The 144179-nt window shown below is 41.2% G+C and overlaps 2 protein-coding genes and 3 pseudogenes across 3 annotated transcripts; 2 read left to right on the top strand and 3 right to left on the bottom strand.

Moving 5' to 3' along the window:
- Window positions 1–7649: 7649 nt before the first annotated feature.
- On the bottom strand, window positions 7650–8465 carry LOC144580186 (protein L-Myc pseudogene; annotated as a pseudogene).
- A 1591-nt stretch (window positions 8466–10056) lies between these two features.
- LOC100394250 (endosomal/lysosomal proton channel TMEM175-like) lies at window positions 10057–11659 on the bottom strand (annotated as a pseudogene). The gene is made up of 2 exons (XR_008477646.2): window positions 11227–11659; window positions 10057–11190 (listed from the first exon to the last, which is right to left on the bottom strand). The product of XR_008477646.2 is annotated as an endosomal/lysosomal proton channel TMEM175-like (transcript).
- An 18219-nt stretch (window positions 11660–29878) lies between these two features.
- Window positions 29879–33827, bottom strand: LOC144580185 (protein FAM110A-like). The gene has a single exon (XM_078355505.1). It carries the CDS (start codon window positions 31360–31362, stop codon window positions 30532–30534), a length of 831 nt encoding a protein of 276 aa, XP_078211631.1. The 5' UTR covers window positions 31363–33827; the 3' UTR covers window positions 29879–30531.
- Window positions 33828–53201: 19374 nt separating this feature from the next.
- LOC144580188 (sprouty-related, EVH1 domain-containing protein 1-like) lies at window positions 53202–55052 on the top strand (annotated as a pseudogene).
- A 20101-nt stretch (window positions 55053–75153) lies between these two features.
- On the top strand, window positions 75154–143875 carry LOC144580184 (uncharacterized). Its single transcript, XM_078355504.1, has 39 exons — window positions 75154–75376; window positions 75588–75801; window positions 83850–83924; window positions 85486–85550; window positions 86275–86302; window positions 86817–86881; window positions 87642–87669; window positions 88182–88249; window positions 88975–89002; window positions 89516–89583; window positions 90341–90368; window positions 90883–90950; window positions 91722–91749; window positions 92262–92329; window positions 92758–92785; window positions 96662–96708; window positions 97383–97404; window positions 97675–97719; window positions 99292–99359; window positions 99778–99811; window positions 101659–101726; window positions 102168–102192; window positions 109081–109130; window positions 109625–109649; window positions 111119–111186; window positions 111605–111638; window positions 113476–113543; window positions 113985–114009; window positions 120894–120943; window positions 121443–121467; window positions 122939–123006; window positions 123424–123457; window positions 125326–125393; window positions 125832–125856; window positions 131949–131983; window positions 132411–132472; window positions 142201–142258; window positions 142868–142921; window positions 143249–143875. Exons 2-39 carry the CDS (start codon window positions 75606–75608, stop codon window positions 143321–143323), a joined length of 1974 nt encoding a protein of 657 aa, XP_078211630.1. The 5' UTR covers window positions 75154–75376; window positions 75588–75605; the 3' UTR covers window positions 143324–143875.
- Window positions 143876–144179: the final 304 nt, after the last annotated feature.

Below are 144179 nucleotides of genomic sequence, written 5' to 3'. Positions count from 1 at the left end.
TATTGCACAACAGTTCTCTAGAATTTATTCATGTTGACTGAAACTGTATTTTATTGAATAATAACTCCCATTTCCCCCTGCCACTGACAACCACTATTTAACTCTTTGATGAAATGAATTTGACTATTTTAGATACCTTATCTGAGTAGAATCACACACTATTTGTGCTACTGTGACTGCAGTATATCCCTTAGCATAATGCTCTCAAGGTTCATTCATGTTACTGCATATTTCAGAATTTCCTTCTATTTTAAGGCTACATAGTATTTCACTGTATGTATATATTACACTTCATTCATCTGTGGATGAACATTTATGTTGTTTTCATGTCTTGACTATTGTGAATAGTGCTTCAGCGAACGTGGGAATGCTATCTTTTTAACACTTTATTTTTAATTATTTACATACTCAAGAGAGGAATTGTTGGGTTCTATGGAAATCCTATTTTTAATTTTTTGAGAAATTTCCATATTGTTTTACATAGTGGGTGCAACAGTTTGCATCCCCAATAGTGTGCGAGGGTTTCCATTTCTCCACATCCTTCTCAATATGTGTAGTCTTGTGCGTGTGTGTGTCTCAGGATAATAACCATTCTGATAGGCATGAGGTGATATCTCATCATGGTTTTCATTTACATTTCCTTCATGATGAATGACATTGATATTAGTTCATCATTTGTACGTCTCTAGAGAAATGTATTAAAGTTATTTGTTCATCTTTAAAAATTGGAGTTACTAGGTTTGTTTCTTTTTGCTATTGAATTGTAAATGTTCTTATACAATTTGAAGAGTAATAAAAAATGATAGTATTGGCATAGTGACAGTCATATAGACCAAGGAAACAGAACTGTGAGACCAGAAATCACTCTATGCATACACAGTCAAATGATCTCTGACAAGAATGCCAACAACACATAACAAGGTAAGGGAAGTCTCTTTGAGAAATCATTTTGGGAAAATTGGGTATTCATGGGCAAAAAAAGAAATGGAACCTTACCATAAGACCATACACAAATATGAAATTACTGTAGATTAAAGACTTAAACGTAAGATCTGAAACTGTAAAAGTCCTGGAAGAAAACACAGGGGAAACGTTTCCTCATATTATCAGGGGCAGTCATTTATTGCATATGACCCCAAAAGCACAGACAAACGCAAAAGTCAACAAGTGGGATGTCAGCAAACCAAAAAGCTTCCATACTGCAAAGGAAACAACACAGTGAAAAGCCACCTCACGCCTATATAAATGGGAAAAATTTGCAAAGTATATATTCACCTTATTAATGGCTTAAAGTCAACCTTTCATACACACAAGCTTTCAAAGAAAGTTGAAGCCTTTACTTAGTAAGATACACCACTGAAGCAGAAATGAATGTTTTATGCTAAAGCAACTATTAGTCCTACCAAAAGTCAACACGTGTGCATGCACACACGCATACCTGTAGCTTTTGATGTGGATGTTATTAACAACCACTAGAAAGAAAATGAATTCTGATAACAAATCTGCGTGAAAACACCTCGAAGCCTGCTGTACTGATTGCAAGGCTGCCTTGCCAAAAGCAAACACTGCTGTGAGAAGGGGAGCAAGCCTGTCATTTCTTTCAGTTTGTTTACCTAAATTTTAAATTACTCCTTCTCAAAGAATCATTAAGTTTTGTTTGTCAATTGTTGAAACTTATGTTGGAGAAAGCTGTTATGTCCCCGAATCTTTCTCTCCAGATGTACAATGTTGTACTTAACAGATGGGATAAAGCAATTTACAAATAATTCCAAATTACACTGTGTTTGCATTTCACAAAAGTAAAATGCTGCATTTTGATTAGAAGCTAACCTATTCAAGACATTTTATGAATAGCTGTACTCGGACGATCAATATGGTCATTTTGGAGGAATATAAGTTTATATTAGACAAATTTCTAATGGTAATGCAAAACTATTTGTTATCTTATAGCTGAGAGAACCAGTCATCATGATACATTTGATTATTTTAAGGATTGTTCTGAAAAACTCATCTCTCATCTCAGATTATAGATTTATTTATGTTAATAAATGCAGTAGTCTGGACTCATCAAGTACAGCGTTGACACTGGCAGCTTCCAATTGCATGTTTCCTCAAAAACTATGGCCTTTGAGAACTTAATATTTTATTTCTCATTACATTTTATTAAATATTGTTGCTGATTTTTAATAATTTTTCAGCATTTCAATGATATCTACATATCAATCAAAATGTGCCAATATCATTTTTATTGATTAATATGAGCAAGAATGTGCTCTACTTTTTAAAGTATTTAAAGCAGGACTTCTATTAAAATTCACAAGTGTTTCCTGTATCACCCAGCACATCTTCTTACAATAGTAGCTTCAGTGAAAATTCTTTGATTCAACTGGCTATAAAAAAATAATAATGACAGTAATAACTACAATTAATCACTTGTACATTTGTGCCTTAGTAATAGTAAGCTGAGCATTAATAATTTTCAAGGCACTGCATACAGATTGCCTGGTTTAATTCACTATACACCGTATACAGCTGCTGTTAGTATTTTAATAGTGATTTTTACAGGTAAAAAGATCCATTTGGAGAGACAAGATTTAGAGGTTTTGAGATTTAAAAAAATATTTTGAGCCTCTATTTCTTTATTCTCTCTATTCTTTTTTCTTAAGATAACTTCCTCTTCTCTCCACTTCCCAAGAATGCAGCTACTCTTAAAATATCTGTTTCCACAATATAGTTTACTATGCAGAATTGTTTATTCAGCTTTAACCTCATGTTTTCAGAGATGACGTCTAATTGGCTTATTGTATAGCTTTGCTCCTGTGACAATAAACTATAGCAAGTGTATATCATCGTGTGTCTGTGTCTTAGGCAGAAGAGGGGTGTCTTACTGAATTAACAAAGCAAATGAGAGACCACCCATGTTCAATAGTTTGAAACTGTGGTGGTAGGTCTAAAGGTCGAGACTGGGCCAGGCGCGGTGGCTCAAGCCTGTAATGCCAGCACTTTGGGAGGCCGAGGCGGGTGGATCACGAGGTCAACAGATCGAGACCATCCTGGTCAACATGGTGAAACCCCATCTCTACTAAAAATTACAAAAAATTAGCTGGGCACGGTGGCGCGTGCCTGTAATCCCAGCTACTCAGGAGGCGGAGGCAGGAGAATTGCCTGAACGGGGGGGGGGGGGGGGGCGCGGGCGGGCGGGCGGAGGTTGCGGTGAGCCGAGATTGCGCCATTGCACTCCATCCTGGGTAACAAGAGTGAAACTCCGTCTCAAAAAAAATAAAAAAAACAAAGGTCGAGACTGTTTTAGTAATGAGTAGAATTGAGTTATTACAGCCTCTAAGATTTTCCTTTTTTATTGAGATACAATTTACATATAACAAAATGTCATGATCTGAAGTGTTGGGTTTGAAAAGTTTGGCTAGTAGTATATACCTATGTACCCAAACCCAAGTGAAGTGAAGCTATACAGTGAAGATACGTAGCATTTCCACAGCGAGAAATTTCTGTGCTTGTTGTGTCTTTTCCAGTCGCTTTCTCCCAGGTCTTGAAACAAGCATTTTCTTACTTTTATCACTGTAATCTCTCAGTTCTAAAGCTTCGTATCAGTAGAACCATATGGTTCTATTTTTGGTTTCTCATATCCAAATACTTTTGAGATTCATTCATATTGTTTCATTTAGAAGTAGCTCATTTATTTCTGTTACTAGTAGTGTGCCATTGTTTGAATATTACACAAATTGCTTATGTGTTGTTTGTGGACATTTTGGTCATTTCCAGGATTATGATGATGAATAAAGCTGTTGTGAACTTGCTTTTACAATTCTTTCTGTGGACACAGATTTTCATCACACTTAGAACCACTGCATGATTCTCACTGCAGACTAGGAGCATTGAGTACAACACATTGAAGTTTTCAGCCAAATACAAGAAAAATCTTGGGAAATAGCTACAGGTATTCAAAAAAAAGTAATAAAATATTTCATGATCCAGCTAATTCTACATGATTTAAAAGGTTCAAGGGGAGGTGAAAAGCATATCTGAAATGTTGAGAAGAATTTTTGCATTTGTGGAAATTAAGACCGTTACCTTCTTTGTACTTGTCTACTCCAGTATCTAAAATGACAGGGTTGTGTTATTTAGTACATTTAGTAGATTGACTACATCTAGTCCATTTACTTGGCATTTTAAAACAGGAGATTTCTATAATGCAAATCAGACATTTTTTAAGGAAAGTAAATTCAAACATAAAAACATTTAAAGAATGTAAGTAGAATGTTAATCATACTGAGAGGAAATTTATCTCGCATCATTGCATTTGGGGAAAATGGTGATTGTTACATTAAAATTAACATACAAGATTTTGCACAGAGCACAATTATTGCCATGTTCAGATGTATTTTTACATGCGGAAATGCAATTATTTTTTACTATTAAGAGATACTCAGCAACAGTGAAAAGTGCTGTATAATCATTAGAGATTGCCAAAAATTTAACCTTGAAGAGAACATTTTATGTCTTGACCGGCGGGATGAGCAATGGAGACCTTAGGGAAGGAGTGGGGATTAAAAGAGAGAGACAGGAGAGGGAGAATGGAGACAAGTCAAGGATCTGATCAAGTCTCCTTTATTAGCTACAAGGCGGTTGCTTATAAACAAGTAAGGGCGGGAAGTTCTGAGGGCTGAGGTCAGAGAGTAACCATGGAGACGAGGCTGCAGGCTAGCCTCTACTAGGAGGAATGTGAAACTTAAACAATAAGGGAAGCCCACGAGATGGAGGTTTAGGTAGGAGGAACAAAAGCTTAAGCAACATAGTTACAAGATGGCTACTGCTCCCCACAATTTTACAAGGACAATATCTGTATATATACAACTCCTCAGGGCATTTTTGCACACAACTGCTAGTATGCATATACAAATATCTTATTTTTGTGTTTCATATTAAAAAAAGGTATTCCCAATTGACTATAAACCACATAAGTAAAAATTACAATTTTTAAATTTTAATTAAAAGCTGTTGACCTGTGATTTACTAAACTTGAAGTTTTTATTTTTTCTCATTGTACCAAATTGTAAAGAGGGGTATTTAACAAAGTGACTATAAGGTCCTTGGCTTTTCTTTGATGAGAAACTTTTTAATACTACTTCAGTCTCATTATGTATTATTAGTCTCTTTAGGTTTTTTATTTCTTTATGAATAAATCTTGGTAGATTGTAATTGCCCAGAAATGTATTTGTTTCTTCTAGGATTTTTAATTCATTCACACATAATCTCTTAAGATCACACATAAGAGATTCATCATAATCTCTTAAGATCCTTTGTATTTCTGTGACTATCAGTTTTAATGTCTCATTTTTCCTCCCTGAGTATATTTATTTCAGCCCCCCTCCCTTTTTTTTAGCCTCATTAGGGCTTGAAGATTTTATCTTTTCACAAACCAACTGTATTTCATTGATAGTTTGTATTGTTCAATTAGTCAACATTTTGTTTATTTCTGCTTTGATCTTTATTCTTTTTTTCTTCTACTGATTTTAGGCTTAGTTTGTTCTTAGTTTTCTTGTTCCTTGAGGTGTAGTATTATATTGTTGTTTATTTAAGATTTTTGTACTTTTTGGATGAAGGGATTTATGGCTTTAAGCTGTTGCTTTATCTCACAGGTTTTGTGAGGTATATTGTGTTTTTATTTCATTAGTCTCAGGAATTTTAATTTTCTTTTTAATTTTCTATTTACCTAAGGTTGTTTCTGACCATGTCATTTAATTTTCTAGTTTTTTTTCTAGTGTTTAGGTTTCTTTTATTTTTTTTTTTAATTGCCCAAGGGTTTGTTCTTGTACAAAAACAGTTAACACCACTTTGCAAAGGCATACAAAAATACAATTTAAAAAAAAGACTCCCCTCAGCATGATACCCAACAGCAGCTTATAAAACACAAGCCATTCAGCTGATGGCTTGGGTGTAGGTTACGGATGTCTGTAACCTACACCCAAACTGTCCTCCGTAGACAGTTCCAAAGTCAGCTGGCTTTTGTAAACCATGCTCCAGAAGGGTAGAGAGGCTATTTCCAAACATCCCCTGTGTCCTTTGAGGCCAAGAAGCAACCTCAGAAAGAAACCATTATGGACAATACATTTGGAAGTAGCAGCTGGTTTTCCAGAGCCACATATAGTGGCTTACCACCCCTCACTCACCCCAACTTCCACACCCAGAGCCAGGAGGCACCTGCTGTCCTGAGCAGAGTCCTGGAGGGGCTGCTGGTCCTTCTTCCAAGACAGGCCTAGAGATGCCTGTGGTTACCCACATGACAACTGCTAGGTTGGGTGACTTTCTCAGACTGGAGGCTGCACTGGATTCCGCCTGGAGCTGCCAAGCCCAGCTGAGGCAACCATGATGGATTCATAACGTTTGGCTGTACATATCTCCTGGGGGCTCCCTTAAAACCCACCGGAGGCAAGTCCACCTTCTGGAGCACTGGATCCAGAATAGCTCTCCCCAAAACTTCAGAAAGGCTCAGATTCTGGGAAAGATATCTGATTCATGGCAGGCTGGCCGGGGCCCAAAGGTGGCTGCAGAGCCAGCAAGCTCCTCGGAGTTGCACAAGAAGGACATGGTTCCTGCATGGTTCCAGAACTTCAAACTTGCTGGTCAAGGGTTGAAGTGACCAGCGGGTGGGAAGAGGAAGCAGTACAGTTCTCCCTCTGAGGTGTCTTACACCTGCCTCGAGCAAAGACTGGGTCTCAAGCGCCCCCGTGAAGGCACGTGGGCAGGGATCAAGTTCATGAGCCAGGACTCCAAGCTTTCCCCAGGCCCCAGGCTAGGACCCATTTCCCTGTCTTGGGGAAATACTTACGACCTGTGGGAAAGGGTGCTGTAGAGCCCATTGCATAACGAAGGCAGAATGAAACAAAAAAGTCCCTTGTGAGGAAAGAAAGTTCCTCCCTCAGAGGAGAAGGCACAGAGGACTCTGACTCAAAGAATCTGGAGGCCAAGCTCTTTAAATGTTCCCAGGGTCGCAGCATTTAGAGTGGAAGGAAAGGGGTCAGCTAATATCATATATATATATATATATATATATATATATATATATATATATATATAAAATAGGTTTCCAACTCTTCAGCTACTATAAAGTGTCTGACAGTCCATGTTAAGTCTGCAAGCTTCTAGTCACCTAAGACAGCTCAAGTGTCTTCTGGAAAAAGGAGCCTCAGGGAGAAAGCATTCAGGCCCAGCTGTCCTTGCATCACCCCAGAGACACCAGTTGGGAGCATCCTTTTCTAGCCTAAAGCTCACGCAGAGTGTGAGATTTCATGCAGGCTGGAGCCCCGACAACATCCACCGCTTGTTGCATAGCACCCGTCAGCCTTTTCTTTGGAGCTAGTGAGCTAGGCAGACCCCAAGCCTCCTCAGTCAGCTGCCTTTTTGGAAGCCAAAGGCACCAGAGAACATACAGCACTCCCATGAGTCAGGGAAGAGGGAGAGCTGAGTTTCAAGGTTTCCAAGAATGCAGGCCTTTATTGTGTGTACACAGATGCAATGCATTCTGCAATTGACTGTCTCACCATAACCAAAATGTGCAAATTACTAAAGGGGAGAGGGAGGTCAAAAAATAAACTCGTGTCTTTGTAAGATGGAACAGCGAAGCTTTTTGGTCAGTAGCCGCTGAGGTATGCAATTCTTTTCTGCAATTGCTGCTGCTGGCATCGGAGCTGCCTTTTCTCTGTAGCCATCCACTTCTCAGCCCCACAAGGCCTTGCTTAGGATCACTACTTTAGTGGCCGTAGAGCAGCTGGCCAGGGTGGGCACCTGGTCCCTCAGGGCCAAGAACCGCGAACGCAGGTCATTCTGCCTCTTGCGCTCCAGGAAGTTGTGGTTCTTCCTCTTGGTCACATCCTCAGTATCAGAACTGCCAGGTTTTGGGTGGCAGGACGGGGTAGCCTCACTTTCTGCAGGTGGGAGGCTCACAATCTCTTCATCCTCCTCATCTTCCTTTTCCCCTGGAGTATCTCTCTCCAGAGCCTCCTCTTGCGGACCCCTCTCTGGAGCCTCTTCTTGGGAGCAGCTTTCTGGAGGAAAACGGGCAGTGTAGTGTGCTGTTGCTGATGGATGGAGATGTGGAAGCGCTTCATGCAGGGATCCAGAGGGTCTGCTCGCACTGTCGGTGACCGGCTTCCGAATACCCAGAAACTGCCTCTTCTCTACTGTCACATCATTCTCCAAGTCGCTTGGGCTCTCGGACCCGGAGCAGGCCTGGGTCTTGGGTTCACCCAGGGGACTGGGGGCGGCGGCGCCAGGTTGCAGGCTTCGAGGCTGGTAAGTCCGGGGTGGCGGACGCCTTTGGCAGGTTTCCCCGGGGCGTGCCAGAGGTGAGCTGGTCACTCACCGCTCTCTCCAGCTGTTCTTGGGCCCAGAAGCCACTCCACATGCAGTCATGGCAGATGATGCAGGTGTAGTTCATGCCCGAAGCTTTCGAGTGGCCCCGGGATTCTGCTTCGTCTCCGGCGCACCCTCCAGATCAGGTCTGGGGGACCCAATCCCGGGGGTCGGGTGCCCTGTGCCAGGACCCAAGCCCCAGGGCAGCGACGTGGGGGGTGATGGCACCAGCTCGTATTTCTTCCAGATGCCCTCGCCGGGCGCTGTGGAGCGGCAGAAATCCTCCTGCAGTCATAGTCGTAGAAACAGTGCTAGTAAGAGTCGTAGTCTATGTCGTAGTCCATGTCGGCTCTCGGAGCGGTCGGACCAGCTCCCTGCCGGCTCGGGCTAGTGTTTAGGTTTCTAAGTGGCATAACTTCACCAGGATAATTTTTGCCTTCATTGCTGTAGTCCCTCAGTCTACTTTGGAGGCTGAGGCAGGAAGATCACTTGAGCCCAGGGATTCCAGGTGGCAGTGAGCTATGATCATGCCACGGCACTCCAGCTTAGGGGACAGAGTGAGATCCTGTCTCGTATGTTCCAACAGCCTACAGTATTCAGTCCAGTAATATGCTGTACAAGTTTGTAGCAAGGTGCCATAGGGTATACCATACATCCTTGGCATTCACACAACCCGCGAGGGACAGGAGAAAATGGTCAGGGAAGAGCCTTGCGATTCGCTTCTCCACTGCTTGGGGTCCAGATCGGCCGGGGCAGCAACGATCACCATCGTCACTTCTCCCTCTCTACCTCTGATTTTCTCCTATTATTGATTTCTAGTTTTATTTCCTTATGATGAGAAAATATAATATAATTTTAATTTTTAAAAAATTGTCAAGACGTGCTTTGTAGCCTAACATACAGTCTATTCTGGAATATATTTCACATATATTCTGCAGCGGTTGTATCCAGTTTTTAATGAATGTCTATTAGGACCACATAGTCTAGAGTACAGTTTCACTCCCAGGTTTATTTGTTGATTTTCTGTCTGGATGACCTGTCTATTGCTGAAAGCGGGACGTAGAAGTCTCCTACTATTATTGTGTTGCAGTTGATCTCCTTTAGGTCTGTTAATATCCATTACTATGTTCTTTATATATTTAAGTATTCTGATGTTGGGTGCATACGTATGTATATAATTGTTATGTCCTTCTGCTGTAGTGACCACTGTATCATTATATAATAGCTTTGTTTGTCCATTTCAAATCATTTTTGATTTAAAGTTTATTTTATCTGATATAAGAATAGCCACTACCGCTCTTCTTTGGTTTACTTTTTTTTTTTTTTTTTTTTGACTGGGCATCACTCTCCTGTTGTCTCCTCGTCTTTGTGTGAACAACCAAGGTGGGAGAGGGAGGGGAAAGCTTGGCACTGCCCACCCCAGGGCAGCTCTGTATAGGCTGTGAAGGGGTCTGGGAGTGGGCAGTCTCTCGGGTGGGTGGGTGTGGCAGTGTCTTTGCATTGGAGAGAGTGGATAGGCAAATGCCACAAGGCACATTTCAAGTTCCTGGAAAACTCCTCACTCTACAGAAACTGGAGAACAATTTGAGGATTGAGATAGAACATGATATTTCACAGTAAAAATAAAACCAGGCCACACGAGAACCACTGAGGCCTGCCCATAACTCAGCTTTCCCTGCCCAGCCTCCTGTTCTCCCTGGTCCATATCTGGTGGTGGCTGGGAGTGGGCCTTGTGGCTGCTAGCAGGGGGAAGGGAGGAGCTGGGCCTGTGGGTCGTGCTGGCACGTGGGGACCAGCGGGGAATGTTGGGGCTGGGCAAGGCCCCGCAGGACCTGCAGGCTGGTCAGGGCCATGCCCACGAGCAGGCGCAGCAGCAGGAAGGCGCAGGGCACGGCGATCTGTGTGGTGGAAGATGCCCGCGCTGAACCTGCTCAGCAGGCAGGTGGAGGCGAAGGCCAGCAGGCTGGCGCAGGGGTACAGGGCCAGCTTGGCGAACATGAGCACATGATCCCGGCCGCTGAACCACACGGAGGGCTGCAGCGTGTCTGCCTGGTGCAGCAGCGCCGTGGTCCAGATGGCGAGCTGGAAGATGCTGGCCAGGAAGATGATGGCGCAGCTGAGGCAGACACGCTCGGGGCTGCCGGGCGAAGGCTGAGGTCTGCTGGTAGGCCAGTGGGAGGCCACCCACAAAGGCCAGCGAGAACGTGTTGAGCAGCCCCATGGCCTGTGTGGCCTTGCGCACGTGCAGGAAGAGCGAGTGGTGGGCGAACCACAGCAGTGCCACAGTGGCAAAGGAACCGAAGTACGCCAGGATGCACGGCCCGAACACGCTCAGCGCAGCCACGAGGCTGCAGCCGAACCACTCCTTCACGTCCTTGGGGTCCTGGACGTTGTCCTCACAGATGTCCAGGATGAGAAGAGTGGCCACGATGGCGTAGACGCCGTCGCTGAAGGCTTCCACCCGCTCCTTGCTGAGCGGCTCATGAAGGTCAAATGTGAAGACTTCCACTGGGTAAGCCGAGGGCTCCCTGTGGCCAAGGGGACAAAGAAGAGGGAGAAGATGGCTGCCATGAAGCAGAGGGCTGAGCCTCGGAGGACGATGCCCAGGATGTGTCTTCGGTACAGGGTCCTGTGGGCGGAGCGCTGGATCTGCGGGCTCAGCAGGTGCGGGAAGTGGAATGCGTACCCCACAATCCGTGCCTGCACGATCCCGATGGCGATCACACACACACAGAACATGAAGATGCCCAGGGGCACATCGGGGAAGGTCACCATTAAGGAAAACGTATAAGGCAGGAAGGTGATGGTCATCATGCAGGCCTGGGGGGAAGGAGGGCATCACGGCCATGAAGCAGCCAGGTTGAGCAGGGCAAGTGTGTCGTCTATTTTCCCAACAACTTGGAACAACCTTGTGTGTACCGCCCAGGCCACCGTTACGATGAGAAAGGTCATCAGGTAGATGGCGATCCGTGTTGCCAGAAGCCTCTGTACACTTCTGTCGAACTGTTCCGGGGAGATCTCCGTGTGTGTCACAGGCAGGATCATGACAGTGGCGATGATGGACAGCAGGGCGTCGCTGAAGCTGAGCATGCGTTGGGAGCACTGGATCCCCTCCCCGGTGTCCTCGTCCCTCCTGCCAGGGGAGCAGTCCCCCAGCGTGTCCAGCACCTGCTCTGGGGCCCGGGGCTGGGACATGGTGAGGCTGCTGCCCGGCAGTCAGAGGAGCCTGGGCGGGAATCGCCCCGGCAACTGCTCCACGCACCTCCGCTTGAGTCAGGCCAGCCGGGCCTGGTTTACTTTGATGTGGAATATTTTTACTATGCTTTCGCTTTTAGTGTATACATGTATTTTTGAGTGAAGTCAGTTTCTCCTAGGCAGAATAGTTGGAATGTGATTTTTTTTAAATTCATTTATCCACTCTTTTAATTGGAGAATTTAATCAATTTACATACAAGGTAATTCTTGATAGGTAAGAACTTAATTCTACCATTTTCTTACTTGCTTTGCGGTTGTTTTGTAAATCCTTTCTTCTTCTCTCACTTTCTTTGTGGTTTTGTGATTTTCTCCAGTAGTATGTTTTGGTTCTCTGCTTTTTACTTTTAATGTATATATTATAGCTTTTTGCCATGTGTTAACTGTGAAGATTAAAAAGTAATATTTATAGTTATGACAAACTATTTTTAACTGAAGATGTCTTATTTTATACATCATATATAAAATTCTACATTTTTACCTTCCCTCTCATTTTTTCCTGATTTTGATGTCAAAATTACAGTTTTTTTTGTAGTTTATATCCTTTAACAAATTATTGTATACATAGCAGTTCTAAATACTTTTGTGTTTTAGCCCTTATAGTAGAGATAAAATTGCTTTACACACCACAATAATAGTACTAGAGTATTTTGAAAATGACTGTGTATTATATGTTTCTGAGCTTTATACTTTCATCTCTTTTATTTCATTAATCAGTGCCTTATTATTTCAGCCTAATGAACCGTTATAGAAACTATTATATGGAAGGCCTAGTGGTGATTAATTGCCCTGGTGCCCGTTTGTCCATGAAACTTCTTATTTCTCCTTATTTTTGAAGGACAGCTTTTCCGAGTAAAGTATTCTGGTGATTCTGTTTATTGTTTGTTTTTTAGCACTTTGAATACAGCATCCCTTCTCTCTTGGCCTGTAGGGTGTCTGCTGGCCACTGGAATTATCTTCCACATGATGTTTCTTATCTTCTGAAGCTTTCAAAATGTTTTTGTCTTTAATTCTTGATAAGTTGATTATGATATGTCTTGGACAAGCTCTTCCAGTTGAATTTGATTGGAGACCCTGGATGTTGGCATCTTTAAACAGATTCGTAACATTTTCAGCCATCATTTTACGAAATGTGCTTTTTTGCTCTTGTTCTTCTTCTTTTGAAGCTCCTATTATAAGAAAGTTTGTTCTTTTGATGGTATACCATAATTCCCATAGGCTTTCTTTACTGTCTTTCAGTCTTTTTTTATTTTTGCTCTTCTGACTGGATAATTCCAAATGTGTAGTCCTTGAGTCCACTGATGTTTCTTTTATACTTGATTGTGTCTGTTATTGAAGCCTTCTATGACATTTTTGTTCTGTTATTGTACTTTTCATCCCTAAGATGCCATGTGGTTTTTAAAATTATTACTTCTATTTGTTTGTCAAAATTCTCATTTATTACCATACTGTTTTTCAAGTTTCATTTAATATTTGATCTTTATTTTCATGTAGCTTACTAAACTTTAAAAAGATTTTTTCTAAATTCCTTTTTATTTATTTATTTTTAAATTATAGTTTAAATTCTGGGGTACATGTGCCGATCTTGCAGGATTATTACATAGGTATACACATGCCATGGGGGTGTGCTGCCTCCCTCCCCCTGTCACCTACATAAGGTATTTCTTCTGATGTTATACCTCTACAACCTTCCCACCCCCTGCTATCTCTCCCCTACTCCCCCAAAGCCCCAACAGACCCCAGTGTGTAATGTTCCTTTCCCTGTGTCTACATGTTCTCATTGTTCAACACCCACTTATGAGTGAGAACATGTGGTGTTTGGTTTTCTGTTTTGTGTCAGTTTGCTGAGAATGATGGTTTCCAGATTCATCCATGTCCCTGTAAAGGACATGAACTCATCATTATTTATGGCTGTATAGTATTCCATGGTGTATATGTTTCACATTTCTTTATCCAGTCTATCCCCGGTGGGAATTTGAGCTGGTTCCAAGTCTTTGCTACTGTTAACAGGGCCACAATGAACATATGTGTGCATATGTCTTTATAATAGAACTATTTATAATCCTTTGGTTATATACCCAGTAATGGGATTGCTATGTCAAATGGTACATCTATTTCTAGATCCTTGAGGAATCACTACACTGTCTTCCATAATGGTTGAACTAATTTACACTCCCACCAACAGTTTAAAGTGTTTCTATTTCTCCACATCCTCTCTAGCATCTGTTGTCTCCTGATTTTTTAATAATTGCTATTCTAACTGGCGTGAGATGGTAACTCAATGTGGTTTTGATTTGCATTTCTCTACTGACCAGTGATGATGAGCATTTTTCTTATGTTTGTTGACTGCGTAAATGACTTCTTTTGTAAAGTGTCTGTTCATATCCTTAGCCCACTTTTTGATGGGGTTGTTTGATTGTTTGATTTTTTCTTGTATATTTGTTTTAGTTCTTTGTAGATTCTGGATATTAGCTCTTTGTCAGATGGGAAGCTTGGAAAATTTTTTTCCCATCCTGTTGGTTGCCAGTTCACTCTAATGATTGTTTCTTTGGCTGTGCAGAAGCTCCTACGTTTAATTAGATCCCATTTGTCTATTTTGGCTTTTGTTGCCATTGCTTTTGGTGTTTTAGTCATGAAGTTTTTGCCTATGCTCATGTCCTGAATGGTATTGCCTAGGTTTTCTTATAGAGTTTTTATGGTGTTAGGTCTTATGTTTAAGTCTTTAATCCATCTGGAGTTAATTTTTGTATAAGATGTAAGGAAGGGAGTCCAGTTTAGCTTTCTGCACATGGCTAGCCAGTTTTCCCAACACCGTTTATTAAACAGGGAATTCATTCTCTGTTGCTTATTTTTGTCAGGTTTGTCAATGATAAGATGGTTGTAGGTGTATGGTATTACTTCTGAGGCCTCTGTTCTGTTCCCTTGATCTAGATCTCTGTTTTGGTACCATTACAATGCTGTTTCGATTACTGTAGCCTTGTAGTATAGTTTGAAGTCAGGTAGCGTGATGCCTCCAGCTTTGTTCTTTTTGCTTAGAATTGTCTTGGCTATGAGGGCTCTCTTTTGGTTCCATATGAAGTTTAAGGTGTTCTTTTTCCAGTTCTGTGACGAAGGTCAATGGTAGCTTGATGGAGACAGCATTGAATCTGTAAATTACTTTTGGCAGTATGGCCATTTTCACAATATTGATTCCTCCTAACCGTGAGCATAGAATGTTTTTTCATTCCTTTGTGTCTTCTCTTATTTCCATGAGCAGTAGCTTGTAGTTCTCCTTGAAGAGGTCCTTTATATTCTTTGTTAGCTGTATTCCTAGTTATTTTATTTTCTTTATAGCAATTGTGAATGGGAGTTCACTCACAATTTGGCTCTCTGCCTGTTATTGGAGTATAGGAATGCTTGTGATTTCTGCACATTACTTCTGTATCCTGAGACTTTGCTGAAGTTGCTTATCATCATAAGGGGATTTTGGGCTGAGACGATGGAGTCTTCTAAATATACAATCATGTCATCTGCAAATAAAGACAATTTGACTTCCTCTTTTCCTCATTGAATACTCTTTATTGCCTTTTCTTGCCTGATTGCTCTGGCTAGGAATTCCAGTACTATATTAAATAGGAGTGGTGAGAGAGGGCACCCTTTTCTAGTGCCAGTTTTCAAAGGGAATGCTTCCAGATTTTTCCCATTCAGTATGATATTGTCTGTGGGTTTCTCCTATATAGCTTTTATTATTTTGAGATACATTCCATCAATACTTAGTTTATTAAGAGTTGTTAGCATAAAGGGTTGTCGAATCTTGTGGAAGACCTTCTCTGCATCTATTGAGATAATCATGTGGCTTTTGTCTTTGGTTCTGTTTATGTGATGGATTACATTCATAGGTTTACGTATGTTGAACTAGCCTTGTATCCTCAGGATGACGCCTACTTGACCGTGATGGATAATCTTTTTGATGAACTGTTGCATTTGGTTTGCCAATCTTTTATTGAATATTTTTTCATTGATGTTCATCATGGATATTGGCCTGAAATTTTCTTTTATAGTTGTGTCTGTCTCATAAAATGAGCTCGGGAGTATTCCCTCTTTTTGTATTATGTTTAACAGTTTCAGAAGGAATGGTACCAGCTTCTCTTTGTACATATGGTTGATTTCAGCTGTGAACCCATCTGGACCTGGGCTTTTTTTGGTTGGTAGGGTATTAATTGCTGCCTCAACTTCAGACCTTGTTATTGGTCTATTCAGGGATTCAACTTCTTCCTGGCTTAGTCTTAGGAGGATGTAAATGTCCAGGAATTCATCCATTTCTTCTAGATTTACCTGTTTGTGTGCATAGAGTTGTTTGTAGTAATCTCTGATGGTAGTTTGTATTTCTGTGGAATTGGTGGTGATATCTCCTTTATCATTTTTGTTTTGCTTGTTTTTTTGCATCTATTTGATTCTTCTCTCTTTTCTTTGTTATTAGACTGCTTAGCAGTGTATCTATTTTGATCTTTTCAAAAAACAGCTCCTTAATTTATTGATTTTTTGAAGGGTTTTTTTTTGTCTCTATGTTTTTCAATTCTGCTCTAATCTTAGTTATTTCTTGTCTTCTGCTAGCTTTTGAATTTTTTTGATCTTGCTCCTCTAGTTCTTTTAATTGTGATGATAGGGTGTCAATTTTAGATCTTTCTTTGCTTCTCATATGGGCATTTAGTTCTATAAATTTTCCTCTAGACATTGCTTTAAATGTGTTCCAGAGATTCTGATATGTTGTGTCTTCATTCTTGTTGGTTTCAAAGAACATCTTTATTTCTGCCTTCATTTCATGATTTATTCAGTAGTCATTCAGGAGTAGTTGTTCAGTTTCCACATAGGTGTATGGTTTTGGTTGAGTTTCTTAGTCCTGAGTTCTAATTTGATTCCAGTGTGGTCTGAGAGACTGACTGTTATGATTTCCATTATTTTGTATTTATTGAGGAATGATTTACTTAAAATTATGTGGTCAATTTTAGAGTAAGTGTGATGTGTTGCTGAGAAGAATGTATATGCTGCAGATTTGGGGTGGAGAGTTCTGTAGACATCTATTAGGTCCGCGTGGCCCAGATCTGAGTTCAAGTTCTGGATATCTTTGTTAGTTTTCCGTCTTGATCTGTTTAATATTGACAATGAAGTGTTACAGTCTCCCACTTTTATTGTATGGGAGTCTAACTCTCTTTGTAGGTCCGTAAGAGCTTGCTTTATGTATCTGGCTGCTCCTGTATTGGGTGTATATATATTTAGGATAGTTAGCTCTTCTTGTTGCATTGATCTTTTACCATTATGTAATATCCTTCTTTGTCTCTTTTGATCTTTGTTGGTTCAAAGTCTGTCTTATCAGAGACTAGGATTGCAACCCCTGCTTTCTTTGCATGTGAGATGGGTCTCCTGAATACAGCACACCGATAGGTCTTGACTTCTTATCCAATTTGCCAGTCTCTGTCTTTTGATTGGGGTATTTAGCCAGTTTATATTTAAGGTTAATATTGTTATTTGTGAATTTTATCCTGCCATTTTGATACCAGCTGGTTATTTTGCCTGTCAGTTGATGCAGTTTCATTATTATGTCGATATTCTTTACCATTTGGTATGTTTTTGCAGTGACTGATACTGGTTGTTCCTTTCCATGTTCAGGAGCTCATGTAAGGCAGGCCTGGTGGTGATGAAATCTCTCAGCAATTGCTTGCATGTAAAGGATTTTTTTCTTCTTTACTTCTGAAGCTTAGTTTGGCTGGATATGAGATTCTGGGTTGAAAGTTCTTTTCTTTAAGAATGTTGGATATTGGCCCCAACTCTCTTCTGGCTTGTAGGGTTTCTACTGAGAGATCTGCTGTGAGTCTGATGGGCTTCCCTTTGTGGGTAACCCAACCTTCCTCTCTGGCTGCACTTAGCATTTTTTCCCTCATTTCAACCCTGGTGAATCTGACGATTATGTGCCTTGCGGTTGCTCTTCTTGAGGAATATCTTTTTGGTGTTCCCTGTATTTCCTGGATTTGAATGTTGGCCTGCCTTGCTACGTTGGAGAAGTTTTCCTGGATAATATCCTGAACAGTGTTTTCCAGCTTGGATTCATTCTCTCCATCAAATTCTAGTACACAAATCAAATGTAGATTAGGTCTTTTTACATAATCCCATATTTCTTGGAGGCTTTGTTCGTTTCTTTTCATTCCTTTTTCTCTAATCTTGCCTTCTCTTTGTATTTCATTGAATTCATCATCAATCTCCAATATCCTTTCTTCTGCTTCATTGATTTACCTATTGAAATGTGTAAGCTTCACAAAGTTCTCGTGCTGTGTTTTTCAGCTCCATTAAGTTGTTTTTGTTCTTCTCTAAGCTGGTTATTCTAGTTAGCATTTCATCTAAGTTTTTTTCAACGTTCTTAGTTTCTTTGCATTGGATTAGAACATGTTCCTTTAGCTCAGAGACGTTTGTGATTACCCACCTTCCGAAACCTTCTTCTGTCAATACGTCAGACTCATTCTCCATCCAGTTTTGTTCCCTTGCTGGGGAGAAGCTGTGATCCCATAAAGGAGGAGAGACATTCTGGGATTTGGTGATTTCAGCCTTTTCACGCTGGTTCCTTCCCATCTGCCTTTGGTTTTATCTACCCTTGGTTTGAAGTTGGTGACTGCATGAGGTCTCTGAGTGGACATCCTTTTTGTTGATGTTGAGGCTATTTTTGTTTCTTAGTTTTCTGTCTAACAGTCAGGCCCTGTGCTGCAGGACTGCTCAAGGCCCACTCCAGACCCTGCTTGCCTGGGAATCACCTGCAGAGGGTGCAGAAGAGCAAGGATTTCTGCCTATTTCTTCCTCTGGTAGCTTCGTCCTGGAAGAATACCCACCAGATGTCAGCCCGAGCTCTTTTGTATGAGGTGACTTTTAGGATATACAGGAGTCAGGGAGCTGCTTGAGGAGGCAGTCTGTCCCTTGTCAGAGCCCAAGTGCTGTGCTGGGAGCTCAGTTGCTCCCTTCAGAACTTCTGGGCAGGGACGTTTAAGTCTGCTGTAGCAGAACTCACAACAGCTCTTTTCCCAGGGGTTCTGTCCTGGGAAGGTGTGGCTGTATTCATAAGTCCCTGACAGGCTGCTGCCTTTTTTCAGAGATGCCCTGCCCAGCAAGGAAGGAGTCTAGTCACAGTCTGTGTGCAGAGGTGTTGTTGAGCTGCTGGGGGCTTCCCCCAGCTGCTGTGCAAACTTCTTTGTGCTTTTGTTTACACAGGTAAGGTAGAGCTGCCTTGGTAATGGCAGATGCCCCTCCTCCATGGAGCGCGACTGTCCATGGTTGAGCTCAAACTGCTGTGCTGGCTGCGAAAATCCCAAGCCAGTGGGATTCAGTGGCTGGTCTCTGTGGTGGTAGGTAGGACCTTTGGAGGCAGCTCACCTGGCTCCCCGCCTTCAGCCCCCTTTCTCTCTGGGGTATGGGTGACTCTGGCTCACAGGGGCTACAGGTGCCAGCCAAAATGGATGCTCAGACTTTGTGCTGGGAACTCACAGCACTGGCTGAATCACTTTTTGGTGTGCAAGAATCTCCTGCTCTGTGAGCTGCAAAAGCCAAGGGAAAAGTGCAGCAATGGATCTGGGTCTCTGGAGTGGCCAGAAAAGTCCCCAGTAGCCTCTGTTGGGTAGGAGCGAGTGCCCTCTGGCCCAATGCACTTCCCTGGTGAGGCAGTGCCCCACCCTTTCTCCGTTTGTCCTCCTTGGGCTACACCCACTGTCCAACCAGTCCCATTGAGATGAACCTGGTATCTTGGTTGGAAATGTGGCCGTCTACACCACTCTCACTGGGAACTACACTCTGGAGCTGTTCCTATTTGGCCTTTTTGGCAGAAGTCAGACTTTTTCTAAATTCTTTATCAGTCCTTTCGTAGGTGTCTACTTCTTTGAGGTCTGTCATTAGGGATTCATTGTTTTCTTATGGTATCGTCGTAATGTTCTGCTTCTTCGTTGCTTGTGTTGTTGTGTTGGTGTCTGTGCATCTGGGGATACGGCCTCTGCTTCAGGACTTTGCATGTGATTTTGGCAGGCTAGGCTTTCATGGTTGAGTCCAGCCTGGCTTTCTCATTAGGACAGCTGTTACCAACCATAGACATGAAGTTTTCTGTGAGGTTCTCTAGTGGGGTTGGGCCACTGCCTTTGCTCTCAGGTCCAGTGGAGCTGACGGCTGGGCACTGTGATCCCCTCTGGTCTGCCAGTGTTACAGGGTATATCCCCTTCCTGGTAGTAAAGCTGTTTTATGTCTTCAGTTAGACAGGGCTGTGTGCTAGGCTCTGAGGTTAGGTGGAGTTGCTGCTTGAGATAGGTGAGTCCAGAGGCTGTGTTCCATAGAAATGCATTATGAAGGCTTGCCTCTCTTCTTAGGCAGAGCTTTGGGGAATGCTGTAAGGTTGGGCAGGTGGGTTCTTGGTTAGGGATTCAAGTCAATGGGACTGTCCACTGAATCTCCAGGTTTGACCAGAGTGGCTTTGTGGATAGGCTGTGCTATTGGCGCATCTCTGAGTGGACACCACTGTTAGCAGGAACACAGAGCTACCACCAAAGTGCTGGTCCCTGTGAGCCCAATCCCTTTTCTTTGTTTCTACCTGACTCCAGGCGGTCTAATCTTACAGTTTCCACCAGAGTTCCCTGTGAAGTGAAGCAATATTGGGCCTCTTAAGAAGTGCACCAAAGTACTGGGAAGGCTGCATGCACCATATTGGGTTCTCTCTTCTGACTTTAGAAACTGTGTTCTTAGGGAAATTCTCTCTGTGTGCTGCACTGTTGACTTGGAATTGGAGCAATGAGCCCAGAGTGAGATAATTTCTCTTACTCTTCTAATGCATTATTTTGGGTTTTGTGGTCCATGTGGGTGTCTCAGTCTCATTCCCAAGTTTTAGAATTTTCACAGAGGGACTTTTATCTTTTAAGAGTTACTACTTGGACTTTCTGTGGTGACCTCCTATTCTGCCATCTTAATGATGTCCAAAGCTGAGATCTTATTAGATTTTCTTCTAAAAATAACCTGAACTGTTCTATAATTAAGGCTATAAAATCTAAGAAGAATAGTTTAAAATCTCCTTGTATGACCTTTGATTCTCTAGCCTTATCCTGCTCAATGAAGTTTCTGTGAAGACGGAAATGTCTATAAATCTGTACTCTCCAATCTGATAGCCACTAGCCACAGTTAACTATTAAGAAATTGGAATGGAGATAGTGTGATTATGTAACTAAATTAAATTTAGGTTTAATTAAATTTAATGTTAATTAATTTAGATTTTTAGTTAAATAGCCAATTGTGGCTTTTCATTACCTCAGCTGCCTGCTAAGGGCACAGTGTGAGTTTCCTCAGATGTAGTCAATCAACAAACGCAATGGGGAAGCTGAACATCAGCCATGTAGCCTGAGCTGGGTCACTTCACATACGGAAAGCAGGTATTGATTATAAAATATGTTTGGAAAGATAAAGGTAGTGAACGTACCCTGTTTTAGTTTGTTTTCCTAACAAGTACATAAACTGGGTAGCTTAAACAACAGAAAAATATTTTATTGCAGTTCTGGAGCCCATAAATTCAAATTAAGGCAAGACATGTTTGGTGTTATTCTGTGGTCTCTCTCAGTGCCTTTCAAATGACCCTTTTTCTTCATATTGTGCTTCCTCTGTGTGTATTTGTGTTCTAGTCAACTTGCCTTATAAAGACGTCAGTAACCTTAGAATAGAGCCCACACAAATGACCGCATCTTACATTAATTACCACTTTAAAGGCCCTATTTCCAAATACAGTCACATGCTGAGGTACTTAAGACTTCAACATAAAATATTGAGGGGACACAATTCAGCCCATAAAACAACCTGTATCACTTAGCTATTGCCGGATAGCAAGGCATCTCAAAAACAAGCACTTGTTATCAGACAATATCTACAGTTTGCTTGACTGAGGATGGGTTTGGCTTGACAGTTCTCACTGCAAATCTGTAGTCACCTTTGCGTAAGGCTGCAGAAGTTGGGATGAGTTTGGTTCCAGATTTCTCTCATCCTCTTCTTGGGGTAATGAGTCTAGAAGAAAAATGCTCTTCTGGCTGAGGAATATACAGGAGAAGGAAAGTAGGAAAATACGAAACTCCTCAAGCTTAAGATGAACTGGTACATTGTCACTTCCATCCATTTACTCTCGGCCATAGCAAGTCACATGACATACCCCCAAAACTAGGGGAACTATACTTCATCTATGATGAAGAGATAGGGTAAAGGATCGAGAACACTATTGCAATTTAGCCAAAAGCCTTTACATTTTGTAAATCATGCATGGTCAAAGTCAAGAAAGCTGAATTCCATCATTAAATAACAAGACAAAACGATGTGTATAAATACAGGCAGAATACAAAGATGGCACTGTAAATAAACACGGAGTGGAATTAAGCAGCGATAGGACAATTGCTGTACAGGGATTCACACAGCAGAGATGCAAGTTGGACATTTACATATTCAGGAAGGTTTTCTATAATTAATGATACTGGATTCGGATTTGGGGAGGATGGGAAAGCACTTTATTAGGAGCTATCTGTGGATTCTGGTTCAATTTTATCATTGATACAAAGAAGAACTAATTCAGTTTTGCTTATTATTTTAGATCATCTCTGTTTTAGATCATTTTACAAAATGAAAAACAGAAAGGCTTTCTATTTCACATTGAGGAAAAGTGGCCACGATTAAGACCCTTAAGCATCATGCACGTTCCTAATCTACATGGATAAGGTGGCATAGAATATTTGCATAAGACTCTATTTTTGATGCTTTCTTATGCCCGTGTTTGTTTTTCATTAATTATGCATGATTTCCGAAAACCAGCTAAACCCCAGTGTGCTGCAAGCTGCATTCCAGCATTTTATGTGTATGTGTAAGGTTTACAGTGGGAAAGCCGGATCCAGGGGAGAGTATTTAATTCAGTTGTTAGTGAATCAGAGAACACTGTCCCCCTCCTCTCGCTGTCTTCACTATTGCTGAAACCGCATTATAATCTTCTCAAAATTCAGTGTTATTTACACTGTATTTGTATGCAGAAGTATGTTAGTATTTATTAGAGCCAAAAACACTTTGAGAACAAAGTGGACTAAATTTTCAAGACTAATTATTTTCTTTTCCCAGACAATTTATTTTGCATGTCTTAAGAAAAATTATGGGCCATATCTAAATTATCCTAATTTTACTTAGATTACCAGTAATTTTTGTACTACTGATTTTCCTACTGATTTTAGTGGATAAGCACTCAATTGATAGGGAATTTTTGAATTAGAAGGATGCTTTGAAATATATTATAAAGTGGCAAAGGTAGGAAGGACTACACATAAAAGGCACTTCTGAACAATTAAACATTATAAGCTAACAGGAGCCATGAAGCAAAAAGGCTACAGAAAATGGGGGTGGTAGGTGATTACAAAAGAATAAAAAGATGAGATAGAGCTAGAGACAGAGAGACAGAGAGAGAGAGATAGGTTGAGATAGGGAGTTTAAGACATCATGATTACAGTAGATTAACAATATCCTGCTGCTAAGAAAACAAAATAGAGACTGAAGCCAGGTTCCTACACTTTTTCCAATAATTGAACTGTTGCAGTTGTTGAAAGAGGCCACGAATGACCATTCTAGGGCACGTGAGAAATTTCAGTTATCTTTCTTTTAATAAAACCCGTTGCTTTAAGAAGTCTGAGTGAATACAACCCAAGGAGTCCATCGAATCGTGACGAAGTATCTGCCTTACTCGAAGGGCACAAGGTCTGTATCTCCATTTCGGGAAGTGTCATGAAAGGATGGAAATGAACTTAAGAGTTGAAATATATAAGGGTTTCAAAAACCATTATAGCAGCACCACACGATGATGTAGGCATTATTACATGCACTTTAAGAGTGAGTTTCTCTCACATTCATCTTTTATGACTACCATAAAAAATGACAAGTGCTGGTGAGGATGTGGAAACGTAAGGAGACAGATACAGTTAGTGGGAATGTGAAATGATAAAGCTACTAGGGAACATAGTATAGCATTTTCTGAAAAAAATTAAAGTAGAAATATCACATGGCCCAACAATTCAACGTTATCTCACTTGATGAATTAAAAGCGGGGACTTAAGGAGATATTTGAATGCCTGTATTCATGATAATATTATTTACAGGAGCCGATTCACAAGCAAGTCAAATGTGCACCAATAGATAATTGCATAAACGAAATAGGTTGTATACACAAAATAGAATATTACTCAGTTTTAAGTTACAACTTGGATGAACTTTGAGGACATATCTTAAGTGAAATAAGGCAATCACAAAAGGACAAATACAGTATGATTCTATTTATATAAGGTACCAGGAGCCAAAGTAATAGAGACAAAAAAGTAGAATGCTGGTTTCCAGAGGCCAGTGGAAGCGGAAAATGAAGAACTTCTATTAATGAGTAAGGAGTTTCAGTTTTTCAAGAAGTTCTGGAAATGGATTTTGATGCTAGTGACAAAACTATGTAAATGTGAATCACCTGAGGTCAGGAGTTTGACACCGGCCTGGCCAACATGATGAAACCCTGTCTCTATTAAAATACACAAATTAGCAGGTATGGTGGCGGACACTTGTAATCCCAGCTACTTGGGAGGCTGAGGCAAGAGAATCACTTGAACCTGAGAGTCAGAGGTTGCAGTGAGCCCACATCGGGCCATTGCACTCCAGCGTAGGCAAGAAGAGTGAAACTCTGTCTCAAAAAACAAAGCAAACAAGCAAAAAAAGTGAGTTTCAGATGGGTTAAATAAAGTTCCTGAGCTTATAGAACTTCCAAATGCTACAGTGTGGCTACACATCCACTTTCTCTGCTTCTGATTAGTAGGCTCTTACCAAATCTACTTGATAAGTATGCAGACCCTGCACTGAAGAGTAACTGCTGTGAAACGGAACAATACTTTATTACATGGAATGATACTGTATTATCCATGATTATAAGTTATTTTGGAATGATAAAATGTTAACTGACTTCAAGAGTTGTCAAAGCAGATTTAGTTACAGCAGCATTTACCAGCACAGAGAGTTGGTATCTCATCAATTTATGGCAATTTTCTTTTGAGCGTAAATAATGCACAAATGTTAACATTATCACCTACGTATAGTCTGTCAATCCAAATGAAAGGACAGAGTTGTCACTTTGATCTTAACAGAAGGCAGAAATGTCATGCTGTTCAGCATCCAACCCCTCATTTGTGAAAATGTCACTTTGTCTATAGAGGCAAAATATGTATTGCCTCTATAATCCACATATTATATGAAACCTAAAATTCTTCTTGAGCTGATATAATTTAATGCTTACTTAGAAATACACCATATAAATTTATGATGCTAATAATCATTTTCTTTTTAATGCGTATCTGAATCACTTAAAGGAAGAGTCATTTGTTGGAAAATCCTACAAACATTTTCAGGTTTTTCACTGCTTCTAAAATGTTGGCATTTTTATATAAACTTTTTTTTTCCTTAAGAGGGAGATAAAAAAGGATATTTTTGGGTGCCTTACTTAGTAGACAGGTAAATCTAATTAGCATTAAATTAGACTACAGTATCAGGGTTAGCCATATGTATTTCAGTTTAATTGGAGAAAACTATAGAGTTCATTAATCAAATTCGCTACACAATATACAGAAAATGTTGCACATGGCAAAGGCTTGCAAATACAAATACCAGAAATCGTGGATCTATACCTCAAATACAGAAACTGCTTTTATTCAATGTATTTTTCGCTAGTTTGAATGTCCATAACTTAATGTGAATTATATTTAATGACACAGGGCTACTAACATTTTACACGTGATTCAAATAATAAATTTAAGCCATTTTGCATGTAATTTTAATGTTTGATTGATAAAGATTCAGATACACCAATAAATTGATCTTAAGTTCTTCATTAGTTTAACAAGATTTGTGCAAATGGAATTCATAGGCTGTGTTGGGGTCTTAAGGAGAATAAGTGTGTATAGAAGATGATTGTGGTTTCTCTACGTTATTTCTCCTTCCCTCTCTGCTACCCTTTGCCTTTGCTCAGTGCATGGCCCCAGGCAAGAATTACGATTTTTTAAACCAACCATGACACTCTTATCCCTTCTGTCATGTTGGTAACTTTTCCACCCTCCCCTGCAACCCTGATGTCCTGTTGAGCATGCTCTAAGCAATGCAGTGTAAAAGCTTCAATGCTTGTGTGCTTCAGGGGATGAAACACGCTTCTTACGTGAGGGACAATCAGAGAATGGAAAGGTTCTTATTCATGTGCCTCTTTTCCTGCTTGGGAAGTTGAAGATTTCTATAACTTTCATGAGACTATTCAATTTCCCAGACACGGGAATCCAAAGCAAGGGACTACAGAGTGATTCGACGGCGTAATTGGGAATCAAATTAAAAACCTGGCATCTGACACTAGCTAAGATTTGAATCAGAAAAGGTCTTTTTACCTGGATTTGTCACCTGTGATTAAATAAACCTAAAAGAGTGAATACTTTGAGAATAAATCAAATAGACCTGCCACTATTTGTTAAAGGCTGGGGAGGGATAACATGGGGAGAAATGCCAGATTTAGGTGACGGGAGGATGGAGGCAGCAAACCACCTTGCCATGTATGTGCCTATGCAACAATCCTGCATGTTCTGCACATGTACCCCAGAACCTAAAGTACAATTAAAAAAAAAGAAAAATAAAAAGGTAATATATTCAGGAATAAATGTTCAAGATATTTTTTTAAAATACAAAGATTAATAGTTAACAATTCATCATATGGAATTTAACACAAATATCTTGTGGCTACCTGAATTTGAAATATATATAATTTAAACTGGATATATTTGTAGGAAAAATATACAATATACTTTCAGAAGACCCACTATACTTGTTCAAACACTATAAACACATATAGTGATTTCTAAATGGGTGAGAAAGAACATCCTAACAAAATAAACAAAAAAGCTTGAATGAGTCAAAATGCATTTATGAGCAGAGTTACAATTTAATTGCAAACTGTCTTTAGGTTTTCAATTTATTAAAGATAAGATATTTAGCATTATTTTTAGTTTTTTATTTAGATATAATAACCCAAAGCATGAAAAAATCTACTTTCCTTTAACCTAAAGAAACCACATAATTTTTTTTGGTTGTTTGTTCATTTTGTAATATTATCCTGAGAGAGGAAACTAAAAATTAAGGATCCCAATTCACTATTCCAAAAAGAAAAAAAATAAGGTGAAAACTGAGTTTTGCTGCAACTTTCTTTTTGTTCCTAAGCAGATACCTAGAGATAAAGGGTTAAGTATCCCCAAAGGCAGCTACTCTCTGTTCATCTTATCTTATGTAAAGTGCTGATTCACTGAGGGAGCCTAAGCTGACTATTTGCCTATTTGCTTCTTTGATCTTGCAACTTGTGGATTACAATACCCCACTCTTTCCCCTCCAGCCCATTTTCCTCTTAAATATTGAAGCCCTCAAATTCATCTTTAGAGAAAGGCGAAGACCTCAGACTGCTTCTCTGATTTTTACTTTTTTCCCTTCTGGGCATGTCCTTAACCTTCGCAAAATAAATTTCTAAATTGATTGAGACCTGTCTCAGATTCTTTTGGGCTTACAATTCTAATGTAACATGTCTGGATCCATGGTTCCTTTTAAAATGTAGTCATTTGTTATTTTAACAATATGACTCTAAAGAGCAATCTATTATTTTTTTCCTAGAACTTCTTGATTATTTCCACAACAATATTTGCCCTTCCTGAGTTAAGCTTGATGTGTCTTCAGGGTCAAGTCTCATTTAACTTTGTCCTGTGTTTGTATTATATCTTTTAATAGGACTGAAAAATTAAATTGCATTTATATAAAATGGATAGTTTTCTTTACTATGTGAAGTGTGTATTGAATATGATGATTCAGATTTTGAAAACAAAACAACCACAAAACAGTTTCTAAAATGTTTTTTCTTGTGAAAAGTTTGCCAGACAAGAAGGGTATTCACTCATAAAATTAATGAATTCCAAAGCAGTTTGCTGGCACTTGTTCTAGATTGTCCTGAGTATATGGCCAGAATTTGAATTTATACCTATGGCCTCAGATTCTCCTACTAAGTTACAGAAGAAGGTAAATGAGAAGGTCATCAATGAAGAAACTGAAATTACTAGAATTGCTTCCAAATTCATATTTAGACTCTTCACAGCAGATAAAGTTAGGATGCTAAAGGCCTAAAGGGTTTCTTTTGGTCCTTCTATGATAGTTTGAAGGAGTGTACCTTGTCCCTGGGGAACTCTTTTCCATATAGCAGGACATTTTTATCCTTTTTCCCTATACCGGGGAAATGGATTCACTACATTTGCTCATTTTGTATTTTTCCCTACTCAACTCCTCGTATTTGGAAAAGTGATTCTGAGAATTGCATGATAACATTTACTAGGTTATCTCCCATCCAGCAGGTTACACTGGGAATCCTGAGAACAATGACGGTACAGATGCGTCCTGGTTTGTGACATGTGAGCTCAGGTATTTATCTGGGGAATTAATAAAATAAGTTATTTTTTAAGAAATAAAGATAATCTAGAAGATATTGTAGTAAAATGATTAAAATAGTAATGATTTTTAAACTACATAGAAGATGTAAATCACATTTCTACTTTACAATGTAAAATAAGTAAGCACAGATCTTATCCTACCAGTGGCTTCTTATTTACTATTTTTTTTTTGTTTTTGCTTCATTGGAAGCATTTTATTTATTTTTGAAATTATTATTTTTTTAATTTTACTTTACGTTTTGGGGTACAGGTGCCGATCTCGGAGGATTGTTACATAGGTATACACGTGCCATGTGGTTTGCTGCCTCCATCCCCCTGTCACCTACATTAGATACTTCTCCTAATGTTATCCCTCCCTAATCTCCCCACCCCCTGCTATCCCTCCCCAACTCCCCCAACAGACCTCAGTGTGTAATGTACCCCTCCCTGTGTCCATGTGTTCTCGTTGTTCAACACCCACTTATGAGTGAGAACATGCTGTGTTTGGTTATCTATTCTTGTGTCAGTTTGCTGAGAATGATGGTTTCCAGATTCATCCATGTCTCTGTAAGGGACATTAACTCATCCTTTTTTATGGTTGCATAGTATTCCATGGTGTATATGTGCCACATTTTCCCTATCCAGTCTATCGCTGATGGGCATTTGGGTTGGTTCCAAGTCTTTACTATTGTCAACAGTGCCACAATGAACATACGTGTGCATGTGTCTTTGTAATAGAACAATTTATATCTTTTGGGTATATACCCAGTAATGGGATTGCTGGGTCAAATGGTATTTCTATTTCTAGATCCTTGAAGAATCATTACACTGTCTTCCATAATGATCGAACTAATTTACACTCCCACCAACAGGGTAAAAGTGTTCCTATTTCTCTACATCCTCTCCAGCATCTGTTGTCTCCAGATTTTTTAATGATTGCTATTGTAACTGGAATGAGATGGTATCTCAATGCGGTTTTGCTTTGGATTTCTGTAATGACCAGTGATGATGAGCATTTTTTCATATGTTTGTTGGCCTCATAAATATCTTCTTTTAAAAAGTGTCTGTTCATATCTTTCACCCACTTTTTGATGAGGTTGTTTGTCTTTTTCTTGTAAATATGTTTTAGTTCTTTGTAGATTCTGGATATTAGCTCTTTGTCAGATGGGTAGCTTGCAACATTTTCCTGTTCTGCTGGTTGCCAGTTCATTCTAATGATCATTTCTTTTGCTGTGCAGAAGCTCTTAAATTTAATTAGATCCCATTTGTTTATTTTGGCTTTTGTTGTCATTGTTTTTGGTATTTTAGTCATGAAGTCCTTGTTTATGCCCATGTCCTGAATGGTATTGCCTAAGTTTTCTTCTAGAGTTTTTATGGTGTTAGGTCTTATGTTTAAATATGTTTAAATATTTAATTCATCTGGAGTTGATTTTTGTATAAGGTGTAAGGAATGGGTGGAGTTTTAACTTTCTGCACATGGCTAGCCAGTTTTCCCAACACCATTTATGAAATAGGGAATCCTTTCCCCATTGCTTGTGTTTGTCCGGTTTCTCGAAGATCAGATGGTTGTAGATGTGTGGCATTAGTTCTGTAACAGAGATATACACCGAAAGAACAGAACAGAGGCCTCTATTCTGGTACCAGTACCATGCTGTTTTGATTACAGTAGCCTTGTAGTATAGTTTGAAGTCAGGTAGCATGATCCCTTCAGCTTTGTTCTTTTTGCTTTTTTTTTTTTTTTTTTTTTTTTTTGAGAAACAAGCATTTGTGTTTATTAACCAAGGGAAGGTAAGTCAAAGCAGTGCAGATTTCTAACGGGCCCCAACATCGTCTACCCACCAAGGCCAGCTGCCAAGGACTAGGAAGAGCAGTGGATAGGCCCCTCTCTGCTGCCACGACCCCAGGGTGAGTTCTGCTGGGTAAGGAAGAGGACGTCAGCAAAGGACAGAGGCCAAGGAAGGAAGGAAGGATACAGAGCCGCTGGGAAGACAGGATGGAGGAGATTCCTTGGTCCTCACTCTCAGAGGGGAGGGCAAAGCACCCCAAATGCAGCCCCATAAGAGGAACTAAGGAGGAATACATTCATGTCAAAACCTTGTATTGGGGTGGAAGGAGGGATTCTCGGCTGTCCAAAGTCAAGAGCAAAACCCTCCAGGGTCAGTCCTTGCCCAAGAATGCTGGTCCAGCCTCTAAGCCTTTGCCTCCATGCCAAGTTCACACCATGGTGAAGCCTCTGGCATGCAGATCCAGAGAATGGATGCAAGAGAGGTCCAGGGGCCACATGCGTCTGTAAGATCTGTCCTGTGGCGAATACCAGGTCCAGCGGCAGCCTAGCCTTCAGCTGCGGGGCTCTCCCGTGCCTGCCTTAACCCATACAGCCACTTGATCACGCGGGCATTGCGCTCCACCACCGACACGCCGTAGGGGACGCGCACCCGGGCCGCTCCTCAACAGTAACCGAGCTGCGATGAGAGCAGCCCCCTTCAGAGCTGCCCGGCCCAGCACTGGGCCCGGCCAAGGACACAATGTCCGAGCTGGCCCGTGCCAAGTGGGCCACACCCAACCCTCTTGCCTCCTCCGGGTCCAGGCCGCAGAAGTTAAAAAAGCGCTCAAGGTCAGCGGCTGCCCTAGAAAAGCGCTCGCTTAAGTCCGACTTAGAGCGTTGCAAACCCGGTGGCCGGGCTGGGCTGGAGGCGGCGGCAGGACCCGATGACGGGCAGGGCTGGGCAGGTGAGGCAGGCAGAGGGCGGACGTCCACTCGGCGGACCGCAGAGGTACTGGGTGGCGGTCGTGGGGGCGTGGCTGGGGGAGGCTGGCCAGCTCCCTCTGCCCGTCCAGGAGTGCGGCTGGCCTCAGCAGGAGACACGGGACTATCACACAAGTTGATGAGGCTGCTGAGGATGTCCAGGTCCAGCTGGGGCCGTCGGCAGGGGCCAGGCAGGGCTCGGCGGCTGGGCGTGAGCACTGTGCGGCGAGTCTCAGGGCGAAAGAGTGGCTGTTTGGACAGCAGGGGCTGCACAGGTTCCTGGCGGGTGTTGGCCACATGCAGGCTCTTGACGTACTTGGCCTTGTCGGCCTCCAGGCGCTCCACAGCACTGGGTTTCCGGACTCCACCATCTGCCGGCCTCCGTAGCAGGTAGCCGGGGACCTTGGTCCGCAGGCGGCAAGGTAGGGCAGGGGCGGCCGGGGCTCCAGGGCTCAGCGTGTCCACAGGCATGGCTGCTGCATATCCCGAGGGCTTTGGTCTGAGGAGACTGGAGAAATGAGGAGCTAGAGATCCAGGCAGAACGGAGGCAGCTGGACGCCGGCAGCTGCTGCAGTGAAGGAGAGAAAAAGCCCCTGTTCTTGGCTATGCAGGCTCTTTTTGGTTTCATATGAAGTTTAAGGTGGTTTTTTCCAGTTCTGTGAAGAAGGTTAAGGGCATCTTGATGGGGATAGCATTGAATCTGTAAATTACTTTTGGCAGTATGGCCATTTTCACAATATTGATTGTTCCTAACCATGAGCATGGAATGTTTTTCCATCTGTTTGTGTCCTCTCTTATTTCCTTGAGCAGTAGTTTATAGTTCTCCTTGAAGAGTTCCTTCATGTCCCTTGTTAGTTGTATTTCTAGGTATTTTGTTCTCTTTGTAGCAATTGTGAATGGGAGTTTGTTCATGATTTTGCTCTGTTTGTCTGTTATTGGTGTTCAGGAATGTTTGTGATTTTTGCACACTGACTTTGTATCCTGAGACTTTGCTGAAGTTGCTTATCAGATTAAAGAGATTCTGGGCTGAGCTGATGGGGTCTCCAAAATATACAATCATGTCATCTGCAAATAGAGACAATTTGACTTCTTTTCTAATTGAGTACCCTTATTTCTTTTTCTTGCCTGATTGCTCTGGCTAGAATTTCCAATACTGTGTTGAATAGGAATGGTGAGAGTGGGCAGACTTGTCTAATGCCAGGTTTCAACGGGAATGCTTCCAGTATTTTTGCCCATTCGGTATGCTATTGGCTGTGGGTTTGTCATGAATAGCTTTTATTATTTTGAGATATGTTCCATCGATATCTAGTTTATTAAGAGTTTTTATCATAAAGGTCTGTTGAATGTTGTTGAAGGCCTTCTCTGCATCTTTGAGATAATCATGTAGTTTTTGTCTTTGCTTCTATTTATGTGACAGGTTATGTTTTTAGATTTGCCCATGTTGAACCAGCCTTGCATCCACGGGATGAAGCCTACTTGATCGTGATGGATACGTTTTTTGATGTCCTGCTGTGTTCTGTTTGCCAGTATTTTATTACAGATTTTTGGAACAATGTTCATCATAAATATTGGCTTGAAATGTTCTTTTTTAGTTGTGTCTCTGCCAGGTTTTGGTATCAGGATGATGTTGGTCTCATAAAATGAGTTAAGGAGGATTCCCTCTTTTTGTATTGTTTGGAATAGTTTCAGAAGGAATGGTACCAGCTCCTTTTGTATATCTAGAACAATTTGGCCGTGAACCCATCTGGACCTGAACTTTTTTTGTCTGGTAGGCAATTAGTTGCTGCCTGTGCTTCAGACCTTGTTATTCTCTTGTTTCTTTATTTTGAACCATTTCTCCGTGCTGGGATGTGAGTGTGTGTGTGTGTGTGTGTGTGTGTGTGCACATGTGCACATGTGCAGATGTGCAATTTAGAAGAATACAGGAGAATTAATAGATAAAATGTTCCATATTCCTTATAGCTTTCATAAAATCTTCCCTTTGTCTTTCTAATCAAAACCAATTTAGATTCAAAGACACTTTTAGGGTCATATTATTTTTGCTCAAAACTTCAACTGTCCATTAAATCTGTCACTGAGGTTTGGTGGTCAGTCTCTGCACATTTGGTTATTGAAGTGATTCTTTTTTCCCTCCGATTTCTGTGAATTTTCTTCCTATATGTCTGTGTAATACTTTATTTTACTTTGGATTTGGCACTCTGATTAATAATTATGTCAAACTCTAGCCTTCATTGATGATTTTGTATCCTAGAGTAAATTATGTTAGTTTAATTACAGATTCAGTTTATTTTCAATCTAAGGAATCACATATATTTATATTTAATTTAGAGAATCTCAAAATGACAAATTTTCTATTAGACTTTGGATGTGATTTCTCATCAATTTTGTTCTCTTCTCTAATTTTTTGATATGACATACCCAAATGTTATAACTTATTTATTTACATAGGTTTTTATATTGGCTAAATCATAGAGTTTGCTAAATCTGAGATGTTTACAAGCACCTGAAATTTGTATGCCTTAAATCTGCAGTGTAAGAAAATAAATGTAAGCTATATTTCAAGTAATTTAAGAATATTGGCTGGGCGCAGTGGCTCAAGCCTGTAATCCCAGCACTTTGGGAGGCCGAGGCGGGTGGATCACTAGGTCAAGAGATCGAGACCATCCTGGTCAACATGGTGAAACACCGTCTCTACTAAAAATACAAAAAATTAGCTGGGCATGGTGGCACGTGCCTGTAATCCCAGCTACTCAGGAGGCTGAGGCAGGAGAATTGCCTGAACCCAGGAGGCGGAGGTTGCGGTGAGCCGAGATCGTGCCATTGCACTCCAGCCTGGGTAACAAGAGCTAAACTCCGTCTCAAAAAAAAAAAAAAGAATGTGAAAGTGTCAGATAGTTTTTATGGTTTTGTATTAATTGTTATGTTATTTTTTATTTAATAAGTATTACCCCTGACTGGCCAATGATGAATGAATTGTTAGCTCTTTGTAACCATTGCACTTTCATGCTATATATCTGATATTATATAACACAATATCAGTTATGAATTTTAATGCATTGAAGATTTTATTGAAAAGAAAGAACTAAATTCTACTTTAAATTTTACAGGTAGCTAGATGTAATGTTTTTTCAGTTCTAGAAAGTTCACTTACCTCCAATAAGAGATACAATTTTTATTACAACTTTACTTGAAAGGTAAAAGAAGAATTCCACAAAAAAGACAATATAAACAGTCATATCTTGATTTAAGTACACAAAATCCAAAGCATGTAGCAGTCACAATAACTGAGACACCTTAAGCCTATGTATTGATTTTTTTCCTAAAAATTCAATGTATCCTGGCTAATGATAAAGCTCAGTTTCTGTGAAATTATATGAGGAGATTTCTCTGATAATACTCTGCCAACTTCCTGGAGAGAAACAAGCTGGAGGTGACAAGTGCCAATAGACTGTGGCATAGGTAGAGCTTACGTTATATCTTGGCATTTCTGTTTTCAACAGTAAGAGAAGCAGTCAGTCATTTCAACGTCAGTCAGGTGGATATAGAGTGACTTCGTGGAAAGTAACGAATTCATTATATACCTTGATAGCTCTTCTAGAAGCTTTTTCTGAAACAGGTGAGATAAAAGGGCTTTTAATGATAAACCAACAAATAAGTTGGACATGTTAAAATGAAGAAAACATGTTGGGGGCATGATTGACGAGATGCCTCAGCATGTTATCCTTGGGAAACTAAATGTAGATTAGACAAGTCCCCAGAGCCTAACTAAGGTAGCTAAATCCTCTGCCTTTAGAAAGGATTACATGTAAGGCGAACTTTATAATGCTGCAAAATTCAAAGCTGATTTTGCTTTTGGATTTGGTTTTCTCTTGGTCAATAGCAGGGACACATGCACATATATATTTTAAATATAAAATAATAAGGTCATATGTACATTGAAGAGTAAAGCAATAAAATTATTCTGAATTCTATAATGTATGTGCTACAAAATATTACCTTCAAATATTTTATTTTTCTTTTTCTTTAAAGCTTTGCTTTATTTTGTTAATGAATAAATAAACTATATAATAGGTTGAAAGAGAAAAATAATAATGAATTGTTTTATTGTTCTACAGAATCTATGTTTTTTATGCATATATTTCCCAGAATGTAGAATTGTAATAGTTGGAATAGAAATTCAAGAGATACACCAGTGAGTTTTTTAACTGTTTCATGAACCAAAGTATATTTCTGTGAAGGCTGAGAGCAATGGAAAAATGAAACATTACATTTTGATTACATTACATTTTCATTAGTAATATTCAGTGACTTAAATGTGTGTGAATGTGTATGGGTGGAGTGTCTGACCTTCTCTCTCCTAGGGGCTACTAAGACTCTTCCAGGGTGGGTGTCCCGTTTTGTAAGTTATAAACTGTACTTTTTCAACAGGGTATTAGGCTGGTTTTTATGAATTGGCAATTAACAGAAGGCATAATGAGTGCGACAAAAATGAAACTTCTGTTTATTATGTCTTCAGCCTCATTAACGGCCCTTGTGTTTTCAATTTTAAAAAGTTACAGATTTAAACATTCGCATTTGGTAGGAATTTTCCGTGCTGTTGCTTGGCAAATTGCCAAGTGGGAGCAAGAACATGAAATGGATCCACCTTTTTCAAAGGAGATCTCTGGCAAACAGTGTTTTTCATGTGAAAGATACGCCAAGGAATTTAGATTAAGTCATCCTTACAGTAAGTCTAAGAAGAAAGGTAGTATTATTATCCCATTATTTCGATGCAGTAATTTATTTTAGAGAGGTTAACTTGCCCCAGTTCATTCATGCATTAGTAGGTTAAGAGAATTGGGACTTGCACCCTGGTCCTCCAGCCCCACATATGATGTACATCTCATTGCACAACGATGGGATACAAATTTAGAAACTAAAGTACCTACCGCATTCCGAGCTGTGAGAGTGGAGACTGCCTGGATTCCGCTGAAGGGCTATAATTGCAATAGCAAGACTGCAATTGATTCTAAACACTTGAATGTTTACAGAAGTATTTTGGTGCTTTTGACTCCTTAGGATACATTTATCCCTGGCCTTCTGAATTGACGTGGCACGTATACATGCATTCAGTATCAGCTGAGAGTGGGGCCTTACACGACCGGCATCATATGTTCTTTACCTCATTATTACCTTGTTTCCTGTTCCTTTCCAGCTAATTCGTGCTGCTTTACTCATGCTGTTCTCTTTGGACATATACTGTTACCCAAAGGTTTGAATAAATCCTCATAGTTTGGTAACCAAGAAATCAAAAGACAAAGATATTCACTCTAACCACCCTCTGCCCTCATGTACAGAGTAACTGAAATAACAACTCAATTGTCAAAAGAGGGGGGAGGGTGCATAATGGAGTCTTAGATAACATAAAATCTGCCTGGATAGGTATTATGAGGCCTGCTTTTCTCAGTGTTGGAGTAACTTCTTTATAGGAACATGTATGACGGGATCTCTCTTGTCCACTGTTCCCACATCTAAAATAAACTATGCGGAATGTTTCTTTCTTGTTGTGGTGGTGTTTAATTGCCAATCCCTTATTGGTTCAGAGTTTTAGGCTTAGGTTTGTCTGAGGATTCAACCATCAGTCTTGGAAGCTAAGGTGTTTGGATAAGAAAATTTCATTCAAAACCCAAGAAGTTTCTGATTTATCTGTTTCCATTTAGTTACATGTGAAAGAAACAACGATATAATCAAACATCTACCTGGAGTAGTTCTTCAGCTTGGATGATGACTCTTTTATTTAGTGACATCTGTACTCATTTAATGGCAGCCACCTCAAGGGCATCTGAAATAATAGGCTGGGTGAACAGTCAGTGTGCATAATCTGATCTTTGTACCTGGGTTGTCGGGCATTTTATGTCCAAGTACAATGATGTGTAAGCTTCATAATCTCATTGACTGTTGCCCAGAGAATAGAAGTAGTCGGCATTTACAGCTCCACAAGGCTCCAAGTTCCTGTATTCTAAGTAAATTTAGATTGCAGCTGTACTCTGAGAAAGCCTTTTCAGTATGACCTCCATCTCTGCTCCAGCCCATGAATCTGACCTGTATTATGTTGCTAAAGCAACAAAGAGCTAAAAAGGCAGGCCAGTGTTTGGACTTTTATGCAGGCTCTGTGGTTATGTTGTCTGCCTCCTTTGGTACCTCAATGAAAGTGATTGTCATGGCAACCAAAATCTTTTAGTTAACTTCAGTAACTCCATCTGATGATTAGTTACAGTATGGTGTTGTAACAAAGTTATTAACTGGTTCAAACAAGGTAAAAATTATTCTTTTTTTTGCCAAACTTTCACTGTGTCGATGGCTAGTCAGGAGAAGGAAGGTTTTTCTGTTCCATGAAGCCATCCATGGAGCCTAACATTATTTTTTACCTGTGACCCCATCATCTCATAGGGATTTTTCTTGAACATAGTTGACAGTGGATGTCCAGCATGACACCTTAATTTCAGTTCTAGGGAAAGGTAAAATAAAAACATAAACAACAACAACAAGAATACAAAGAACTTCCATTTCAGCAAATGGACCCATAAATTGCTTGTGTTACTTCTGTTCACATCCGCTTGTCAAGATTATCTGGTTTTATGACTATAAATTGATAGAAGAATGACAAGGGTTCCAGATGAATAATGATTCTGCTAAGACTCTGACTTTGGTGATTCCATTGCAAAAAGTACCAAGGGCAGAATTGATACAGGGGCAGGGTGGGGGCACATTTGGCAATTTCTATCCTAGAAGGTAGGTACACACTATTATCTACTCATATTTCCTCTTCTATAAATAACTATATAAATTCTACTCTTTCTTATGACAGTTTATTTTACTTAATTTGTAGAAAATTTTTTTTTTCTTTTAAGATGGAGTCTCACTTTGTCACCCAGGCTAGAGTGCGATAGTGTGATCTTGGCTCACCACAACGTCTGCCTCCTGGCTTCAAGGGCTTCTCCTGCCTCAGCCTCCCCAGTAGCTGGGATTATAGGCATATGCCACCACACCTGGCCAATTTTTTGTATTTTTAGTAGAGCCGGGGTTTCCCCATGTTGGTCATGCTGGTTTCGAACTCCCGAGCTAGTTATCCACACCCCTTGGCCTACCAAAGTGCTGGAATTACAGGCATGAGCCACTGCACCCAGCCATTAGAAGTTCTTTAGCTATATAGATAGCTAAATAGAGAGGTGAATGATATATATATCTTAATTTCTATTAGTTATATAGTTTCAAATATTGTTCCTCCATTTGAAGGAAATGTGCTTTTTATATGTAGTCATTTGGAATATAATTTTTTTAAAATTTTAATGTAACTGAATCTTTCAGAGTTGTCCTTACAGTGACATATTTAAATGTTTTATTTAAGAAATCACTCGTTTCTCTGAATTATAAGATATATACAACCACTGAAGTTTAAGAATTTTGCTTTTCAAAGTTGTCTTTATCTGGGCAATTTTTAAAATTCAATTTCATTGTTAATAGCTATGGATATATAATTAATATACGAAAACATTGCACACATTAATATGTACAATTTGATGAGCCTAGCCTTATGCATATACCCACAATATAATTACCACGATCAAGGTAATAAGCATATTCATCATGTCTGAAAGTTGTTTTTTTGTGTTTCTTTGTGTGTGTGTGTGTTTGTGAGTGTATTCATCGTAACACTTAACATGAGATCTGTTCTCTTTACAGATCTTTAAATGAATGACACCATACTCTTAAATACATAGGCATGATGTTTTTCAGCAAATCTCTAGAACCTATTCCTCTGACATCACTGAAACTTTATTCTCACTGAGTGACAACTATTTATTCGCCGCTTCTCCAAACCCTGGAAGCCTCCCTTCTGCTTTCATGAGTTTGATTATTTTAGGTACCTTATATAAGAGAAATCATGCTGTATTTGTCCTGTATCTGGCTTATTTTCCTTAGCACAGTGTCTTCTGGGTTCAACCATTTTGTCACAAATGGTAGGATTACCTTCTTTTTAAAGAATAAATACAATTCCATTGCATGTATATAACATATCTGCTTTATCCATTCATCTTTTGATGGATATTTGGATTATTTCTATATTTGGATAGTCAAGATTTTCATATGCCAAGATAGAGATACAATCCAAATATCCAACTGCTACAATGAACATAACGATGCAGACATTTCTATGAGGTATGGATTTCAATTATTTCAGATAAATAATTGCTAGATCATATGGTAGTTTATTTTAATTTTTTAAAGAAACTTCCATACTATTTTCCAGTGGCTGCACCACCTTACATTTTAATCAATGAAAGATTCCAGCTTCCTCCACATCCTAGTCAACATTTGTTTCCTTTGTTAATATATGAGTGTATACATACATACATATATATAGCACTAAAAGAGTTAGAAATCCTTTTTAAAAATTTTCTATGAACATATGACTTCCCCATCAGTATTTATTTCATCTTGTGTGTCATACCCTTTTCCTAAGTTGACCTCTTTATTGTGTTTCTTATAGATCTGCTTATTTATCTTACTGGTCTGTTTTAATTATAATAGATTTATAATGATTCTTTATATCTAGCAGGCTATATACTACTGGTTGGCCTTCTATTTCAGCCACTGACAGTTCATGGCATTCTTATTCACAGATATTTTGAAATAAACTATAAATCTTCATAAAACCTCGGGATTTTTAATGAAATATATTAAAAATATAAAACTTTTGGAGATACATTGATATATTGATTCATAGGGTCTCCCATTTACCAGCAACGATATATTTCTGCCCATGTATTTTAGAATTTAAAAAATATCTTTCAGTAAACTTTTAAAATTTATTTAAGTGTATTTTGTAAAATTTATTTGTTCATTTATTTATTTTGAGGCCAACAAACATATGAAAAAATGTTCATCATCACTGGTCATTAGAGACATGCAAATCAAAACCAGATTGAGATACCATCTCACCCCAGTTAGAATGGCAATCATTAAAAAATCTGGAGACAACAGATGCTGGAGAGGATGTGGAGAAATAGGAACACTTTTACACTGCTGGTAGGAGTATAAATTAGTTCAACCATTGTGGAAGACAGTGTGGCAATTCCTCAGGGACCTAGAAATAGAAATAGCATTTGACCCAGCCATTCCATTACTGAGTATATACCCAAAGAATGATAAATTGTTCTATTATAAAGACACATGCACATGTATGTTCATTGCAGCACTCTTTACAGTACCAAAGACCTGGAACCAACCCAAATGTCCATCATCAATAGACTGGATAAAGAAAATGTGGCACATATACACCATGGAATACTACACAGCCATAAAAAATGATGAGTTCATATCCTTCATAGGGACGTGGATGAATCTAGAAACCATCATTCTCACAAGAACAGAAAACCAAACACCATATGTTATCACTCATAGGCGGATGTTGAACAATGAGAACCCATGGACGCAGGGAGGGGAGTATCACATACTGAGGTCAGTAGGGGGTGGCTAGGGGAGGGACAGCAGGGGTGGGAAGGGTGGGGAGGGATAATGAGGGGAGGAATATCAGATATAAGTGATGGTGGGATGAAGGCAGCAAAACACCTTGCCAGGTATGTACCTATGCAATGATCCTGCATGATCTGCACATGTACCCCAGAACCTAAATTATAATTTTAAAATAATTTTAGAAAAGCAAATGAAACATAATTTGAACAGAAGGAAATACAACTGTAAATAATCAAAACAGAAATAAGTCAAACTAAAGAAAAGTGGAAAGAGCAAGAGAATAAAAACTGGTCCCTTCAAAGTTTGGTTAATTTAGTAAGTCTCTAGTTAAGCTAACAAAGAAAAAAAGAGGGGACACAAATTACCTACATTGCAAATGAAAGAGGGAGTGTAATTACTGATCCCAAAATATTACAAGTGTTAAAAGGGGATTCTGGTGGGGTACACCGGCTCATGCCTGTAATCCCAACACTTTGGGAGGTCAAAGGAAGTGGATCACGAGGTCAGGAGTTTGAGACCAGACCGACCAACATGGTGAAACCCCTCTTATTAAAAATACAAAAATTATCCGGACATGGTGACATGCACCTGTAATTCTACCTACTCAGGAGGCAGAAGTGGAAGAATCGCTTGCACTTGGGAGACTGTGGTTGCAGTGAGCCTAGATTGCTACACTGTACTCCAGCCTGGGGGAGAAAGCATGACTCATCTCAAAAAAAAAAAAAAAAGATTCTATAAGAAGTGTAATGATCATAATTTGATAGCTTAGATTAAAAAAAAAAAAAAAAAGGAATTCCTTGGAATAAGCTACCTAACCAATTCTCTCAAGAATATACAGATAAATAGTCCTCTAATGTTGAATTTGTGTTTTAAAAAGATCTTTCTTTCTTTTTTTTTTTTTTTTTTTTTTTTAGACGGAGTTTCGCTCTTGTTACCCAGGCTGGAGTGCAATGGTGCGATCTCGGCTCACCGCAACCTCCGCCTCCTGGGTTCAGGCAATTCTCCTGCCTCAGCCTCCTGAGTAGCTGGGATTACAGGCAGGCGCCACCGTGCCCAGCTAATTTTTTGTATTTTTATCAGAAACGGGGTTTCACCATGTTGACCAGGATGGTCTCGATCTCTTGACCTCGTAATCCACCCGCCTCGGCCTCCCAAAGTGCTGGGATTACAGGCGTGAGCCACCGCGCCCGGCCAAGTTTTTTCTTTTTCTAAAAAAGGAAACACACATCTGGAAGATTTAGTTGTGTATTCTACTAAAAGTTTAAGAAACAAAATAATAATCCTGCCTAATGTCTTCCAGAAAATATAAGGAAGAAAGCACTTTCCAGCTTATTTTCTGAAGCCGGGGTTACTCTAATAAAACAAAGATACCACAAAAGTTCCTAAACCTCTAGACTCATAAGGCATGATCAAAGATATAAAGATTATCAACAAAATATGAGCACCTAAAACTAGTAGTATAGCATGATAATAAATCATGATCAATGGAGCTTATCCAAGAACTACCTGGTTAGTTCAACATTCAAAACTTTATCAGGTAGTTTACCATGTAAATATATTAAATATTTAAAAAATCACGTGATACCAAGGTATTCAGAAAAATGTTCAACTAAATTCAACAATCATTTATGATAAAAAAAACTCAGCAGACAAGGAATACGAGGGAGAATTCAACTTTAAAAAGACTGAAAAATCGACTGCTGATATCAGATTTATTAGTTAAGAGGCTGAATGCCATCTCTCTAACAAGGAGTATGTTCTTTCTTCCTTGGGAAGAACGGGCAACAGCTTTTCCACTGCTCCTATTCAACAGTGTATTTAGCCAACGCCATAAGACAAGCAAAATTAAAAAAAAAAAAGCCAACTACAAAGAAGGAAGCAAAGCTGTTTCTTTCACAAACACTATATTGTGTACTTAGAAAATCCTAAAAAATAGACAAACAAACGAAAAGCCTTAGAATAAGTCCAGCAAGACCATAGGATCAAAGATCATACAACAATCATTTGGACTGTTTTATACTAGAAATAAAGAACTGGAACTGGATATTAAAAATAGCATTTAGGTAACACCAGAAAAATTGAAGTATTTAGATCCTTCAATCAAACCGAATAAAACATGTTCAGGACTTAAATGCTGAACACTAAAAACGCTGAAGAAATTAGTAACATTGTAAATAACAGAAGATACATACTGTTTATTGCATTAGAAGAATCAACATTACCAAGATGTGATTACTCTCACCAAGATCTGTAAATTCAATGCAATCTCAATTGAAAACCTAGCAAGTATTTTAATAGGTATTAATAATGCCATATTAAGGTTTTTATGAGCTGGAACTAGAGTAGCTAAAACAACTCTGAGAAGTAAGAACAAAGTTGGAGAACTCATATTACCTGATTTCAAGACATTACAACATTAAATAATTTTGATCATTTAGTATATTAAATATATATGCTTTTTATATACAGAAACTATATATGTGTATATAGAATGTATTAAGTATATACATGTATAATTAATATGTGTATATATGTGTGCATATACTGAAAAATACCTATGTTCATATATACAGATAATCACTCAAACAATTTTAGGTTTGTGTTTATACAGAGCTTAATATTCATGCATGCTTTTTGTAGCCCTGTCCTCCGAGAGGGCCTAGGAGTAGTGCACCAATAGGCATGATCACATTCGGTGTCTAGATCTTTGTTTCTAAATACCATTTTTCAGTAAAAGTGATTAGGGCTCCTTGGAGAAATGGCTGATTCTCGAACTGAGATTGAAGAACAACTAAATGAGTCTAAGGTACATTGCAAGGCCAGAAAGTAAGAAAGTTGAGGTGGGGGGAAGTATATGTCATAAGGACAAAGAGTCAACTTGATAGAAGGCTCAATAGTTGCAGCTGGAAAAGTCTGATGACATGTAAATAAACATGACACTGAATTATAACACCAGGAATAAAATGAAAGTTTTACTATTCTAAAAAATATTGCATAAGTAAATAGAGGAGAAAAGACAAATATTCGTTGCTTAAGAATCTAATTAAAGGCCGAGAGCAGTGGCTCATGCCTGTAATCCCAGCACTTTGGGAAGCTGAGGTGGGTGGATCACTTGAGGTCAGGAGTCCTAGATCAGCCTGGCCGACAGGACGAAACCCTGTTACTACCAAACATAGAAAAATTAGCTGGGTGTGGTAACACACATCTGTAATCCCAGCTACTTGGGAGGCTGAGGCAGGAGAATAGCCTGAACCTGGGAAGTGGAGGTTGCAGTGAGCGAAGATTCTGCCACTGCACTCCAGCCTGGGAGACAGAGCGAGACACCATCTCAAAAAAAAAAAAAAAAAAAGAATCCAGTTAATAAATGTAAATGGAATGAGAGAAATACTATTCACCACTAGAACAGTATAGTAACAATACTACAAGCAGGATCACTGACAGATGCTGAAATCAGTTGGTAAAGCTTTAAGGAGAAATGGAACAATTGCATATCCTCAAAGTGTCTCTCCCAGAATACTCATGAATTTTATGGAGGTTTTAATACATGACTGCAACTTTTAAATACTCCCCCCTCTTTTGAGATATAGCTTAATGCTTTTCCCCTTGAGAGTGGACTGGAATTAGCAACTCACTTATAATAGAAAGAACATGGAAACAAAAAAATATTTCAGGAAATAATTTTGGCAGTCATCACCTTAACCATGTGATCAATGTTAATGTCACCAGTAATAAATTTTGCTAGAATTAAGCATTCTCAGATATGATACATTGAGAGTGGCATTTTGTCTCTATGGTATTCTCTCCAAATATCACTTACCCCAATGTAATTTTGACACAACATCAGAGAAATCCAAATTGAGAGAAACTATACAATAAATCTGACCAGTTCTCTTTAAGCACATCAAAATTATAAAACACAAAAGCAAGAATAAACATTTAATTTAATTTTTAAAAACTGTCGTAGATTGGAGGTACTACATACATGATTACTAAATGCAATGTGGATTATATTTTTGAATAGCAACAAAAAAGGAGCAATAGTAAAAGAACTAGTAGATACCAAAAAGTCTGTAACTCTATTAATAATGTACCCATATTTTTCAGTAGGGATATATGGGTGTGTGTGTGTATGATATTTAAGTATTGTGTTAACATTAAAGGAAATTATGGACAGGGCATATGAAAACTCTGTATTATATTGCAACTTCTTTTCTGTAAATCTAAAAGTATTCCAGGCTGGGTGCAGTGACTCACACCTGCAATCTCAGCACTTTGGGTGGCCAAGATGGATGGATCTCCTGAGGTCAGGAGTTTGAGACCAGCATGATGAAACCCTGACTCTTCTAAAATTATAAAAATTTTCCAGGTGTGGTGGTGCTTGCCTATAGTCGAGAGGCAGAGACCAGAGAATTGCTCGAACCTGGGAGGTGGTGGTGCTGGCCTATAATCCCAGCTACTTGAGAGGCTAGGACAGGAGAATCACCTGAACCTGGGAGGTGGAGGTTGTATAAAATATATAAGTTGTATGTATCTTGGTAAATCCAAGATAATACATATATGTTCTAAAATAAAAAATGCAAATATTAAAATATATTCCATATTTAAAATGTTTTCTGAAAATAGATACGTTAAACCCAGAACAAAATAAATTAGGATAAAATCTGCCCATCATAAATTACCATGTTTGGTCATGTGTGTATCATTTAAGGAGAGCTCCTATTTCAATAAGCAAAGGAGAACTATATTAGTTACCTATTTTGAAATAGAGTACTACTCCTTAACTTACAGGTCTAAGTTTTAGTTTCTCAGGGTTTCTGTGTCTAAAAAATTTAAGAACGTGTTAGAATGGCGGGTTTGGCTCAGTGTATCTCATTCGGTTATAGACAGAAAGACAGTAGGGGCCGAGGGACTGGCTTCCCAGATGACTCACGTGGCTGGTGGCAGAAGGCCTCAGATCCTCGCTGGCTGTTGGCAGGCGCTGTAGTTCCCTGATCTAATCTGTAGGCTACTTGTTTCTTCTGCTGGCATGACAACTAACTTCCCCAGAGTGAAGAACTCAAAGGGGAGAAGGCATCAGTGCTTTGCATGACCAAGTCTTTAAGGTCATATATGATGACTTGCATAGTAGTGTGTTTGTCCACAGTCGTACTCAAGATGAAGGAATTAGACTCTGCTTCTTGAAGGTAGGAGCATCAAGGAATTTGTGAATATATTTTAAAACAATCATAGTAATTAACTTATAGTAATGACAGGACAGGTACTGATATATCTAGCGTAATGTATGAGAAAGTAAAGAACATAATGCAGAACTCTCATCCAACCCATTTCCATTGGTTTTGGTTTTCCTTGACGTTGGTCTTTTATTCTCTTTTTTCTTCTCCAAGGTTTCTCAGACCATTGATTTTGTAATGGTGTTTGCTGCAAGTTTATAACCATATCATTCATTCATTCTTCAGTCTCAAGTGTAGGTTTAGGAGAGGCTGCCAGGAACCCATATGTAGTAGCTATCTTGTGTGGAACCACACTTATTTCTCCTTAATAAATATAGTACTTAAAATACTCATGTATAATATACTTTTTATAATCTGTGGCATTTTCTTTAACAGAGTCAATGCTTAATGAATATTTTTGACCAATAAAAATATGTCCTTTAAAAATTATAGTATATAATTAATCAATATGCCTTAAGTAATACTAATATTATGCAGTGACCAATTTGTTGTTTTATAACAAAGGTTTCATGAATTATTTCAGATATATTAAGTAATTCAGAGCCCCCAGATCTTTCTAATTCTAAAGTCTGGAACTTCTGCTGAAACCTTCATGCCCTGAAATACATTAAACACAAGTAGATGTGTCTATAAATATTAGGTAGTTGTGATATGTAGCAGAAACGTATTAGTGGCTATTCAACATTGTGAGTTTTTTTTTTTTTGCCATGTGAATATCTTAGCTACGTAGACTCAATGGTAATGATAATAATTGAAACATCATACACATCTTACTTTTCAATATTTGAAGCTGTCTTTCATTAATGGGTGTTTCCAGATTACTTGTTTTACATCTTAGTCAATGCTGTGATGAATTTCAGCATATTCAATCGACAGCACAGCTTTTCTTCAGCTAATACGGTTGGAAGAAATTAAAATGGAATTTTGTGGGTTCACTTTGTGTTTAAAACAGATTTGAATACTCAGTAGGAAGCATATTATTTTATTTCTCACATCTCGCATCCTCCAGGTTTTTGTTACAATCAAATTGCGATACCGTGATGTGACCTAGTTGTCATTTCTTTCTCTTTTCTTTTTGTAGTAAAGTTCATGAACTGGGTGTTAGTAAAGATTTTCTTTCTAGCACACGCTCAAGAAGTCTCCAAGTGTTCCAACAGTCTGCTTGGCAGTAATATTTTATTGTCATTTTTAATGCCAAGCTCATACACATGTTTTACTATGCTGCTAAATTATATATTCCAGTTCAGTCACATTTAAACATGACCTATTCCAGACTGTGATCCTCACTGTGTTGCAAACAGCATCATGCCGAGTGCAGCTGTCAGAATGAAGGTATTATAAAGTGCTGCACAGATATAAAATGTCAACTTCAATCTGCAAATTTCACAGAAATTAAAGCTGAGCAGGGATAAAATTGACATCGAAAGCCTTGCTAGAAGATCGCTACAGATATAGATATATTATATCAACATATATTTATAGAGATTCTATATTCATGTATCACCTTATTGCATGCTTCTTTCATTAATTTTTTGAATGTCAACCACATCCTTTTTTAAATGCTGAGCACTTAGTAGTGAATAAAGCAGGGAAATTCCTTCCTAAATGCTGCCTACATGCTAATGGAAAAAGACAAACCTTAAATAAATAAACATAGAAGTATATAACATATCATATCCATCTGAAGAATAGTAAAACTGAGCATGAATGATGAGTATTCCTGAGACAGATTGGAGGAGAGTATTTATTGTGTATATAATGGTCACTGAAGTTGTCTCTTGTGAGGAAATTGTTTAGCAGAGACCTGAAGAACTAAGAATATTAGCTAAGCTCATATGTAGAGTGTTCCAGGTAGAAGTCACAGTGGGTCCTTCCAAGGTGGGAGCGGGTATAGCGTCCTCAAGGACCAGTGTGGAGGCCAGTGTGGCTGGGGCAGACAGAGAGATGGGTGGGAAATGAAAGATGCCAATGGAACAGGTAGCATTGAATCTGTTTCAAAGAGAATGTTGTGAAGCATTTCAAGGACATTTTTAAAGTTTTAGATTTATAGTTTAGAAAAGTTTCAGATTAATAGAACAGTTGAGTTGATGTTAGTGAGTCCCTGTATATCTAATACCCAGTTTCTACTTGTATTTTCTTCTTACGTAGTAGAATATATTTATTACAATTATTAAACAGGAATTTCTATATTGTTTTTTACTAAAGTCCCCAGTTTATTCAGATTTTCTTAGTTTGTATTTATTTGTTTATTTTGAGACGGAGTTTCGCTCTTGTTACCCAGGCTGGAGTGCAATGGCGCGATCTCGGCTCACTGCAACCTCTGCCTCCTGGGTTCAGGCAATTCTCCTGCCTCAGTTTCCTGAGTAGCTGGGATTACAGGCACACGCCACCATGCCCAGCTAATTTTTTGTATTTTTAGTAGAGACGGGGTTTCACCATGTTGACCAGGATGGTCTCGATTTGTTGACCTTGTGATCCACCCGCCTCGGCCTCCCAAAGTGCTGGGATTACAGGCTTGAGCCGTCGCACCCGGCCAGTTTTTATAATGTCCCTTTTCTGTTTCAGGACTCCATTCCGAAGACCACATTGCGTTTAGATGCCATGTCTCCTTAGGCTCCTGTAGGCTGTGTCAATTTCTGTGACGTTTTTGCTGATGTTGACAGTTTGGAAGACTACTGAAGTATTTTGTAGTATACACCTCTATCCTCTGTTGGAATTTATCTGATGTTTATCTCATGATCAGACTGAGGATATGTGTTTTGGGGACACAGGTCACAGAGACGAGGTGCCATTTTTATTACATCAAATAAAGAAAACACTATCAACATGATTAATGGCTGTTGATGTGGGCCTTGATTGCCTGACAGAGGGGGAGTTTGTCAGGTTTCTCCACTCTTAACTGACTGTTCTCCCCTTTCTTTTTCTAAACTGGACTCTGGAAGGAAGAAAGTATATGTATCACACATTTACAAATGGGGACTAATCTCCCTCTCCTTGATAATGGAGAATCTATGTGAATCATTTGGAAATGTTCTGCATGGGAGATTTGTCTTATCTTTTCTTCTTATATATTTATTTGTTCACATAATATATCATTGTGTTCTCATCAACATATATTTTGTATTGCAATCTAATACAGCCTTCAGTTTCTTGTTCAAATTGTTTCAGCACCGGCCGCTGAGAGCTCGTTCAGTCGGCTCCTGTGTTCTGTTGTTACATCTCTGTAGGCATTTTTTGTTTGGTTTGTTTGTCTTTGCTTTTGGATACCTCCTCATTTTCCAGGGTGATGGGATGAGCAGTGTTCATCTTGTGTATTTCTAGGCCTAGCTCTAAAGGGAGCCATTTATCCAAAGAGCTCTGGTTCCTTTTACTGGAATCTAATATTAGAAAACAGGATTTGATGCTAACTGTGCATGTACCACTGGGATATCATTTCTTTTAGGACCTTCTAGTACCTATCAAAGATAACCATGTCTACATACTCATCTTCATATATTTACATACAAATAAATATTTCCATATGTGATTATATATTACACTAATAATCTGAGTTCTTGACCTCTATGTTTTATTAATTGATGGATCTTACTGATGTTCCTAATCCTCATGTATCACCATATGAATTATTCCGGCCTCTTGCCCTTACTTTCATGTAAATTCCCACTTTGACAAAGAAAAACTTCACTTTCATGATTTACCATCTATTTATTTTATTGTTGAGTTTCAGTATACATGTGCAGAAGAATAATCAAGATTGTCCACCATATCCCTATTAGAAAAACTTCATTAGGCGGTAGAGTGCTTTTGCGATGTGTCTTTTACCTTTAGTCTTACATAGGTTTGTCATTTCCAAAGTTCGTAGTTCAGCAGCTACCCCTCTTCTCACTGAGGTCGTTTCATGTGTTTGTAAATGCCATGACATTCTCTTGTCAAAGTCTGCATTGCTTCCTAGAATCTTCTAATCTCCTCAATGACTTTTTTCTTTGCATACATTAAGGCTCATCATGTGCTATAAGGTCTATGGATTTAAACAACCACATAATGCCATTTTCCACTGTGACAGTATCATACAGAGGAATTTCCCTCCCCTACCTATTCCCTGTTCTTTTCATCCCTGTCCTCATCCCCCCAATATCCTAACATACCACTCATAGTTTTACTCTCACTAGTTCTGCCTTTGTCAAAATATTACCTAATTGAGATGATACAGTATTTATCTTTTTCTGACTGCCATACTCAGCAAGTGGGAGCTTGACGTAAAGAAATCAGAGTTCAGTTCTATGGTTTGAGAGTAGCCACAACACTGGAATCCAGGTTCTTGAGGGGGCTAATCTGTGTCTGAGTGATGGCAAAAATGTTATTATTAGATCTCACTGAAACCACCAAAATTGTTGACTGCCCGTTCTCTCATATATTACTAGTGCAACCTGTTGATCAACAAAAGAAAACTAATTAAACCGATTTCAGTATGGGAGAATGCCATCTTGACAGGCATGTGTATGCAGATAATCTGTATGTGAAATTAAAAAGTATACTGATACAGAATATAGATAAAACATGACACAGATGTGGATGTCAGTATAGCTATAGACATAGATAGAAAGACACGTAGAGAGATGCCAAAAACGTGTTGAAATTAAATTAACAGAAAGTTTTGTTTTAAATTTATTGGAATAGTATGGTCTTGTACTATGTCTTCATCATAATTTTATGTTTCCTAATTAACTAATTTTACATTTTTTTCTGGATATCAAGTAGCAAAAATTAAGTTAGTCATTTTCTCCAGTTCAAAGCACATTTTTGTGACTGATTTCTGAAAACCTCTCTTACTCGATGTACATGAATGATTCTAAACATCCACGTCTAGAAATACCTAGTCAGCTTTTGAATTGTGGGTAGCCCCTCAAAGGTAAAATAATACCTCAGTATTGATTTCCATTTTCTCCTGATAACTAATAATTTTGAGTATCTCATTATGTAATGGTTACCATTTTGAGTTTCTTCTCTAAATTTTCTGTTCTTATTTTTTGATCATTTTTTTAATATTCAGCATTTGATAATGGACATAGATTATTAGGTTATTAAGTTCATTATTAAATAAAACAATTAAGTGTGTTACATTAAATTGAAAAGTTTTATGATTTAATGCTATTTTCACATACTTTGGAAAGTTAAAAAATATCTGATAATATGGAAGTGCTTCTCTGTTTTCCTCTCAAAAGAGATTCTAATCTCTAAATGGCAAAGTTTCAACTGTCAAAACATACCCTGAGATGCTGGTGCCCTATAAACTTAGAATGAAAATAATTGCCATTGGCTCAAAAGTAACAGCAGAAGGGTGGGTCACCCTGTGACACCTTTGACTTTCTACAGTGAAGTCAGAGGCAAAAAGCCCATGTGACTCCTAAATGTGAAAATGACTATATTGATGTTTCACTTAAAACCAGAAAGGATCTTAAAAGTGCATTTGTAAAACAAGTGTTTAAAAACTTTTGACAAAGTGTTTCTTAATATTTTAACTCACAACAAAAAAAGTGTTAGCATTTTTATCACAATTTTATTTAAAATAATATAACCATATGCTATGTAGAAATCATACATACCACATGCTGAATGGAATTAACATTGTCTTTTACAGACCATGTACATATATTTAAAGCTGATTAACAAAATGTATTAAGGTAATTAACATAACTATTTTTGTGTTCTCTATGACTTTATAAGCAAACAATATATCAGTAGAGACCTACAAATACTTTTAATCATTTATACCCTATTTATGCAACATTAGATCAGTTATTTAATTGATTTGGTTATGTAGAATTAACTAGGTCAGTGGTTTTAAACACAAATGTTCATTCTTACTTTTTTTTGGCCAATAATAATTATTTGTATCATTAGATAGCCCAGCCTTTGGAGCATAAAAAAAGAGTAGTTGTGTTTGTAATGATTCTTACAATTATAAATTACATTTGATCTATATATGAATCTTAAATTTTAATAGTTACAAATTTAGTAATATTTGTTAAAGTTGAAAAGTTTGGTAAATGTAAATGCACAGAGGCCTGGGGCATGTTTTTCACCGAACTGTATGGTTAACATACATTTAAATGCAAATGATTTTTCACAAAACTATAAAGAGTCAAAAGCAGCATTAATGACTTTGTATTTCTGGCACCTAGGATAAACCCTAAGAATGGTAGGTTTTCAATAAATAGTTGTTGTTTTAATGAAAAATAATAAAAGCACACGGAACATGTTCAGCTTCATCTATCATGTACTTGCATATAAAATGAAAACAGAAATTTTTACCAATCAATTTTCAGTAAAGGTAAAACCAACTCGGAATGAATAATTGCATTACAAATGCATGTAATCATTTCAGAAATTGTAGTTAAAATTATTGGTGGGGAATATGAATTAATTTAGTACCAGAGGTAATGCCTGCCACGTGGGAGAATGCAATAATATTCTGGTTAAAAATTTGTTGAAGAGGCTGGGTGCAGTGGTTCACACCTGTAATCCCAGGCTTTGGGAGGCCCAGGTGGCTGAATCAACTGAGGTGAGGAGTTCAAGACCACCCTGGGTGACATGGTGAAACCCCATCTCTACTAAAAATATAAAAATTAGCCGGGCATGTTGGTGGCTGCCTGTAGTCTCAGCTACTCAGGAAGCTGAGGTGAGAGAATTCTTTGGACCCACGAGTCAGAGGTTGCAGAGAGCCGAGATCACACCAGTGCACTCCAGCCTGGGCGACAGAGCAAGACTTCTTCTCAAAAAAATAAAAGAAAAAGTCCGCTCCCCTCTCTCGGGCGTGAGGAGCTGGCCCGCCGGGCTGCTGGTGGGCACTGGCTGGCGGGGCACCTGCGGCTGCTCTTCTCCTCTCCCGCCGCCTCTCGGGATCTTGCCCCCCGACCCCGGCCCGTCCGCTCTTCTCTGGCCGGGTGGGAGCGATCGGCTCCCCTGCTCCTCGCCTCACACGCTCCCCGCCGCCCCCTCCTCCCCGCTCAGGAGGAGTCCCGGCTGGAGCATTTCTGGAGGAATCCGCCGCCGGGGGCCCCTCTCCCTGCTCTGCCCGCGCCTGAGGGCCGACGGGGGTTGAGGGGCAGCGGCGGCGAGGCGGGAGATGGTGGGGTGGGCTCCGGCGGGACCTCGCTGCGGCTGCCGGGAGCCTGGGCTCGGCATCCCCGCCGGCCCCCACCCAGTGGAGCTCTGCTTCCTCCTCGCCGCCTCTGCTCCGGGTTCTCCGCCTGCCTGCTCCTTCCTGGCCGACCCCGCTGCGCTCCAGCCCAGTGGCCGGAGGAGCCGCTCTCCAGTCAGCCTTTGCAGCCCTTTCTTTTTCCCTTTCTGCCGGGCCTCCTCGGATCCCTTGTTGGGCGCTGAGGCGGGGGAAGAGGCTGGGGTCGCCACGGCGGAGGTTGCTGCCGCCACCCCCCTGCGGCGGTGGCCGGGGTGGGGTTCCCGGCTGGGGGGTGCACCGTTCTGGGTGAGGCATCCACCGTGGTGAGGCCCCTGTGCCGCTGCCCCCGCGCCCCCATGGCCGCCGCTGCCGCCCGCCCCTCAGTGCTGCTGCTGCTCCCCCGTCTGCTGTTGCTCCTCCATCTCCAGATCGGATCACGGTGAAGGAAAGATGAGCGAGGAGACGGCGACTTCTGACAACGACAACAGTTATGCACGAGTGTGCGCTGCGGTGATGACCCGAGATGACTCAAGTGGTGGATGGTTACCACTCGGAGGGAGTGGACTAAGCAGCGTCACTGTCTTCAAAGCCCCACATCAGGAAGAAAATGGCTGTGCTGACTTTTTTACCCGTGGAGAGCGACTCAGGGACAAAATGGTAGTTTTGGAATGTATGCTTTAAAAAAGACCTCATTTATCATAAGGTCTCTCCAACATTTCACCACTGGGAGGTTGATGACAACAAGTTTGTTCTTACGTTTCAAAGTCCTGCTGATGCTGGGGCTTTTGATAGAGGCATCCGAAGAGCTGTAGAGGATATTTCTCAAGGATGCCCCGAATCGAAAAATGAAGCTGAAGGGGCAGATGACTTACAAGCAACTGAAGAGGATTCTTCCAGTTCTCTAGTGAGGGATCGCCTTTTCCGGCAAGAGACAGTTGTTACCAGTGAGCCTTATAGAATCTCAGATATCAGACCTTCTCCCTTTGAAGATCTGAATGCCAGAAGAGTCTACATGCAAAGCCAAGCCAATCAGATAACATTCGGTCAGCCAGGCTTGGACATTCAGAGCAGAAGTATGGAATATGCACAGAGGCAAATACCCAAGGAGTGTGGAAGTCTCAAGTCCCAAAATAGGGTCCCTTTGAAATCAATCAGACGTGTCAGCTTTCAAGATGAGGACGCGATTGTCAGAATAAACCCTCGTGGTATCTTAGTACATCGCTATGCAGACTACAGACATCCTGACTTGGAAAAGTGACTTGGAAAGAGATGATGCTGATTCCAGTATTCACTTTTCTAAACCAGACAGTAAAAATCAGACTATCTGTACTCTTGTGGGGATGAGACTAAGTTAAGTTCACCCGAAGACCCAGTGGTATTTAAGGCGCAGCCTTCCTCATTAAAATTTAAGAAGTCAGGCCGGGCGTGGTGGCTCAAGCCTGTAATCCCAGCACTTTGGGAGGCCGAGGCGGGTGGATCACAAGGTCAAGAGATCGAGATCATCCTGTTCAACATGGTGAAACCCCATCTCTACTAAAAAATATACAAAAAATTAGCTGGGCATGGTGGCATGTGCCTATAATGCCAACTACTCAGGATGCTGAGGCAGGAGAATTGCCTGAACCCAGGAGGTGGAGGTTGCCGTGAGCCGAGATCACGCCATTGCACTCCAGCCTGGGTAACAAGCGCGAAACTCCGTCTCAAAAAAAAAAAAAAAAAAAAAATTTAAGAAGTCAAAACGAAGAAAAGAGGATGGTGAACGTTCTCGCTGCGAATACTGCCAGGAAAGGTTTAATCATGAAGAAAATGTCAGGATGCTCCAGACCCCATTAAAAGATGCATATATCAAGTTCGTTGCATGCTCTGTGCAGAGAGCATGTTGTATCATTGTATGTCAGACTCAGAGGGAGATTTTTCTGATGCCTGTTCATGTGACACTAGTGATGACAAGTTCTGCTTGCGATGGTTAGCCCTGGTAGCTTGTCTTTCATTGTAGCATGTATGTGCTGCTACGTCCCTTTGAGAATGTGCCATCGCTGTGGTGAGGCCTGTGGTTGCTGGGGTGGGAAACATAAAGCTGCTGGATGAAATGATCCAGAGCCAAAACGAGTTTAAAATCTTAGTGTTCAGGAATTAGCTAACTTGGATTTCTGGAAGCTTTTGGCAAGCAATATGGAATCTTGCCTGGTATCATTGGGGCCACACGTGGAAGCAGCAGAAGTCATCACGTCTTAGCGTTTCACAAATGCTAGCCATGCCTAACTTTTCCCTTGGGTGCATGGCATGTTTTGTTACAGGTTGTAGAGTATTTGCAGAAGGAAACCATTTCTGGTTATTGGCTATAAAAAGTCAGCATAAAATATCCAACTAAAAGGGATTACTTTGGGGCATTTTTGTGTATTTATGCGTTAGGTGATGGGCTTTTAAAGATTTGAATTTATTAGAACATGGACTAAAAATAAAAGTGCACTAGGGGACAGCTGATTTCAGTCTGAGAAAAGTTAACACTTGGGAATTACAAGAAGTAAAACAAGTGCAACTAAATCATGTTAGTTGTTTTTAGAAAGCAGTTTTATGTATAAATAACAAATGTTTATATTTAACTAAATGTAAGGTACGAATTATCACATATTAAACTTTGCTTCCCTTCTGAGTTCTGAAGTAGGTATATACATATATATATATCTCTACGGTCACATTCCATATATTTTGAATATTTAACTCATCTAGTTAGTAATGCTTTTATTCCATGTGAATGATTTGATATTTTCATCCTTATTTCTCTTTGGCTACAATTTATATTGAGTTATATCAGTACATTCTGGTAATCTAAAATCCTTAAAAATATTCTAATAGCCTTCAGTGACCAAATGTTTTTTAAAGCACAGATGTAATTGTCTAACGTTCTGATGGGAACATAACACATTTTTATATAAAAAGAGACTGAGTAAACATAGAAAAAAAGTGAAGTTTTTTAGTTGTTTTGTTTTTTGTGGTATTCAACCAGCAAGTTGTTATCTTCAGAGTTTCCTCCTTCAAAAAATTATATTGCATTCACAAATGTTTTGCAAGGCAGAAAGTTTGACTGGATAGTTAGTGTAAAAGCTTCCTCTTGAGATCTTCAGTTATCATTCTGCTAAACCAGAATAGGTTCAGCTTATGTTTAGCTTAATCCTCAGTGCCTATTATTTGCGTAACGATGATAACTTTTTATGAGTTACATTTTATTTTTATTTAAACTGGCCAAAAGCAAAATTATTTTATGTTAAAATGTGTGCTAAAGTCTCCCAGCAAAGTACTTAATCCAACATTGTAAATGAAGTATCTTGTACATATAAATTAATTTCTTTTACAGAGCATTATATTACTGGATGTTTAATTTACAAAGTAGTCGGATAATCTTCCAACAAACTTCATAGTACCTTGAGGTCAGATTGCCTGTTTTTTTTTTGTTGTTGTTGTTGTTTGAAGTGTTACGTTAAAACTCTAACCAAGGAAAGGGTTCTTTAAGAACATTCCCTTAGAGGGATAACATTGAGAAGTGTGCCTTTTTTTTTTTGAATGGCTTGAAGTTTCAGAGGTGATAAAAATTAAAATCACACTACCATTTGAAGCTCACTTTTTATGCAGGTTTTTAACTGAACTTTATATATTGTTCTTTTTATATATCACACTAAACTTGTGTTAGCTTTTCTCTTTAGCCCCAGATCAAACTGAGCAATGTATATAACACTGTCTGTAAAATACTTTTTTTAAGAAAGCATTTATATTTATATGACAGCTTGAACTGACAACATTGTGTATATAGATCATCTTGAAGTACCATTTCACATTGAAAAGTAGAAAAATATATTGATAACTATAGGTGAAGAAGAGGGTATTTCTAGTTTTGTACTAAAAATCAATTGGATGAACTAAATCCAAAACATGGCTCTGTAGCAGCAGTTTTAAGTCTTATTCTTGCTATTTATATATTTGAATGCTGCTACAATACATGATCTTCATCCTGAAGTTTTCAACTAAACTTGGTTTCTAGAATAGACTGTTAACTTTCAAAGATTTTATTGGTGAAATGGAAATACTGGTTTTCCTTGTGAATGAATTTTCATAATTGTAAGCGTTGAGTGTATAATTCAGGTTTGATCAAGGTGTGAATAACTGAAGAAAGTCACTTGCTGGCTAGATAGGAAACTGCTGTGGAAATGAACTGTGTATACACTTCTGGGAGGAACAAATTTAATCATTTCTTCTGTTAAGCACTAATCAGTATAGTGCAACTCCTGGTTCTGTACTGTATTTTATATGCAACATATATGCTTTAATATTTTAATGTTTGTGCATTAATATTTTCAATTTGTTTAACCACTTTGCTGCTAAGATTTTGCCATCCCGTTCCCAATTTTTCCTTTACAATTTTAAACAAGTTTCTTCATTAAAAAAAGAAAAAAGAAAATTGAGTGAAGTGAATAGATAAATAAAATATGGTATGATAAGAAAATATGCCACATTTTTTATCCCCTCATACATACCAGTATTGCATACAGAATGCAAAATTGAAGGAAGGAAATCCTTCAGTGTGCAAACATCCATGAACCTGGGTTACATCATGCTAAGTGAAATGAGCCAGACATGGATAGGCAAATAGTGCATGATGTCACTTATATGTGAAATCTAAAAATGCAGAGAGTAGAACAGAGGTTACCAGGGTGTAGGGGACTGCGGAAATGGGTGGATTTGATCAAAGGGCACAAACTATTATGCAAGATGAATGAATCCTCGAGGTCTAATGTACAGCATGGGAAGTATATTTAATAATACTGTGTTTCATACTTTCTCCACACACTAAAGTCTGTTCTCACCACACAGTAAAACAAACAAACAGACAAAATATCCTGTGAGGTGATGGATATATTGATTAGCTTGATTGTGGTAATTATAGCACAATGTATACCTATAACACATACATCAAAATATTATATTGTACAACTTATATATACTTTTCATTTTTCAATTCTACTTCGATAAAGCTAGGGGAAAATTAGTAAACTAAAGTTTAGAGCAGAAATAAAAGACCATGCAGTGTGGAAAATAACTGAGGATCTAATTTTCTTCCTGTCTATTCTCATTTAAAATCAAAGTCTTAATGGCAGCACATAATTTTGGAAAGCCCAATGAGCAAAATACTTCTAGGGATGAAGGTTCTAAGAATAACAGGAGAGAACAAAGGTCTGAACTTCCACATGTTCTTGATTTGGATACAGAAAATAGCCGATACGGAAAACTTACTACCATCTTGTCATAGAGTAGAAATCTTATACTTAGAAAGGCAATGGTCAAACATGAGAGAATCAGAGCATGGATCATTTGGCGTTACTTTGATGCTGAGGATTGAAATGGTTCTTACTCCTACTCTCTGTGCAGGAGACATGCAGTTGTGAGGTATTCTACAGAATAAATTGGCAGTGACTGTGCAGCTGTAGATGAAAACATCACACAGTGTTGACAAGGTAAGTCCGAAATACATGATAGAGAATTTGATATTAGTTATGTTGTAAACAACAAAAGCTGATTTTGCATAGCAAAATAATATATTTGAGTAAGAAAAGATTGCAAAACGATTTTGAATTACCAAGATTCCAGAATGTAAGTAGTCATAAAATTTTAAGAAACCTCAGAAGCAGTGTTACTGAAGTTTATTCTAGAATATTAGATGATATAATTTACTCATGTTACTATATTTAATATAACATTATAACAGAAATATTGTATAATTATGCATATCAAAATGGACTGAACATTTTATTCATGAACTGATTTTCTGGATACATATAAATACAGATCTGGCCTGGCTTTCAGATTTGCAAATTCAATTTTACTTTATAAAGCATTGATTGAGATAATTAACATATCATAAAATACACTTTTTGGAGCGTACAATTTGGTGGTTTTTAAGATAGTCACAGAGTTGTACAATTCTACCAACTTAAAAATGTTAGAATATTTTATCTTCCAAAGTAGAAATCCTGTACCCATTAGAGGCAGTTTCCATTCTCTTCAAATCTCAAACCCCTGGCAACCAGTAACCAACTTTTGGTCTGTCGGGATACGCTGATTTTTAAAATTTCATAGAAATGTGATCATACAATATGTGATCTTGTGTCTTCTTTCAATTAGTATATTTTCAAGGTTTATCTGTGTTGTTACATGTATACTACATTCTTTTCATTGATTAATAATAATATGTATATATTTTATTTTCAAGGTTTATCTGTGTTGTTACATGTATACTACATTCTTTTCATTGATTAATAATAATATGTATATTTGTTTATTCATTAATCATTTCATGAAAGTTTTTATTGTTTCCACATTTTGGCTATTACAAAAAGTACTACTAAAAACATTAGCATACAAGCTTCACGCAAGGACATTATGAGTTTCTCTTGGGTATACGCCTAAGAGTGGGATAGCTGAATCCTAGAAAAGTCAGTCCACTGCAATGAGTATGTTAACCAACTGTAAGTATCATGTAGTTCTGATGACCATAACATCAGACATATACTTGGTAGATTCTTACAAAGTTGAATATATACCCACATATGAACCAACAATTTCACTCCTAGGTATTTAAGATAAACAAAAAATATCTGTTTACAGATTTTTACACAAATGTTCACAGCAGCATGATTTATAAGGGCTCCAAGTGGAAATGCAGTGAACTGAATATATTGCCCAAAATTTATACATTGAAATCCTAACCCCTAAGCTGATGGTATTAGGAGGTGGGGCCTTTGGGAAGTGATTAGATCCTGAGGATGGAGACTTTGTAACAGGTCATGAGAGTGAGGCTTTTGTAAAAGATCCCAGAGAGACCCCTTTCTTGTTCTTCCATGTATCATTACAGCAAAAAGACTGCTGTGTAGGAAACAGGCTGCCAGCAGACAACAAATGTACCTTGATCTTATACTTCCCAGCCTCCAGAATTGTGATTAATCAATTTCTGTTGTTTATAAGCCACCCAGTTTATGGTATTTTTGTTATAGCATCCCAAACAAAGAAAAACAAAAACCAAACTAAATGTAAGTTAATAGTGATCAGAGGGGACACCCCAGCAGCTGGGAAATGATGGCTGACTAGAGACATCAGATGCCTGTTCTTCTAAGAAGGGCCCAACTTACGGGTGAGCAATCATGACCCAAGTAGAATACTGAGAGGAGAATTCCAGAACCTATCAGAGAATCTGTGGGAAGAAGCTGGAAAAAATCAAGGAAGCAAGGGTTTGGCAGCGATTGAACCCCAGGGATCTTGAAGCCTTGTGAAAGGAAATGTGGGCATATTTCTTGCTCCCCTCACCTCTATGGCAGACTGCCAACTGCTGAACTGTTGGAGAGGCCCCCTTCCTTTGTAAGCCAAAGCAATTTTTGTGGGAGGTGATGTGGGAACTTCTTGAGGACACAGAACCATGTGGCCAGCTCACATGAGTTCACTCACACAATACCCAGACCCTAGCCAAGGCCACCGGTGCCATAGGGTATGCAACCATTGTGGTCTGCAACCATTGTGGGCCTTTATCCTGCCAGGGAGTCTCAGCTCTTGTGTCTGTAACACTAGTTTTCTGTAAACATTCCCTAGAACCTGCTCAGACTGCAGCAATCACAAATCACTAGGACCCTGAGGAGCTGCAGGATTCCCAGACATCTAAGCCTCAGAATGGGCCCCTCCAAGGTTAAGGGAGAGTGCAGTGCACCTAAGTGTTCCTTAGGACAAAGGAAACCAGATCACATACTCTTCTCTGCTCAAGAGCTCCCTGCTAGTCAGCAGATTACTGTGCCCTTCCTTGAGAAGATGCAGATGTGGTGCTAGTTTCTGTAGGGAAGGAATGTGGTTGCGTCTCAGCAGAAAGATGGCACTGGTACCTAGAAGTGTATCTAGAGAGAGGGATTCTCCCAAGCTGCCATCCACTGTTGTAGAGGCAGCTACCCCTATTCCTGCTGGAGCTTGGAACAGGTGAACTTAGAGACAGCCTTCCCAGGACTATGGGAAAAGCTGCACCTCCACTGACAGTGGGCTCACTGGCCTGGGCTTCCATGAAGGGTAGGGCCAATAACTCTCCCTGCATGGAGAAGCAGCATTCCTGCAGTACAATACAGGCAAACCACAGAGCTGTCTGTTTTGAGCTGAGGAAAGAGGTCCTGCCTCAAGGCCAGTTGGATGGCAGCCACAGGGCAGGTGTTTTCCATGGCCTTCAGTGCATTGCTGCCTAAAGATAAAAGACAGTTTCTATCTGAACCAAGTAAGTCATGAGGCCTAGGGCAGGGGTGCCATAAGAAAGCAAATCATGTTCCTGCCTGTTCAGAACATGCAGGTGGTGTACCTTCCTCCCCCACTGTGGAGACCTCCGTGTATTACAACATGAACTCCCCCCAGAGCCCCTCACCTTTAAGGCAGGTACTTCTCCTCACTGAGGTATCAGGGGTAAGCCACCCCTTATCCATAAGAGCCACCTACTGGAATGGAGATTGAAGTGCACAACCAAATAAAAAAACCTGCAGACAGAAGGGCCATAAGCCAGACAAGCAAATGCTGAGAAAATGTATCATCCCTAGACCGACCCTATAAGAAAAGGAATTCTAAACAGGGAAAGGGAAGGATGATACTTGTCTTATAAAGGAATACAAAAGTATAATACAGAGTCATAAAACAGTTACACTGTTGAGACTGTAAAGCAACTAGATAACATTATGATTGGAAGAAATCTTCATGCATCAATATTAATCTTGAAAGTCAATGGTATAAATGCTCTCCTTATATAGACTGATGGAATGAATTTAAAAAGGAAAACAAGATTCAATCATACGCTGCCTAAAGCAAACATAACAAAGATCAGAGCAGAACTAAATAATGTTTTGGCCAAAACCAAAACCAAACAATAAAACAAAACATTAGTTCTTTGAAAAGATAAACAAAATTGATAGACCACGAGGTAGGTTAACAAAGAATAAATGGGAGAAGATTAAAATCACCACGATCATAAATTTTAAGTGATATTGCACCTGATGGCACAAAATGCAAAAGGTGATCACAGACAGCTATGAGTAACGGTGTACACACAAACTAGAAAACTAGAGTAAAAAGGAATTTCTGGAAATGTTCAACCTCTAAAGAGTGAACCAGGATGAAATAGATATCTTTAACAGACCAATAGACATCTTGAACAGACCAATACTGAGTAGTGAAATCAGTAATAAAAAAAGAATCTCAAGAAAAAAATCCCAAGATCACACAAATTGAAAAGATAACCTACAGAACAGGAGATAATATTTGCAAACTGTGCATCCTACAAAGGACCTATATCCAGAATCTAAAAGGAACTCAAACAAATAAAATGACAAAAACCCAAATAATCTTATTAAAAAGTGTGCCAAGGACATAAACAGATATTTTTCAAAAGAGACATACCAGAGGCCAACAAACTTGAAAAAATTGTCACATCCCTAATCATGAGAGAAATGCAAATTGAAACTACAGTGAGTTACCATCTTACACCAGTCAGGATTATAATTACTGAAAAGTCTAAAAACAACAGATGTTGGTGAGAAGGGGAAGAAAAGAGAATGCTTATATACTGTTGTGGAAAATGTAAATTAGTAAAATCTCTATGGAAAACAGCATGGAAATTTTCCAAAGAAGTAAAAATAGAACTACCATGCAACCCAGCAATCTCACTACTGGGTATATATCCAAAGGAAAAGAAATGATTATATTAAAAAATAAAAAAACCTTACTTGTTTATTTTTATGACAGCATTATTCATGATAGAAAACTCATGGAATCATCCTATATGCCCATCAAGAGAATATTAAAAAAAATCGGAAAGAGCAAGATGGTTAACTGGATGCAGTCTGGAAGTGCCACTCCCACAAAAAGAGACTAGGATTTTGACTAATCCAACATAATTTGAGCATAACTTCAGATAAAAACACTGAATGTAGATGGATAAAAGACACAGGTGCTGAGGCTGAAGGGAGAGGAAGGTGGAAACACTGCCTGGGGTGTATGAATGCTAGGGTTGGTTCCCAGCCCTGAACAATTCCTGGAGAAGGGGTGACTGAAAGGCTGGAGGAGCACTCATTCTCACAGTGCTTTTCTGGGATCTGCCGAAGACCACAAACCCCCACAGATGTTTAACAGGGGAATAGCCACAGAGATTAGCCAGAGACAGAGCTGCAGCAGTCATGGAGCCGAGAACTTTTGACTATGGGATAGCTCTGGCAGAGCCCATCCTTTAGGGTCCACATCCCAGGATTGCTCATCTTTCTCAGAGAGGTTCTGACTACAGCTAACCACAAGGGAGAAAGCAGGGCCTACCTCCTCAAAGGACTTGGGCATGTCTGTCCTGCAGGTCTGCCTTCCTGGCGGCCTCTTCCAGGGCTCCTACTTGGCTGTCCTGCAGGAACATGCACACATTGGGATTATTTTTTCTCCACTGCCAAGCCTGGGTGCTGTGCTCCACTTGAGTACATTATGGCAGCCTAAAAGCATTTTTCTATTTCAGCACACCGAGAACCCAATGCTGAGGGTCCAAGGGGGACATGGGCGGGTCTTGGCACCCCAGGGCTGCAGCACACAGCTCAGGAGTGCCAAGCTGGGATCTGTGCCCAGCATTCGAGCAGGGGAGGAGCCCACATGCTAGGAAAACTGAGAAGGGGTATGTTTACAAGTTGATAGCCTTGTTTGGGACCTACGCATGTCTTTTTCCAAAGAGCTGGTCCAGAAATGCTGTGACCTATCTCCCTGTTGGATCTTCTCCCAAGGGAGCCCCATGGCCTGAAAACCCAACAGCAATGACAAAAACGACAACAGAATTGTTAACACAGTGCTAGTGATCATAGGTAGCTCGCCCAAGACCCAGGAATGGATTTGATGAGGGGTCATCTCTCTCCCCCTTGCGCCGTGGAACACAGCTACAAACACCAGGATACAGAAAGAGCCAAGCAGCTAAGAGCCTGTCTACTGCCCATTGTTTTCCAATGCCATCTATTGGGTCACAATTCAAACTACAACACTGAAAAACATTTGACTAACTCTGCCTTCTGCAAAAGCAAGGTCGAGAATTCAAGAATGAATAAAGACCCTGTACAGAGCCTTAGCCATCTGCAAACTTTAAGAAGTGAAGCCAACTGTTTATATCCAACTTACATTACACTTAAAACAATACTAACCCTCCCAGATGAAAAAGAATCAGCACAGGAACTCTGGAAATTCAAAAAACCAAAGTGTCCTCTCACCTCCAAATGTGCTAACGAACTCCCCAGCAATGGTTTCTAACCAGCCTGAAATGACAGATAGGAAACTCAGAATCTGGATGGCGAGGAAGCTCTTCAAGATTCAGGAGAAAGTTGGAACTCAATTTAAGAAAGCAAGGCAATTCAGTAAAATAGTTCAAGAGTTCAGAGACAAATAGCCATTTTCAAAAAGACACAAACTGAACTATTTTAACTAAAAAAAATTGACTACAGGAATTTCATGATTCAGTCACAAGTACTAACAGCAGAATAGACCAAGCTGAGAAAAGAATCTCAGAGTTTTAAGATCAGATCTTTGAATCAACTTAGATAAAAATGAAGAAAAAAAAACTTAAGAAAAAGGAACATAACCTCTAAGAAATATGGGATTATGTAAAAAGACCAGGCCTATGACTCATTCACATTCTTGAGAGAGTAGGAGAAAGAGTAAGTAACTTGGAAAATAGATTTGAACATAGAGCCCATGAAAAATTCTCTCATCTCACCAGAGAGACTGGCATGCAAATCAAAGACATACAGAGAATCCTCGCCAGGATCTACACAGCACAGCCAACCTTAGAGCACACAGTCAGCAGATGCAACAAGGTCAATGAAGAAGAAAAATTCTCAAAGGTGGCTGGAAGAAGGAACCCTACAGGGCTGTCAGCAGACCTCTCATCACAAATTTGAGAAGTTAGAGGAGATTGGGGACATATTTCCAGCATCCTTAAAGAAGAAATGGCAAACAAGCCTTTCATATCCTGCCAAACTAAGCTTCAAAATGAAGGAGAAATATTAATAAAATCTTTCTCAGACAAGTAAATGCTGAGGTCGTTATTTCCACTAGACAAGCCTCATAAGAGGACCTTAAGGGAGTGCTAAATATAGAATCAAAAGAATGACACCTTCTCCCACAAAAGCCCACTTACACACATAGCCCACAGGCACTATAAAGCAACCAGATGATCAGTCCTGCATAACATCCAGCTAACAACACAGTGACAGGATCAGGTTTACACATAGAAATACTAACCTTGAATGTAAATGGGCTAAAGCCCTCACTTAAAAGACAGAGTGGCAGGATGGGAAAAAGACTCAACCATATGTTGTGTTCAAGACACCCATCTACCATGCAATGACACCCACAGACTCACACTAAAATTGTGGAGTAAGATCTGTTATTGCAAATAGAAAATAAAAAAGAGCAGGAGTTGCTATTCTTAAAACGAATAAAACAGACTTTAAGACAAAATTAAGAAGGACAATGAAGGGCAATGCGTGATAATAAAGAACACAATCCAACAAGTCTTAACTATCCTCAATATGTATTCCCCTAACTTTAGAGCACCCACATTTATAAAACAAGTTCCTTTTGGCTTACAGAAAGACGTAGACAACTATACAGTAATAGTGTGAGACTTCAACAATTCACAGGGAGTGCTAGATAGATTATGGAAGCAGAAAACGAAAAAAGAATCCCTCAACTTAAACTTGACACTCGACCAGTTGGACCTAACAGAAATCTATGGAACACTCCACCCAACAATCACAGAATATACATTTTTCTTATCTTTACACAAAACATATTCTAAGATTTATCCCATGCTCAGTATGTTAGTCTGTTTTCACATTACTACAGAGTAAAATCTGAGACTGGGTAATTTGCAGGGAAAGAGGTTTAATTGGCTCAGAGTTCTGCAGGCTGTACAGGAAGAATAATGCTAGCATCTGCTCAGCGTCTGGGGAGCCCTCAGAAAATTTCCAATCTCGGCAAAAGGTGAGGGAGGAACAGGAACATCACAGGCCGGAGCAGGAGCTCGAGAGTGAGTAGGAAGGTGCGACACAGTTTTAAATGAGCAGACCTCATGAGAACTCACTCACTGTCTGCTATATCTTGACTGTGTCCTCAACCAAATCTCATCTGAAATTCCCATGTGTTGTGGGAGGGACCCAGTGGGAGGTAACTGAATTGTAGGGGCAGGTCTTTTCCATGCTGTTCTCATGATAGTGAAGAAGTCTCACAAGATCTGATGGTTTCAAAAATGGAAATCTCCTTGCAGAAGCTCTCTTCTCTCATCTGCCACCATGTGAAGCATGTCTTTTACCTTCTGCCACGATTGGAAAGCCTCCCCAGCCATGTGGAACTGAGTACATTAAACCTCTTTATTTTGTCCAGTGCCCAGTCTTGTGTGTGTCTTTATCAGCAGTGTGAAAAAATGGACCAATATAGTAAATTTTTACCAGGAGTCGAGTGCTTCTGAAAAGATACCTGAAAATGTGGAAGCAACTTTGGAACTGGGTAACAGGCAGTGGCTGGAAGAATTTGGAGGGCTCAGAAGACAGAGAAATGTGAGAAAGTTTGGAACTCCCTAGAGACTCGTTGAATGGCTTTGATTAAAATGCTGATAATTATATGGACAATGAAATCTAGGCTGAGGTGGTCTCAGATGGAGGTGAGGTGAGAAACTTGTTGGAAACTGGAGCAAATGTGACGCATCATTTTTTAGCAAAGAGACTGGTGGCATTTTGCCTTTGCCCTACAGATTTGTGGATCTTTGAACTTAGAGATGATTTGGGTTATCTGGCAGAGAAATTTCTAAGAAGCATATGCATAATAATCTACGGTTACAAAAAATTAATAAATCAAAATTGTATGATTCCCGCACCCTGGCCGGGAATGGTGTGCGACCCGCGTCCAGCATATAGGAGCGCCTGGCCCAGAGGCCACGGTGAAGAGCAGGACCTGGGACCCTCCGAGCCCCACGGGCCTCTGAGCTGAGGTCCAGGGTTATTTTGATGTCTCAGGACCTTTAGAAAGAGACCTCGCTGGAGCACAATAGAGCAGGGGACTTCTGTAGTGTCAATTCTTTGAGGAGTCTCCGAGTATTTAGCTGTTTTTCGTGGTGTGTATTCTGACTTTCGTTTTCATCTACAGTGTCTGAGTTCCCTTTTCTCCAAAACCATACCCGCATTTCTTTATTTTTTTTCCTTTGGAGACAATCCTGCTCTGCCCAGGCTGGAGTGCAGTGGTGCCATCTGGCCTCACTGCAACTGCGCTCCCGGGTTCAGGTGATTCTCATGCCACAGACTCCCAAGTAACTGGGATTACAGGCATGTGCCATCACGCCCAGCTAATTTTTGTATTTTTAGTAGAGACATGGTTTCTGCATGTTGGTCAGCCTGGTTTCGAACTCCAGACACGGCCAGGCAAGGTGGCTCACACCTGTAATCTCAGCACTTTGGGAGGCCAAGACGGCAGATCACAAGTTGAGGAGTTTGAGACCAGCCTGGACAACATGGGGAAACCCTGTCTTTACTAAAAATACTAACATTAGCCGCGCATGGTGGCAGGTGCCGGTAATCCCAGCTACTCGGGAAGCTGAGGCAGGAGAATTGCTTGAGCCTGGGAGGCGGAGACTGCAGTGACCCCACATCTGCAACCTCCTCCTCGGGTTCAAGTGGTTTTCCTGCCTCAGCCCCTCCAGCAGCTGAGATTACAGGCGGGCGCCACCACACCAGGCTAATTTTTGTATCAGTAGTAAAGACGGTTTCTCCGTATTGATCAGGCTGGTCTCAAACTCTTTACCTCAGGTGATCTGCTGCCTCGGACTCCCAAAGTTCTGGGATTACTGGTGTGAGCCACTGAGCCTAGCCTCTCCTATGTTTTAAAAAGCTTTCTAGGAATGTTCAATAAGTGTGAGATTATCTGTGTGGTTTTCAATTAAACCACACACAGTTAACTTCGTTGGATAGTTAATTTTGAGGACCTTTTGTCTGTTGTTCAGTTTTATGTAGCAGAATTTTCTGTTCATGTCGTTTGTGAAATATTAGATAGTTTTGTTACTTTGTAGTGTTTTTTGTGTACACCTTAGATGACAACACATGAATTACATGATTACCTGAAATTTTTGCCTAATCTGTAGGATGCTTTTTTTATTTGGAAAGTAGTTTCTTTGCTGTGCATAAACTTCTCTGGTTGATGTAGTCCATGTTTATTTTTGCGTTTTATGCGTATAATTTTGGTCATCCATATAAGGAAATAGGTATCAGTTACAAAGCATTTAATTGTCAATGAGGTCTTGCTTCCAGGGTGTTTCTTTCTTTTTCTCTTTTCAAAGGTGAACAGAGATTCACGTGACCCAGAATATATGCTCAACCTGTGTTTTAGTTAAAAACATTTTGTGGTTTATGGTCTTTTGTTCTGGTCTTCAGGGGTTTGTGTGTTTGTTTTTTGTGGGCGGTGTGGAGGGTGCAGGGATTGATTTTCATATATCATGTAAAATAGGGTCCTGTTTCTCTCTTCTGCATCCAGATAACATTTTTCTCAAAGGTATTCATTGAGCAGACTCTGCCTTCCACATGCGGTGGTCTTTATCAAAGTGAGTTGACTGTGCCCATATTTGTGTTGATCTTGTTTTGTCCTCCCCATTTTTGTCCACAGTTCTAGGTATTGTTTTTATCCAAGTACTATATATCTGCAGCATAACTGCAGCTTGGCAGTGTGATTTAATATCAAGGATTGTGGGTCCTCACTTTGATTGTATTTCTCAGGATTCCTTTAGACATGAAGTGTTTTTATGGTTCCCTGTGATTTTTCGCAATATGTATTTATTTCTGTTAACTTTTTTTTTGCAACATAAAGGTGCATAATTAGGGGTACATTTTCACACATATAGATTGAGTACGGATCAAATCAGGGTACTTAGGATCTCTATTCCCTCATAAGGTATTATTTTTGTGTAGAGAGAACACTCAAAATTCTCCTTTCTTGTTCTTTTGAAAAATATAGTATTGTTAACTCCAGTCATCAGGCTGAGGAGGAGAACACTCAGATTGATTCCTTTAAGGTTAAGATAGCTATGCTTCCATAACCAATCCCTACTCCCCCTCTGGCTCCCAGACCCTGGTAACCAATATTGTGCTTTCTACCTCTTTTAAGATAGACATCTTAAAATTCAGTGTTTGTCTTTCTTGGCCCAGCTCATTATATTTAACATAATGTTTTCCAGGTTCATCTGGGTTGCTCCACATGACACTGTTTCATCATTTTGGTGGCTGAAGAATATTCCCTAGTGTATGCATATGAGAGTTTCTTGATCCCTCTGTGGATGGACAGGTAGGTAGGATGTATACCCAGTAGTGGGAATGCTAGATGGTATGGTATTTTTCTTTTCTATTCTTTGCAGTACCCCCAACTGTTTTTTATAGCATTAATACTTAATTTACGCTTCCACAAACAGTTCCCCTTTGTGGAAATTAATACTAGAAGTTGTCTTTTTAAATATTTTAATCTGTTTATAATGTTCATTCTAGTTGGGAGTGAGATAAGATCTGAGAGTGGTTTTGATCTTCATTTTTCTCATGCGTAGTAATGGTAACCACATTTTTGCAAATGTTGCATCAGTTTCTTGTCTGCACAAATATCTCTTCAGGTTATTTGGTTTGGTTATTTTTCTGCTGTTTTTTTTTTCTTTTAAGCTGGTAGTGTTACTGGCTTGTACCTTTAAAAAAATAACCCCTTATTCAACTGAATGTTTGCCCAAACTTTTCTTACAATTTTTAGCATGCTTTTTCAATTTGTTCATTGTTTGTTAGGCACAAACTCTTCAGTTTGATGTGGCCCCGAATGTGTATGGTTTCTTGGTTAGCTGTGCTGTTGGTTACTAATGAAGAAAAAACAAAATCACTACCAAAGCAGTCCATTGTTTGTGAGCCACCAAGCGGGGCTATTTATTTATTGATTTATTTATCTATCTATTAATCGGTTTATTTAGAGGGAAACTTGTATTTATTTACTGACATACTTATGGAGAAGCAGGTCACATTTAATTATATATTTTGAGGCAGGCTTGGATTTACGTATTTATGTATCTACCTACCTATTTAGAGGCAGGCTTACATTTACTTATTTATTCATTTAGACACAGGCTGACATTTAATTATCTACTTATGTGTTTGTGTGCAGGTTCACATTTATTCATTTTCTTAGCTTAACTATGTAATGATTTAGAGGCTGACTTGCGTTTCTTGATTGATTGATTGAATCATTGATTCATTGATTTTAGATGAATTCTAGCTCTCTCACCAGGCAGGAGTGCAGTGGCACAGTCTTGACCCACTGCAACCTCCCCCTCTTTGGTTCAAGTGATACTTCCATCTCAGCCTCCCTTGTAGCTGGGACCCCAGCAGCGTGCCACCACACCTGGCTAATATTTTTCTATTTTTAGTAGAGACTGGGTTTCTCCATGTTGGCCAGGATGGTCTTGATCTCTTGACCTCATGTTCCAAGTGTCTCGGCCTTCCAAAGTGCTAGGATTACTGAACTGAGCCATGTCACCCGGCCTTTATTTATTTATTTATTTATTTATTATTTATTTACATAATTACCGATTTATTTACTTAGAGGCAGGAAGCCTGGATGACATTTTTATATTTATATTTTTACTTATTCATTTAATTATTTTCATCTTATTATTTTTTTAAATAGAGAGAGGGATTCTTTCACCATCTTGGCCAGGCTGGTCTCGATGTCCTGATCTCAGGTGATATGGCCAGCTCAGGCTCCCAATGGGTGGGTGATTAAAAACATGAGCCACCAAGTGGGGCTGCTTATTTATTGATTTATTTAGAGACAGACTTGCATTTATTTGTTTATTTGCTGATGTACTTTTGGAGAAGCAGGTCAAATTTACTTTATTTATTTATTTGGAGACAGACTTCTATTTATGTATTTAGCTAGCTATCTAATTATTTAGAGGCAGGCTCACATTTACTCATTTGTTTTATTGAGACCCAAGCTCACAGCATCTTTTTTATACTTATGTATTTGTGTGCAGGCTTGCATTTATCCATTTTCTTAACTATCTGTATAATGATTTAGAGGCAGTCTTGCATTTATTTATTTATTTGCTTATTCATTTTAGAGGGAGTCTAGCTCTGTCACCAGGCTGGAGTGCACTGGACCATTCTTGGCTTCCTGCAACCTCCGCTTCCTGGATTCAAGCGATTCTTCCTCCTATGCCTCCAGAGGATCTGGGACCACAGGTGAGTGCCACTGAGCCTCGCTAATATTTTTGTATTTTTAGTGGAGACGGGGTTTCACCATGTCGGCCAGGATGGTCTTGATCTCTTGACCTCGTGATCCGCTGGTCCTGGCCTCCCAAAGCGCTGGGATTGCGGGCTTTAGCCACCGCCCCCAGCCTTTGTTTATTTATTTGCTTAACTACTTATTTATTTACTTAGTAGCAAGCAGACCATCCTGCATTTATTTACTTTTTAAAATCTATATTTATTTAATTATTTTCATCTTATTATTTTTTTAAATAGAGACAGGGTTCCTTTCACCATCTTGGCCCGGCTGGTCTCGATGTCCTGATCTCGGGTGATATACTGGGCTCAGGCTTCAAATGGGTAGGGGATTAAAAGCATGAGCCACTAAGTAAGGTTATTTATTTATTGATTTATTTATGTATCTATTAATTGATGTATTTAGAGGCAAACTTGCATTTATTTATTTATTTACTGATGGAAATGGAAAAGCAGGTTGCATTTAATTATATATTTTGAGGCAACCTTGGATTTATGTATTTATCTACCAATCTATTTATTTAGAGGCAGGCTTACATTTACTTATTTATTCATTTAGACACAGGCTGACATTTAATTATCTACTTATGTATTTGTGTGCAGGCTTGCATTTATCATTTTCTTAACTAAATAATGATTTAAAGGCTGGCTTGTGTTTCTTGATTGATTGATTGATCGATTGATTGATTCATTGATTTTAGATGGATTCTTGCTCTCTCACCAGGCTTGAGTGCAGTGGCACAGTCTTGGCCCACTGTAACCTCCCCCTCTTTAGTTTAAGCAATTCTTTCACCTCAGCCTCCCTTGTAGCTGGGACCCCAGGAGCGTGCCACCATGCCTGGCTAATATTTTTGTATTTTTAGTAGAGACTGGGTTTCTCCATGTTGGCCAGGATGGTCATAAAGTCGTGACCTGAGGTGATCCACCTGTCTTGGCCTCCCAAAGTGCTAGGATTACAGGCATGAGTCAGGCGGTTTTCTAAGTTTTAAAATTATACTATTTACCCCTAGCACCAAGATTGTAGTCTCAAAATACCATTGCCCAGTGAAAGAAAACAAGCCTTCCTGGGAAAGTGCTGATTCCAGGTCTAGGCCAGAAATGTGTAAGAAGCCTGGAACATATTGTCACTCTGGATAGCAAAGAATCCATCAAAGATTATTAGGATGATTTCAACATGTCTGAAGGGCCAATCTGAAGGGACTCCTTCTAACCAAAGATAGGACATTTTGTACATTAATAAGGATAATAGTTGCAGTGAATGGAGATATATCAGATATGTTTGAATATCTGCATTCATAATGATCCTTTTGAAAAAATAAAAGTGGGCTGACACAGTTCCTCATGCCTGTAATTTCAACACTCTGGGAGGCTGAGTTAGGAGGATCACTTCATCCAGGAGTTCAAGACCAGCCTGTGCAACATAGGGGGACTTTGTCTCTACAAAACATTTTTAAATTACTCAGGTATGCGGGCCTGTGTCTTTGGTTTCAGCTACTTAGGAAGCTGAGATGGGAGGGTCACCTGAGCCTAGAAGTTTGAGGCTGTAGTGGCATGAGTGCTTCTCTGCATACCAGCCTGGGCAACAGAGCTAGGCCCTCCCTGTCTAAATAAATTAATAAATAGAAGTGATCACCATTGAAAGATATAAATGAAAGAGCCCATCATTTTGAAAAATGGTAAACGGAGGAAATCAAGCCATGAACTGGCATTTTCTATATAAGTTGTGCAAGTGAGTAACACAGTTTATAAGAAGCAGCATCTCTTTTTTATATTTGCTTCATTTTTTTCTTCATGCAAGGAAGGCCCTTCTTCAGGCAGCAGTATCTCTTTCTGGAAGTATGGCAGCTCATACACGAAGAAGGAATGATGCAACAATACCTTCATTGTTCAATACATAATTGATCAATGGCCATTAACATCACCAATTAAAAAAAAGATGCCCAGAAAATACACACCTCCTCCCAGAAGAAACTAGCACAGTCTTTGCCCTGACCCTCAAGTCCAAGCTGAATCTCACCAAGTCTTGAGATCAAACTACTAATTTGTCAAAACTAGAACAAAGTGAAGAGCAAGTTAACCAACATCACAAGATAGAATTAGCAAAATTCACAGTATGAGAAACAGCATAATAAGAATACACTTAGCTTAATCCAAAGTATGGGGACATGGCCTGATTTATTCAATAAATAAACTGCAAGGGACAGCACAGAGATCAAAGTGGGAAGCTGTCAGGATCAAAAAAATTGTAAGAGGTAAATCAAACAATCCCAAAGAGAGACTTTATTTGGATCCTGATTCAAACAATAAATACATGAAATGGCTGGAAATTTGGAGCTAGAAGGGGAATTGACAGTGATAAAGAGCAATGGTGTAAGATGGTTGGTTGATGATGGTATTGGGATTATTATATTTTTTAAAGAGTTCTTGTCTCCAGGCATGGTGGTTCACACCTATGATCTCAGTAGTGTGGGAGGTCAAGGCGGGAAGATCCTTTGAATCCAGGAATTCTAGACCAGCCCGGGCAACATAGCAAGACCCTGTCACTACTAAAATACAAATAAATGAATTAGATTGGCATGGTGGTGTGAGTCTGTAGTTGCAGCTACTCAGGAAGCTGAGGCAGGAGAGGCCACAGTGAATCAAGATCATGCCACTGAACTCCAGCCTGGTTGACAGAGACCTTGTCTTGAAAGAACAAACAAGAATTGTATCTTTTACAGACATATACCAAGACAGTTGGGGAGGAAATTATATGATGTGTGGGATTTGCTATAAAATCATGAGAGGAAGAGGAGAAGCATGTAGGGGAGTATACATGTAATGAGATTGGCCATCAGATAACAAATATCTGAATCTGCTGCTGAGTAGGTGAAAGCTCACCACACTAGCCTCTTGTTCCAAAAAGCTCTAGAATAGAAATTTTGTGTAAAAATCCACTTCATGGATTTGTAACAAGCATTGAATAAGATCCTGTATACAGAGTGTTTTATCACCATGGCTTGCAGGTAGTCAGCACACAAACATTGTTTTTAGTTTTGTATAGTCCCTGTCCATTAATCACACCCAAAAAAGGTATGTTGTTCACACCAAGAGCTCTGGCCCATGGACCTTTGTCCACAGGGTAGCAATTTATTGGAATTTGAGGTTTAGAATAAGGAAATACCAGCCTTCAAAACCCCAGGCCTACTATCAAATAGCAAAGCCAATGGTCCCAGATGCCTTTGTATCACACCTAGTAAGTAGGACCACTTTTCTCTCACCTTGTAGGCACACTTGAGTTCATTCACTCATTTTTTATTCATTTCTTATATGCCATGTATTGGGTACTAGGGATCCATAATACAGTGGACCACTAATTGATTGAAAGCATCACTTTCAAAGCATCATTTCAGGATAAGTATTTCGTGTCAAGTGGATTCCAGGAACAGTGCAAAGGATCCATGGCCTCAGTCACCATGAAGACCCTCCCAAAAGCCAACCATCCTGAGCCCATATAAATGAGTGGAGACATGGAACTCACCCCTACGAGGCCTAGAACCTGACAGAGTATACAAGACGGAAGCCCAAATAACTAAGAACAGGAAGCTGAAGATGAGAGGTGGGCCCCAAAGGATTCTGTGAAAATGCTTTGTGTTTGTGGCTTTATTGCGCAGAATGAAACCTTTGTTTTTATTCACAAGTTAGACACACTCTCTATATAGAATCTATGAAGGGACATTTCTGTATTTTTTGAGGCCTATAGTGAAAAATGGAATATCTCAGGCAGCTCTGGATGAATTTCGCAGTCACCAAGAGGGGCAGGGTGGCTGCAGGTGGCCAGCAGCAGGGATGGGCATTGTGAGCCATTGGATGGGGTTATGAGAAGTGGCATTATGAGCCACTGGCCTGACTTTGTTGTTTCCTGGTAACCAGGTGACATAGGAGGCTTTGTCATAACAGGCATCAGCCAGGGCCAGCAGCCTTCAGTCGGAAGCTGGTAGTGGGAGGAGGAGGAGCTCCGACTACTCTCACGGAAGTGTTTGTGCCCTTGGCACTTGCTCTGTTGCTTTGCTTTTTCTTTTTTATTTTGTGCGTTGCTTTGTTTTTTTGTGTGTGTGTGTGTGTTGCTTTGTTTTGTTTTTTTCTTTTTTTTAGTTGCATTTTAGATTTGGGGGTACGTGTGAAGAACATTCAAGATTGTTGCATAGGTACACACGTGGCAGTGTGATTTACTGCCTTCCTCCCCATCACCAATATCTGGCATTTTTCCCCATGCTATCTCTCCCCAACTCCCCACCCCCCCCACTTTCCCTCCCCTATTTTCCCACAACAGACCCCAGTGTGTAGTGCTCCCCTACCTGTGTCCATGTGTTCTCATTGTTCTTTTTTCTGATTTTGTGCATTGCTTTGTTTTGAAAGTCCCCTTGTAGGTCACCCATGGGGAATTGCCTAGGCCGCAGGGCTGGCCTCAGTTGTGCCTGGTGCCAGCGGGCAGTGGTGCCGTTTTGTGAATGTGAGACTCAGTCTGTGGCAGCTGCAGCACCAGAATCCACCACTGCAGAGGCTGCCGTGTTACATCCTGGAATGGTGGAGGTTCAGCATGTGCAGCCCATCAAGTCAAAGCGGCGCAAAGGTAAAGAAGCCACAGGTGCCATTTGCTCTCTGGCCACCACCTCCCCCACCTCCTTCCCATCTCCTCACCCCAGAGACATCCTCAGCTTCCAGTTCCTTCCTGGCTATAGCCAGCTTTTCCAGGGCTGGGCATGGGGGACAAAGGCTAGTCCTGCTTCTTGTCTTTGTTGTTGAGCCTTATTGCTTGAGGCATTTTTGGTCCAGTCTCTTTCTTTCCCCGATGAAAATTCAGATCCTCCAGTTTTGGAGTCTCCATCGCATTCTCTAGCCTTACCTATCCAGCTACTATGATACCTCAGTGAAGGAGCTGGGTAAAGGCCCAATCATCTCTTTTCTCCTATTCGATAAGGAAGCTAATAATTGGGATAATTCAGACTCAAATATTTGGAGACTTCTTAAATTTAAAATAGAGTTTGCCATGGAAGAGATTATATGGTGTTCTTAATAGATGGTTTGAAGTCACCTTGACAGAAGCAGCTTTACTTCTTCCAATTGTAATTTGAAAACTGAAGGAAAAATTGAGGGACATGCTTAAAATGACTGCAAAAGATATGAAATGTTACTGCCAGAGCTGTTAAAAAATTGTTTGTGTTTTGGTTTTATCCAAAAGTTTAGCCGAGGAGCTCTGATTACTTTAAAATTCCCACTTTGACATGAATGTCTCTTCAGCCCTTCTCCAGTAACTTCACAGGCTTTGTTTACCTCCTTGTTCTGAAAGACAGGTAGAGCTAGCTCATGGTTACAGGTTCCAAAAGAGATGAAATAACTTTAGACTTGAATTTGTAAGGTAAAGTCTTGAGAGTTAGAAGGCCAGAGCCTGCCTGTGGAAAAGAGTTTGTTTTCAGGGCTCCGCTTCCTACAGGATGGGAAAGGGGAGGAAAGAGGAAGTATTGCATTTTTTTTGCTATGGTCAAATTGAAGACAAAAACTAACACTTGTAAGACAGGAGAGAAGCATTTAGTTACAAAATCAGTCAAACATTTGTGTATCACTACATTTGTTGAGCAAATGAAAGCTACCAGACTCAGGAAACCAGAGATGCTAATGGAATTGACATTAGTAACCAGGGTTTTCTACTGAGTTCAGCGACCAGGGTGACTTCCAATAACAACCATTCTTCCCTCCACACACTTTTCTTATGATTGGAAAGCTCAGGCAGCCCAGGATGAATAATGCAGTCACATGGGGGGAATGGTGACCATAGGTGGGCAGCAGCAGGGATGGGCATTGTGAGCCATTGGGTGGGGCTGTGGGGCAGGGCATTGTGAGCCATTGGGTGGGGCTCTGGGGCAGGGCATTGAGAGCCAGTAGCCTGACTTGGTTGTTTCCTGGTGACCAGGTGACATAGGCTTTTTGGGTGACAGGCATCAGCCAGGGCCAGCAGCCTTCAGTTTAAAATCCTTTAGAATTATAGAAATAGATGAATCTAGCAACAGATAATTCTGGGTTACCAGTTCCTTGAACAAAAACTAAGTCCAGTGAAATAGAAAACATTATATCATAAAGACATAGAAATATGATCAGCTCATTTCTTTCATTTTAATGGCAGAGATTTTATTAGTATGGAGAAAATGTCTTACAGGTCTTGTGTTTAACCTTCAGTTTGGCTCTTACCTTCTTTCACAGAATAATTAAGCCTCATGATGGGTGTGCCTTTGTAACAAGGAAGTGCTGTACTCCCTTTTCAGAATATTGAAAAGTTGTGAAAGAATAAACAAATAATTAGATTGTACCTTATACCCAAAGCATGCAAGTACCTGTGGAAACTCCTTGCTTGGTGGTGTATGGCAAGCCTCTGTGTGATATTCTGTCTGATTTGGCAGATGAGGTAGTGAGAGAACAAAGTGAGCCTTTTCCTTATTCTTTAGGATGTAAAACATGTTTTCCTGTACATCTTACTGGAAGCTTCCAAATACAAATAAGGCCTGTGTATATTCTAGCTATGTTGCTGATGCAGAAAGGAAGGCTTAGAGATCTGAAGGGACTGTGTGAGACGGCTGCTGAACAGGACTGAGGTTCTAAGTCATCAAAGTACACATTGGAGGTCGTAGTGATGCCAAACTCAGTTCTTAAAGAACTTGACAGACTCCAGAATGTCTTATATTTTAAGGTCTACCCATAACATAGACCTCTCTTAGAACTTACTTTCATCTTGATTAGTTCCTTTTGCATCTTATTTTACACATTTACCTCTCCGTTTTTCCTCCTAAAGAGATGGGTCCTCACTGTGGACACAGGCTGACTTCTGACCCTGGCCTGGGCTCAAGCACTCCTGCTGCCTCAGCCTGTAGGAAAGCTGACAATACAGGCATGTGCCATCTCTCCTGGCTCTACCTTCTGTCCGTACATTTATTAAAATGGATAAGGACAAAAGTAGGGGTGACAAAATGGCCTACATTTACCAGTCAAATCAAGTTTAATAAATGTGGAAGAGTTTCATCTGCTAACTGATTTGAAGCTGAGAATGCCCTGCTTAGGAGAAAGGAGAAGCTGGCAGGAGGGCAAGCAAGGCCCCTCACATTAAAGCACAGGCTGTGAGTAAGAAGTGTTAAGTCAGAGCAGTTGAAGAAAAAATAGTTTGTGAGCACAGAATTTACCATTTTATGTGTATGTGCATGACAGTAAGTTTCTATATGTCTCTTCAAACGTGTTTTTGTGGTATTCAGTAAAGGGACAACAGAAACCTCAATTTCAGTGTTCATTCTTTGGCCAGGCACGGTGGCTCATGCCTGTAATCCCAGCATTTTGGGAGGCCGAGGTGGGCAGATTACCTGAGGTCAGGAGTTTGGGACCAGCCTGGCCAAAATGATGAAACCCCTTCTCTACTAAAAATTAGCCAGGCGTGGTGGCACATACCTGTAATCCCAGCTACCTGGGAGGCTGAGGCAGGAGAATCACTTGAATCTAGGAGTTGCAGGTTGCAGTGAGCCGAGATCGCCCCAGTACACTCCAGCCTGGCTGGGCAAATAAAACAAAAAAAACTCTGCCTTTGACTGCCCTTGCCGCTTTGTCTTTCCTCACACCTTAAAAAAAACAAAAACAAAAACAAAAAAACAAGAAAGAAACATGTTCAGAGCACTCAATATAAAGTATAGACACATTCAGAGTTTGTTGTTAATATCTTTATTTCAGAAAATTGTATATCACTCTTTTTTGAAAATAATAAATTCCTACTTAGATGTGAAACATTTTAGCCTTTCTATAATGACGAATTGAATTCTTTTGGTAACTTAGACAAATATCACCGCAACCAGTGCTCCAACCATTCTGTGGCACACTAAGCAGTCATTTAAAGGCATCAGGCAGAGCAGGGCGCACTGCTGTGGAAAGACATCCTGGAGTGCTCTCTAGGTGGCAAGTCCTGTTTCAGGAACTTATGCCATAAATTATGCTCTGCTTCATTGTTCTCTTCTGAAATATTTCCAAAGAACGTTGTGTTTTGAAGCCATTTCAAAGAGAAGCTCTAAGAACCCAGTTTAGATCTCAGACTCAAGCATATTTTGTCCTATCATGCCTTTATTTAGCAGTATATCTAATATGACTGGGGGTACTATAAGGAACAGATTAAGATAGTAGGAGCTCATTATCCAATTTTAACACTACCCATCGACTTTTCATGCAGCCTTTTGTGTTCTTACCATAGGAACGCTGCTAGTTTGTTGGCTCTCTGAAGTGAGGGGTCAGGGAAGGGAAAGCATGGGCTTATGATGTAGAGACCTCTGAGCAGCAGGTCTTTCAGCTTTCTAGTACCTATTTTGAACCCTCCTTTTAAAATAACTATCAGTATGTTTCATGTAAAAGATGTAGAAAATAAAAGTTACTTATTACACTCAGAATACCCATAGATCACTTGTGTTACTGTTTGAGCACTGTTATTCTGGAAATTATTGCTATGCATTTGAATATAATATTTTATTTCACTAATTTTTTGTAAAAGAAAACTTTCTGATTATTTTATATGTGCTGCCTTGTAACTTTTACTTAAAGCGGTGAGATAATGGCGTAAGTTTCTCAAACAGTACTTGACACCTAGAGAGCACTCCAGGATGTCTTTGCCTGCCAGGGCACCCTGCTCTACCTGATGACTTTGAATAACTGCTTAGTGTACTACGGACTGGTTAAAGCACTATTTATTTACCTACCCTTGCGATTGGCCGTCTATTTTCGTAAAGTCAGAAACAGTCCTGTCATGTTTGATTCAGAACACACACAAAGCACATTTTGATGACAGGTGTGATATCTCATTATAAAATTCAGATAATATATTTTGTCTAGTGACATAATTAAACCGATGAAATGAGTCACTTTGTATTTAAGGTATTTTAGTATTAAATATACTTGTGTCAAACTGCAGTTACCATTGACTTAAATAGACATTAACATTCTTCATTTATATTTTTGTGGATCTTGATAGCTTGTGTCTTTAATTCTAAATAGCTACCAGTTTAAGAAATCCGATGCTGTCTTAGATGATAAAACAAAAGACAACTTTAGCAGATCTGGGAGAATTGGGAGAAACTTAACTAGTTTGGGGTAAAATGAAATATATGTATTGAGCAGTTTTAAATGGCCAACAGTGGAACACAACAGAGAGCCCCATTCTAAGTCTGACCCTTACATTCGATAGGGAAGTAAGGGCAGCCAGCACATGAATAGTCAAGAATGGCAGGTGGTGACATGCTGGGAAGAAAGTAAAGTAGGGTAATGGATTAAAGAGGAGGGCAGTTTGATGGAGGGTTGGTGTTAAGAGCTGGATGCTCTCTTTAAGTGACATGTGAACAGTCTTAAAAGTGAAATGGGCTGGGTATAGTGGCTCCCACCTTTAATCCCAGCACTTTGGAAAGCCAGGATGAGGGGATTCCTTGAGGATGGAAGTTTAAGACCAGCCTGGCCAACACAGAGACACCCCATCTTATTTATTTTTAAAAATAAAAAAGTGAGGGGAACCCTGTGAGGATGGTGGGAGAGGGCTTCCAGAGAGGGATTTCCACTTTGGAATTTCTGAAATTGAAACGAAGTTTTAGGCAAAGGACAGAAAGCCACAAGGGCAGCTGCAGCAGAGTAAAAGGATGCTTGGATGAATAAGGTGGGTGAAGGCCTTGTACACACAGTGAGCACTTACAGAGAAGATGAACTTCAGTTGAGATGGAAAACCACTGGAGGATTATAGCCCAGGGTTACTGTTAATTCTCTAAGAAAAAGACTGAGCAGCAGCTCTGTGAATATGCTGTAATACAGGCAAGGGTGGAAGCAGGAAGAGCAGCTAGGAGATTGGTGGAGTAGTTCAGGTGAGAGCCGACAGTGAAGAGAAAAACAACAATGACCTGAAAGAGGCGGACTTGAGAAAAATCAAGTGAAACTAAAAGTAGATCATAAAGTGGTAAATAGACAAATCACAGAAAAAGAAATGCAGGTTATTTTTAAACACATCTTCACTCATAAAAGAAAGGCAAATGACAGCTCTACTGCAGGGTCTCTCCTATTGAGGGAAATCCCAAAACCATGGCAAAATGTTCTTTGGTGTGGCTGTAAGGAAAGTTGTATTCATATATTGCTGGTGGAAATGCAAAAAGGCTCAACTCCATGAAGGGGAATTTGGCACCATCTCACAACCGTGAAAATGCATTTGAACCAGACATTCTACTTTGAGGAATTTTATCCTGAAGGTATGCTCCATAAATATAAAACAAACTATGTGCAAAGTTCTCGTTGCATTATTTTCAATAGTTAAATATTGGAAATAACTGACATGCCTAGTAAGGGACTAGTAAAATAAGCTGGTACTTGTACATAAAGGAGAAGTATGAAGCTGTGAAAAAGAGTAAGATGTCTTTTTATTGCTATGGAGTGATTCCCAAGATAGGGTATGCAGAAAAGCCAAAAGGAGTACGTGCAGTAATATACATGAAAGAAAGGAGAAGAAATCATGTGTATTTCATTATTTAAAAATAAAAGACAACATTGGGGAAGTCTTGATGATGACCTGTGACAGTTTTCTCCTAACTTCACTGAGTAGTCAAAGTGCATATTTTCTCAAAATATTATTTTGCTATGGGTTCTGCAAAGGATGTTAAGTGTGCACTTTTCGCCTTTGAGTTAGAGAAAGCTTTGGTTTGTAATCTATTGTACCTTGTGTAGTATACAGACTGCTCTTTGATTTTATTCTATCCTCTCAGTGTTTTGAGTTAGGTGTAATATGGGAATTATACTTGTGTTACATATGAGGAGGCTGGTTCTAAGAAGAAGACTGAGTAGATCAAGAATGTAAATTCTAGATATATGGCATATAAAACTAGAATTTATAAAAAGGCGTGCATATGGCCTGCTTTAAATACTACCTTGTCTAAAATACTTTCTTTTAGCTTACTAAAGCAATTAAGCCTCAGGATGAAAACAGCAATATTAGATAATGAGAAATAAAATGGGATACTTGTAACACAGTAATGCTTTTTATTTTGAAGAGACAGGGTCATAGCTCACTGCAGCCTCAATCTTCTAGGCTCAAATGATCTTCCCACAACCGGCTTCCATGTAGCTAGGGATACAAGGGCTCACCACATCTAGTGACATTTAGAAGATTTTTTGTAGAGATGAGGTCTCACTGTGTTGCCTAGGTGTGCTAGCCATGGGCCAGCACACCTAGCCCAGAAATGTTCCTAAAAGTCTGAAAAAAGTAAGTTAACTTTTATTAAGGCATATATAAAAAGATAAACATATACTATGGTATATGGAATGTCACAGTTCAGTCATGGTCACTACAACAGTGATTAAAATATCCAACAGTTGAGGCAAGTCTGAGAACTGAGAGGGATGTACAGGATTGCTTTGGAAGCCAGAATTAGGATTGTCAGAGCTGGGAAAGCAGAAGCAAGGCAAGAATGTGCCCAGGAGTGGGGTACACAGCAGCTCCGTGGTATGCCACGTGCACAGGAGTGTGGCACGCAGCAGCTCCATAGTTTGCCATGTGTCCTCTTTTATGTCAGGCCAGCTCCAGCCCAGCAGATGAGAATCACCTGATGTGTAGAAAGAGTGGACTCAGGTAAAACCTCTGATCATGCATCATAACTGAAAGACTTAAAATGTTTGCCTTATGGGTCATAAAGCTAATAAAAGTGACAACATAGGGATAATAGAGTAGGTCAGTAAATGCAGTAAGCCACCTGCCACCTCTCCAGAGCTTCAACCATCCCACAGAAATGTTGGGGCAGCAGGATTTGACAAAGCTTGTGAGAAGAGCTCTCAGTCCGGGGTCCAGGGCATGATCTAGAGGACTCAGGTGTTCCAGGATCTCTATCCCCGGGGAACCAACTACATTATTACCTCAGATCTATCACTCGTCACTGTGGTGACTCTGGGCAAGTCACTCAAAACGTCTGAGTCTTAATTCACTGAATTGGAAAATATGGGTTGTAGCCCCTTCCCTGCCTGTCCCTTGGGGCTGATGTGGGGATCAGGGAAATCACAGATCTCTGTCATGAGCTGGAAATCATGTGGCCATGGAAACTGTGATGTCATTTTCCATCCTACCCTGCACAGGAGACATGCAAGCTCCCTCTCTGTATTCAACCACTACCAAGTATCTGGATTATCTTTCTCGACATTGAATGATTGAACATTTTAGGGCATTTACAGAAAAAAGGGTCTTTTTAAGTCTTTATCTGCATTTCATCCTTTTAGGTGCTATAGACCTTAGTAGGTCTATAGCATAGATCAACTAATGTTTCTACATCTTAGAATAGGGAAGAGAGGCACAGATGGGTTCATATCCCTCTCCCAGGTATGTGCAGATTCTAAGTAGGATTTGAACCCAGCCTATTCTTGGTAACTTGGATCTTCTGCTTTTCTATATTGTCTCATCTGAATAAAGGTATCTGCCTGGACAAACAAATCTTCCTAGAGCCCAGATCTAATTCAGGTAGCATTGAAAAGCAGTCGTTGAAAACTAGGATCAGAAGTTTAAACTGAATAAGTTTTTACTAATTTCTCTGTGGTCTTCTGCCAGCAAGATGTCAAGCATTGTCTTTATTATAATACATTTCTACCTTGCAGGTTTGGCTGGCCGCACCAGGAGCTGGATACAAAAAAAATGGAGGTGTAAGAAAATTTGCCCCGCTGCAAATGAAGGTAGGGTGGAAATTATATCATTAAGTTGATTGAAGCAAATAATTCCAGTTTACTCATCCAGTGTCCCAGAGAGACTCAGTAAATGCTATGTGATGTTCCTCATTTATTTCATTTGTGCCCATTTAAATGCATTAAATCAATGGGTGATGCAACTACACAACAACTTAGAGGTTGGTTCTTTTTGTTTGTTTTTGTGAAAAGGTCTCATCTTGTCACCCAGGAGTGCATTGGTGCAGTCACAGCTCATTGCAATCTTGACCTCTCTATGTTCAGGTGATCCTTCTACCTCAGCCTCCCAAGCAGGTGGCTGTAATGCACATGCTTTATACCAAGCTATTTAAAAAAATTTATTTTTTTTTGTACAGACGGGGTTTCACAGTGTTGCCCAGGCTTGGTTCACTTTTGAGAGTAAAGGACATCTCAAATATTTAGACATTTGCTTTCAGTTTGGGCAATTATGAATACAGCAATTATAAACCTTCTGTGTCTTGTTTGGAAACATAATTTTTAAAATGTAAGGAAATACTAAAATTATGATTACTTGCTCGTACGGTAAGACTACGTTTCTTTGTAAGAATTTTGGTAGAATTTAACGGTGAAATCATCTGAAGGTAGTGTTTTTGTTCTTTTGAGAAGATACTAAGTATTGGTTCAATTTCTGATATACATATAGGCCTATTCAGATGATTCATTTATCATGAGAAGACTTTTAACCTTCCGAAACAGATCCAAAAAGTTAGCTCATTTCATATAATGTTTCCAAGTGTGAGCACAGATGTGTTCACAACATTCCTTTATTATTTTTTTTTGATTCAACTCGTCTTGAACTGATATTATTAGTACCTTGTGACTTCCTTCTTTTCCTTTGAGGTTAGACAAGGTAGAGGTTTATCAGTGTTAACTGATATTATCTCTGATGATTTCCTGTTTTTTATTCCATTAATTTCTGCAGTTGTTACTTATTTTTCCTCTATTCGACATTATACTGCTGTTTTTCTTTCATTGCCCAAGGTGGAAGCTAGATTATGAATTTAGATTTGATTTTACTCATTGACATAGCATCATGAATGTTACTCACTAAATATAATATCATTGAAATGCACACCTAATAATTAAAATAATAAATATGTAAGCTTTTAAAATTTTTAAAATACAACAGGATAGATGATTAATGTAGTAGCAGGATATGTAGATCCACAGAAGCTAAATAATCCTGTAACATTTCACAAAATGTTGGGATTTGCCTAGACCTTCACGTGGACAGCAGGTGTGATGAGATGCTCTCACTGAGCCATACAGCGCCTTTCTGTATTAACCGGTTCTCAGACTATTTCACACTGATGAGGTTGCCCTAGCTAGAAAGCCAAGGCTCTTTCATTTCTTTTTTTCCCCTCTCCTTTGCCTTCCTTCAGCACCAAGGAGAGTGGCCCAGCAGCTGCTCAGTTCATGCTTGTCAACAGCCCACCTCCATACACTGCAGCTTTGGTCCACATCCCCCAAGCCTCCTTGTGGAATTCCTCAGCATCACCAGTGCACTGACTGTCTCTCTGTGTTCCCTTAGCTCCTCTTCAAGACCCAAAGGAGTGTACACCTGAAAAGGTTAAGGAGGAGACATCACCTGACATGGTAAGATGCATTTCTTTGTCTTGAAGAGAAATGTCTTTTTCTGGGGCTTCTAGAATATCAAGTGAGTATCATTTTTGACTGCCATTGTGAATCAGGCCTCAGCTTTCATGGACTCTAGCTACCAGTCACTGGAATGTATGACTGACTGAAGCCTGATTGATGATGTCAGTCAAAAGATGACATCACTGACAAACTAGTAGTGAGCATGTTTCTCAGTAGCAACATTTTCTTTCTGAAAAATAATTTTGTATTTGGCAGCCAACATGGACTTGCTAAATATTCCATGAAAACCCACTGCCTTGGTGGCTCACACATGGAATCCCAGCACTTTGGGAGGCTGAAGCAGACAGGGCCAATGTAATGAAACCCCATCTCTACTATAAATACAAGCATTAGCTGGGCATGGTGGCAGGCGCCTGTGGTCACAGCTAGTTGGAAGGCTGAGGCAGGAGAATTGCTTGAACCCAGGAAGCTGAGGTTGCAGTGAGCCGAGATCATGCCACTGCACTCCAGCCTGGGTGACAGAGCAAGAATCTGTTCAAAACCAAAGACAAAAACCCACTGCCATTTCTCCAAGCATCCTCTATGCTTTATTTTGGGGGTCAGTGACTTGATTACTGTTTGATACCTGGTTTTCTAACACCACCAAGTGAATAAAAGACCTGTGCAGTCAGGACCCAATATGATCTGATCCTCATGATGGTTTTTTTCCCTCTTACTGCAGGAAAATGCTACAGGTGAATATCACCACAGTACGTATTCTTTTTTTTAACATAGCTTCATTAGGATGTAGTTGACATGCAACCCAATTCACCCATTTAAAGTGGGTGATTTGGTGTTTTTGCTATATTTATAGGCTATGCAAACATGTTACAATATAATTTTAAAACCTCTTCATTCCTCCTCAAAGAAACCTCATTAGTAGACACTCCTCTGTTTTTCCCAGCCTTGCACCCCTGGTTCTAAGCAGCCCTAATGTATTTCTTGTTTCTATATACAGTACCTTTCTGTATTAACTGGTTCTTAAGGCGACTGTTTCACATTGATGAAGTTGCCCTAGCTAGAAGGCCAAGGCTTTTTATTTCTTTCTGTCCCTCTCCTTTTCCTTCATTCAACACCAGGAGAATGGTCCAGCAGCACCTCAGTCCATGCTTGTGAACCACCCAGCTCCATCACTCCAGCCCCTCCATACACACATTCCCCAAAGCTCCCTGTGAGATTCCTCAGAAGCACCAATGCACTGACTGTCACTCTGTGTTCTCCTAGCTCCTGTTGATGACCCAGAGGAGTGTACACTTGGCAGTGAGGAGGAGGAGGTGGCCTCTGACACGGTAACATACATTCTTTGTCGGGAAATTTTTTTTTCTGGGGCTTCTAGACTATGAAGTGAATATGATTTTTGACTGCCATCATAAATTAGGCCTTGGGGGTCTTAGACTCTAGCTACTGGTCGCTGGAGATTATGACCAACTGAGGCCTGATGGATAATGTCCATCAAAAGAGGACATCACCTACAAACAGGTCGTGAGCACATTTCTCAGTAGCAGCGTTTTCTTCTTGAAAAAATAATTTTGTATTTCCTAGAGAACATAGACACCTGCTAAATTTTTTAAACACACTGCATTTTCTGTAAGCATCCTCTAAGCGTCATCTGGGGCCAGTGACTTGATCACTGTTCTACATCTGCTTTTCTCATTGTTGTTGTTGTTTTGAGACAGACTTTCTCTGTCACCCAGTTACAGTGCAGTGGTGTGATCTCAGATCACTGCAGCGTCCTCCTACTGCATTCAAGCAATTCTCCTGCCTCCAACTCCTGAGTAGCTGGGACTGAAGGCTCTCACCACCACTGCATCCAGGTTTCTTGTAGTTTTTAGTACAGATGGGGTTTCACCATGTTGGCCAGGATGGTCTCAATCTCTTGCCCTCATGATCTGCCCGCCTCAGCCTCCCAACGTGATAGGATTATATGCGTGAGCCACCGCACCCAGCCTGCCATCTGGTTTTGTAATGTCATCAAGTGAATACAAGACCTTTGCCAACAGGACCCAGCATGATGTAATCCTCATGGTGTTTCTTTTTCTGTTATTGCAGGAGAAGCCTGCGGCTTGGTGTCACCGCCGTACGTATTCTTTTTCTTTTAAACAGTTACCGAGACATAGTTGACATGCAAACCAATTCACCCATTTAAAGTAGGGGATTCAGTGTTTTTACTATATTTACAGGGTTGTGCAACCATTGTTAGAATCTAATTTTAGAAGCTCTTGGTTCCCTCTCAGAAAACCCCCTTAGTAGTGACTTCTCTGTTTTCCCCAACCCCCCACAACCCTGGTTCTAGGCAGCCCTAATCTACTTCCTGTTTCTATAGTACACTGCCTTTCTGTATTAACCGGTTCTTCAAATGACGATTTCACATTGATGAGGTGAGCCTAGGAAGCCAAGGCTCTTTCATTTCTTTCTGTCCCTCTCCTTTTCCTTCCTTGAGCACACAGGGAAAATGGTCCAGCAGCAGCTGGGTCCATGCTTGTCAAATGCCCAGCTCCATGCACTCCAGCCCAGTCCACATTTCCCAAAGCTCCTTGTGAGATTCCTCAGCAGCACCAATGCACTGACTGTCACTCTGTGTTCTCTTAGGTCCTGTTGAGGTCCTACAGGACCTCATCTTGGAAGACATCGAGGACGATGAGCTGCCCCGTGATGTGGTAAGATGCATTTCTTTGTCTCGAAGAGAAATTTTTATTTCTGGGGCCTCTGGAATATCAAGTGAATATCAGTTTTATCTGACTGCCGTTGTGAATCAGATCTCAGTTGTCATGGACTCTAGCAACTAGTCATCAAAAGATGGCATAACTTACAGTCTGGTCATGGGCATATTTCTCAGTAGCCACATTTTCTTCTTGGAGAATAATTTAATATTTTTCAGCCAGCATAGATACTTGCTAGGTATTCCAAACCCACTGCATTTTCTGCAAGCATCCCCTGTGCTCCATTTGGGGCCTGTGACTTCATTACTGTTTGACATCTGGTTTTTTGTTTAGTTTTGTTTTTGAGACAGAGTATCTCTGTCACCAGGCTACAGTGCAGTTGTGTGACCTCAGATCACTGCAGCATCCTCCTACTGCATTCAAGCAATTCTCCTGCCTCAGCCTCCCGAGTAGCTGGGACTGAAGGTTCTCGCCACCGCCATGCCGGTTTTCTTGTAGTTTTTAGTAGAGACAGGGTTTCACCATGTTGGCCAGGATGGTCTCAATCTCTTGTCCTCATGATCTGCCCGCCTCAGCCTCCCAACATGCTGGGATTACATGTGTGAGCCACCCTGTCCAGCCTGCTATCTGGTTTTCTAATGTCACCAAGTGAATACAAGACCTGTGCCAACAGGACCCAGCATGATGTAATCCTCATGGTGTTTCTTTTTCTGTTATTGCAGGAGAAGCCTGCGGCTTGGTGTCACCGCCGTACGTATTCTTTTTCTTGTAAACAGTTACCGAGACATAGTTGACATGCAAACCAATTCACCCATTTAAGTAGGTGATTCAGTGTTTTTACTATATTTACAGGGTTGTGCAACCACTGTTAGAATCTAATTTTAGAAGCTCTTGGTTCCCTCTCAGAAAACCCCCTTAGTAGTGACTTCTCTGTATTCCCCAACCCCCCACACCCCTGGTTCTAGGCAGCCCTAATCTACTTCCTGTTTCTATAGTACACTGCCTTTCTGTATTAACCGGTTCTTCAAATGACGATTTCACATTGATGAGGTTACCCTAGCTAGGAAACCAGGCTCTTTCCTTTCTTTCTGCCCCTCTCCTTTTCCTTCCTTCAGCACCAAGGAGAATGGTCCAGCAGCAGCTGGGTCCATGCCTGTCACACGCCCAGCTCCATGCACTCCAGCCCGGTCCACATTTCCCAAAGCTCCTTGTGAGGTTCCTCAGCAGCACCAATGCACTGACTGTCACTCTGTGTTCTCTTAGGTCCTGTTGAGGTCCTACAGGACCTCATCTTGGAAGACATCGAGGATGATGAGCTGCCCCGTGATGTGGTAAGATGCATTTCTTTGTCTCGAAGAGAAATTTTTATTTCTGGGGCCTCTGGAATATCAAGTGAATATCATTTTTATCTGACTGCCGTTGTGAATCAGATCTCAGTTGTCATGGACTCTAGCAGCCAGTCAGTGGAGATTCTGACCAACTGAGGCCTGATTGACACTGTCAGTCAAAAGATGGCATAACTTACAATCTGGTCATGGCATATTTCTCAGTAGCCACATTTTCTTCTTGGAAAATAATTTTGTATTTTTCAGCCAGCATAGATACTTGCTAAGTATTCCAAACCCACTGCATTCCCCTGTGCTCCATTTGGGGCCTGTGACTTCATCACTGTTTGACATCTGGTTTTTTGTTTAGTTTAGTTTTGTTTTTGAGACAGTCTCTCTGTCACCAGGCTACAGTGCAGTGGCATGATCTCAGATCACTGCTGTATCCTCCTATTGCATTCAAGCAATTCTCCTGCCTCAGCCTTCTGAGTAGCTGGGACTTAAGGTTCTCACCACCACCATGCCAGATTTCTTGTAGTTTTTAGTAGAAGACGGGGTTTCGCCATTTTGGCCAGGATGGGTTCAATCTCTTGCCCTCATGATCTGCCCGCTTCAGCCTCCCAACATGCTGGGATTACATGCATGAGCCACCCTGCCCAGCCTGCCATCTGGTTTTTTAATGTCACTAAGTGAATACAAGACCTGTGCCAATGGGACCCAGCATGATGTAATCCTCATGGTGTTTCTTTTTCTGTTATTGCAGGAGAAGCCTGCGGCCCAGTATCACCACCGTACGTATTCTTTTTCTTGTAAACAGTTACCGAGATGTAGTTGACATGCAAACCAATTCACCCATTTAAAGTAACTGATTCAGTGTTTTTACTATATTTAGAGGGTTGTGCAACCACTGTTAGAATCTAATTTTAGAAGCTCTTGGTTCCCTCTCAGAAAACCCCCTTAGTAGTGACTCCTCTGTTTTCCCCAACCCCCCACACCCCTGGTTCTAGGCAGCCCTAATCTACTTCCTGTTTCTATAGTACACTGCCTTTCTGTATTAACCGGTTCTTCAAATGACGATTTCACATTGATGAGGTTACCCTAGCTAGGAAGCCAGGCTCTTTCCTTTCTTTCTGCCCCTCTCCTTTTCCTTCCTTCAGCACCAAGGAGAATGGTCCAGCAGCAGCTGGGTCCATGCCTGTCACATGCCCAGCTCCATGCACTCCAGCCCAGTCCACATTTCCCAAAGCTCCTTGTGAGATTCCTCAGCAGCACCAATGCACTGACTGTCACTCTGTGTTCTCTTAGGTCCTGTTGAGGTCCTACAGGACCTCGTCTTGGAAGACATCGAGGATGATGAGCTGCCCCGTGATGTGGTAAGATGCATTTCTTTGTCTCGAAGAGAAATTTTTATTTCTGGGGCCTCTGGAATATCAAGTGAATATCATTTTTATCTGACTGCCATTGTGAATCAGATCTCAGTTGTCATGGACTCTAGCAGCCAGTCAGTGGAGATTCTGACCAACTGAGGCCTAATTGATGATGTCAGTCAAAAGATGGCATAACTTACAGTCTGGTCATGGGCATATTTCTCAGTAGCCACATTTTCTTCTTGGAAAATAATTTTGTATTTTTCAGCCAGCATAGATACTTGCTAGGTATTCCAAACCCACTGCATTTTCTGCAAGCATCCCCTGTGCTCCATTTGGGGCCTGTGACTTCATTACTGTTTGACATCTGGTTTTTTGTTTAGTTTAGTTTTGTTTTTGAGACAGAGTCTCTCTGTCACCAGGCTACAGTGCAGTGGCATGATCTCAGATTACTGCTGTATCCTCCTATTGCATTCAAGCAATTCTTCTGCCTCAGCATTCTGAGTAGCTGGGACTTAAGGTTCTCACCACCACCATTCCAGGTTTCTTGTAGTTTTTAGTAGAGACGGGGTTTCACCATGTTGGCCAGGATGGGCTCAATCTCTTGCCCTCGTGATCTGCCCACCTCAGCCTCCCAACATGCTGGGATTACATGTGTGAGCCTTCCTGCCCAGCCTGCTATCTGGTTTTTGAATGTCACCAAGTGAATACAAGACCTGTGCCAACAGGACCCAGCATGATGTAATCCTCATGGTGTTTCCTTTTCTGTTATTTCAGGAGAAGCCTGCGGCTTGGTGTCACCGCCGTACGTATTCTTTTTCTTGTAAACAGTTACCGAGATCTAGTTGACATGCAAATCAATTCACCCATTTAAGTAGGTGATTCAGTGTTTTTACTATATTTACAGGGTTGTGCAACCATTGTTAGAATCTAATTTTAGTAGCTCTTGGTTCCCTCTCAGAAAACCCCCTTAGTAGTGACTTCTCTGTATTCCCCAACCCCCCACACCCCTGGTTCTAGGCAGCCCTAATCTACTTCCTGTTTCTATAGTACACTGCCTTTCTGTATTAACCGGTTCTTCAAATGACGATTTCACATTGATGAGGTTACCCTAGCTAGGAAGCCAGGCTCTTTCATTTCTTTCTGCCCCTCTCCTTTTCGTCCTTCAGCACCAAGGAGAATGGTCCAGCAGCAGCTGGGTCCATGCCTGTCACACGCCCAGCTCCATGCACTCCAGCCCAGTCCACATTTCCCAAAGCTCCTTGTGAGATTCCTCAGCAGCACCAATGCACTGACTGTCACTCTGTGTTCTCTTAGGTCCTGTTGAGGTCCTACAGGACCTCATCTTGGAAGACATCGAGGATGATGAGCTGCCCTCTGATGTGGTAAGATGCATTTCTTTGTCTCGAAGAGAAATTTTTATTTCTGGGGCCTCTGGAATATCAAGTGAATATCTGACTGCCGTTGTGAATCAGATCTCAGTTGTCATGGACTCTAGCAGCCAGTCAGTGGAGATTCTGATCACCTGAGGCCTGATTCACGATGTCAGTCAAAAGATAGCATAACTTAATCTGGTCGTGGCATATTTCTCAGTAGCAACATATCATTTTTGAAAAATTATTTGGTATTTGCCAGCTGACATGGCCACTTGATAAATTTTTAAAACATTTTACTTTTCCAGAAGCATCTTCTATGCTTTATTTGGGGACCAGTGACATGTGGTTTTCTAATGTCACCATGTGAAAAGATCTGCACCAATAGCACCCAGCATGATAGGATGCTTATGATGTATTGTGTTTTTCTCTTGTTGCAGGTCACTGTGACAGCCTTAAATGACCTTTGTAAGTATTCTTTTTCTTTTAAACTGCTTTATTGTCACACAGTTGACTTGCAAAACAATTCACTTATTTAAAGTGGGTGATGTAGTGTATTTACTATATTTACAGGGCTGTGCAGCCATTTTCACAATCTAAGTTCAGAATCTTTTCATTCCCTCTCAGAGAAACCCTGTCGCCATTAGTAGTGACTTTTCTTCTTTTTCCAGGCCCACACCCCAGGCCCTAGGCAGCTGCTAAGCTTCTTTCTGTTTCTCTAGACTTGCTTTTCTGGCAATTTCTTATTTAATTTAAATTTGATTTTAATTTTTGGGATACATGTGCAGGATGTGCAGCTTTGTTACACAGCTAAAAGTGTGGCATGGTTTGCTGCACCTGTCAACCCATCATGTAGGTATTAAGCTTCACATACGTTAGCTCTTTATTCTGATGCTCTCCTGTCCTCTTTTCCCACAGTGTGTGTTGTTCCCCTCCCTAACATTGTATATATTCTAATATTACTTTCTTCCTAATGGCAAATGTAAGTGATGAGTCAGGGGGGATTTTCTTGCTTGCTTTTGTCTGGAGAACCTCCCTAGCTTCAGGTTCCTAATAGGTGTGAGGATCCTAGGGCATGCTGTGAGAAACAGATGTCTCCATGAAGAACTCAGATCTGAGACAAAAGATTCTCCATCATGCCCTATTGATGCTATTGTTGAAATAAGTTTTTGTTTACTTCTGAAAACCTTTACACACAGAGAGCTAAGGTAGGTGCTTTAAGTCATGATGAATGTCAAGTGGACCACATGATGGTTTGAGGGGTTTTTTTTTTTTTTTTGGAGCATTCATTCTCTGGAGATGCATTGCTTTTTAGTAAAATTTGATTGTCCTGTCTGTGTCAGTATTTTTCCAATGGAAGAAAAGAATGAAACTGTTTGATTATGCAATGTCACTTGTTCACCCCAGAAGTGATTTTCTCATCACCAGATTGTCCTAGACATCTGTAATCTCTAGACAAAGCTTCCCATTGGTGCTGCAGGGGCGCTGCTGTGTGTGAGTGAAGGAAAATGTCAGTGTTACCAACATTGAAGTTCTCAGAATTCATGGACACCTGCTTAGTGGGCTCCATGGGAGAGAGCAAGGGAGAACCTCATGCTAGACCTGAAGGGGAACATGATTTAGAGGATCAGAGGGGAAACAATGAGGACATTTGGGACATTGTTAAAAGAGAAGGTCAAGGTTGCAATGTTAGGGGCATCGGTTCAATGTCATCACCAGGGCCCAGGCAGGATATGAGATCCCTTCTGGGGAGGAGTGAGTAGGACTTGGCCTTCCTCTCTGTCAAAAGCTTGGTGTGAACCTCACCCTAAATACCTTGAGAAATGAGCTTCCTTCATGACCCATGTCTTCTCCATCTCTTTGTGCGACGATGGCAATGATACCAGCAGAGTTTCATTGCAGAGAGGGGCAGAAGAGGAATCAGGCCCCCATTTTCCTGACACAGAACAGGCAGGACACGAGTCAGTAGGAATGGACCTCAGGGCCAGACCAGACACAGAGAGGTCCCAGGCCTGATCTTCCTGGGGCTGAGACAGACAAGTTTTTATTTTTTACCTCTTCTGGAAATCTCCTGAGGAATGAGTCTTCAGTAGACCCTGTTTGCCGAGGGTCTTCTGGCCCAGGAATGCTTTTTAACTGGACAGAGTCTTCTAGCTCTTGCCCTGGGCAGCTGCAGCACTCCAGAGTAGCAGGGCAGGTGGGGAAGGACATGAGTTCCAGTGTAGGGTGATCTCAGCAAAGGGCTGGGGACTGATTCCAGACTCCAGGTCATCCTTGCAACTTTTCGGTGCAGTCCATAACATCTCAGTTTCCACTTATTTTTGAGATGGTTTAAAATCTTCTGCCTCAAAGTCTGAGTCTTCCAACAGGTGAATAGAGGAACCCTTGCTATGGGTATTTAACTAGCAGGGCAGTGACTGTATCTTCTTCATTTGTCCTTACCACAGAGCTCAGTCCTGGGATGGACACTTTAGGCTCCATGGACGTTTTAATGAACACACCCCTGGGATGAGCTCTAGGTCCCCCCAGGGCTGGGATCTAGTGCAGGTGTGGAAAGGTTTTCTTCTCAGCCTGTCCAGTTTGTTGAGCCACACACTCATCCTGGAGGCTGCCCAGCTTCTGAGTCAGGGTTTATGGAGATGAGGGTGAGCTCCTGAGGACAGTGAGACACCCCCACCCCTGTGCTCCTGTTGCTCTGATCTAGTCTAGACAGGGTGTGCAGGGCCACGCTCTTCCACTGGGTGCAAGCACATCCCTGCTGGAATCCCTCTGGACCTGGATGTTGTCCTCACTGTCATATCCTTAGTTCCACAGTGACGGGCCCTTGTGCATATGCCCAGGAAGTAACCGTAAATGTGTGGTAGAATCAGAGCAACAAACAATTTTGCAAAAAACAGGAGAGTGGAGTCAGGTCTTCCTCATGTCTGGATCTCTGGAGCTGTCCCATCTAGTGTGCTTCTCAGTCATATACGTGCCTCTTTATAGTTAAATAAATATGTACAATGAAATATTCAAAACCTCATCATGACAGCCACCATGAAATGGCCCAGCAGCTGTACATGAGAGAGCATTTCCATCCCCACAGAATGCTGTCTTGCATGTCTGCTGTGAGCCTGGCCCAGGGTCTGATTGTTGGACTCATGGCACTCAAAGCGTGCACATCAAAGTTGGGATCTCAGGGTTGTGGGATTGGAGGTGAGACCCATAATGGGCCAGTGCAAGGAAAAATGGAAAGGTGATTCCTTCAGCTTCTCTTTCTTACTTGAAGGCTGGAAAGTGTAAGCAATGCCTTGTTGAAGACTTCTGGCTCCACAGAGCTTAGAGAGAGTCTGAGAACACAGAGGAAAGCTTAGAGTTATCTCGTGTAATCCAATGTGACCTCACCTGGAGTAGGAGGGTGGGTCAGTCACTCTCTGAAATAACTTCTTGCTGAGATTTGTGTCTCTAAAGATTGGCCAGTGGACACCATCCATGAGGGAAGCTTCAGTAGGACAATTTCTGCAGGTAGAAAATGATACCCTAGGCTGGGTGCAGTGGCTCAGGCCATTAATCCCAGCACATTGGGAGGCTGTAGTGGGTGGATCACAAGGTCCAGAGATCAAGACCATCCTGGGCAACATGGTGAAACTCCGTCTCTACTAAAACTACAAAAATAAGCTGGGCGTGGTGGTGTGTGCCTGTAGTCCCAGCTACTCAGGAGGCTGAGGCAGGAGAATTGCTTGAAACCAGGAGGTAGATGTTGCAGTCAGCTGAGATTTCACCACTGTATTCCAGCCTGGTGCCTGGTAAGCAAGACTCTGTCTCAAACAAACAAAAAAAACAAAAATGATACCCTAGGAGTATTTCTGGGAGCAGTTGGGTTACACCTGTTGCTTTGGAACCTAGGAAGGGGGCTATGAAGCCAGAACAAAAAAAAAAAATAGCTGTAGAGGTCTGACTTATTTCTGTTGTATTTCAATAAGATAGAGATGAGAGGATGTGTGTCCATGGGCTTTGTGGGCTGCTTTTGTAACCATCGTTTCTTGCTCTGGTATTTAATAATTACTTTTCCCAGGAGACTAGTTTTATATGCCTATGTCACAGCAAACATCTAAGCCTTGCTTTTTGATTGGTTAATATCTTTTGGGAATTGGGAATGCGAGAGTATTATTAGGTCTTGGCATTGTCTAAGATGAAAGATATCTGGTGAGATTCCCTCACTGTACTATTTGAACATAGTTGTTACTCTGAGATGGTCTCAGAATCTTCAGTCCCACACTCCATATGCCACACCCAGCAAAGCTCCCTGAGTTACTCACAGTCTTTAGCCACCAGGGTACTGACTGTTACTCTGTCTCCCTCCAGCTCCTCCTGAGGATTGCAGGAGCATCACTACTGAGGATGATGGCGAGGTAAGAACCCCTTTTTCTGTCCTCTAAAGAATGCTCTGTCAGGTGGGGATTGGGGAGGGAGAGCATCAGGATAAATAGCTAATGGACGAAGGGCTTAAACCTAGGTGATGGGTTGATACATGCAGCAAAGCACCATAGCACATGTTTACCTGTGTAATAAACCTGCACAGTCCTGCACATGCATCCTGGAACCTAAACTTCAAAAGAAAATGAAAAAAGAATTGTTTCTTTTCTGATTTCTTTCCTTCTGTTAATTGTGATAATCTGAGAAGACACATTATGTCTGACATGTCCAATTCTCTTTTTGGGGTTGGAATTCAATGGGAGTGTCTTCCCATCGGATACCTGATATATTAGAATGTTCTTAGATGACAGCATTCATTATCAACTGTAACGCAGAGGAATTTTCCTCAACACCAGTTTTCCTCTTTTCTTTAGGCATTGTGTATTTGCCAGTGTAAATCAACTTCTAGATAAATTCTGTGGGAAAAGGTCTTGTCTTTTCCACAGGTGTCCTCTATTCTAGCATGTTTGATTCTTGGCCTTTGACTTAAACATTGTCTTACAACTAGTTTCCTGAAGTCATCAAGAGACTGACAGATCTGTGGGGGTGGGGGCGGGGGTGCAGAAGAATTAATCTGATCCTCATAGTGTCTTCTTTTGTCTAATTGCAGAGTTCATCACTCGCTGTTTATGGTATGTACCCTGAAGTAGCTCACTTGCTGTGGAACAAACTTGCTGGTTTTAATATATAGAAACCTGATTCTGGGTTCTGGTTAAAGAATATTGGGGGTTTAGTGAGAGCAAATAATTTTGCAAGTGTATAACTATGATGAGAGGGACTGTATGAATGCATGTGAACCCAGAGGACCAGCCAGGGGATGTTACGTGAGCCGACGTGGCTTCACCTGGAGTAGAAGTGAGTGCACCTCTCTCTGACTTACTCTGCTGTTGATGGTTCTAAAGAGTGGATTCTGGAAAATCTCAACAGTGAAGAAGACATCTTTCCAGGTAGGCAACAAGATTACAGGTGGAATCTAATAAAGCAGGTTCCCAGGAGCCTACAGCTTCTGCCTACTGCTTGGGAGGGTGAACGAGTACGTAGAAAGAGAAGAAAAAGAAAACGTGGCTGAAGTTTGTTCTTGTCAGAGTTTAATGTCATAGTGGTGAGAAGTGTGAGTCCCCTGTCTGTGATCACCTCTTCTTTTTCTTCTTTTTTTTGTGTACCTTGTTCTTGCTTTATTATTTAAAGATGGTCTTTCTGAGGATACCTCTTTTCTGCCTCTGCCACTACAAAATGTTAAAGCCTTTGGTTTGGGACACAGTTCTGTCATGGCAGTTACTTAATCCTGAAGACAACAAGTCTTCCACAGTGTGCCCAGATGCTTAGGAGAAACTGATCCTCACCTTGTGAACCGTTAGGTTTCATGGCAGCACATTCATTTGTCTGTCCTTGCTGTTTACTCCTGATCTCAAGGGCTCTCTCTGGGCATGGGGACAGGATGAAGATTTGCTCTGGGGTCATTGCAAAGCTCTAGTGTCTTGTCAATGGACAAAGAAGCACACCCTTGAGCACACTGGTAAATTTTGTTATTTAAATGAGAATATGGAGTGTTACCATCGTTTGTTAAAGAGGCCTTCCTTTTCCCATTGTGCATTCTCGGCACCTTTGTCGAAGATCAGTTGACTGTGTATGCATGCATTGAATATTGGGCTCTCTATTCCATATCTCCAATACTTACGGGTGCCCCCATGCTAGGACGCTGCTGTAGCTTAAGGTAAGTTTAATGTATCCACTCCTCAGATACAGTTTGTACAGAGATAAATTTCCCAAACTCATGGCCTTCTAAATAGAGGAGGAAAGTGCAAAATCAGGAATGGGTGGAAGGTTGATGCTGTGGGCTATTATACTGCATTGATCACACAGCCCTTGTATAACTCATCACCCTAGCAGTGACTTTGAGAACCTAGGTGTGCATGTGGAAGTACAATAGCCTATAGAAATTCTAAGCACTCTCTATCATTATGGGATGGTCTTAATGGTCACATAACCCAGGATTAGAATAGGTAACTTTTACAGTGGACTTTCCTGTGGTTAGAAATGTGAAACACACACGGAGAGGTTACGAGCTGCTGTGATTGGGTTATTCCTCAGCTCCTGTTTAAAAGCAGAGACCAGGCTGGGTGCGGTGGCTCATGCCTGTAATCCTAGCACTTTGGAAGGCCCAGGTGGGTTAATTACTTGAGGTCAGGTGTTTGAGACCAGCCTGGCCATCATGGCGAAACACTGTGTCTAACAACAAGAAAATTAACTGCACATGGTGGTGGGTGTCAGTCATCCCAGCTAGTTGAGAGACTGTGGCAGGAGAATCACTTCATCCTGGGAGGTGGAGGTTGCAGTGAGCCTAGATCACGCCACACCAGTCCAGCCTGAGCAACAGAGTGAGATGAGGAGGGTGGGTCTACAGCTCCGTCTGCTGTAACTCACCTCCATAAGCCAGCCTCCTGTCCACACACCCGAATACAACGCAAGGGATTTCCTCAGTAGAATCCGTGTGGTGACACTTGCCCTATGTCTCCTAGATCAACAAGAGTACCCTGCAGCATGTCCCCATATGAAACCCTTTCAGGCATCCCTCTCGGTTATCACAGTAAGTTCTTCCTTTGTCTGGAAGTTAAATTTTATTTATCTTCCTATGTTTCTTTTTATTGTACTTGAATAAAGATTTGAGAATCTTACCATGTACATTATAGATGACTTAGTGAATTTCTAGGTAGGAAAATGTAAAATGAGAATTCATATAAATTATGTCAGTAAGCATTTTCCTCAGGAGAAAATCTTTCTTGAAAATTATGAATTTGCAACCAAAACAAGCTTTAAAATCCTGCCCAAAAAGCCGGTGCCTTTCTGCAAGTGTTTTCTAGGCTTTGTGTTTGGGGCTGTAGCCACCATCACAATTTTCCATCTGGTTTTCCAACAGCACCTGTTAGGAACAGTTAGGAAAAAGACCTGTGTACACAGGACACAGCATAATCTTACCCTCAGTGTTTTTCTTTCTCTTAATGCAGGAGGAGTCATCTTCATCACTTTCCGAATGGATGAGTACGTATTCTGGGATCATTCTGCTTGGGAAAAATCTTAGTGTTGAGAAAGTGACACTTTCTTGCCTGCTTTGTCTAATGAGGCACTGTCATTGGAGCTTCTTTTTGGAAAACAAGATTTGGGCAGAAATTAAGAGTGTACTGAAGAGTGGTGGCTCTCCTCCATAGTTCCTGTTAGCCATAGTGTCATTTTTGTGAAATAGAATGGGATGCCTCAAGGTGGGGGTTATAAGGTGAGAGTCTGTTTATAGTGATCGTGAATGTCTTTAGGAGTTTGTGTACATTTCTCCAGAAAGCGTGTTTCCATGTGCAGAGCTCAACACAAAGGTGAATGTTGTAAATAAAGATTTCATCACCACTGAACACCTTATGTAAATGAGCCCATTTATCCTCCACCACATCTGTAGCTGGAGGTAAGTTTAATATCTCCATTAATCACATGGAGATACTGCAGAGAGGAGATTGCCAATCTCTTTATCCCTTCAGTGGAAGAGGCAGAGATGAACTCAGGAGCGGGAGGAAGGTTGATGCCACCACTACTACTCGGAAGTAATCACATAGTTCTGGTATAATTTGTCGTTATGTGAGAGTTTTAGCACCTAGGTGTGCATATGGAAGTTTGATAGCCTTTAGAAATCCCAAACACTGTCTCTCTCATAGGATTGTCCCAAACATCACATAACTCAGTGAAGGAATAGCAACATTTTACAGTGGACTTTGGTGTGGTCAGGAGTGGGAAACAGACATTGAGAGGTCAGGATTTTGTCTGCAGTGCTGGATTATTTTCTCAGCTCCTGGTCAAAAGCAGAAAATAGACATTATATTTAATGAGATTATCGCCACAAGCCTTTCATATGCTGCAGTTCAGCACACACCCAAGACACAGCACCAAATAACTGAAGGAAAGTCGAGGCACAGTGGCTCACACCTGTAATCCTAACACTTTGGGAGGCTGAGGCGGGTGGATCACGAGGTCAGGAGTTCGAGACCGGCCTGGCCAGTATGGTGAAACCTGGTCTTTAAAAATACAAAAAGTAGCCATGTGTGGTGACATGTGCCTGCAGTCCCAATGACTCAGGGAGGCAGAGGTTGTAGGGAGCGGAGATCATGACACTGCACTCTAGTTCAGGTGACAGAGCAAGACTCCATCTCAAAAAAGAATTGAAGGAAAAACTTGGGTGTTGTCCTGGTACTCATCTCTGCTGGAATCTTCTGTGCAGCTGGGTTGGAGAGGGTCAGAACCCCCACCTGCTGCTCCCAAGGATGCGCTGTCCCAGTGCTGGAGTCAGTGCCAGCAAGAGCATGGTAGGATAATTGAGTATTTTCAAGTCTTGATATAGTCTTCTTTAAAACAAAAGTTTAGTGAATGTATAGAATACTGTGGCTGGAATTAAGTCTCCTCTTTGAAGAAAGGTTGCTTTTTATCTAGTACAAAATGATCTAAGAGGGACACAGCAGTAGCACATGTGGATCCTGAGCAGGAAATGACCTCGAGGGGATCACGAAGGGAGGGCAAGTTAGCTCAGGTCAGTTTAGGAAGGAGGAGCCCTGAAATGCTGCAGGGAAGCACGGCCTGCCGTGTGTGGTGCACCCTGCTTGAGATGGGCTGTCTCACATTGAGGAGCTTGCTTTAGCTAGAGGACCAAGGCCTCATTGTCCATAGCTCTTCTCATGACCCCATTTGCCTGCCTTTACCACCAAGCGGGATGGGTCAGCAGCAGCTCAGCCTGTGCTGTTAACCCGGCTTGTCAACACCTGCCAGCACCCTCTTCACAGCACCCAAGGCCACCAGAGTGGCTCCTTCGGTGGAAACAATGTGTTGATTGTTACTCTGTTTTCTGCATACAGGAGAATTTGTTCCAGCAGTAATCTTGCCTGGGATAGATTCGTCAGAAGAAGTTATAGCCATTCACAAGGTAAAGTCTTTCTTTGAAATGGGTATTTTGTTGTTCATTTTAATTAGAATATGGAAATCTTACACTGTACATTATAGATGACTGTTTCTTTGTGGGATAATGCAAAGTGAGTTTTTTTCCCCAACTAAGTATGATTCAAGATGGCATCCATAATTTAACAGCTCTTTAGGAACTGTGTGGTAGGAAGTATATTTTTTCAGGATAAATACTGTTTTTTTAAAAAAGTGAATTTGAGAAAAATAAAGTGGAAACATCATGGCATCATGGATGAAAACATCGTGTCTTTCCACAGACATCTTCTAGGCATTGGGGCTATTGCCTCTACCAGTATTTCTCACCTGGTTTTGTAATGTCCCCAAGTGAAGACAAAAGCTGTGCACAGAAGACACAACATGCCTGACCCTCATGGTGTTTTGTTTTTGCTTTTTTTCCTAAATGCAGGGATACTCAACTTTATTGGATGACGGTATGTATTCTGGGATCACCCCTTTGGTAAGGAAAAATCTTAGTGTTGACAAAGGTGGTACTTTCTAGTCTACATGTGCTGGAAAACAACTCTGGTTGGAGCTTCCTGCTGGAAATGAGGTTTGAGCAGGTTGGTGTAAGAACGATGGAGAGTCCATTATAGAACTTGAGGTGATCTCTAGTTTCTGGAAGCAGCAGCATCATTCAGATAGAATATGATGGTGTGCATCAGGATCAGGAGGTATAAGGGAGAGAGTCTCCATGGACTGACTGTGGATATGTTTGAAAGTGTGTGTGCTCTGACCCAGAAAACATGTGCAATGCACAACACAAAGATTAACATTCTAAAAACAAGTTTTATCACCACTGCACTTTCATAAATAAGTCGCTTCATCCTCTACCACAGCTGAATGTGAAGGTTAGTTGTATGTTCCCATCCTCAGAGATGAGGCAGTGGTGAACATTTTATGGTCTTGTCTCCTCAATGGAACAGGTAATTGGGAGCTCAGGAGTGGGGAAAAAGATGGTGCTATGTTCTACTGCACTGGAAGCATCACAATGCCCTGGTATGATTCGTGACTATGCCAGGGAGTCCTAGCATCTCTGGGTGCACGTGAAAGCCTGAAAATGTATGAAAGCCCCAAACACTGTCTATTGTTGTTAGATATTCTCAGTGGTTGCATAACCCGGTGTTGGAGTAGGTATATCATACAGTCAGCTGTGGTGTGCCCTAGCATAGCTCCTCACTATGCCAAGTTGTTCCAGCACTTCTGTGTGCGTGTGGAAGAATGAAAACCTATTCAGATCCCTGATACTGTCATCATTGGATGGTCTGAATGGTCAACTTTCCCAGGGTTTGTTTGAGTAGGTACATTGCACAGTGGGTTTTAGTGTCATCGTTAATGTAAAACATACAGAGTTCACAGGCTTTTGGTCTACAGTGGTGGAGTCATTCCTCACCTTATGTTCAAAATCTGAGAACCAATAGTGACATATTCTATCACATTTAAAAAGATAATGACCACAAGCATTTGAAACTCAGTAGAACCCAATGCCAGGACATAGTATCTTTTAGAACCTTAAGGATCAAGTTGGGTGTTAGCCTGGCCCCATTTTCCCAGCTGGAATCACACGCAGAGCTGGGTTGGAGGGGATCAGTGCCCCTCCTCTGCACCGCTCGCATGACGGGCCGTCTCGATGCTGGAGTCAGTGTGCAGCAGTGACCTCCATGGTGCGCACACATTGTGTTGAAAAGGAAAAGTGGAAGTACAAATAATCACATGCTAAGTAGGGGTCATCTTTAAATCATAGGATAATTGAGTGTTTTCAAGTCTTGTTTTAATTGCCTAATAACAAAAAGTTAGTTAATAAAACCTTTTGGCTAGAATTAAATCTCCTCTTTCAAGAAAGGTTGCTTCTTATTCAGTACAAAATCTTCTAGAGGAGATGATATACAGACAGCAGCACATACAGATTCTAAGGAGGAGATGACATTGGCAGGAATCAATAAGAGGACAAGTGAGCTCAGATGAGATTAGGAAAGAGGAGCCCTACGAGGGGGCCAGGGACACACAGCCTGCACTGTGTGGTGTGCTGTTTGAGATTGGCTAGTTCATAGTTACGACGTGGCCTGGAGCTAGAAACCAAAAGCCCTGATTCCCTTTCTTGGCTATTCCGCTCCTGTGGCTGCTACTCTTCTCCCACATCCACCTCTAGACACTGCTTTAAATGTGTCCCAGAGATTCTGGTATATTGTGTCTTTGTTCTCACTGACTTCAAAGAACATCTTTATTTTTGCCTTCATGTCCTTATTTATCCAGTAATTCGGGAGCAGGTTTTTCAGTTTCCATGATGTGTGGTTTTGAGTGATTTCTTAATCCTCAGTTCTAATTTGATTGCTTTGTGGTCTGAGAGACTGATTGTTATGATTACCATTCTTTTGCATCGAAATACGTGGTGAATTTTAGAGTAGGTGTGATATGCTGCTGAGAAGAATGTATATTCTGTGGATTTGGGGTGGATAGTTGTGTAGATTTCTATTAGGTCTGCTTGGTCCAGATCTGAGTTCAAGTGCTGGATATCCTTGTTAATTTTCTGTCTCGTTGAGCTGTCTAATATTGACAGTGGAGTGTTTAAGTCTCCCACTGTTGTTGTGTGGGAGTCTAAGCTTCTTTGTAGGACATGAAGAACTTGCTTTATGTGTCTGGGTGCTCCTGTGTTGGGTATATATATATATATATATATACTTAGGATTGTTAGCTCTACTTGTTGCATTGATCCCTTTACCATTAAGGTCTCTTAAAAGTCTGTTTTATCAGAGACTAGGTTTGCAACCCCTGTTTTAATTCATTTGCTTGGTAAGTCTTCCTCTATCTCTCCATTTTGAGCCTATGTGTGTTTTTGCATGTGAGATGGGTCTCCTGAATATAGCACATTAATGGGTCTATACTCTGATCCAACTTGCTAGTCTTTGTCTTTCGATTGGGGCATTTAGCCCATTTACATTGAAGGTTAACGTTATGTGTGAATTTGATCCTGCCATTCTGAGGCTAACTGTTTCTTTGGCTCGTCAGTTGATGCAGTGTTTTCATTGTGTCGATGGTCTTTACCATTTGGTATGTTTTTGCAGTCACTGGCACTGGTTGTTTCTTTCCATGTTCAGTGCTTCCTTCAGGAGCTCTTGAAAGGCAGGCCTGGTGGTCATGAAATATCTCAGCACTTGCATAATGTGGTTGAATATGTTCGTAATTTGTGCCTTTTTCTTGATGATATGCATCAGTTCTACATCATCACCTGGGCACAACTGGGATGTTCACATTTTGACACAGGGAGAATGAGTTGCACTTTGACTTCAGAGCTGGATTTAGCACTTTCTGGCGGTCTTCCTAAGACCCTGGACAGAGGTGCTACGTTCTTTTTTCTCGTCTTTATTTTCCTGTATGTTGATGGCAGTGGCACCACCAGAAATTAATGAGAGGCAGAGAACAGGAGTGAGTTCCTGAAACATCTGACTTGGCCCAGAGAGGATATGATCAGCAGCGATGGACTTCACGGTCAGGCCAGACACAGCATAGTTCCCAGGCCTGGTCTCCCTGTGGCTGTGACAGAGAGCAGCTCTTACTTTTCACCTGCTTCTGGGAGTCACCTGACAGCTGGTCCCTGTGTAGTTGCTGTTGGCCACGTGTGGTTTGGCCCAGAATCCTGTGTGACTGGAGGGAGTGTCAGCTTTCAGGCAGGGCACCTGCCCACACTAGTTGCAGGGGAGGTGAGGAGGGACCCTGCTTCAGTGCAGGGTGAGCTCAGCAAAGGGAGAGGTGCTGCTCCGGAGTCCACATGGTCCTTGCAGCTCTCCTGTGTGACCTATAAGATATCATTTTGCCTGTTTCTCTGAGATAGTCCTGGAATTATTAGTCCCAAACTTTGTTTTGTTTCACTCATGTGTGAATGAATCCTGGCCATGACTAGTCACTGAGAGGGCTGGGACTATGTCCTCATGATTCCTTCTCATCCCGGAGCTCAGCCTGGGCAGCCCATCTTGGCCTCCAGTGATGTTCCAATGCTTGCAACCCTTTTGCTGAGATCCAGCACGAGTGTGAAAAGGTGTCCTGTTCATCTTCTGCAGTCTGTTGTTTCTCATGGTAATCAAGAAACCTGAGTGGGTTCTGATCCAAGGTTACAGGACAATAGGGTTGTCTCTGAAGTCAATGAAGTATCTTCCTCATCTCTATTCTGGCTACTTTGGTTCAGTTTTTCTCCTTGCAGAAGATGTTCTTTCTTCTGTTTATGAGTTCTCCTTCGGTGGACCAGGCTTTTTTATTTTTGTTGTGGCCTCCCTGCACTACACAGGGGTCCTGGAGCTTGTTCATGTGCCTTTGAAGTACCCCTCTGTGAATGATCAGGTCAGAGCAGCAACCACTCCGCCAGAATCACCAGGGGGGAGAGTCACATCTTCCTTATCTTTGTGTTTAGACCTGGCGTTCCAGTGTGGTCCTCAGTGGCATATGTACTCATTCATATTTAAATAAATGAAAAAAATTTGTAACCTCACAAGAGCCATGCTACAATGCCCAGTTGCCAAAAGTGTACTCTTAAGAGAGCATCGCCATTCTCCCAGAATCATTTGGGAAGCAGCTGCTGTGAGTCTGGCCCAGGTTCTGTTTGCTGCACTCACCTAATTGAGTGCACGTGCATCAAGGGTGGAATCTCAGGGTTCTCAGACTGAAAGTAAGAGATGCTATGAGCCAGTTTCAGTGAACAGTTGAAGGAGATTATTTCATGTCCTGTGTCTCATCTAAAGGCTCACAACTGTGAGCAGTGCTTTCATAAAGGCCCCCAAGGTCACAGAGCCCAGGGAGAATCACAGTGGACAGAGCAGCAGTGCTGTTTGTGTGTGTGTACATGGGCTCATGAATCTATCCAGGAGGAAATAGACTGATCAGGGCGGGACCAACACTCCGGGGTTGAAGAGTGAGAGACAATTCTTGCGTACAATTGTGGTACAACAGTGAGAGACAATCCTTGTTTTGGAGCCTAGGATGGGATCTCTGAAGTTAATAAACATCAAAGGAAAATAGGTGTAGAATTCTCACTTGGCTTGTTTTGTATCTTAATGAGAAAGTCATAAGAGTTTTGTTCTCATGGGCTCTGTGAATAGAAAACAGAAGATTAGTATGCAGGTGTAAAGTTGAGTGTGGGGTGGAACACAGCCCCTCACAGGCGCTATGTGATTCTGAAGACAAAGTCGCTCATACATGTGCCAGGTGAAGGGAGTGCACTCTCTTTCTCTACATTCTCGGGACCCGCACCAACACCTTCCTGTACTGTCCTCACTGCCTGCTCCTGCTCTAAGGGTGCTTCCTGGAGAGAATCTTTCCTCTGGGATTCCTACGTATGCCCCAGAAACACATGACTGAGCACATTTTTGGCCTCCACTCCTCACCCAGTCTTATTTAATGCCAAATCCTTGGGCTTTGAATGAAAACTGATTTGGTTTTTACTTGAGAGGCCCGAGGCCAGCTTTTGCTCAAGGCCCTCTGTGGCTGGCAGGAATCCTAGGGGATATGTGTGGAGGGGTTGCTGTGTTTCTGTAGACAGTGGCTCTCACTCTCCCTGTAGCCTGGTCCCTGGACTAAAGTGGGCCCAGGACAGAAGTGCTGGACAGCTGGCATAGGGGTCACTTGTCTTGTCACATTCTCCTCTCTGGCCCAACAGTCTTGAGCTGCTCCTCACACTCCAGTCAGACCCAGCTTGTTCTCTGTGTCAGGACTGCCGGGTGCCTTCCCTACTGGTCTTTGCATAGCTCAGGCAAACCCTGAGAGGGCCTGACAACTGCTGGCCTCAGCTGCAGATTAAGGCTGCTGTGTGGAGACTTATTGTCTATAAATCAAATTTTATTGCCGTGTCAATGTCAGTACTTATCCCGCAATTAAAAGCACTGAGGCTTTTGTGATTTTCAAATGTTTCCTGTTAACCTCAGATGCCATCTCCTTGTAACCCAATTCCCCTAAGTCCTCTTTAATCCCGAGAATATCCTTAGCTTTTGTTTGTTGTTGTTTTGTTATTGTTATTGTTGTTTGGTACCCGGTGGGCTTTCTGCTGTGGGTGATTAAAGGTTGAGATCAGAATTAGCGACATTGTGGATGTATAATTCATAGACGGCTGCCCAGTGGGCTCTATGAGAGAGCAGGTCGTGGCCTTGGCCAGGGCCTGCCAAGATACATGATTTAGAGGAATAGAAGAAAGGCATGAGGGCAGCAAAGCCATGAAGGTGGAGGGGAAGCCAAGGTGTACACCAGGAGAGTGAGTTGTACCCTATTACCTGGGCATCTCTGGAATGTTCCAGCCTCATCTAAAGGTAGACTTTAGCTACGACTTCATGGCTGGCCTGAATGGTAGCCGTTTTTCTAGGAGCTTTTTTAGAGGAGCTACTTTGTTTCTTGTCTTCTCCATGTTTCTTTGTGTTGATGGCAGGGGCTCCAACAGAAACTAGTGAGAGACAGTGAACAGGAGTGGGCTCCTGAAATGTTCAACTTAGCCCAGAGAGGACATGATCAGCAGGGATGAACTTGAGGGTTAGGCCAGACACTTGAGGGTAGTTACCCAGCTTGATCTCCCTTTCGTGGCACAGTGAATAGCTTCTGGCAGTAGCCTGACAGGTGGTCCTTGTGTAGCTAGATTGTTCTGCACAGCTTGGTTAGAGAGGATCAACATCGCACCTTCGGCCACTCACCTTCTCCCAGGACTGGGAGAGCCTTGGAGCCAGTGTATGATCAGCTGTGGACCCCATTTAACACACATGAGGTGATGAAAATAAAGAGTGGAAAGAGAAATACCATATGCTAAGCAGCGGTTATCTTCAAGTGATAGGATCACTGAGTATTTTCATATTTTGGTTTAAATTTTTACTAAGGGTTAATAAATACAATAGCACTGTTATCTCTTAAAGTAAAAAGTGTTAGAAAGGTAAAATAAATAAATACAACAGCATATGTTGGCCAGAATGTAATATTTTATCTGAGTCAAGCTTGTTCCTTATCATGTAGAAAATCTTGTAGATGGGGTCATAGTCAGGGTAGCACTACTTGTGAACTGTGGGAGGAAATGACTTTGGAAGGGGTGAAGAAGGGAGGGCAAGATGGCTGAGCTCAGATTAGAAAGGAGGAACCCTGAGCACCTGCGGGGAAACATAACCTGCCCTGTGTGGGGTGCCATGTTTGAGATGGACTATTCCAGGTGGCCTGGAGCTATAAACCCAAAGGCCCTGATTCCCTTTCTTTTCCGCTCCTGTCCTTTTCCTGCCATTCTCCCCCTTTACTCACATCGTAGCATGCCCCTGAGTTGTTAATGAGCAATGCCACCAGGTATTGACAGTCACTTTGCATCCTTCTAGGGCCTGATCTTCAGCAGGAGGACCCTTCCGTTGATGCTGCATGGGTCAAGGTACAATGGGATATGCAGGCCACAGGCTGTGTCTGAGTTAAACTATTGCTTTCTTGACTTTATTTTTTTGAATCAACATCAGAAAATGTTATATAAGATAGGAGAATTTTTCCATATAAATTGTAGGTGACTTACAGAATTTCCTTGGCTGGGGGAGTTTTGAACGAGAGTCTCTTCTTGAGTGAGACTCAATTCAAGACAGTGGGAGAAAATGACAGCATTAACCACACACTCTGTGGTCACAAGTTTTTTTGCCTTGGCAGGTTTGTTTTCTTTTGGGGACTAAAAGCACATAATGGCCAAACAACATGGTTGGAAGGAAACATCATCCAAGAAAAACGTTGTCTTTAGCATAGTCGATGTGCTCGCTTCTTCCTGTGGGCTTCTTTGATTGAACCCTTGTTTCCATCTTGTTTTTTAATGTTACCAAGTGCAGGAAGGTCAGGGAACAGCATGGTCTGGTGCTCATAGCAGTTTATTTTCTGTAATTACAGGAGGCTACAGGACTGCAGCAAGCTGGTAAGTATCATATCAATGTGCTGGGATTACAGTCATTAGCCACTGTATCCTACCTTCTGTGTGTGCGTCTGTGTGTGTGTGTGTGTGTGTGTGTGTGTGTGTTTCAATTTTATTTTAAGTTCTGAGATGCATGTGTGGAAGGAGCTGGTTTATTACGTAAGTGTAAACGTGTCATGGTTGTTTGTTGCACCTATCAACCCATCATTGAGGTGTTAAGCCTCGCATGCACTAGGTATTTGTACTAATGATCTTTTCCCTCTTGCCTTCACTCCCAGGGATTACTTTTTTGCTAAGGAAATACCTTAGTTTTTCAGAATGATTACACTTTTTACCCTGCTTTTGTTACAGAATTTCTCTGGTTTAACCTTCCTAACAGAAAAGAGGTTTTAGGCAGTTTTGTATAAAAATCATTCAGAGTTTGGTAGGGAATAGTACCGTCTTTCTGTAGTGCTTTCATGAAGTTGTGTTGCTTACATGAAAGAGGGTGGTGTGCATCAGGTTTGGGAGGTATGGAGTAGAGAGTCTATGTGCAGTGGGTGTGAAGGTCCCTGTGAATTTTTATGCATTTTCAAAGTACAACACTAGTATTAATTTTTCAAATAGTTGATGTACGTACACTTTAAATACATCAACCCATTCATTCTCCACCACAGCTGTAGCTTAAGGTAAGTTTAATGTATGCACTCCTCAGATACAGTTTGTACAGAGATAAATTTCCCAAACTCATGGCCTTCTAAATAGAGGAGGGAAGTGCAAAGTCAGGAATGGGTGGGAGGTGATGCTGTGGGCTATTATACTGCATTGATCACACAGCCCTTGTATAACTCATCACCCTAGCAGTGACTTTGAGAACCATGGTGTGCATGTGGAAGTACAATAGCCTATAGAAATTCTAAGCACTCTCTATCATTATGGGATGGTCTTAATGGTCACATAACCCAGGATTAGAATAGGTAACTTTTACAGTGGACTTTCCTGTGGTTAGAAATGTGAAACACACAGGGAGAGGTTAGGAGCTGCTGTGATTGGGTTATTCCTCAGCTCCTGTTTAAAAGCAGAGACCAGGCTGGGTGCGGTGGCTCATGCCTGTAATCCTAGCACTTTGGAAGGCCGAGGTGGGTTAATTACTTGAGGTCAGGTGTTTGAGACCAGCCTGGCCATCATGGCAAAACACTGTGTCTAACAACAAGAAAATTAACTGCACATGGTGGTGGGTGTCAGTCATCCCAGCTAGTTGAGAGACTGTGGCAGGAGAATCACTTCATCCTGGGAGGTGGAGGTTGCAGTGAGCCTAGATCATGCCACACCAGTCCAGCCTGAGCAACAGAGTGAGATGAGGAGGGTGGGTCTACAGCTCCGTCTGCTGTAACTCACCTCCATAAGCCAGCCTCCTGTCCACACCCCCCAATACAACGCAAGGGATTTCCTCAGTAGAATCCGTGTGGTGACACTTGCCCTATGTCTCCTAGATCAACAAGAGTACCCTGCACCATGTCCCCATATGGAACCCTCTCAGGGATCCCTCTCGGTTATTACAGTAAGTTCTTCCTTTGTCTGGAAGTTAAATTTTATTTATCTTCCTATGTTTCTTTTTATTGTACTTGAATAAAGATTTGAGAATCTTACCATGTACATTATAGATGACTTAGTGAATTTCTAGGTAGGAAAATGTAAAATGAGAATTCATATAAACTATGTCAGCAAGCATTTTCCTCAGGAGAAAATGTTTCTTGAAAATTATGAATTTAGAACCAAAATAAGCTTTAAAATCCTGCCCAAAAAGCTGGTGCCTTTCTGCAAGTGTTTTCTAGGCTTTATGTTTGGGGCTGTAGCCACCACCACAATTTTCCATCTGGTTTTCCAACAGCGCCTGTTAGGAACAGTTAGGAAAAAGACCTGTGTACACAGGACACAGCATAATCTTACCCTCAGTGTTTTTCTTTCTCTTAATGCAGGAGGAGTCATCTTCATCACTTTCCGAATGGACGAGTACGTATTCTGGGATCATTCTGCTTGGGAAAAATCTTAGTGTTGAGAAAGTGACACTTTCTTGCCTGCTTTGTCTAATGAGGCACTGTCATTGGAGCTTCTTTTTGGAAAACAAGATTTGGGCAGAAATTAAGAGTGTACTGAAGAGTGGTGGCTCTCCTCCATAGTTCCTGTTAGCCATAGTGTCATTTTTGTGAAATAGAATGGGATGCCTCAAGGTGGGGGTTATAAGGTAAGAGTCTGTTTATAGTGATCGTGAATATCTTTGGGAGTTTGTGTACATTTGTCCAGAAAGCGTGTTACCATGTGCAGAGCTCAACACAAAGGTGAATGTTGTAAATAAAGATTTCATCACCACTGAACACCTTATATAAATCAGCCCATTTATCCTCCACCACATCTGTAGCTGGAGGTAAGTTTAATATCTCCATTAATCACATGGAGATACTGCAGAGAGGAGATTGCCAATCTCTTTATCCCTTCAGTGGAAGAGGCAGAGATGAACTCAGGAGCGGGAGGAAGGTTGATGCCACCACTACTACTCGGAAGTAATCACATAGTTCTGGTATAATTTGTCGTTATGTGAGAGTTTTAGCACCTAGGTGTGCATATGGAAGTTTGATAGCCTTTAGAAATCCCAAACACTGTCTCTCTCATAGGATTGTCCCAAACATCACATAACTCAGTGAAGGAATAGCAACATTTTACAGTGGACTTTGGTGTGGTCAGGAGTGGGAAACAGACATTGAGAGGTCAGGATTTTGTCTGCAGTGCTGGATTATTTTCTCAGCTCCTGGTCAAAAGCAGAAAATAGACATTATATTTAATGAGATTATCACCACAAGCCTTTCATATGCTGCAGTTCAGCACACACCCAAGACACAGCACCAAATAACTGAAGGAAAGTTGAGGCACAGTGGCTCACACCTGTAATCCTAACACTTTGGGAGGCTGAGGCGGGTGGATCACGAGGTCAGGAGTTCGAGACCGGCCTGGCCAGTATGGTGAAACCTGGTCTTTAAAAATACAAAAAGTAGCCATGTGTGGTGGCATGTGCCTACAGTCCCAATGACTCAGGGAGGCAGAGGTTGTAGGGAGCGGAGATCATGACACTGCACTCTAGTTCAGGTGACAGAGCAAGACTCCATCTCAAAAAAGAATTGAAGGAAAAACTTGGGTGTTGTCCTGGTACTCATCTCTGCTGGAATCTTCTGTGCAGCTGGGTTGGAGAGGGTCAGAACCCCCACCTGCTGCTCCCAAGGATGCGCTGTCCCAGTGCTGGAGTCAGTGCATGGTAGGATAATTGAGTATTTTCAAGTCTTGATATAGTCTTCTTTAAAACAAAAGTTTAGTGAATGTATAGAATACTGTGGCTGGAATTAAGTCTTCTCTTTGAAGAAAGGTTGCTTTTTATCTAGTACAAAATGATCTAAGAGGGACACAGCAGTAGCACATGTGGATCCTGAGCTGGAAATGACCTCGAGGGGATCACGAAGGGAGGGCAAGTTAGCTCAGGTCAGTTTAGGAAGGAGGAGCCCTGAAATGCTGCAGGGAAGCACGGCCTGCCGTGTGTGGTGCGCCCTGCTTGAGATGGGCTGTCTCACATTGAGGAGCTTGCTTTAGCTAGAGGACCAAGGCCTCATTGTCCATAGCTCTTCTCATGACCCCATTTGCCTGCCTTTACCACCAAGCGGGATGGGTCAGCAGCAGCTCAGCCTGTGCTGTTAACCCGGCTTGTCAACACCTGCCAGCACCCTCTTCACAGCGCACAAGGCCACCAGAGTGGCTCCTTCGGTGGAAACAATGTGTTGATTGTTACTCTGTTTTCTGCATACAGGAGAATTTGTTCCAGCAGTAATCTTGCCTGGGATAGATTCGTCAGAAGAAGTTATAGCCATTCACAAGGTAAAGTCTTTCTTTGAAATGGGTATTTTGTTGTTCATTTTAATTAGAATATGGAAATCTTACACTGTACATTATAGATGACCGTTTCTTTGTGGGATAATGCAAAGTGAGTTTTTTTCCCCAACTAAGTATGATTCAAGATGGCATCCATAATTTAACAGCTCTTTAGGAACTGTGTGGTAGGAAGTATATTTTTTCAGGATAAATACTGTTTTTTTAAAAAAGTGAATTTGAGAAAAATAAAGTGGAAACATCATGGCATCATGGATGAAAACATCGTGCCTTTCCACAGACATCTTCTAGGCATTGGGGCTATTGCCTCTACCAGTATTTCTCACCTGGTTTTGTAATGTCCCCAAGTGAAGACAAAAGCTGTGCACAGAAGACACAACATGCCTGACCCTCATGGTGTTTTGTTTTTGCTTTTTTTCCTAAATGCAGGGATACTCAACTTTATTGGATGACGGTATGTATTCTGGGATCACCCCTTTGGTAAGGAAAAATCTTAGTGTTGACAAAGGTGGTACTTTCTAGTCTACATGTGCTGGAAAACAACTCTGGTTGGAGCTTCCTGCTGGAAATGAGGTTTGAGCAGGTTGGTGTAAGAACGATGGAGAGTCCATTATAGAACTTGAGGTGATCTCTAGTTTCTGGAAGCAGCAGCATCATTCAGATAGAATATGATGGTGTGCATCAGGATCAGGAGGTATAAGGGAGAGAGTCTCCATGGACTGACTGTGGATATGTTTGAAAGTGTGTGTGCTCTGACCCAGAAAACATGTGCAATGCACAACACAAAGATTAACATTCTAAAAACAAGTTTTATCACCACTGCACTTTCATAAATAAGTTGCTTCATCCTCTACCACAGCTGAATGTGAAGGTTAGTTGTATATTCCCATCCTCAGAGATGAGGCAGTGGTGAACATTTTATGGTCTTGTCTCCTCAATGGAACAGGTAATTGGGAGCTCAGGAGTGGGGAAAAAGATGGTGCTATGTTCTACTGCACTGGAAGCATCACAATGCCCTGGTATGATTCGTGACTATGCCAGGGAGTCCTAGCATCTCTGGGTGCACGTGAAAGCCTGAAAATGTATGAAAGCCCCAAACACTGTCTATTGTTGTTAGATATTCTCAGTGGTTGCATAACCCGGTGTTGGAGTAGGTATATCGTACAGTCAGCTGTGGTGTGCCCTAGCATAGCTCCTCACTATGCCAAGTTGTTCCAGCACTTCTGTGTGCGTGTGGAAGAATGAAAACCTATTCAGATCCCCGATACTGTCATCATTGGATGGTCTGAATGGTCAACTTTCCCAGGGTTTGTTTGAGTAGGTACATTGCACAGTGGGTTTTAGTGTCATCGTTAATGTAAAACATACAGAGTTCACAGGCTTTTGGTCTACAGTGGTGGAGTCATTCCTCACCTTATGTTCAAAATCTGAGAACCAATAGTGACATATTCTATCACATTTAAAAAGATAATGACCACAAGCATTTGAAACTCAGTAGAACCCAATGCCAGGACATAGTATCTTTTAGAACCTTAAGGATCAAGTTGGGTGTTAGCCTGGCCCCATTTTCCCAGCTGGAATCACACGCAGAGCTGGGTTGGAGGGGATCAGTGCCCCTCCTCTGCACCGCTCGCATGACGGGCCGTCTCGATGCTGGAGTCAGTGTGCAGCAGTGACCTCCATGGTGCGCACACATTGTGTTGAAAAGGAAAAGTGGAAGTACAAATAATCACATGCTAAGTAGGGGTCATCTTTAAATCATAGGATAATTGAGTGTTTTCAAGTCTTGTTTTAATTGCCTAATAACAAAAAGTTAGTTAATAAAACCTTTTGGCTAGAATTAAATCTCCTCTTTCAAGAAAGGTTGCTTCTTATTCAGTACAAAATCTTCTAGAGGAGATGATATACAGACAGCAGCACATACAGATTCTAAGGAGGAGATGACATTGGCAGGAATCAATAAGAGGACAAGTGAGCTCAGATGAGATTAGGAAAGAGGAGCCCTACGAGGGGGCCAGGGACACACAGCCTGCACTGTGTGGTGTGCTGTTTGAGATTGGCTAGTTCATAGTTACGACGTGGCCTGGAGCTAGAAACCAAAAGCCCTGATTCCCTTTCTTGGCTATTCCGCTCCTGTGGCTGCTACTCTTCTCCCACATCCACCTCTAGACACTGCTTTAAATGTGTCCCAGAGATTCTGGTATATTGTGTCTTTGTTCTCACTGACTTCAAAGAACATCTTTATTTTTGCCTTCATGTCCTTATTTATCCAGTAATTCGGGAGCAGGTTTTTCAGTTTCCATGATGTGTGGTTTTGAGTGATTTCTTAATCCTCAGTTCTAATTTGATTGCTTTGTGGTCTGAGAGACTGATTGTTATGATTTCCATTCTTTTGCATCGAAATACGTGGTGAATTTTAGAGTAGGTGTGATATGCTGCTGAGAAGAATGTATATTCTGTGGATTTGGGGTGGATAGTTGTGTAGATTTCTATTAGGTCTGCTTGGTCCAGATCTGAGTTCAAGTGCTGGATATCCTTGTTAATTTTCTGTCTCGTTGAGCTGTCTAATATTGACAGTGGAGTGTTTAAGTCTCCCACTGTTGTTGTGTGGGAGTCTAAGCTTCTTTGTAGGACATGAAGAACTTGCTTTATGTGTCTGGGTGCTCCTGTGTTGGTATATATATATATACTTAGGATTGTTAGCTCTACTTGTTGCATTGATCCCTTTACCATTAAGGTCTCTTAAAAGTCTGTTTTATCAGAGACTAGGTTTGCAACCCCTGTTTTAATTCATTTGCTTGGTAAGTCTTCCTCTATCTCTCCATTTTGAGCCTATGTGTGTTTTTGCATGTGAGATGGGTCTCCTGAATATAGCACATTAATGGGTCTTGACTCTTTTATCCAACTTGCTAGTCTTTCTCTTTTGATTGGGGCATTTAGCCCATTTACATTGAAGGTTAACGTTATGTGTGAATTTGATCCTGCCATTCTGAGGCTAACTGTTTTTTTGGCTCGTCAGTTGATGCAGTGTTTTCATTGTGTCGATGGTCTTTACCATTTGGTATGTTTTTGCAGTCACTGGCACTGGTTGTTTCTTTCCATGTTTAGTGCTTTCTTCAGGAGCTCTTGAAAGGCAGGCCTGGTGGTCATGAAATATCTCAGCACTTGCATAATGTGGTTGAATATGTTCGTAATTTGTGCCTTTTTCTTGATGATATGCATCAGTTCTACATCATCACCTGGGCACAACTGGGATGTTCGTATTTTGACACAGGGAGAATGAGTTGCACTTTGACTTCAGAGCTGGATTTAGCACTTTCTGGCAGTCTTCCTAAGACCCTGGACAGAGGTGCTACGTTCTTTTTTCTTGTCTTCTCTATTTTCCTGTATGTTGATGGCAGTGGCACCACCAGAAATTAATGAGAGGCAGAGAACAGGAGTGAGTTCCTGAAACATCTGACTTGGCCCAGAGAGGATATAATCAGCAGCGATAGACTTCACGGTCAGGCCAGACACAGCGTAGTTCCCAGGCCTGGTCTCCCTGTGGCTGGGACAGAGAGCAGCTCTTACTTTTCACCTGCTTCTGGGAGTCACCTGACAGCTGGTCCCTGTGTAGTTGCTGTTGGCCACGTGTGGTTTGGCCCAGAACCCTGTGTGACTGGAGGGAGTGTCAGCTTTCAGGCAGGGCACCTGCCCACACTAGTTGCAGGGGAGGTGAGGAGGGACCCTGCTTCAGTGCAGGGTGAGCTCAGCAAAGGGAGAGGTGCTGCTCCGGAGTCCACATGGTCCTTGCAGCTCTCCTGTGTGACCTATAAGATATCATTTTGCCTGTTTCTCTGAGATAGTCCTGGAATTATTAGTCCCAAACTTTGTTTTGTTTCACTCATGTGTGAATGAATCCTGGCCATGACTAGTCACTGAGAGGGCAGGGACTATGTCCTCATGATGCCTTCTCATCCCGGAGCTCAGCCTGGGCAGCCCATCTTGGCCTCCAGTGATGTTCCAATGCTTGCAACCCTTTTGCTGAGATCCAGCACGAGTGTGAAAAGGTGTCCTGTTCATCTTCTGCAGTCTGTTGTTTCTCATGGTAATCAAGAAACCTGAGTGGGTTCTGATCCAAGGTTACAGGACAATAGGGTTGTCTCTGAAGTCAATGAAGTATCTTCCTCATCTCTATTCTGGCTACTTTGGTTCAGTTTTTCTCCTTGCAGAAGATGTTCTTTCTTCTGTTTATGAGTTCTCCTTCGGTGGACCAGGCTTTTTTATTTTTGTTATGGCCTCCCTGCACTACACAGGGGTCCTGGAGCTTGTTCATGTGCTCTTGAAGTACCCCTTTGTGAATGATCAGGTCAGAGCAGCAACCACTCCGCCAGAATCACCAGGGGGGAGAGTCACATCTTCCTCATCTTTGTGTTTAGACCTGGCGTTCCAGTGTGGTCCTCAGTGGCATATGTACTCATTCATATTTAAATAAATGAAAAAAATTTGTAACCTCACAAGAGCCATGCTACAATGCCCAGTTGCCAAAAGTGTACTCTTAAGAGAGCATCGCCATTCTCCCAGAATCATTTGGGAAGCAGCTGCTGTGAGTCTGGCCCAGGTTCTGTTTGCTGCACTCACCTAATTGAGTGCACGTGCATCAAGGGTGGAATCTCAGGGTTCTCAGACTGAAAGTAAGAGATGCTGTGAGCCAGTGTCAGTGAACAGTTGAAGGAGATTATTTCATGTCCTGTGTCTCATCTAAAGGCTCACAACTGTGAGCAGTGCTTTCATAAAGGCCCCCAAGGTCACAGAGCCCAGGGAGAATCACAGTGGACAGAGCAGCAGTGCTGTTTGTGTGTGTGTACATGGGCTCATGAATCTATCCAGGAGGAAATAGACTGATCAGGGCGGGACCAACACTCCGGGGTTGAAGAGTGAGAGACAATTCTTGCATACAATTGTGGTACAACAGTGAGAGACAATCCTTGTTTTGGAGCCTAGGATGGGATCTCTGAAGTTAATAAACATCAAAGGAAAATAGGTGTAGAATTCTCACTTGGCTTGTTTTGTATCTTAATGAGAAAGTCGTAAGAGTTTTGTTCTCATGGGCTCTGTGAATAGAAAACAGAAGATTAGTATGCAGGTGTAAAGTTGAGAGTGGGGTGGGACACAGCCCCTCACAGGCACTATGTGATTCTGAAGACAAAGTCGCTCATACATGTGCCAGGTGAAGGGAGTGCACTCTCTTTCTCTACATTCTCGGGACCTGCACCAACACCTTCCTGTACTGTCCTCACTGCCTGCTCCTGCTCTAAGGGTGCTTCCTGGAGAGAATCTTTCCTCTGGGATTCCTACGTATGCCCCAGAAACACATGACTGAGCACATTTTTGGCCTCCACTCCTCACCCAGTCTTATCCAATGCCAAATCCTTGGGCTTTGAATGAAAACTGATTTGGTTTTTACTTGAGAGGCCCGAGGCCAGCTTTTGCTTAAGGCCCTCTGTGGCTGGCAGGAATCCTAGGGGATATGTGTGGAGGGGTTGCTGTGTTTCTGTAGACAGTGGCTCTCACTCTCCCTGTAGCCTGGTCCCTGGACTAAAGTGGGCCCAGGACAGAAGTGCTGGACAGCTGGCATAGGGGTCACTTGTCTTGTCACATTCTCCTCTCTGGCCCAACAGTCTTGAGCTGCTCCTCACACTCCAGTCAGACCCAGCTTGTTCTCTGTGTCAGGACTGCCGGGTGCCTTCCCTACTGGTCTTTGAATAGCTCAGGCAAACCCTGAGAGGGCCTGACAACTGCTGGCCTCAGCTGCAGATTAAGGCTGCTGTGTGGCGACTTATTGTCTATAAATCAAATTTTATTGCCGTGTCAATGTCAGTACTTATCCCGCAATTAAAAGCACTGAGGCTTTTGTGATTTTCAAATGTTTCCTGTTAACCTCAGATGCCATCTCCTTGTAACCCAATTCCCCTGAATCCTCTTTAATCCCGAGAATATCCTTAGCTTTTGTTTGTTGTTGTTTTGTTATTGTTATTGTTGTTTGATACCCGGTGGGCTTTCTGCTGTGGGTGATTAAAGGTTGAGATCAGAATTAGCGACATTGTGGATGTATAATTCATAGACGGCTGCCCAGTGGGCTCTATGAGAGAGCAGGTCGTGGCCTTGGCCAGGGCCTGCCAAGATACATGATTTAGAGGAATAGAAGAAAGGCATGAGGGCAGCAAAGCCATGAAGGTGGAGGGGAAGCCAAGGTGTACACCAGGAGAGTGAGTTGTACCCTATTACCTGGGCATCTCTGGAATGTTCCAGCCTCATCTAAAGGTAGACTTTAGCTCCGACTTCATGGCTGGCCTGAATGGTAGCCGTTTTTCTAGGAGCTATTTTAGAGGAGCTACTTTGTTTCTTGTCTTCTCCATGTTTCTTTGTGTTGATGGCAGGGGCTCCAACAGAAACTAGTGAGAGACAGTGAACAGGAGTGAGTTCCTGAAACGTTCAACTTAGCCCAGAGAGGACATGATCAGCAGGGATGAACTTGAGGGTTAGGCCAGACACTTGAGGGTAGTTACCCAGCTTGATCTCCCTTTCGTGGCACAGTGAATAGCTTCTGGCAGTAGCCTGACAGGTGGTCCTTGTGTAGCTAGATTGTTCTGCACAGCTTGGTTAGAGAGGATCAACATCGCACCTTCGGCCACTCACCTTCTCCCAGGACTGGGAGAGCCTTGGAGCCAGTGTATGATCAGCTGTGGACCCCATTTAACACACATGAGGTGATGAAAATAAAGAGTGGAAAGAGAAATACCATATGCTAAGCAGCGGTTATCTTCAAGTGATAGGATCACTGAGTATTTTCATATTTTGGTTTAAGTTTTTACTAAGGGTTAATAAATACAATAGCACTGTTATCTCTTAAAGTAAAAAGTGTTAGAAAGGTAAAATAAATAAATACAACATCATATGTTGGCCAGAATGTAATATTTTATCTGAGTCAAGCTTGTTCCTTATCATGTAGAAAATCTTGTAGATGGGGTCATAGTCAGGGTAGCACTACTTGTGAACTGTGGGAGGAAATGACTTTGGAAGGGGTGAAGAAGGGAGGGCAAGATGGCTGAGCTCAGATTAGAAAGGAGGAACCCTGAGCACCTGCGGGGAAACATAACCTGCCCTGTGTGGGGTGCCATGTTTGAGATGGACTATTCCAGGTGGCCTGGAGCTATAAACCCAAAGGCCCTGATTCCCTTTCTTTTCCGCTCCTGTCCTTTTCCTGCCATTCTCCCCCTTTACTCACATCGTAGCATGCCCCTGAGTTGTTAATGAGCAATGCCACCAGGTATTGACAGTCACTTTGCATCCTTCTAGGGCCTGATCTTCAGCAGGAGGACCCTTCTGTTGATGCTGCATGGGTCAAGGTACAATGGGATATGAATGTCAGGCCACAGGCTGTGTCTGAGTTAAACTATTGCTTTCTTGACTTTATTTTTTTGAATCAACATCAGAAAATGTTATATAAGATAGGAGAATTTTTCCATATAAATTGTAGGTGACTTACAGAATTTCCTTGGCTGGGGGAGTTTTGAATGAGAGTCTCTTCTTGAGTGAGACTCAATTCAAGACAGTGGGAGAAAATGACAGCATCTACCACATACTCTGTGGTCACAAGTTTTTTTGCCTTGGCAGGTTTGTTTTCTTTTGGGGACTAAAAGCACATAATGGCCAAACAACATGGTTGGAAGGAAACATCATCCAAGAAAAACGTTGTCTTTAGCATAGTCGATGTGCTCGCTTCTTCCTGTGGGCTTCTTTGATTGAACCCTTGTTTCCATCTTGTTTTTTAATGTTACCAAGTGCAGGAAGGTCAGGGAACAGCATGGTCTGGTGCTCATAGCAGTTTATTTTCTGTAATTACAGGAGGCTACAGGACTGCAGCAAGCTGGTAAGTATCATATCAATGTGCTGGGATTACAGTCATTAGCCACTGTATCCTACCTTCTGTGTGTGCGTCTGTGTGTGTGTGTGTGTGTGTGTGTGTGTGTGTGTTTCAATTTTATTTTAAGTTCTGAGATGCATGTGTGGAAGGAGCTGGTTTATTACGTAAGTGTAAACATGTCATGGTTGTTTGTTGCACCTATCAACCCATCATTGAGGTGTTAAGCCTCGCATGCACTAGGTATTTGTACTAATGATCTTTTCCCTCTTGCCTTCACTCCCAGGGATTACTTTTTTGCTAAGGAAATACCTTAGTTTTTCAGAATGATTACACTTTTTACCCTGCTTTTGTTACAGAATTTCTCTGGTTTAACCTTCCTAACAGAAAAGAGATTTTAGGCAGTTTTGTATAAAAATCATTCAGAGTTTGGTAGGGAATAGTACCGTCTTTCTGTAGTGTTTTCATGAAGTTGTGTTGCTTACATGAAAGAGGGTGGTGTGCATCAGGTTTGGGAGGTATGGAGTAGAGAGTCTATGTGCAGTGGGTGTGAAGGTCCCTGTGAATTTTTATGCATGTTCAAAGTACAACACTAGTATTAATTTTTCAAATAGTTGATGTACGTACACTTTAAATACATCAACCCATTCATTCTCCACCACAGCTGTAGCTTAAGGTAAGTTTAATGTATGCACTCCTCAGATACAGTTTGTACAGAGATAAATTTCCCAAACTCATGGCCTTCTAAATAGAGGAGGGAAGTGCAAAGTCAGGAATGGGTGGGAGGTGATGCTGTGGGCTATTATACTGCATTGATCACACAGCCCTTGTATAACTCATCACCCTAGCAGTGACTTTGAGAACCATGGTGTGCATGTGGAAGTACAATAGCCTATAGAAATTCTAAGCACTCTCTATCATTATGGGATGGTCTTAATGGTCACATAACCCAGGATTAGAATAGGTAACTTTTACAGTGGACTTTCCTGTGGTTAGAAATGTGAAACACACAGGGAGAGGTTAGGAGCTGCTGTGATTGGGTTATTCCTCAGCTCCTGTTTAAAAGCAGAGACCAGGCTGGGTGCGGTGGCTCATGCCTGTAATCCTAGCACTTTGGAAGGCCGAGGTGGGTTAATTACTTGAGGTCAGGTGTTTGAGACCAGCCTGGCCATCATGGCAAAACACTGTGTCTAACAACAAGAAAATTAACTGCACATGGTGGTGGGTGTCAGTCATCCCAGCTAGTTGAGAGACTGTGGCAGGAGAATCACTTCATCCTGGGAGGTGGAGGTTGCAGTGAGCCTAGATCACGCCACACCAGTCCAGCCTGAGCAACAGAGTGAAATGAGGAGGGTGGGTCTACAGCTCCGTCTGCTGTAACTCACCTCCATAAGCCAGCCTCCTGTCCACACCCCCCAATACAACACAAGGGATTTCCTCAGTAGAATACGTGTGGTGACACTTGCCCTATGTCTCCTAGATCAACAAGAGTACCCTGCAGCATGTCCCCATATGAAACCCTTTCAGGCATCCCTCTCGGTTATCACAGTAAGTTCTTCCTTTGTCTGGAAGTTAAATTTTATTTATCTTCCTATGTTTCTTTTTATTGTACTTGAATAAAGATTTGAGAATCTTAACATGTACATTATAGATGACTTAGTGAATTTCTAGGTAGGAAAATGTAAAATGAGAATTCATATAAACTATGTCAGCAAGCTTTTCCTCAGGAGAAAATCTTTCTTGAAAATTATGAATTTGCAACCAAAATAAGCTTTAAAATCCTGCCCAAAAAGCTGGTGCCTTTCTGCAAGTGTTTTCTAGGCTTTATGTTTGGGGCTGTAGCCACCACCACAATTTTCCATCTGGTTTTCCAACAGCGCCTGTTAGGAACAGTTAGGAAAAAGACCTGTGTACACAGGACACAGCATAATCTTACCCTCAGTGTTTTTCTTTCTCTTAATGCAGGAGGAGTCATCTTCATCACTTTCCGAATGGACGAGTACGTATTCCGGGATCATTCTGCTTGGGAAAAATCTTAGTTTTGAGAAAGTGACACTTTCTTGCCTGCTTTGTCTAATGAGGCACTGTCATTGGAGCTTCTTTTTGGAAAACAAGATTTGGGCAGAAATTAAGAGTGTACTGAAGAGTGGTGGCTCTCCTCCATAGTTCCTGTTAGCCATAGTGTCATTTTTGTGAAATAGAATGGGATGCCTCAAGGTGGGGGTTATAAGGTGAGAGTCTGTTTATAGTGATTGTGAATGTCTTTGGGAGTTTGTGTACATTTGTCCAGAAAGCGTGTTTCCATGTGCAGAGCTCAACACAAAGGTGAATGTTGTAAATAAAGATTTCATCACCACTGAACACCGTATGTAAATCAGCCCATTTATCCTCCACCACATCTGTAGCTGGAGGTAAGTTTAATATCTCCATTAATCACATGGAGATACTGCAGAGAGGAGATTGCCAATCTCTTTATCTCTTCAGTGCAAGAGGCAGAGATGAACTCAGGAGCGGGAGGAAGGTTGATGCCACCACTACTACTCGGAAGTAATCACATAGTCCTGGTATAATTTGTCGTTATGTGAGAGTTTTAGCACCTAGGTGTGCATATGGATGTTTGATAGCCTTTAGAAATCCCAAACACTGTCTCTCTCATAGGATTGTTGCAAACATCACATAACTCAGTGTAGGAGTAGGAACATTTTACAGTGGACTTTGGTGTGGTCAGAAGTGGGAAACAGACATTGAGAGGTCAGGATTTTGTCTGCAGTGCTGGCTTATTTTTTCAGCTCCTGGTCAAAAGCAGAAAATAGTCAGACATATTATATTTACTGAGATCATCACGACAAGCCTTTCATATGCTGCAGTTCAGCACACACCCAAGACACAGCACCAAATAACTGAAGGAAAGTTGAGGCACAGTGGCTCACACCTGTAATCCTAACACTTTGGGAGGCTGAGGCGGGTGGATCACGAGGTCAGGAGTTTGAGACTCGCCTGGCCAGTATGGTGAAACCTGGTCTTTAAAAATACAAAAAGTAGCCATGTGTGGTGGCATGTGCCTACAGTCCCAATGACTCGGAGGCAGAGGTTACAGGGATGCAAAGGTTGTAGGGAGCAGAGATCATGACACTGCACTCTAGCCCAGGTGACAGAGCAAGACTCCATCTTAAAAAAGAATTGAAGGAAAAACTTGGATGTAGTTTAGTTACTCATATATTCTGGAGTCTTCTGTGCAGCTGGGTTGGAGAGGGTTAGAACCCCCACCTGCTGCTCCCAAGGATGCGCTGTCCCAGTGCTGGAGTCAGTGCTGGCAAGAGCATGGTAGGATAATTGAGTATTTTCAAGTCTTGATATAGTCTTCTTTAAAACAAAAGTTTAGTGAATGCATAGAATACTGTGGCTGGAATTAAGTCTCCTCTTTGAAGAAAGGTTGCTTTTTATCTAGTACAAAATGATCTAAGAGGGACACAGCAGTAGCACATGTGGATCCTGAGCTGGAAATGACCTCGAGGGGATCACGAAGGGAGGGCAAGTTAGCTCAGGTCAGTTTAGGAAGGAGGAGCCCTGAAATGCTGCAGGGAAGCACGGCCTGCCGTGTGTGGTGCGCCCTGCTTGAGATGGGCATTCTCACATTGAGGAGCTTGCTTTAGCTAGAGGACCAAGGCCTCATTGTCCATGGCTCTTCTCATGACCCCATTTGCCTGCCTTTACCACCAAGCGGGATGGGTCAGCAGCAGCTCAGCCTGTGCTGTTAACCCGGCTTGTCAACACAGGCCAGCACCCTCTTCACAGCACACAAGGCCACCAGAGTGGCTCCTTCGGTGGAAACAATGTGTTGACTGTTACTCTGTTTTCTACATACAGGAGAATTTGTTCCGGCAGGAATCTTGCCTGGGATAGAATCATCAGAAGAAATTATAGCCATTCACAAGGTAAAGTCTTTCTTTGAAATGGGTATTTTGTTGTTCATTTTAATTAGAATATGGAAATCTTACACTGTACATTATAGATGACCCTTTGTGGGATAATGCAAAGTGAGTTTTTTTTTCCAATTAAGTATGATTCAGAATGGCATTCATAATTTAACAGCTCTTTAGGAAGTGTGTGGCAGGAAGCATCCTTTTTCAGGATAAATACTGTTTTTTTAAAAAAGTGAATTTGAGAAAAATAAAGTGGAAACATCATGGCATCATGGATGAAAACATCGTGCCTTTCCACAGACATCTTCTAGGCATTGGGGCTATTGCCTCTACCAGTATTTCTCACCTGGTTTTGTAATGTCCCCAAGTGAAGACAAAAGCTGTGCACAGAAGACACAACATGCCTGACCCTCATGGTGTTTTGTTTTTGTTTTTTTTTCCTAAATGCAGGGACAGTCACCTTTATGGGATGACGGTATGTATTCTGGGATCACCCCTTTGCTAAGGAAAAATCTTAGTGTTGACAAAGGTGGTACTTTCTAGTCTACATGTGCTGGAAAACAACTCTGGTTGGAGCTTCCTGCTGGAAATGAGGTTAGAGCAGTTTGGTGTAAGAACGATGGAGAGTCCATTATAGAATTTGAGGTGATCTCTAGTTTCTGGAAGCAGCAGCATCATTCAGATAGAATATGATGGTGTGCATCAGGATCAGGAGGTATAAGGGAGAGAGTCTCCATGGACTGACTGTGGATATGTTTGAAAGTGTGTGTCCTCTCCCCCAGAAAACATGTGCAATGCACAACACAAAGATTAAAGTTCTAAAACCAAGTTTTATCACCACTGAACTTTCATAAATAAGTCACTTCATCCTCTACCACAGCTGAATGTGAAGGTTAGTTGTATGTTCCCATCCTCAGAGATGAGGCAGTGGTGAACATTTTATGGTCTTGTCTCCTCAATGGAACAGGAAATTGTGAGCTCAGGAATGGGGAAAAGATGGTGCTATGTTCTACTGCACTGGAAGCATCACAATGCCCTGGTATGATTCGTGACTATGCCAGGGAGTCCTAGCATCTCTGGGTGCACGTGAAAGCGTGAAAATGTATGGAAGTTCCAAACACTGTCTATTGTTGTTAGATATTCTCAGTGGTTGCATAACCTGGTGTTGGAGTAGGTATATCGTACAGTCAGCTGTGGTGTGCCCTAGCATAGCTCCTCACTATGCCAAGTTTTTCCAGCACTTCTGTGTGCGTGTGGAAGTATGAAAACCTATTCAGATCCCCGATACTATCATCATTGGATGGTCTGAATGGTCAACTTTCCCAGGGTTTGTTTGAGTAGGTACATTGCACAGTGGGTTTTAGTGTCATCGTTAATGTAAAACATACAGAGTTCACAGGCTTTTGGTCTACAGTGGTGGAGTCATTCCTCACCTTATGTTCAAAATCTGAGAACAATTAGTGACATATTCTATCACATTTAAAAAGATAATGACCACAAGCATTTGAAACTCAGTAGAACCCAATGCCAGGACATAGTATCTTTTAGAACCTTAAGGATCAAGTTGGGTGTTAGCCTGGCCCCATTTTCCCAGCTGGAATCACACGCAGAGCTGGGTTGGAGGGGATCAGTGCCCCTCCTCTGCACCACTCGCATGACGGGCCGTCTCGATGCTGGAGTCAGTGTGCAGCAGTGACCTCCATGGTGCGCACACATTGTGTTGAAAAGGAAAAGTGGAAGTACAAATAATCACATGCTAAGTAGGGGTCATCTTTAAATCATAGGATAATTGAGTGTTTTCAAGTCTTGTTTTAATTGCCTAATAACAAAAAGTTAGTTAATAAAACCTTTTGGCTAGAATTAAATCTCCTCTTTCAAGAAAGGTTGCTTCTTATTCAGTACAAAATCTTCTAGAGGAGATGATATACAGACAGCAGCACATACAGATTCTAAGGAGGAGATGACATTGGCAGGAATCAATAAGAGGACAAGTGAGCTCAGGTGAGATTAGGAAAGAGGAGTCCTATGAGGGGGCCAGGGACACACAGCCTGCACTGTGTGGTGTGCTGTTTGAGATTGGCTAGTTCATAGTTACGACGTGGCCTGGAGCTAGAAACCAAAAGCCCTGATTCCCTTTCTTGGCTATTCCGCTCCTGTGGCTGCTACTCTTCTCCCACATCCACCTCTAGACACTGCTTTAAATGTGTCCCAGAGATTCTGGTATATTGTGTCTTTGTTCTCACTGACTTCAAAGAACATCTTTATTTTTGCCTTCATGTCCTTATTTATCCAGTAATTCGGGAGCAGGTTTTTCAGTTTCCATGATGTGTGGTTTTGAGTGATTTCTTAATCCTCAGTTCTAATTTGATTGCCTTGTGGTCTGAGAGACTGTTTGTTATGATTTCCATTCTTTTGCATTGGCTGAGTGATTTACATCCATATACGTGGTGAATTTTAGAGTAGGTGTGATATGCTGCTGAGAAGAATGTATATTCTGTGGATTTGGGGTGGATAGTTGTGTAGATTTCTATTAGGTCTGCTTGGTCCAGATCTGAGTTCAAGTGCTGGATATCCTTGTTAATTTTCTGTCTCGTTGAGCTGTCTAATATTGACAGTGGAGTGTTTAAGTCTCCCACTGTTGTTGTGTGGGAGTCTAAGCTTCTTTGTAGGACATGAAGAACTTGCTTTATGTGTCTGGGTGCTCCTGTGTTGGTGTATATATATTTAGGATTGTTAGCTCTACTTGTTGCATTGATCCCTTTACCATTAAGGTCTCTTAAAAGTGTTTTATCAGAGACTAGTTTTGCAACCCCTGTTTTAATTTTCTTCTTAAATTCTGCTCTCCATTTGCTTGGTAAGTCTTCCTCTATCTCTCCATTTTGAGCCTATGTGTGCTTTTGCATGTGAGATGGGTCTGCTGAATATAGCACATTAATGGGTCTTGACTCTTTTATCCAACTTGCTAGTCTTTCTCTTTTGATTGGGGCATTTAGCCCATTTACATTGAAGGTTAACGTTATGTGTGAATTTGATCCTGCCATTCTGAGGCTAACTGTTTCTTTGGCTCGTCAGTTGATGCAGTGTTTTCATTGTGTCGATGGTCTTTACCATTTGGTATGTTTTTGCAGTCACTGGCACTGGTTGTTTCTTTCCATGTTCAGTGCTTCCTTCAGGAGCTCTTGAAAGGCAGGCCTGGTGGTCATGAAATATCTCAGCACTTGCATAATGTGGTTGAATATGTTCATAATTTGTGCCTTTTTCTTGATGATATGCATCAGTTCTACATCATCACCTGGGCACAACTGGGATGTTCACATTTTGACACAGGGAGAATGAGTTGCACTTTGACTTCAGAGCTGGATTTAGCACTTTCTGGCGGTCTTCCTAAGACCCTGGACAGAGGTGCTACGTTCTTTTTTCTTGTCTTCTCTATTTTCCTGTATGTTGATGGCAGTGGCACCACCAGAAATTAATGAGAGGCAGAGAACAGGAGTGAGTTCCTGAAACATCTGACTTGGCCCAGAGAGGATATGATCAGCAGCGATAGACTTCACGGTCAGGCCAGACACAGCGTAGTTCCTACGCCTGGTCCCCCTGTGGCTGTGACAGAGAGCAGCTCTTACTTTTCACCTGCTTCTGGGAGTCACCTGACAGCTGGTCCCTGTGTAGTTGCTGTTGGCCACGTGTGGTTTGGCCCAGAATCCTGTGTGACTGGAGGGAGTGTCAGCTTTCAGGCAGGGCACCTGCCCACACTAGTTGCAGGGGAGGTGAGGAGGGACCCTGCTTCAGTGCAGGGTGAGCTCAGCAAAGGGAGAGGTGCTGCTCCAGAGTCCACATGGTCCTTGCAGCTCTCCTGTGTGACCTATAAGATATCATTTTGCCTGTTTCTCTGAGATAGTCCTGGAATTATTAGTCCCAAACTTTGTTTTGTTTCACTCATGTGTGAATGAATCCTGGCCATGACTAGTCACTGAGAGGGCAGGGACTATGTCCTCATGATGCCTTCTCATCCCGGAGCTCAGCCTGGGCAGCCCATCTTGGCCTCCAGTGATGTTCCAATGCTTGCAACCCTTTTGCTGAGATCCAGCACGAGTGTGAAAAGGTGTCCTGTTCATCTTCTGCAGTCTGTTGTTTCTCATGGTAATCAAGAAACCTGAGTGGGTTCTGATCCAAGGTTACAGGACAATAGGGTTGTCTCTGAAGTCAATGAAGTATCTTCCTCATCTCTATTCTGGCTACTTTGGTTCAGTTTTTCTCCTTGCAGAAGATGTTCTTTCTTCTGTTTATGAGTTCTCCTTCGGTGGACCAGGCTTTTTTATTTTTGTTGTGGCCTCCCTGCACTACACAGGGGTCCTGGAGCTTGTTCATATGCCTTTGAAGTACCCCTTTGTGAATGATCAGGTCAGAGCAGCAACCACTCTGCCAGAATCACCAGGGGGGAGAGTCACATCTTCCTCATCTTTGGGTTTAGACCTGTGCATTCCAGTGTGGTCCTCAGTGTCATAGGTGCTCATTCATATTTAAATAAATGAAAAAAATGTGTAACCTCCTCACAAGAGCCATGCTACAATGCCCAGTTGCCAAAGTGTACTCTTAAGAGAGCATCGCCATTCTCCCAGAATCATTTGGGAAGCAGCTGCTGTGAGTCTGGCCCAGGTTCTGTTTGCTGCACTCACCTAACTGAGTGCACGTGCATCAAGGGTGGAATCTCAGGGTTCTCAGATTGAAAGTAAGAGATGCTGTGAGCCAGTGTCACTGAACAGTTGAAGGAGATTATTTCATGTCCCGTGTCTCATCTAAAGGCTCACAACTGTGAGCAGTGCTTTCATAAAGGCCCCCAAGGTCACAGAGCCCAGGGAGAATCACAGTGGACAGAGCAGCAGTGCTGTTTGTGTGTGTGTACATGGGCTCATGAATCTATCCAGGAGGAAATAGACTGATCAGGGCGGGACCAACACTCCGGGGTTGAAGAGTGAGAGACAATTCTTGCGTACAATTGTGGTACAACAGTGAGAGACAATCCTTGTTTTGGAGCCTAGGATGGGATCTCTGAAGTTAATAAACATCAAAGGAAAATAGGTGTAGAATTCTCACTTGGCTTGTTTTGTATCTTAATGAGAAAGTCGTAAGAGTTTTGTTCTCATGGGCTCTGTGAATAGAAAACAGAAGATTAGTATGCAGGTGTAAAGTTGAGTGTGGGGTGGGACACAGCCCCTCACAGGCACTATGTGATTCTGAAGACAAAGTCGCTCATACATGTGCCAGGTGAAGGGAGTGCACTCCTTTCTCTACATTCTCGGGACCTGCACCAACACCTTCCTGTACTGTCCTCACTGTCTGCTCCTGCTCTAATGGTGCTTCCTGGAGAGAATCTTTCCTCCGGGATTCGTACGTATGCCCCAGAATCCTGGGGTCCTGAGGGCAGAACACATGACTGAGCACATTTTTGGCCTCCACTCCTCACCCGGTCTTTTCCAATGCCAAATCCTTGGGCTTTGAATGAAAACTGATTTGGTTTTTACTTGAGAGGCCCGAGGCCAGCTTTTGCTCAAGGCCCTCTGTGGCTGGCAGGAATCCTAGGGGATATGTGTGGAGGGGTTGCTGTGTTTCTGTAGACAGTGGCTCTCACTCTCCCTGTAGCCTGGTCCCTGGACTAAAGTGGGCCCAGGACAGAAGTGCTGGACAGCTGGCATAGGGGTCACTTGTCTTGTCACATTGTCCTCTCTGGCCCAACAGTCTTGACCTGCTCCTCACACTCCAGTCAGACCCAGCTTGTTCTCTGTGTCAGGACTGCCTGGTTCCTTTCCTTCTGGTCTTTGCATAGTTCAGGCAGACTCTGAGAGGGCGTCTCACTTACATGCTGGCAACTGCTGGCCTCAGCTTCAGATTAAGGCAACTGGGTAAGAGGCTGTATCTCAAATTTTGTTACATTGTTTCCACATTTTCAGAAGCTACTGGGATTGTTTTGAGGGCTGAATATTAACCAAGTCTTTAAGGCCATTCCAGACATAGAACAGTCACTCTTAACTGTGACATTAGACATTATCACCTTCCACAGGCCCCAGCACAACTCCAGGCCTACGGCAGGTGCTGCTGACCTAGCGTGTGATCCACAGGTTTATTGGAGGGCCTGACAAGGCAGGCTTGATATTCATTCTGATGTCTTGTATTGAAGAGCAGTAGGACTGGTGTTGGTATACAGGGAGAAAAAAAATTGGATTCATGAGAACAGAAATAGGCCCTACAGATGGAGGAGGGAGGGAATTCCACATCATACACATCATTGTCAAGAGGGTGACTGCCTCTTCGAAAAACAGAATGACACAGTTTTCCCTTTTCCTCAGTTATGGAATGTGAAGGCTGGGAAAGTATGTGGGAAGTCTGGGGTCCCTTTCTCATAGCACAGAGGAGATACAGGCTGTTGAGAAGGGTCTAGAAATGAACATAGCTGCACAGCTCTAAGACAGTGGGGTCTGAGTGGTTGTCTCAACTCTAAGTCTCCTTTTTCCTACTTATGGCTACCCCATCACTGCTCCTTTTCTGGACGCTCTGATACTTGCTTCACAGAACTGGAAGAATCCATTGCAGGCAGCCATCAGCAGGTAATTTATGTTTTTTTGTATCCTCTTTCTCTCTTATCCTCTTTCTGACCCATGATCTTTTTTTTTTTTTTTTTTTTTTTGTTAACTCTGGTCCTTTTCCTCTTTCCCTTTCATGTGATTGTTCTCCTGAAGGCCTTGGTCTCATTTCACAGTTGAGGTCCTTGGGGTCTTCAGTGTTGATAAAATCCCTCTCCAGCCCCCCTGCCCACTGCCTTGGCATTGGTCTGTTTACTGACCCTCAGGTTGCAGCTTTGAATTTTCTGAACTACCCTACAGGGTCCAGGGAGGGAGCCAGGCTGGGGATCAGAAGACCTGGACCCCATTCTGCTGGAGACCCCCCGTGACATTTGGGTCTGTTCTGGACACTTGCTTCACAGTGTACTGCATTGGTATCTTTGGACATGTACAATTGTTCTTTTTCTCCCAGGTGAAAGAATGTTCTAAACCTACAGAAAAAGCAACAAAGAAGCTGAAAGTGAAGAAGGAAAGGTGAGAATGCAGCGGGAAGAATGATGAGGGGAAGGAGACAAGTGTTTGTGTTCTTCATGGCTACGCTCACTTTTTTCTTTTTCCATCAGGAAAACCAGTAAGCCCAGGAATAACACCAGGCGGCGAGCCCAGAACATTTTGGACATTTGTAAAATATGTTAGAAACCTCTGAAGGCAAGTAAAGGATGCCCTGAGAACATCCTCCAGGAACAGACACCCACTCCATAGCATCAGCCTTCTGGGCTGAGCCCTCATCAGGCTACTTAGTGAGGGAGACACTGAGGTGCCAGTTGGGCAACCATGTGTGGGATTCTGAGGGCTGTGCACTGTGTTATTTTTCTGCAGTGACCCTTAAACTCACCAACATCTCATTTGGGGGGACCCAGCTCTGTCCTCCCAGCCCCTTGAAGCCAACAGGGAGCATCGCTAGTTTATTCTGAGGAGACAGTAGGGTTGACCATGAATCCCCCTGGTTCAGGCCTCCTGGGAAAGGTGTGAGAGGGGTGGAGGCACTCCCAGGCTCTTGTCACACGAGCAAGCAGCCCACCCAGCCCAGTATTGCAGGCCAGGAGGCACTCAGTAGGTCCTGGTATGAAGCAGTGAACATGGTAAAATCCAAGAGGCACTGAGATATGTTTAGTCCTAGGGGTTTTTTAGCTTCTTTGGAGCCCTAGGGTCCTGGGGTAGCCTCATTGCTTTCTTTTTCAAGATGAGGTTGGAGGCTTCTATATGTAGAGAGCATGGGTTTGGGCATTGACATTTCTGTATCTTTGTCAGATGCCAGCAAAGCAAAGCCCTGAAGACATGTCAGGGCCGTGCTCACTTGGGAGGGGTTGAGGGAAGGATTCAGGGAGCCTCTGTTTTTTAAATTTTGTTTTCAGGAGACCGACTCAAGATGGCGCGGTGAGAACAACCCAAGATTGAAGCTGTCAGTGAATGTGCGGAGGCCTGTCGTTGCCGAGGCAACCCACAACAGAGAGACTCCGCTGCAGGGCATAGCTTGTAGCAGGGCGGAGACCACAGCAGCAGGGCAGAGCCTGCAGCAACAGGGCGGACCTTACACCAGCAGGGCAGAGCCTCAGCAGGCAAATAGTGACTAGACTGCCTCCTAGCTGGGCAGGACAGCGCAATGGACACTCATAAAGCAAGCCCCAACCCCCCGAGACAGAGCAACTGTTAAAAAAAAGGGTTTTTTTTTTATGAGTTCTGCTGCAGCAGAATTAAATGTAGCAGCCTAACAGCCCTGAATGAACAACAGAACTCACAGCTCAGCACTTGACCTCCTATAAAATACAGACTGTCTCCTCAAGCAGCTCCCTGACCCCTCTATATCCAGAAGACTGACATTTGGCAGGCATCATTCTGGGACAAAGATAGCAGAAAAAGAAACTGGTAGCATCCCTCACTGTTCCGCAGCCACTATAGATGCATCCCAGAAAAGCAGGGCCTGGAGTGTACCTCAGCAGTCATACAGTGGAGGGGTTAGACTGGTAGAAGGAAAACCAAGTAACAGAAATACTTCATCAACAATCTGGGCGTCCACTCAGAGACCCAATCGAAAAATCAGCAACTACTCAGATGACAGGTGGATAAATCCACAGAGATGGGAAGAAACCAGCGCAAAAAGGAGGAAAACACCCAAAACCAGAACACCGTGACTCCTACAAAGGACCAAAACCCTTCACCAGCAAGGGAGCAAAGCTGCACGGAGAGTGACTGTGATGAAATGATGGAATTAGACTTCAGACGGTGGATAATGAGAAACTTTTGTGAGCTAAAAGAACATGTTTTAGATCAATACAAAGGAACTAAGAACCTTGAAAAAAGATTTGAGGAAATGATAACAAGAATGGAAAACTTAGGAATATGAATGAATTGAAGGAGCTGAAAAACCCAATACGAGAACTTCGCGAAGCATGCACAAGTTTCAACAGCCGAATGGACCAAGCAGAAGAAAGACTATCAGAAGTCGAAGATCAACTCAATGAAATAAAACGAGAAACCAAGATTAGAGACAAAAGAGCAAAAAGGAATGAACAAAGTCTCCAAGAAATGTGGGACTATGTGAAGAGACCTAACCTACGTTTGATAGGTGTACCAGAATGTGACGAAGAGAATGAATCCAAGCTGGAAAATACTCTTCAGGATATTATCCAGGAAAATTTCCCCCACCTATCAAGGCAGGCCAACACTCAAATGCAGGAAATACAGAGAACACCACAAAGATATTCAGCAAGAAGAACAACCCCAAGGCACATAATCGTCAGATTCAACAGGGTTGAAATAAAGGAGAAAATACTAAGGGCAGCCAGAGAGAAAGGTCGGGTCACCCACAAAGGGAAGCTCATCAGACTCACAACAGATCTCTTGGCAGAAACTCTACAAGCCAGAAGAGAGTGGGGGCAAATATTCAACATCTTTAAAGAAAAGAACTTTCAAGCCAGAATTTCATATCCAGCCAAACTGAGCTTCATAAGTGAAGGAATAAGAAAATCCTTTGCGAACAAGCAAGTACTCAGAGATTTTGTCACCACCAGGCCTGCTTTACAAGAGCTCCTGAAAGAGGCACTACACATAGAAAGGAACAACCAGTACCAGCCATTCCAAAATCACACTAAATGCTAAAGAACATCAACAAAATGAAGAATCTACATCAATTAACGGGCAAAACAGCCAGCTAGCATCAAAATGGCAGTATCAAATTCACACATAATATTTACCCTAAATGTAAAGGGGCTAAATGCACCAATCAAAAGACACAGACAGGCAAATTGGACAAAAAACAAAAACTCATCAGTGTGCTGTATTCAGGAAACCCATCTCACATGCAAGGATACACAAAGGCTCAAAATAAAGGGATGGAGGAAGATTTACCAAGCAAATGGAGAGCAAAAAAAAGCAGGAGTTGCAATTCTCATCTCTGATAAAATAGACTTTAAAGCAACAAAGATCAAAAGAGACAAAGAAGGCCATTACATAATGGTAAAAGGATCGATACAATAAGAAGAGCTAACCATCCTAAACATATATGGACCCAATACAGGAGCACCCAGATACATAAGGCAAGTTCTTAATGACTTACAAAGAGACTTAGACTCCCACACAATAATAGTGGGAGACTTTAACACTCCACTGTCAATAATAGATCAACCAGACAAAATCAACAAGAATATTCAGGGCTTGAACTCAGACCTGGAACAAGCAAACCTGATAGACATTTACAGAACTCTCCACCCCAAAGCCACAGAATATATATTCTTCTCAGCACCACATCACACCTACTTTAAAATTGACCACATAATTGGAAGTAAAGCACTGCTCAGCAAATGCAAAACAACTGAAATCATAACAGTCTCTCAGACCATAGTGCAATCAAGTTAGAACTCATAATTCAGAAACCAACCTAGAACCACACGACTTCATGGAAACTGAACAACTGTCTCCTGAATGTTGACTAGATAAACAGTGAAATAAAGGCAGAAATTAAGAAGCTCTTCAAAACCAATGAGATCGAAGACACAACATGGCAGAATCTCTGGGACACATTTAAAGCAGTCTTTAGAGGAAAATATATAGCAATAAGTGCGCATATGAGGAGAATGGAGAGATCCAAAATTGACACCCTATCGTCAAAATTGAAAGAGCTAGAGGAGCAAGATAAAAAAAACTCAAAATCTAGCAGAAGACAAGAAATAACTAAGATCAGAGCTAAACTGAAGGAGATAGAGACACGAAAAACCCTTCAAAAAATCAATAAATCCAAGAGCTGGTTTTTTGAAAAGATCAACAAAATAGACAAACCACTAGCCAGACTGATAAAAAAGAAAAGAGAGAACAACCAAATAGATGCAATAAAAAATGATAAAGGGGAAATCACCACAGACTCCACAGAAATTCTAACCATCATCAGAGAATATTACAAACAACTCTATGCACATAAACTAGCAAAGCTGGAAGAAATGGATAAACTCCTGGACTCCTTTGTCCTCCCAAGCCTAAACCAGGAAGAAGCTGAAACTATGAATAGACCAATAACAAGGTCAGAAGTCGAGGCAGCAATTAAGAGCCTACCACACAAAAAAAGCCCAGGTCCAGATGGGTTCACAGTTGAATTCTACCAGACACACAAAGAGGAGCTGGTACCATTCCTTCTGAAACTATTCCAAATAATCCAAAAAGAGGGAATCCTTCCCAAATCATTTTATGAGACCAACATCATCCTGATACCAAAACCCGGCAGAGACCCAACAAGAAAAGAAAACTTCAGGCCAATATCCATGATAAACATAGATGCAAAAATCTTCAATAAAATATTGGCAAGCCGATTGCAACAGCAAATCAAAAAACTTATCCATCATGATCAAGTAGGATTCATCCCGGGGATGCAATACTGGTTCAACATACGCAAGTCTATAAATGTAATTCACCACATAAACAGAACCAAAAACAAAAACCACACGATGATCTCAATTGACGCAGAGAAGGCATTCAACAAAATTCAGCAGCCCTTTATGCTAAAAACCCTCAATAAACTCAGTATCGATGGAGCGTATCTCAAAGTAATAAAAGCTATTTATGACAAATTAACAGCCAATATCATACTGAATGGGCAAAAACTGGAAGCATTCTTTTTGAAATCTGGCACTAGACTAGGATGCCCTTTTTCAACACTCCTATTCAATATAGTACTGGAAGTTCTAGCCAGAACAATCAGGCAAGAAAAAGAAATAAAGAACATTCAAATAGGAAAGGTGGAAGCCAAATGGTCTCTATTTGCAGACATGATAGTATACCTAGAAGACCCCATCGCCTCAGCCCAAAAACTCCTGAAACTGATAAGCAACTTCAGCAAAGTCTCAGGATATAAAATCAATGTGCAAAAATCACAAGCATTCCTCTACACCAATAACAGACTTAAAGAAAGCCAAATCAAGAACGAACTGCCATTCCCAATTGCTACAAAATGAATAAAATACCTAGGAATACAAGTCACAAGGAACATAAAGGACCTCTTCAAGGAAAACTACAAACCACTGCTCAACGAAATAAGAGAGGACACAAACAGATGGAGAAACATTCCATGTTCATGGTTAGGAAGAATTAATATCGTTAAAATGGCCATACTGCCCAAAGTAATTTACAGAATCAACGCTATCCCCATCAAGCTACCATTGACTTTCTTCACAGAACTGGAAAAAACCACCATGAACTTCATAGGGAACCAAAACAGAGCCCACATAGCCAAGTCAATTCTAAGCAAAAAGAACACAGCAGGGGGGCATCACACTACCGGATTTCAAACTATACTAGAAGGCTACAGTAATCAAAACAGCATGGTACTGGTACCAAAACAGAAATATAGACCAATGGAACAAAACAGAGGCATCGGAGGCAACACAACATATCTACAACCATACAATCTTTGATAAACCTGATAAAAACAAGCAATGGGGAAAAGATTCCCTGTTTAATAAATGGTGTTGGGAAAACTGGCTAACCATGTGCAGAAAGCAGAAACTGGACCCCTTCCTGACACCTTACACTAAAATTAACTCCAGATGGATTAAAGACTTAAACATAAGACCTGGCACCATAAAAACCCTGGAAGGAAATCTAGGCAAAACTATCCAGGACATAGGAGTAGGCAAGGACTTCATGAACACAACACCAAAAGCATTGGCAACAAAAGCCAAAATAGACAAATGGGACCTAATGAAACTCCAAAGCTTCTGCACGGCAAAAGAAACAGTCACTAGAGTGAATCGGCAACCAACAGAATGGGAAAAAATTTTTGCAGTTTACCCATCTGACAAAGGGCTGATATCCAGAATTTACGAAGAACTCAAACAGATTTACAGGAAAAAAGCCCATTCAAAATTGGGCAAAGGATATGAACAGACACTTTATGAAAGAAGACATATATGAGGCCAGCAATCATATGAAAAAATGCTCATCATCACTGGTCATCAGAGAGACGCAAATCAAAACCACATTGAGATACCATCTCACGCTGGTTAGAATGGTGATCATTAAAAAATCTGGAGACAACAGATGCTGGAGAGGATGTGGAGAAAAAGGAACACTTTTACACTGTTAGTGGGAGTGTAAATTAGTTTAACCATTGTGGAAGACAGTGTGGCGATTCCTCAAGGCCTTAGAAATAGAAATTCCATTTGACCCAGCAATCCCATTACTGGGTATATATCCAAAGGACTATAAATCGTTCTACTATAAGGACAACATGCACACGAATGTTCATTGCAGCACTGTTTACAATAGCAAAGACCTGGAACCAACCCAAATGCCCATTGATGATAGACTGGATTGGGAAAATGTGTCACATATACACCATGGAATATTATGCAGCAATCAGAAATGATGAGTTCGTGTTGTTTGTAGGGACATGGATGAATCTGGAGAACATCATTCTCAGCAAACTGACACAAGAAGAGAAAATGAAATACCACATATTCTCACTCATAGGTGGGTGATGAAAAATGAGAAGCCATGGACACAGGGAGGGGAGTACTAAACACTGGGGTCTATTGAGGGGAAAAGGGGAGGGCCTGCGGGAGGGGAGCTGGGGAGGGATAGCCTGGGGAGAAATGCCAAATGTGGGTGAAGGGGAGAAAGGAAGCAAAACACACTGCCCTGTGTGTACCTATACAACTGTCTTGCATGTTCTGCACATGTACCCCAAAACCTAAAATGCAATATAATTAAAAAAAAAAAAGAATTTGGAAGACAAAAAAAAAATCACAACAGGAGTCTTAACAAATGTGAAAAAAATTGTCTATTTTAAAAGCACTTTAAAATGATATTACAAATGAGGAAATAAGAAAAAGATGAACATATCAATATAAAACTAGGCAAAGCTTATAGGCAGAGAATGCTCATTTCCCTAAAATGACTAGTAAACAGAATGAAATCTAAATCTTACTAATAATCAAATAAATGACAATTAAAATTGCATATTCATTTACATTAATTTCTGGCAAAGGTTTAGAAGACAATATGATGCTAAGAGTTTAAAGTAAGTTTTTGAAAGTAGACACTCATAGATTGCTGGAAAAAAGGACAGATTTTCTTATAACTATTGCAATATTAAGTGTACATTATTTTTGATAGAGCAACTTGTCTAGAAATTAAAACTAAAGAAACAATTAAATAAATGAACAACAGTAACATCTTAGGAGCAATATAAATGTCTGTCATTAGTAAACTGGTTAACTATTATGGTTCATTCATATAAAGGAATCATCCGAGGCCATTCAAATGGTAACAATTATCTGAAAGAATTAAGTGAAAAGAAAAAGAGTGAAAGGAAATATGTATAACACAATTTCTTTTGTATACAAAAATAACCCAGTGTGTTTTTCAGGTATAGGAAGAACTCAGGAAAAAACTATGTAAAATTTAAGTAAATTTTTCTCTGGGAATGAAAGGAAAACAGTTTTCACCTTTTGTGCATATATTTAATTTTACTAAAAAATATTTACTACTTTTATAATTTCGAATGTTTTCATTTCATAACAATATGCATATATTCTTATTACATTTGTATAGTTTTTTTATGTCCCTTTAAACATATGCACTAACATGGTTTGGCTCTGCATCCCCACCCAAATTTCATCTTGAATTGTATTCCAATAATTCCTATGTGTTATGGGCGGGACTCAGTAGGAGATCATTTGAATCATGGAGCCAGTTTCCCCCATACTATTCTCATGGTAGTGAATAAGTCTCATGAGATCTGATGGTTTTATCAGGTGTTTCTGCTTTTTTATCTTCCTCATTTTCTCTTGCCACTGCCATGAGGAATTGGTTTTCACCTTTTGCCAGGATTCTGAGGCCTCCCCAGCCATGTGGAACTGCAAATCCAATGAAACCTCTTTTTTTTCCCAGTTTCAGGTATGCTTTTATTAGCAGTGTGAAAACAGACTAATACATGCACTAAGAACAAAATTCTAAAAAAATCTACTACCAAATGTTAGAGTCATTCTATAACCACAAGAAGTCTTGTAAAAAAAATTTGTTCATCTGATTTTTCTAATTTTCATACAATTATTTGTTATAAGCTGTATAATAAAATATATCTAATAAACTCCTTCAGTTTGAGTAAAATCAATATAAAAAATACTTAAATAGTATAACATAGTCGATCTCTACAATTTTTTTGTCCAAAGCTGACAGTAATAATGTAGTAAATACAGTCACTAGGGAGACTGCCCAAAGGAGCCAGGTTTATGCTTGCTCGTGAAAGAATGGCAAAACTGGACAAAGTGAATGAAATAACAGTTTTCAGACCTTAGGCAACAGTTAGCTTAGCATGGTGATTAGAGAAAAGGAAGGCAATGAGATGATACCTATGGTTGCCCCAGCATACAATGCTGGAGGGTTTTCAGGTCTCAACACAAGAACGGGGTGTCCTTCACTGACCCCAAAAGTCTCCCTAAGTTGAAGAGATGGAGCTGAGAATTCAAAGAGGTCAAGGTAGCTAGAATTTGCTGAAAAGAGTGACAGAGAGGAGAGAGTGCTCCAGAGAGAGAACTCAGGGACATACAGGCCCCTTCTTGAGTCTTCAGCTGAGTAATGATGAGCCTGGAGAAGGTGAGAGTTCTGAGAAAAGGCTGGAGAAAGGGATGACAAAGACACAAGAAGAAATGTTTGGGGTAATATATACATGAGTGCTATCTCAGTTTTGGCAATTTTCTCACAGATATGTATACCTATATCCAAATTTACTAAATTGTGTACTTTACATGTAGGTTATTATATGTATATATATTTCCTTCCAGTGGAGTTTTAAAAATAATTTTGTAAAGACAAAAATGTATGGTGAAAATGAACTGATGGGATAGGATAATACTCAAATTAACCCTTTGTGTAGCACAGCACAATTAGCATTGATTCACATTTACACCTCTTCACATTGACAAAGAAGCGAGGACACCATCAAAAATGCCTATATAATTTGTATACGAATGTGGCAAATTACTTTGAAAAATATTGGAAATTTTCCCTACTGGATTAAAGTTTTCCTAACATGTGACTTTTATCATGGCCTATCACCCTAAGAAATTGTAATTCACTAATAACACATAAGGCCATAGACCTGGGTCTGCCCCCATCCCTCAATATAAATAATACTCAACATTTTTAGATGGTATATAAATGTTACGCACTTCAAGAAGACGAGTATGCCAAGAGAGATGTAATCATGTATGAGATGGCATCTAGGGAATTTAGAACAAGCCTTGGTTTAAATGAACATTAAGGGCTTAAGTGCTATTCTTCCAGTAGAACATTTACAGGGCAGGAAAGCCAGGTGACCATATTCTATAGGGCAGGGCTGACCTTTATCTATTTCGTGGTTGGATGGTGCATGTTCTCTGAATCGGCAAATTGTCAGTGGGAAAAATTTATCTATATTGACTGCTTTCAACGAGCTTATTTAAGATAAAATAACCTTGGCAGCCAACTGAGGAGATTTTTGATCCTGCATGGGTCTAAGTAATGTATTATTGATCTACAGTTAAACTGATCTGAAGGTCAGACTTCTAGGATTTCTCTCAGTCTCACATTCTGAATCCATTGTTGTCTTTTAGGAATGGCTCTATCAGAGGTTCCTGACTCATCTTTAGCCAGAACAAGAGGAGCAAATCTGGGATTACAGTATGTGGGCTGCAAATATAACAAAATTAATGTCCCTATATTTTGTTCTACAGATTGTTCCTGAATTACGGTTCCATGGTCATGCTGTATTGCTCACTGGAAGTTTCTATAGTAAGAATTTAAATAACCCCCTCGTTTGCACTGGAACTTAGTTCATAGGTTCTCATCATTTATTTCAGGCTTTTCAGGTGAAATATCCTGCCTATTTCAGCTTACAGCATTTTTATTTCTTATGCAAACATGTGTGTATGTGCATGTGTGTTTTAATCAATAAAATAACAGATTCTCAGCTTCTTGAAGACTATGCTCAGAAGCCTAAAGGACAATCCAGATTACAAATAGCACATTCTGTTCAGTGAATTGGGTTTTCATCCCATTATCAGACAATGCCATTTGGTTCTTTAAAATAAATCAAGGAGAATATTTCACATGAAAGAGATTACTTCTTCCTATTCAAGTCAAAAAATTGGAAAATAAATGAACATTTGAAGCCTACGGAAGCCCTCCTGTTTTCTCCCCGAAAAGATTACACTAGTCAAAGACTGGAGTGATTTAAAGAAACAGTGTCACGTGTGAATTATTGGCTCAAAAAGAACCTGTGGAGGAGACTTCATAAAAATAACATCTAAGAAAAATCCCTTGAGAAATGGTGCTGAACACTAGGAAAAAAAATAGAACTATTTCTGTTTAACTGTAAACACAGTTTCTTTGTTTCCTTAGCCAGAGTTCCTGTGGTCTAGAAATGTTTCCGTCTATTACAGAGGTGGAGTTACTGTGAGTCTAGGAAGGGTGAAGCTTCAGGGCCTCTCACTTGCATGAACTCCTTTCTAAGGCACTGGAAAAGGCTCTAGGGGTGGGTTGGCATGCTCCTTTGCTATTGGAATTTTGCATGAGTGAGATATTTTAACTGCAGAAGTTTAAGATCAATGTCTACATATCAATTTTGCCTCTATCACACTTTCCCTTTGGGTTAGGTGGCATTGGGGTGACTGTGGTCTGTTTCAGGATCGGGCTAATTGGAAACTGCGTTAAAGATACACTTAGTTTCTGTTTGATGTGATTATATTCTTGTGGTTCTCAGTCTCTTCCATGTACCCTTAGGTTCTTGCTGACTTTCCAGATGTAGCTTCCATGAACACTCCTGATTACCATGGTGCTGGCAGCATGAAAGTGTGAGCCTAGAGATCACTGCAAAATCAATGTGCCCGGAGCTTCAGGCAACACAAAGCCGTGTGGAGTGAAGGAGACACGATGTTCAAAACTTACAAAGCCAGGAACTGGTCTTTGAAAATTCTTCCAAATCTTAGAGTTCACAGATGAAAGACATTTGATAGCGTTATTTCCCAAGTTTCATCATAGTCCTAAGAATGTCTATGAAATCACGAATAACAAATTGAGAAACTTGATGCAACTTTTCTAAACTATCAGTAACAAAATGACAGATTATAATCCATCATACTAGAGAAAAGACTGCATTATCTTGTTATTCTCAACACAGAAAACGTAACAGAACATGTCAAATGAGGAGGCAATCAGAGAATTAACAGCAGTTTATATAGAGCCATAACTATAGAGCCAAAAAAATCACAGAAATGCATCAAGCAATTTTCTAAATATTAATTTTATGTTTTGTTATCCTTGCAGAATTTGTCAGAATTATGAATTTTATAATCTGTTGTGATTTATTTTTATGTTCTAAATAAATATTCAATCACTACATTCAATAAATTATTCCAGTGACGTGTCCATTTCTCTTAAAAGGGGCTCCTTGGGCTGTGTAACACCTCAGGTGACATAAAACCTGGACCCACTCCTTGTCAATTACCATAGCTTCCCTGGGATATGAAGAGGAAACTTCCTTCATATTATGACTAAGTAATAAAATGGATATAAATCTATTAGCTGAACCACAAATTGTGATATTCCGCATTTTAAGGGACTGATTCTGTTGGATACCCAGAAATACAAATAGGCCTAATCCTATGAACAATTAATCAACTGATAAAATAGCACTGTATCTTTTTCTTGATTA

Source organism: Callithrix jacchus, chromosome 18 (assembly GCF_049354715.1).
Source record: "Callithrix jacchus isolate 240 chromosome 18, calJac240_pri, whole genome shotgun sequence".
NCBI lineage: Eukaryota > Metazoa > Chordata > Mammalia > Primates > Cebidae > Callithrix > Callithrix jacchus.
The sequence above is the reverse complement of the archived record's forward strand: the minus strand, read 5'-3'. Positions and strand labels throughout refer to the sequence as shown.

Excerpts from the sequence above, each read along its gene's own strand:
- LOC144580185 (XM_078355505.1), bottom strand. The coding sequence starts at position 31,362 with ATGCCTGTGGACACGCTGAGCCCTGGAGCCCCGGCCGCCCCTGCCCTA.
- LOC144580184 (XM_078355504.1), top strand. The coding sequence starts at position 75,606 with ATGGGGAATTGCCTAGGCCGCAGGGCTGGCCTCAGTTGTGCCTGGTGC. Across the intron at positions 86,303-86,816 it reads TACAGGTGAATATCACCACA|CTCCTGTTGATGACCCAGAG; the intron begins GTACGTATTCTT and ends GTGTTCTCCTAG. Across the intron at positions 92,330-92,757 it reads ATGAGCTGCCCTCTGATGTG|GTCACTGTGACAGCCTTAAA; the intron begins GTAAGATGCATT and ends CTCTTGTTGCAG.